A 102627-nucleotide genomic window follows, 5' to 3' on the forward strand; every position below is an offset into this window, starting at 1 on the left:
GAGCCAAGTGGTGCTGCTTTTTGTAAAGTAAGCGAAGCCGACAGAATGTTATTCAAGGGTGCGTCATGCGCAGAGGAAATAAGACATCGGGTACATGTGTAATACGACTAACTTTCAGTCCGGGGTCTACTGCATTACTCATAGACGGTGCACACGAGACGGTAAGTTCATTTTAATCTGACAATTAATTTGAAAAATTAGTAAGATTCTAAGCTCGCCGAATAACCGAAGCAGAGTAAAATTCTTTGGATGAGGTGTAAGAGACTGTGCAATGTTATAGGATTGCAACTTTACTTCCTTTATGTTCATTAATAAGTTTTATTCTTAAGGACCATTTACAATTTTGGAAGTAGATATCAAACACACATTTTACTTATTAGTTGATTGATTGAGTGAACACTTTTATCACTGCATCAGCAACAATGACTATATGGTAAGTAGGATCACAGCAATCAATGTATAACTACTGATAACTAAGACGAACGGGTAAATGCGGCTAGATCGAATACATCTTGTGAGACGTATCCAAGAGATTAACGTTTGAAAGTGTAATCACAAGCTTTAGAGATGACCTTGTGTTTTGTTAATATAAAGTGTAAAATGTCAAATATAACTAGCAAGTTCCACCCGAAAAACAAGGATCAAGTTTCATCATAGAAAATTTAGGTCTTGATAATCATTCATTCACCGGAAAATAAGCTATGATCGCTCAGCTTCACTGTTGCCAAAAACGGTTCTTGGTAACCCATGAGAGTATATATATATATTGTGCCCTACGTCATTTCATCTAGAAAATTCCAACATTGGTATCCAATGTCATGGTTTGGGTTTGATGGTGACGATGATGATTACAATTATTACTATTTAAGCTAGCAGAGTCCACTTCTTACATCCGTACAACAGGATGGGAACTGTGAGAGACGTACAGTCTCTGTTTCACAGCAAACCTGAAGGTAATGATGCGCAAATCCTATTCACCTCGACCATTTCTACTTTCGCTGCAGATGTCTGCTTTGAGAACTGTGTCTCGCAGGTACTTGAAACTATTTGTTTCCTTGACAATTTACTGTGTTTATTGAGATCTTATGATTTTCTGTCGGCTTTGAGGTTCATCATGATTTTGCGTTTGCCTCCATTCCATGAGGAGTCACATTGTCTGTAAGTCAGTAAGGTCTTTCAGCTTGCTGTTATTGCCTACTATCATCTTATTGTTTTAAAAGCACGGGTTGTATATATGCCTTCTACCTACGGAGAGAGAAATGTAGTGGTCATGAAGGTTATCACGAATGATGTTTTCCAAGAATACGTCAATCAGTAGGGGCGACAGGGACCGTAGCGCGTCGAACAAAGTCCTTTTTGATGTTGAATTTTTGCATAACACGCCACAACCTTCAAAAACAAAAAAAACAAAAAAAACAAAAAAACAACTCATCAAATGCCTTTAAAGTCAATGAAGCTGTGGAAGAGATCGCGTTGATTTTTAAAGTGTATCATCCCATTCCTTGAGTGGTTAATTAGTTTAATGGTTGAATGCGTACACGTCTATATCGGCGCGAGGTGGTAGAGGTGTGGAGAGTGTGATCAGCCCAAGGCAGTGGCATCGTAACCTCTGACCATCTTCGCGTGCTCATTCTCCAGGAGTTCACGACACTGAGTACTAGTAGGAAGTACTTCATCTGTACTGTCTTTATGATCAGTTCCAGATAGCCGTAGAACTTTTTTAACTTCGTCATGTTCGGGGTTGGGGGAATTCGGCCTGTAAACTTGTAAGTGATATGATGAAGCCTACATAACTCTCATAATCCTCTTAATGGTATCATGGATGAGTCATTTCGCATTGCACTGGATTAATGTGGAAATGTTTTACTTTTCAATGAATGCGTCTTTTCTAGTTATTGGTTGGACTCCAGATCCAGAAGCATACGTTTTGCTAATCAAATCATGGAATTTACCAGTGGTGCGCGCTGTCACTGATAACCTGATCCTTGACCGATTTGACTCGATTTTTCTGTTGTCGTTCCTATCCCTTGTCGTTTCTCTGGGTTTGTAAATAGTGATGCCCATCTTCTCTATTGGAGGTCATAAAGGATCTCTGGAGTGAACAATGTCTTTTGAGCATCCAGTATAATGATCTGAAGATGATGACAATAGAGGGAAAGATTTTGGTTGTCGCAGGCTGATTAAAGAACGGGATGCTAAGCAGAAAACGCCTTGTTATAAGCATAGTTTCTAGCGTGCACTGGTAGTTATGAACTATAAGCAAGCATCAGCTGTAAGCTAAAGAAACCTGAGGGTTGTTGTTATGCCTCGGCATATAAACTTTCTTTTCATGTATGTTTAAAGTATAGTCGAGTCAAAGGCTTTGGCGAGGAAAAGATGGCCTTTCTGAACCACAGATAACGCATCCCTAATTCAGCTTGAACATACAAGTAACACGTGATAAAGGAAGCAAAACGGTTTTATCAGTCTCCCTTCTAGTACTACTGTTCATTGGTATCATTTCTAGTGCTTTAAGTTAAGAAAGTGACAAAACAAAACAAAAAGCTTGCTCAAAGACCATCCCTTAATAACCGCATTTCCTCCTCTAATCCGACAATCCCTTTTACGAGTTGGAATATTCAGAAAATGCTCCCTTTAGCAAAATAGATAAAGAACTTTTTGCAGAGGACCTGACACTACTCATATACCCATTTTCTTATGTGTTTAACAGAAAGCATCCGACAAAGCAAATGTTTAGCCAGCATACAAATACCAAAAGGCTTTATGACACTGAACTGTTAGCAGGATTGATGCAATCGTAGCAAACCTTACATCCCCACGGATATTCTGACCCACTGCACCAAACACAATACAGAATCATAAGCCTTCTCAGCCACCTACCAAGTATGCTGATACAGAATCACATCAACACCTTTCAATGAGGAACTGCTACCAGAAGAACAGGATGACGTCTGTCTACAGCAGGAGCTCAGTCAAAGAGGTCTTTAATGATGGCATTCAGCTAAAAAAAAAAAAGTCATCGGTGTGCCGCAACTGTCGGCTGGAGTATTGGTCTCCACCAAAACACCATCCTGGTCCCACAAACACGAGAGCAGCTTTGACAACAGAGCTAAACTGATGCGCCTGTGAGAGTGAATGGTCGATTTAGAGAAAACTAACAGCACTGGAATAATACGCTTATCACGGATAGCACTGGGACTACCCCTAGACGAGTCTTTTTATTTGTATACATTTGCATTTTCTCTATACTAAATAAATCTGTTATTTGTATATGCTACATCACACGTCGAGTTTTGTGTTCGGGAAACAGCAGGGGTGAGGGCTCTCGAGCGGCGTAGTGAACTATGTGATCGACGTGCGAGTATTGTACGTATAGTTTTCCCCCTGCAACTTATGTTGACGTGGGTAGCAAGAGTTTAACCTATCGCCTACTTGCCGGTTCTCCTGGGCCAGTGTTCATATTTTGGCTTAAAAACAAGGAATACTACAACACTCTCAAATCTAATGCTCTATAGATATACGACGCTATACTGGTGGTAATATTAGTACGGTTATCTCACATTAACAGACAGAATCGAAAATGTGAAATTACTCGGTAGAATTCTAGGAAATATATTCTTCTTGTAAATTGAAATATTTAGGACAGATAAATAAGAAATGAATTTCTGTTTCCTCCTGCATACAAAAAGAACACTTAGTGCTTTTACCGTTTTCACAGCTGTAGAGAAAATTGTGAGTTTAAATTAGAAATCTCTGGTCTCAATTCTATAAATGCATCTCTCATGCCTATAGGTTTGATAAATAAAGGAAATAGGACATGGCTGCAGATTACACCCTGTTTTAAACCTTTCGGTCAGTTAAAATGTTAAAAAAAACATAGGGTGACTACAGGAAGAAAAGGATGTTTGAAAACTAAAAATATGAAAGACCAATAAAGACAGAACAACAGAAAAGATTTAAACAGCAGCAAAACAGGGAAAAAATGTGTTGCAGAAAGGAATGATAATAAAAGAATACGTGAGACAGAAAGGGAAACTAAAAAAGAAAGGGGTGGAACAACTGAAAGAGACACGTGAAGCTGGGACCAAGATAAGAATTGTATTTTTTACGTCAGTAAGATTGCTTACTTTCTCTCTCGATTTTGCATAGAGGTTCTATTTTTTCAAATTTGCAGCGTCCCTTCGTAGCTTTAAACAGATATCTCTATTCTTAAAGAGAGGTGTATTCAAACTGAGTTGATGCTATTACTATATAAGCTACCACATTACCATTCTCACTCCCATTACTGTCATCGTCATATCGATAGTGGTGCTAATACAAGTATCACCAGTAACAGAAAGAGCACATTTCCCTTTATTATATAATTTCTACAAAACTGATTGCGAATATCAACATATTTATTTGATTTTTGGTGGTTTTTTGTGGTTTGAAAATGCTCTGTTGTGTATTACAAAATGTCTGAACGTTTGGAAAGGCAACGTCTATTCGTGACTTTTCGTTTTGACTTCAGCGAGACGAAAGCAGTGAGAAAGAAATATTCCTCCTTCATGTTCAAAGGGTTGAAAAAATATTTTTATGCGGGGCATTTAGTAAAGTGAAAGAAGCACTTTAGACAGCATGTGTCATACTAATCGATGCATCTTATTACATTTTAGTATCAGAGGCTTCCACTGCTGATACATGTATATACGACAGTGACAGGAAAGCTATTACAGAAAACGAAATAGATTTGCAGTTTACAAAACACTGTAGCCTTTATGGGGTTGTCGTAATACGTCTAAAACAGAAGCTTTAGGTCTTGTGACAGAGAGGGAGGAAAGACAAAACGACAGCAATGAATCGAAGAACATGTAATAGGTCACCGACATTAAGCTTATTCAACAAATAAATTTTCGCGTTTGTAAGTTTATCAGAGGAAAACCTTACTGAAGTAAGTCATAGATCAGGATTATGATTAAACATGTTTTGACAGCTAGTATTAAGTATCTAATGTCACCAGAATGCTGCATAAAACCAAAGGAAAAGGGAATCAGTGGATCGATTTCTCTGGTTTTAGCCAAGGCATCTGAGGCTTTTGCCGGGTTCAGTGTACTTCATCGATTGCTTGGCATCCCATGGCTCTGGCAGCTGACTTTACATCGATGATCATCCAGCTACACTAAACCTCAGTTGTCTTGTATGGAGAACGAAGATATCCTGTCATGATTTAGCTACCTCTCCATTGTTCCTGCTTTATTTGTAAGGTTAGTAAGACACATTCGATTCAAATTACATCTGTAGGATTATGAAAAAAAGGAAACATACCAACAGTTGGATATATGCAATTACTTCACTTTTTTATTTTTTATGGGGCCTATGTATACTACAATTGTTTTATTTCATTGTTTAATGTCATTTAGTTATTATACGGTTTTATAGTCGACTGTTGTACAATTGAACCCATCGAAGACATGTTCGTCGATTTTTTTTTTCTCTCGTGTGCTACAGCTATTGTTTTTGTACTAGTAGGAACACTTAATGGTGGAAAGAACGAATTTCTCGTGTGCTTTTGTTGTTGTTTTTTTTTTTGCTTTTCAAATTTTGTCGTGTCTGGATCGGCTCGAATATTTCCTTAACTGTATTAGAAATGTCTAAACTGTGAATCTCACGGGCTGAGGATGGTTAAAACAACGTTAAAACAATCATCTCTCTTTCCAGATGATAAAACAATTTAACTTTTATTAAACATTTTACCAAAACTAACGCAATAATTCATAGAAAAAAATGTTCGAATAATAATGATAATAATAGCTTTATAACACTCGTATTCTACATAATTGGCGCTCCAAGCTCAATAGACGAAATGTAAAAAAGAGAGGAGAAATTGCTCACAGAAGAAAATGCAAAGCCAAAGTTGAATGCTAGAAATAAAGGTAGTGCAAAGAAATCTAAATTTCTTCCATCTTTTAAGTTTTCTATTTATTGTACAAAAGATTGAATACGTGTTGTGTTGGTGACGTTAATTTTTTGAGAGTGTTTTAAGCAATGGCTTAATAATTGGCATCAATGCTGGGATTAAATCATGACTAAAACTTCAGTTGAAGACTGTTTTTCATTTTGTCGAACATTTAAATCATCTTTTTCTTTAATATACATATCCGAACTATGTTCAACACATAAGGGTCCAAGATGGTTTAATTCGTTTTCGGCAAAGCCACACCATTTGCGTTCTGTAGGGAAACAAAGGGAAAATGTTCATGCTCTGTCATAAACCTTTTGTCCAGGTGTTACGGAATCCAAATTACATTGTATGTTCCTTCGTCTAATGTGAGTCAGTCAGTGGTCTCTTCGTGCATCAGGTTGCACATAAGGCCTCGACCAGAGATGTCGATCGGCTGAAACCCGCTCTAGGTGACCCCATGTCCAGCTCTTTCCTTTCATCTCCCTTTCCACTGTTCTTCTCCAAGTTTCCGTTGTGCGGCCTCGTTTTCTTCGGCCGTCTGGAGTCCATCGCAGGGTGCCTCTGGAGAGGTCTGCTGTCTACTAGCGGAGCACATGTCCAATCCATCGCCAACGCCTTCGTTGAACCTGCGTGGTGATGGACTCGGTTTCAGCTCTTCGGAGGAAGTCTTCGTTGGTGATGGTGTTTGGCCGAAAGATGTTAAGTATGCGTCTGAGGCATCTGTTTTGGAAGACGTCAAGTCTGTTACAGATGGATTTGGTCATCTTCCAGGATTCGGATCCGTAAAGGAGGGTGCTGATCACAGTTGACTGGAAGATTCTCAGGTTGATCTTCTTATTGATGTTTGTTGCCTTCCATGTACTCCTGAGTGAGGCGAAGGCGAGGCTGGCTTTCGCCAGTCGGGCTCGAATCTCCACCTCCGCATCCCCGGTGTTTGACATTTTGGACCCAAGATATGTGAAACTGTTAACTTCCTCAATCTCTTCTCCATTTAGTTTGATGCTGTCTTGGACTCTGGCGTTCACTCTCATACTTTTCGCTTTCCTTGCACTGACCTTCAAGCCAAGGTTTGCAGCTGATTCTGAGAAGGCATTTGTTTTTTCCTGCATGTCTTGAATATAAAGATATTACTCTTAATAAGTTCCTAGCGTTTTATTTAATTTTTGTTTGGTCCTTTGAGAAGGCATTTGTTTTTTCCTGCATGTCTTGGTGGCGATGGGACAGTAGGGCAATGTCATCAGCAAAGAATGCATCCCTGCTTCACCCCAGTACTGACGTTGAAGGGGTCTGTGAGCTCCGTGTCACAGACAACCTGGGATTTGAAATCGGTGTACAGCATTGCAATGACCTGAACAAGTTTTGCAGGGACTCAGTAATGCCTCAGGATCTTCCATAAAGACTCTCGGTGAATGCTGTGAAAAGCCTTCTCCAGGTCGATAAAATTGAAGTACAGCGGAGTATTCCACTCGTTGCTCTGCTCCAGAATCTGTCGCAGAATGAAGATGTGTTCGGAGCAGGATCGTCCAGGACAAAATCCTGCTTGCTGTGGTCGGAGGTCTTTCTCAAGAGTTGCCTTCAGTCTTGACAAAACAATCTTGCTGAAGACCTTGCTGGTGAGGGAGAATAGTGTTATGCCCCTCCAATTATTGCAGTCTCCAAGATCTCCTTTCTTGGGTACTTTGAAGATGAATCCTGTCTTCCACGCAGCAGGGAGCTGCCCTGATTCCCAAATTTGCCTGAAGATTTCAGTCAGTATGGGAGCTGTCACATTCACATCTGCTTTCAACATCTCTGCTGTTATTCCATCTGCCCCTGGTGCCTTGCCGCTCTTCATTTTCTTGATTGCTGCTGTCACGTCTTCCAGGCTTGGCAGATCTGTGCAATGTCAAGGTCTATAGCTGCTGGCTGGATGTCTGCAAGCTGAGGGGGATCTGGTCTGTTCAGAACTGACTCAAAATGCTCCCTCCAGCGCTGTAGTTTTTCTGCCTCTCCCTCGATAACATTACCGTTCACGTCTTTCACTGGCACATCATTGTTCTTAAACCCGTTGTTTACCTGTTTGTTTATCTTGTACAGTGTCTTCAAGTCATTTTTCCTTGCTGCTATTTCAGCTTCAGCTGCCAATGTCTCTATGTAGACTCTTTTGTCAGTTTTAGTCATCTTCTTTCTTTACCTCTTTGTTTAGTTTTGTATATCTTTGTCTGTGTTGTTCCTTCGGGAGTTCAGATCTAGTGCTGTTGATTTTTTGTTTGGCTGACTTTCTCTCGTCTTTTTCCATGTCTCTTCTCTGATCCATTGTTCTTTCTTCTTCCGTTGGAAGCCAAGTATTTTCTCTCCTGTTTCCCGTAAGACTCGATTGAAGTCATCTAAGGTCATCTCTTGTTGGTCTCCTAGAGCTTGGAACCTGTTCTTTACTTCCATAGCAAAGGCTCGTTTGATGGCTGGATCTCTCAGTTTGCCGGTGTCCTCTCCCTGCTGGCGCGCCTGTTTTCCTCGTGATCGACGTAGCTTCAGAGAAACTGTGGCTATCACAAGAGTGTGGTCACTGGAAACGTCTGCTCCTCTATAAGCTCTTGCATCTTGAAATGAGCTCCTCCATCTTCGATTGATGATGACATGGTCTATCTGGTTCTTTGTGATCCCATCTGGTGATGTCTATGTGGATGTCTTTGTGTGGGAAGAGTGTGCCTGCAATCAGTAGGTTGTTTTCTTCACAAAAGTCTGCCAGTCTTTCTCCATTGTCATTGATGGTACCAATTCCATGCTTGCCCATGGCCCATGACATGCTCCCTGCAGTTATTGTCACTTCCCACCTTGGCATTGAGGTTGCCGATGATGAGCAGCATATCGTGGGCTGGAACGCTCTATGAGGCTGCCTGGAGCTGATCGTAAAAAGCATCCTTGTCTTCTGCCTCGGAGGCTTCTGTTGGTGCATAGCAAGCTAGCACTGTCAGCTTGGTGTACTTTGAATGGAATCTTGCTCTCAAAAGCCTGGGTCCATAAGGCTTCCATTCCAGCAGTGCCATTGTCGTTTTCTTGTTGAGGAGTAGAGCTACTCCTTCATAGTGCTGGCCGTCTGATCGTCCTGATGCCAGTCTCATCTTTCCGGTGCCGGTCCATCTGACCTCACTGACTCCCAGTATGTCCAAGTTGTAGTTGTCAAACTCCTTGACTAGTTGGAGCATCCTGCCAGTCTGGTACAAGGTCTGGACGTTCCAGCACCCCACCCTCAACTTTTGCCTCGGCTTCAGTAAATCCACTGTCGGGGCGCCAGCTCCCTCTCGGGTTTGGCTGTCGTCCGTCAAACATCCAGTCACCTGGCGTGCTTCATTACTTTCGCCCACCGTAGCGAGCATTCTGGTGTAGGTTTGTGTAGCAGCAATTTTTTTTACATGGTCGGGTTGTTAGCCCTACCACAACCTAATTTACCTCTAGGTGAGGTGTCCACCTTAGTCGCCTCTTACGACATGCCTGGCTGGATGGCTGGATTCGTCTAATGTACATCCCCCTAAATATATTCAGCATCAGTTAGTTACTCGTTTGTCCTTGTTACTAGCAAATATTATATAATCTACGTTTATCAATCTAGCAAATTACACGTATGATTTCATCGAAATTTAGATTGATAGTTAACTATTCAATGCAGTATGCAGTCTGTAAATATGTACTTTGCCCTATTGTTTTGTTTTTAATCCCCTTTGAAATGGGTCCAAGGCCTTACCAACAAAAATTTAATTTATGACAATTCAAATTCCATTCTTGCAGACACGTACACATACATCAGAAAGAGGACAGTAACAGACCATTAAGAACAAATTCAGGACCAATAAAAAAGACGATCGCTACTCAAGCTTTACAGGGTTATATCGGAAACAGAAGAAAGATCAGGGTTCAGATCAAAATTTTATTTTTTATTTTTCATATTCTTAAATTTCAGTGATGCCAACTATCCCTTATCAGCTGTCACTGTGCTTTCTAGTGAGACTTCAAATCCAAACATTAAATTTGAAGCACGTTAGGACATGTGCTTTGTGTAGGAACATAGAAATTCTTTGACAATGACGCATTAAGTGATTGCATGACACTTCACTATTTTTATGAAACAGGGATAGAAAGTGATTCGATCGAAACATCTTGCACCAAATCAGTGTCAAATTAAAAAAAATCAGAGTAAAGGTTTATGGCTATTGGAAAATTGTCTACTCTATGCAATACATTTGAGGTGAGACTGCCATTTTTTTCTCACTAAAACGATTTAAAGGGATTGTAAAGGCAAAATAAAACTGCTTAGTATCTCGAAAAGAGTAGGATCAATTAGAATCTCGTCTATTTTCGTGTCTGTTCATGCGGAAAATGTTGAAGGTTTTGTAGAATGTTGTGTTTAATAAGAGAAATTACACGAGACTCTTTCGCATACTTCGACGAAGTCTCGTTGTCTGTCACCTGACCTTATGACATATGACCAAGACTGCTTACCAAGTGAGACAGACTGTTTTCTATAATTTTTAAAACTATGCTTTGGAAAGTTCACTTTAAAGACTAAATTATCGTATACAATTTGAATATTACGGTGTGTGTGTGTGCTCATAAGGAAATAATTAGCTCGCCAAATATTATCAAATATTATCAAAACGATTAAAACAGGGTGACTTGCAGACCTGTCTATTCTCTCTATTTATCAATGATTTGACAACTAAAATCAGGCAAAAGGGACAACATGGCATCCAAATTCACCTGATTTGATAAAGCTGTTCATTTTATTGTTTGTGGATAGTATTGCTTTGTTTTCTTATAAATTGTAGGTTTCCAAAACCAGCTTAATACTTTTTGTCTTATTGCCAAAAACTTAGACCTTACTCCCAACGCTATGGTTTATGCTGAATGTACGCGTCAACCCAGTACATATCAATGCACATGTATGATGCATTGCATATTGACTTAAAGTATTACATCTGGCACAGGAATTCTTGCACAGAAAAGTTTATAAAATTTTACTTGATTTTACACCATAACAATAAGGTTTCATGGCTATATTATGTAATGATTTTTCCTTTACAAATACGGGTTTGGTTTCGTAGGGAATAGTCAAGTGGTTAGGAATGCCAAGTTGTTTTTAAAAGTTTTAAAATTAAGCTTGACAGATTGTTTCATAAAGGTTCACAGAATAAAATTAACTCAAGCACCAGATATCAATACGCAAATCCTTTAAATCTACCTTATCTCATGCTAACTTTTTTACACACATAAAAGTAGACATGAGAGATGCATCATAAAATTAAGGCTGTTGTTGTTTCCTATTTGCCCCCAGTGGAGCATAGGGCCGCAACCACACCCCGCCATCGGACCCAGTCCTGGGCACATCCCTTTCCAGTTGGAACCATGTCATGCCAGCTGTCTCTGCGTCTCTATGGACTGATCTCCACGTCTGTCTAGGTCTCCCAACCTTGAGCCTCCCCTGTGGGTTCCAGCCCAGAGCTTGTCGTGTTGAATTGTCGGCTGGCTTTCGTAGAGTGTGGCCAATCCAGCCCCACTTTCGCTTCTTGATGTCTTGGCTGGCAGGGTGTTGGTTGGCTCTCTCCCACAGGTCTGTATTGGAGATCTTCTCAGGCCATCTGATATTAAGGATGCGGCGCAGACATTTGTTGACGAATGTCTGTATCTTGAGACAAAGCCTTGGAGTTCCAGATAGGTCGTAGGGTGTGGAATGCAAGCCTGGCTTTGTTTATTCGGATTTTGACATCTTCATCTGTACCTCCGTCTTTGCTGCTGACTATGCTGCCAAGGTAGGTGAAACGGTCAGACTCTGCAATACATTCTCCATGTAGTTGAAGTGGGGCTTCTTGCTTGTTGTTGACCCGCATTACCTCCGTCTTCTTGATGTTGATGGTTAGGCCAGTCATTGCTGCTTCCTCTGCGAGCCGAGTGAGCTTTGTCTGTTCGTGTTTGTGGGACAACAGGCTGATGTCATCCGCAAAGTCAAGATCCTCAAGCTGCCTGGTGAAGGTCCACTGAACGCCCGTGTTGCTGTTAGAGGTTGTTCTTCTCATGATCCAGTCTATGACGATCAGGAAGATTGTTGGTGAGAGCATACAACCTTGCCTCACTCCAGTCCTCACTGCGAAGGGGTGAGTCAGCTTTCCATTGTGGATCACCTTGCATGTCGTCCTCATACATCTGCCGGATGATGGCAATAAACTTTGGTGGAAATCCGTAGTGCTGCATCAGTTTCCAGATGGTTTCTCTGTCTATGGAGTCAAAGGCCTTCTCAAAATCTACAAAGGTATAGTGGTGACTGCCATTCGATGGACTGTTCGATAATAAATCGCAGAGTAGCGATTTGGTCGGTACATGATTTTCCCTACCAAAAGCCTGCCTGTTCTTGCCTAAGTCTCCTATCTAGGGCAGTTTTCAGTCTCTCCAGGATGATTTTGGTCAGCACCTTGCTTGGAATAAACAACAACGTAATCCGTAGGCAATTGCTGCACTGTGTCAGGTCAACTTTTTTGGGTAACTTTACTAGGTAGCCAAGCTTCCAGTCTGCTGGAACTTGCTCCTGCTCCCAAATTTTCTTCAGCAGGGGATGTAGCATCCCTGCTGCGGCTGTTGGGTCTGCCTTGAGTGCTTCTGCGGGAATGCCATCTGGGCCTGCCGCCTTGCCAGAATTCAAGGACTTGATGGCTTCGATGATTTCTGTCTTGGTTGGCGGGTTGGTATTTACTTGGAGCTGTTCTGCAGCTGGGGGAATGTCCAAAGTGTTTGTTGGTGGTGGTTGGTTAAGTATTTCATCAAAATGTTCCACCCATCGTAATCTTTGTTCTGCATCTCCGGTGATGACGCTGCCATTCTTATTCTTTATTGGTCTGCATCATCCAGCAGGCTTCTTCTAAACTGGAGATTAATGGTGATGTGATCGATCTGGTTTTCTGTATGTCCATCTGGTGATGTTTAGGTGGTCTTGTAGATGGTTTTGTGTGGAAAAACTGTGCCTCCAATTACAAGGTCGTTAAACAGGCAGAAGTCTGTGAGCAGCTCACCATTTTCGTTGCAGTTGCCCACACCGTGCTTTCCCATTATGTGTCCTTTGTCTGTGTTCTCATTTCCAACTTTGGCATTCATGTCACCCATTATGATCTTTAGGTCTCGTTTTGGAGTACGAACAACCAGTGGTTGTAGGCAGTTGTAAAAGTCTTCTTTCTCCTCTTCTGTAGCTGCTTTGGTAGGTGCATAGCACTGGATGATCGTGATCTTTCTCCCTTTGGAGTTGAACCTGGCTGACATGAGTCGTGGGGAGACTGGTTCCCAGGCTACTGGTGCTCTTGCAGCCTCTGGTGTCATCAGTACTGCTACTCTTTGTGTGTGGTCATGGTCAGGGTCTTCATGTCCAGAGTAGATAATAGTCTCCCCTGACGAAAGTCTGGTCTGACCTTTGCCGTTCCACCTTGTCTCACACAGGCCGAGGAGCTTGATATTATAGTTCTTCATCTCCTGTGCTATCTGAGCTGCTTTTCCACTCTCGTATAGGGTTCTGATGTTCCAGTTCCCTATATCCTTTTTGCCTTGGCCGTGAGAAGATGGGTCGGCGAGCTGGCTTCCCGAGGGCTTTCACCAGCACGCGTCATAAGCCCTTCCGAAGAGGGATCTTCCTGTCCAGGCTCCAGATGTACAGTTATCGTGCTTGTGGTCTCTGTAGCATTTAGTTTTTTTACAGGGTGGGGTTGCTAGCCCCAAGACCAACCCTCCTCCTTTATTTGGGCTTGGGACCGGTTGGTTACCTGAGGGGCTTCCAGGCGGAGTTAAAATTAAGGCTAGGAGTGTCTAATTTAAACTCTCAAAACAGTTAAAACTATATTAATTATAGAAAATTGCTAATTATTAGCATAATAAAAATACAAGATGGAAAAACAAATTGATACGATGATGACAAATTTGGACCTGCTCACTATATGGCATGAAATAAATCCAGCAGCATTACCATACAATTGGCAGAGAACATAGAAAAAGACCCCTCCAACAAAGCAGATTAGACTTATTCCTTATGTCAGACTCACTTTCAGATCTTTGTTGTGGATGCAGATATTACCCCAGGATATTGAACTGACAATCCTTTCCCTCTATCGTTAAGCAACAAAGAAGAAGAAATGAAATGTAATCAAAGGAAATTAAATTCATAACAGTTAATGGATAAAAATTATCTAACTCCAAACAATAACATTATTAGAGAAGTCACAGAAGAATACTCAGCCCTTCCATATGAAAGACACTAATGAAAATCAGAACGAAAACAATGACGTATGCAAGTGAGAGCAAAAATAAGGAAAAAGAAAAAATATTAGAAAAATAATTACACCACTGGAAGACAAAGGAAGGTTGAATGAAGAAGAATTGAATGAACTTCAAATGAACAAAAATGAACTTATTAGTATAAGAGAAAAGAAAATGAAAGATGTACTGATTTGCTCCAGGGCATGGTGGATTGCAGAAGGAGCGAAAGTCGATATTTCTGTTCATTAGAAAAACGCAATTCTGTAAGTAAACAAATTCGAAAATTACAAAAGCAAAATGGGGAAAGCACTACGAGATCTGAAGAAATAAGAGCTGAAGTGTAAGCTTTTTCTCTAATCTGTGTTCCAACGAGCAGTTCAAAAGTTCAGCTTTAATGGCATACCAAGACATGAAGACATACAAAAAGTTACCGAACTAGAACTTAATTTACTAGAAGAAATTATCACTTTAGTTGAAGCAGGTCACGCCATAGAAAAGCATGTCTAATGTTTAAAGCCAGGAATCGACGGATTGACTGTGGAGTTTTTTAAGGATTTTAGAAACAGCTTTGTCCTATCACTTTTAGATCACTAAAAGGATTAGCTATACAAAAGGTGTAATTATATGTATACCTAAAATGGATAAGCCCAGAGATCAAATTAAGAAATGGAGGTTTCCACTTTCCTAAATGTGATATAGAAGATTGGGGTAGCATGCATTGCAAATAGAATGAAAAATGTTTTACCGTCTCTAATCCATGAGGATCAGTTTGGCTTTATCCGTGGAAGATACCTTGGAGATAATATTAGATTGATATATGATCTGATAGCTCATTTAAATGTAAATAAACAACCTGGTTTACTAATATGCTTGGACTTTGAAAAAGCCTTTGACAGTGGAGTTTTATGCTTAATGTTTTATATTCCTTTGAATTTAGCCGTTTTTTTCTGTAAATGGATCACCACCTTTTATACAAATATCAAATCAAGTGTGTCAGTGAATGGCACACTGTCAGAATGGTTCCAAATTAGAAAAGGATGCAGGCAGGCAGGGGGAACCATCTCACCTTATTTATTCATTTTGTGCATAGAAATTCTAGCTATTATGATCAGGAAAAACAAATATATAAAGGTATAAAAATCCACAACTCTGAAAGACAGGCTATCTTTTGAAGAAACTATGAGCACGTTAGATATATTTGAAAAGAGATCTGGATTAGTACTAAATACCAAAAATCTCTTAATGGTTGCATAAAGACTTTAGATTCTGCTTCTTAAAACAATCTTGGTTAATCTTGTTTATCACAGACAGCACCTTAAATACTATGTCTATTCTATTTAAGGATTTGTTTTTTAAGCGCATGGAGTGCTGATAGCAAGTCAAATATTAGCATTTATTTTCTCTGTATGGTATCCTTCATTTTAAGGTGAAGTGTCTAAAGAGCTGTCAGCATGGCACTTAGTTCAGCTGTGAATATCGATGTATCATTTAGTAGTCTGACGAAGATGTTAACTGTTAACATGTTGAAGATGTTAGTCTGATGAAGATGTTAGTCTGATGAAGATGTCTGTTGTCGGGATAGTAAACTCCTAGTCCCGTTGGGTGCGCTGCGTGAGATCCATCAGTATATATCTGTGAGTGCTCTTTGTATGTGCTGCTTACCTTGAGCTTTGTTTCTTCAAGGATTTGGTTTGGTGTTTTTTCTTTGTAAAAGTTTGTGAGGTCAAAGTCTTTCTGTGGTTGTAGAAGTGTCCAGGTTGTTTGCATGTGACGTATTCGGAAAAGGAGCAAATGTTCAAGATATTAAATTGAAATGGCTTAAAGTGATTCTCAAGGCTTATGATAAGGCTGAAGCGACGGTCAAACGTTTCAAAAATATATTTAGTTACAATTACAGAGCGCGAGAGCAATACAGGAGAAATAAAGGATTCGTTTCTCACTTAATTACCACTTATTAGCACTATATCGGTTGCCGATGTTTATAAAAATAAAAAAAATCCAGTGAAATCGACCTTTGTGTCCTTCCGCCGAGTAACCACGATAGCTTCCCGAGATGGTCAGGCAGACGAGAATGGGTGTGACGTCAGTCAGAGACGTACAGGAAGTGTGTGAGGTCATTGTGACGTCAGTCAGAGACGTACAGGAAGTGTCTGTCGTCATTGTGAAGATTTGACGTCGTCATCGGTGGTATCCCGTGAGTTAATTTAGGTTTTAAAGTGAACTTTTCAAAGCACAGTTTTAAAAATTATAAAAAAACAGTCAGTTTCACTTGGTAAGCAGTCTTGGTCATATGTCATAAGGTCACGTGACGGAGAACGAGACTTCGTCTAAGTAAACGAAAGAGTCCTTGTAATTTCTTTTCTTAAACAGAACATGCTACAAAACTTTCAACTTTTTCCGCATGAACAGACGCGAAAATAGACGAGATTCAAATGTATCCTACTCTTTACGTGATTCTAAGCAGTTTTATTTTGCCTTTAGAATCCTTTAAAATCAGAGTCCTGCATAGAATGCTGGGGACAAAAATGACTTTATTTAATATGGGTCTAGAGAAGGATGATGTTTGTGACTACTGTAGATGTGAAAAAGAAAACATTAACTATGTGTAGAACTCTAGTAGTATACGAAGTATAATGTCTTTGCCGCGGGGGTTTGTACATTTGCATCTATATTCTAGAATGTTCAGCAAGGCAGTAATGTACAAGGTAGAATGTCTTTGTTGCGACAAAGTAGAATACAATGTCTTTGTTCCTTTGCATCTGGACTCTAGAAGGTTCTGCAATGCTCAACACTGTTAATTTATAATGTACAAAGTAAAATGTCTTTTTTGTGACAAAGTAGAATGTCTTTGTTGCGGGGGAGGTCTAGAATGTTCGAGGGTAGGGAAAATAAATAGCAGGGTTGACAGAGATGTGGGAGCTTTGTGAATTTCAGAGAGAGAGAGAAGTTAGGCCAGCCGCTGAGCAAAACTGAATTAAACACTTCAGTGTGGAATTCGATCTTTGTGTTGTTTCTGGTACGACAGCCCACCACTCTACGTAGCCATCAGAGACTGGCGTGTTGGTTACATTTCTGGCGCCCAATGTGGGGCTAGTTGTACTAGAGAAACTTTAATCACTCAGCAGAACACCATGGCTGACTGCAACACAAACAGCACCGGAGCAGCAGGTAAAGAAAAGATCGTTGAAAAACTGCTCCGCCAGTTGGAAGAGCTCCGGTCTGAAATTGTGAGAAACAAAGCAACGAGACCGATACATGTGCAATTACAACCGCCCATTCCTCTCCCGGAATTAAGAACATTCACCTACATCGCCCCAAGAGGTCACCTTCGAGCAGTGGAAAGTGCAGGCGCTCGAAGTACAAGATGATGTGCTGATTGAGGAGAAGGTCGGCTTCCTGAGACGAAGTCTGAAGGGGGCGGCACATCTCCACACCAAAGACAAACAGTATGGCGCCGTCAGCAAATTGGTTGCAGACTTGCAGACGCTGTTTGGGAGGCTACGATCTGCAGAGGACATGTACATTGAATTGTGCCAGACAAGACCGACCAGAGGGCAGTTCCTGTCACAATTCCTTCTGCAACTCTCCACAAAGATGTCAGAGCTAAAGGCATTAGGCAGCCTGGCGGAGGAGGAATGCAACCGCAGGCTGTATTATATATTCTCCAAGGGAATCTCCGAACCGATGGTCGCCATGGAGGTTCGAAATAAGTTTGGGATTCCTGGGGAAGGTAGACCCACCTTCCCGGAGTTATACCGCCATGTGCGGCAGATTGAGAGTTTAATTTCAAAATGTGACGCATCAAGTGAGAGGGGCGAGAGATGCACCAAAGCCCATACAGAGGTGCGTGTCACCCATGTACAACAGAACAGACCAGTCCGTAAGGTGAGAAGAAGCAAGTACTGTTTCAAGTGCGGGGAGGAGGGGCACTTTTATCGTGTGTGCAACAATTCGGTGAATGCGGTGCTGGTGGTGCAGAGGGAGCGAGAACGGAGGAGGCAGGACAACAAGTGGCGAAAGAAACAGGGCCTCCCCGAACTGAAAGGACCACCACAGAGGGGCGAGTGTTGGTCCGAGAGGGTGACCGTGAGACTCCAGCAGAGACGGTGAGAAAACATCATCTCCTTTCGACGGCCGCCAGTACCATCGAACAGGGCCTTTTAGAACTACGGCCAGTTCGGTTAAATAGTGCAGTGTGGATATTCCTCCACAGCAAACTGTGGAACTGTGTGGTAACCTGACAACGACTCTGAACGCACCTGTTACAATCACTGCGCGTTCACAAGAATGGTTACCAGAAAATATCACGGTAGTGTCAGCCAGTGTCACAGGGTCAAGAGTACATGTGGCGGTGAGAAACTCCTCTTCCAGACGACATGTGACGCTGACCAATCGCGTGGTGCTCGCGGAATTACACTCACCCGGCGCAGATCACACAAACCTCGAGGCGTTGGTGGGACCGAGCTGCGAATCACCCATCCACATCGACGGCGTGACGTCACGCTGTTTGATAGACAGCGGCTCGCAGGTGTCTATTGTGTCGGAGTCTTTTTTCCGCAGAAATATGCGACATAGACAGCTGGAAACCCTGGATTCTACTCTGCAAGCGATAGGAGCAGGCGGTCATTCCGTGCCATATATTGGTGTTGTGCGTGTGTCGGTGTGGCTGCCTAAAGATGTCGTTGGTGTGGACAGTAAAGTAGACACCTTGTTACTGGTCTGTCCAGACACGGAGTATTCGTCACGAGTGCCAGTGATAGCGGGCACCAACATCCTGAGAGCCTACGCCCAGCAGTGCGAACGTATGGCGGGGCGGAACTTCCCCACAACATTATCGTTGTGTGGCATGATCGCTCACGCGTACAGGGAGGCGACAAGTGCACCCAATGGACGTCTGTGCCCAGTCCGACTGTTGACACCGGACATAACACTGCCACCCCGCTCGGTGACCGTTGTCCGAGGGATTGTGCGTCATGGTGTAAACATCAACAAGGACGCTGTGCTGATTCAGGAGCCAACGGTGGAGGCGTTACCGGACGGTGTGTGTGTGCTAAGTGGTAAAGTGTCAACAAACACTCTTCTGCGGATTAGAGTGACTTTATTGAACACCACTGATTCACCAGTTACTGTCAAACGGAAAAGTGTGGTAGCGGATTTGTTTACCATCCAGAGTGAATATTGACTTCCCAGCGTATTACAAGACCTGAACTGTGACACACAAGACGCTGGCAGGACTCACTGTAATGCCAACCACAAGAAGATAAGAACAGTGTTCCTGAACCAAAATCAAATCAAATCAAAACAGACTTTATTGTCTGTCCAGGAGACCCAGGACAGAAATTTGTCTTCGCTCACAAGGGCAGGTATACATACTCATACAGACATTTAACACACAGGAGTAAAAGTTAGGAGTAAAAAAGTGTAGATTGCACCAGTCCATCAAAGCAGTTTATGTTTATCCTAACAACAAACCTTGGGTGACCAAGGGCCTAAAAACAGTGCGTAACAAAAAGAAACATGTGTTCTTCACGGGTTCTGCCCACGACAGAAAATTGGTACATAACTATTGTGTAGATTTCGTTTTGGTGCGAACGTCGACTAAACATGGAAAGACAGATTTACAAAGAAGTTGTTGACATTTAGCGATGTGTTTAATGAAAAAGAGTTTGACTTGAACATGACAGATGTTGTGCATGACATTGAACTGACTCCAGGTCCGTCGATTAGAGAAAGACCGAGGCCTATACCGCCACAGGACCTGGAGGAAGTCAGAGAGCATGTGCAGCAGTTGCTGGATGCTCGCATCATCAAGCCGTCGACCAGTTCCTTCGCTTCGCCCATTGTGCTAGTGAGGAAAAAGAACGGGGCACTGCGCATGTGTGTAGACTACAGGAGTGAACGCGCGTACAGTGAGGGACAGTTATGCCTTGCCAAAGATTGAACAACTGTTTTTAACATTGAGTGGGGCTAAGTTTTTCACTAGCCTAGATTTGTCAAAGGCATACTACCAGGTACCTCTGTCCGAGCGAGCAAAGAAGATTTCCGCATTTACCACCCCGTTTGGACTGTACGAGTTCCAAAGGTTGCCATTTGGCCTTGTCAACGCCCCCCATGACCTTTCAGCGTTTGATGGACTGTTGTTTGAGTGACATGAACTTGGCAGAGCTGATAATTTTTCTTGATGACATTTTAGTACATGCCACTAACCTCCAGCAGCTAGAAGATAGAACAATTAGAGCTCTGGAGAGGTTGCGTAGTTTTAAACTGAAACTTGACCCCCTATAAATGTATTTTTGCCACCTCTGAGGTCAGACACCTAGGATACCTCATCTCTGCAGAAGGCATTAGGCCAGACCCTGAAAAGATCGAGGCACTGATCAGTTGGCCTGTCCCCAAAACAGTGCGAGATGTTAAAGCGTTGTTGGGGTTTGCAGGATTTTATAGGCGCTGGGTTCCCCACTTCGCGCAAATTACCAAGCCTCTGAACGACCTTACTGTTGGATATGTACCCCATAAGCTTAAAAAAACAGCTAAGAAGGCGGGTGCACTCAATCTGTCGTCAGACATATCTCACCTGTGGGGAGAGCGAGAACAAAGTGCGTTTGAGTCCCTGATCAAAGCACTGACTGCAGAGACGATGCTGGGCATTGCTGACCAGTCCCAGCCCTTCATCCTGCATTGTGATGCCAGTGGCACTGGCCTGGGAGCCGTGCTGTACCAACATCAACAGGGCGAACTCAAGGTAATCGCATACGCCAGCAGAGGGCTTAACAAGACAGAAGTGAACTACCCCACACACAAGCGAGAATTTCTCGCTCTGAAATGGGCCATGACAGAGAAGTTTCACGACTACATCTTGGGTTCCCGCGTCACCGTGGTTACTGACAACAACCCGCTTTGCCATGTGCTGAAGAATGCAAAGTTAGACGCAGTTAGCCACAGATGGTTGTCATCCCTCTCATTGTACGACTTTGACCTCGTGTACAAACAGGGCTCAACACACAGATGCGGACGGGTTGTCAAGGCGACCGCAGGACCCGCCAGAAGCAGATGAAGAGTACATAGATACCTTAGAGAAAGTTGGGTTCCTCCTGTAGAAAGCGAGGAAATTTCAAGACAACAATCCACAAGTCGTAAGTCGAAATGCAGTTGTGAGCATACTGACAGTCAAGAGCGCAGGAAGGCCAGTACATTCCATTCAGCAGACAGCCCGGCAGACCACGCCCATGTCACGTGACAATGACGTCACTGACAACTTCACTCCAGCCGTCGAAGCTGTCGTAAGGGACCCAAACATGATTCCAGACTGCCTCTTAGAACCAGAAGGCGGGGAGCCAGACTTTGCCACCCTGACAGTCGACGACTGGCGGAGGTAGCAGCAAGACCCCCACATAGCCGCTGTCTGCCAAGCGCTCAAAGAAGGAACCGACCTGACAGTGACGGGGCCAGAGACCAGGATATACGCCAGGGAGAGGAAGAGCCTGGTGCTAGAACATGGTGTGCTCTACCGGCGTGTGTCTGACGCCACATCAACCCGCGTGCAGCTGGTAGTACCCCGCTCCATGCGACAGGAGGCGATGAGAGGTGTGCACGATGAGCTCTACCACACCCACTTTGACGATGCCATACGACACGCACGAATGCGTTTTTTCTGGCCGTTCATTGCGGCTGATCTGAAGCGGAAAATTCACAGCTGCGAACGGTGCGTTCGCAGTGGGACGCACGCGCAAAAAGCGCCCATGTCAACCATCGTGACATCACATCCACTGGAACTGCTGACCATAGATTTTCTCACCATTGAGGTCAAAGGGGAAAAGCAGAACATACTGGTCATTATGGACCATTTTACGAAGTAAGCGCAAGCAATACTGACGAAAGACCAAACAGCACGAACGATAGCCAGGGCTCTGTGGAACGAGTTCTTCATGACTTACGGATTCCCCGGCAGAATTGTGTCTGATCAAGGTCAGGACTTTGAGTCAAAACTCATCCAAGAACTGTGCAGTCTGGCCGGAATCCAGAAATGCAGGACCACACCCTATCATCCCTTCGGAAACCCTGTGAAAAGGTGGAACCGAACTCTGATCGGTATGCTGCGAACTTTAGAGACTGAGCAGAAGAAAGACTGGAGGAAACACCTCGTGCATACACAGCAGCACGGGATTCTCACCCTCCTACCTGTTCTACGGACGGCACCCAAGACTGCCAGTCGACCTGGCATTTGGCCTAGACATAGCGATAAGGGAAGAGCTGCAGGCAGTATGTGCAGGACCTGAAAGAAAGACTCCGTAGTGCATACAGAATGGCCGCAGAGCAGATGGAAAACGCCTCACTTAAGAACAAGATAAGGTATGATGCAGGAGCTTTGGCAGCTACCTTAGAAGTGGGAGACAGAGTTCTGGTAAAAAAGATGGGGCCACGAATTACATCCAAAGTGGATGATCGCTGGGAGGAAGGAGTTTTTGTCGTGCTGGACAAATTGAACGATATACCGGTGTATGTGGTCCAACGAGAGGATGGCTCTGGACCAAAACGGACACGTCATCGGAATCTATTACTCCCAGTGGGTGCATTAGGCTGGGCACCACCTTTGGCCCAGGAAAGAACCACCCGAAACGACAATCCCAGGCAACGTGCAAACGAAGCAGCAGTCACACCTTCCGATGATGGAAATGATGAAGATGACGAACTGGTGCAATTTTCAGACATCAAAGTGGGTTTTGAGTTAAGGCCAGAGGCACCAGAATTTATCCCAGCAGCGGTACCTGCAGAAAACCGGCAGGAGGAAGTAGAGCAGGAAGATGAAAGAGAGGAGATAGCAGAGAGCGACAGTGAAGAGCAGCAACCTCTACGCCGCTCTGACAGAATTCGCCGACCGGTGGACAGACTGAACTTAATGCACCGATGTGCGAATGGAAATCAGTTGGACAGTGCGAGGTTGCATAGTGTCCGACAAGAGATGGCAAGTCTTTTAGCTTCTAGTCAGAAAGCTCCCCACCAGGTGATGCAGTCTGTATGGTGGGCCATAAATGAAGTAATGGAGGTGTTGGAGAGGTGGTTTAGCTTACCTGTAATGGAAACTGATGTGTGATCGGTTGATTCTTTTCTTTAATAACATTATTTTGAATGACACTTTTAAGGGTAGTTCTGATATGTTGTATGGAATTGATGTACATGGATGTGTAATACTTGTTATGTTAACGAGCCTTTTATGTATATATATAATGTTGCAGATTTGTTCACTGGGATGTCTTATTTGGTATTAGGTTGATGTTTCTGTTCTTTCGACTGAAAATCGAAAGGAAACATTTTTTTTTCTTTCCCCCGGTAAGTGTAGCACTCTAGTAGTGTATGAAGTATAATGTCTTTGCCGCGGGGGTTTGTACATTTGCATCTATATTCTAGAATGTTCAGCAAGGCAGTAATGTACAAGGTAGAATGTCTTTGTTGCGACAAAGTAGAATAGAATGTCTTTGTTCCTTTGCATCTGGACTCTAGAAGGTTCTGCAATGTTCAACACTGTTAATTTATAATGTACAAAGTAAAATGTCTTTTTTGTGACCAAAGTAGAATGTCTTTGTTTCGGGGGGAGGTCTAGAATGTTCGAGGGTAGGGAAAATAAATAGCAGGGTTGACAGAGATGTGGGAGCTTTGTGAATTTGAGAGTGAGAGAGAAGTTAGGCCAGCCGCTGAGCAAAACTGAATTAAACACTTCAGTGTGGAATTCGATCTTTGTGTTGTTTCTGGTACGACAGCCCACCACTCTACGTAGCCATCAGAGACTGGCGTGTTGGTTACATATGTCCAAGATTTCTGAGAAAACTTTCAAAATTATGTGTCAGCAACTGTGGGATTATGACAAGGATGATTTTAAGTGAACACCTTGGGTTTTTTTTTTTTTTGTTTTTTTTTTTTTGGATACAGTCATAACTTTAAGACATGTGCAGTACTGGATTTAATTTTACTGCTTGCTAAATCATACACATACTCCTGAAGATTAACCCCCACCCCCCAGTTGCAACCATTCATTGGGATAATGCAACATAGACCTAAACTTGAAATTTTTAATGCACGCTTGGAAACGAAAGAGGACAAAATTGTAAAACAATAGCTACCTTATATGCAACCTTTTGACTAGACATTAAACACTGACTAGACTTTTATACATATATTTTGACATGCATTACCTCAAATGCTTGTATTATTATATATGTTTGGTATGTTGTATGAATTGTTTAAGCATATGTGTTAATGCAAAATAAATGTTAATAATAATAAATAAAGTCTAAAATCTTCTCTTTGCTACAATAGCCCACTGCGGTCACAGAAGTCCTGTACTTGCACTCACTTTGTGATTTTATTGGTAGGATTTGATCCAAGTTACGTATGTTGCTTCTGAGGATGTTCAGCTAGAACTTCATCAAAAGTCCACCATTTCAGACTTTGTTTACTACAAAAAAATGTCGATCTTGGGTAAAGCAAGGGTATCTCACTGAGCTTGGAAAGCATACTCAATTACCTGTCAAAGACATGTTGTAACTCTAGAAAAATGATGCGACTTACTTCTATGTATCCCTGCAATATCTGGTTAATGATACATTCTTCTATTTTACACATAGTTTGTCAGTAATAGCACTTTTGGCTTTTGCCTTGTTCTTGACGTTGGCAAGGTGTTTAATAAAAAGAAAGGGGAAGATCAAAGGTCATCACTATTGTGTACCCAGAGTCACACTACTAAGGAAACCATTAATTTAATTAACCTTCATGACTACCACATCTCTCTCCATCTGTGGGATGGCCATATATTCTTTGCTGCAAGATTGTTACAGAGAAAGCAACAATGGACAGGATAAACACAATTTACCAGAGTAATACCACACGGTTTGTCATCAACTATTAACTGTAAAAATCCCAAAGTCATTATCCCCAGCAGCAAAGGAATATTGGCTACAGGTGGGGGACATGTCTTGAGTATCCGGGGGCCATGTGGCAAAATGGCGTCCGACCCATAGCGAAAGTGAAACCGGGCCGTAACAACGGGGTCATGTCGGTTTTTACCCTGTGAAACAAGCGTGGGACGCTTCTCTTCCCCCTTGTGACCACTAGTCAACCCTGATGGCTCATGGGTACGTCCCATCTTTTTTTTTTTTTATTATATCCCACTATTTATAATCTTCAGATTATTGTATTTTTAGGGATTTCGGCAATATCCTGATTTACATATTCTAAATCAAGACATGCCAAATCTCTAAAATACCAATATCAAATGGATTAATAAATTGTGTAATTTTGCAATAATGTAGTATATATTGAACAGAGCAGCAAAAGAGTGCACAAAAGTGCAAAATGTTATAAAAAAAACAAAACATGATTTGTTATTTATTGGCGTTTATTGAGGTAAAATATAGGATAAAAAGCAAACTAAAAAATTTTTTTTTAATATAAAATTTTTTTTAAAGCATTGTCTCATTTGTATACATAACAATTTATCATTTATCAAGGTAAAATATTATCACAAATAGGGATAAAAAGCAAACTAATAAAAAAATAATGTTAAAAATATACAATTTTTTTTTAAAGCATTGTCTCATTTGTATACATAAACATTTATCATTTATCAACGGTAAAAATGTTATCATAAATAAGGATAAAAAGCAAACTGATAAAAAAAATAATTTTAAAATATATAAATTTTTTTTAAAGCATTGTCTGTTTGCATACATAAAAAGATGGTTTCCTCTGATATATTAATGCAACATTCGTTATTTAATTATAAGTTGTAGAACGATGCAAAACCATGTATCCATTGACAAAACAATTAAATTAAATTGCAGTTTCCTTAACACTAATTACATTTTCCCAAAGAAAAGGTTCAAAGATCTATGACAAATATCAAATGATAAGTATGAACTGAATTGCTGTCAAAAAAGAGTGATGCTTTAATAGACATTTCTAAAAATAAATCAAAGTCATGAAATTAACTATAAAAGGTTCTAGTTGGATTGCAGCTTTATGGTATTAACTACAATCTTTTAAAAACAGATTAAAATTTTAAATTGCACCTTTTATCACTAAGAAAAGGAAACCATCAAACACATGTTTGAAAACACAATTATGTTCAAGAATTTTAGAAGGTATTAGAAAAGAACTGTAAACATATAAATGATTCTGAATTTACCACCAACACATCTCTTATTGGATCGGGTGAAAATATCCTCATTGATAAATAATGGGTTAGAGTAAATAATAATCACAGCACAGTTTTATATAATTATATAAATCCAGATTTAGTATATGGCAGGTTTATGTACAAGAATTTTTACAACTGTAGGTAGAAAGTTGCACAGCTTTACTTGTCCTCCACCCCAGAACAATTAACTGACGTATAGGCTGTGCTCAACCCTTTCCTTTCTGCCATTCTCTTGATCCCTAGCACCAGCTAACCAAGTTGATGCATGCAAGTCAGCATCCGTAGCTTCAGGATAACTTTTTCTTGCAGCATCTAAAATAGAACAAATATAAGAATATGAGGTCTGCATAAAAAAGTAATCACTTAATTGTAGGTTACTGACCCTAAAATCCAGAATATAATGTGAAACAAAAAGAGGTACAAGCAAATTATACTGATATGTAAAGTGGCATAAAAATTTAAAGCGTTATAAACAGAAAGGAACTACAAGTGGAACTGCATTTGAATTTCAGTTAGAATTTCTATAGGCAGAAAAACTCTGGGAAATTCTAATTTCAAAAAACAATCCCAATACATGGGAACTGTAAAGATGTCTATAAACTGTCATTTTAATTCCTTTCTACACAGTGTTAACCAAGCTGATTAAAGGACTACAGTCACTAGAAATGCGTAAACATGTGTCCATATTTTATTTTGGCAATGTAATTCAATCACAATAAAATGAGGTAGGGACAGTTCTCCAGGCCTGATTTATCTTCCTGTCATGTTTTTTTTTTTAATGAAAATTCTTGTCTGCACCTAGCAGAGTCAAAGGTTAAGGTTCATAACTAAAAGATAAAGAAACAATCCAAAACAGTCCTATTTTATGACAGGCATGTATTAATGTACCGTATACACACACACACACACACAGAGTCAAATATTTAAATCCTTACCCTGAACTGTTTGTAAAATGAAGGGGTGGTTCTTGAGTCCCATTGAAGTTGTAAGATCAGGCCAACTCAGTTGAAAATAGCACAGATAGAATGCCCCTCACTACATGCTTTAATGTGAAGCCCGACGCATCACCGAATGGCATTCCTGAAAACAGACAAAAATAAATACACATCATTTAAAAAAAAATTGCAGTGGGCAACATTATAATACCTGTTATGACAACTAGTATTTAAAGACACCCCCCCCCCAAAAAAAAAAGACAGCAACAATTCAGGAAGTTTCATACAACCAAGCAAAAGTGGGTACAGAAAATTTACTATCTGCTCTAATCAATGCCACCATAACAATGCCTTTATTACTTTTAGTACTGCAAACATGTCATTAGTTTTATACAATGAATGGTATGGTATGGAAACCTTAAAGGGAATCAGATAAAAAGATTTGACTCCTCCTACTAACAAATCAGAATAAAGCACATACCAAGCATGTCCTTTTTTATGGGTCTGTCTTCATATCTCCCTCAAGACTCTCTACATCTTCTGCTGATTGTTAAGCGAGACTGGAACCCCTCTGGCAGATTTCCCGTGTCATTTGCCTTTCCTGTTCTTGTTCCTCCATCCATGTAAACATCCTTTTAAGGTTGTTTGTATCATTCTTCATCTCTTCCAGAAGAGACAGTTGTTGCATTCCCAACTTTCTCTAGTTTAGTTCTAACCTAAGAACACAATAGCAGAAAACATGTAAAATAATGATCTTTTCTAGCTTTGCTATAGTTCACAATGCCTGGAAAATACCATTAATTTTTGGTTAATCTTTACCATTTGTCATATCTATCTGATATGTGATCCATATTTGTTTCAAATTTTTTCACTATGGCAAAAGGCTGGGATTTTCCGCTTCCAGTTTAACTCATAAAAGCACTGTTCATAACTCTTGGCCAAGGGTAAGAAGAAAAAAAAGCTAAAATGATTATAAACAAAATGGCTTTAAATTACCTTCCAAGGGGTTATGGGTCTTTATGCTGGCAGGCTGAAAACCAGACAATGGAATCGGAAGGCGCTGGGGGTGTGAAGGCAAAGGTGAAACAGTCCTTTTTTGAAAGCTGCTACTTGGGGACACCCTTGAGATGGTGCCAACCACTAGTGGCAAAGAGTATGGCAATGGTGGTGGACATTGCTGCATAACTGAATGGTCAGCATATAGTGATTCCTCGGCATCCTTCTCTCCTTCGCTGTTAGCTGTGCATCCCTGTGTCAAATGAATACATTTGCATAAACTTTTTTCAGCTTAGTACATTTAAAACTGTCAGCTGCTGATAGGTTGTTAAAATTTTTTTTAAAGAACATTTTCTTGTTATTGTACAAAACTTGTTTATCACTGTATGCTATTTTACCAGAAAGAGGACACAGCCTTGTGTCCCTACATGATGTCCACCAAAAAAAATTCCCTAAAATTAAGCAGAGGAAATGAAAACAGACCGAAATCTAATCGGAGTTATCCGTATCCTTTTTGGTTGAGTGGGAGCATTTTTGTCATCACTCTCCACCTCCGACATTTTTGTCCCTTGCAGATTCAGCTAGATTCTTGGTAGTTACCTGCATGGAAATAAATATAGAAGGCAAATAAGATTTCACAAATCAAGATCAAAAGTATATAATAACACACTCTTATAGTGCAGCATCACAACAAAAAGCTACACTATCTGTGGTGTAATGACTGTGTTTAAACAGTTCAGGTATTATCTTTTTCTCCTTCCTAAATCTGCAGCACACAATAACATAGAAGTCATTTTGACCATTAATGGTCACATGCTTCATAAATTTTCTTTCTGCACAAGGATTATGAATATTATGAATCAAAAAGTAAATTGCACTTACTTAATGACTTGTGCAGGAGAACTGGAAGCATAGGACATGAGGAATCAGCTTTATAGCTCTAATTAATGAAGCTTGCATCTGGTTCAATAGATTGTAGTGGGAAGTTGCACACCCTGTGACCACTTTCATCTTAAAATGCCAGCAGCCAGCTATCTAGAATAACAGTAAAATAAATTATTGACCATTATGCAGTTATTATGATTTGTTGTTGAAAAAGACCATTAAAGTTGTCTGAAATGATACTTCCAGTCACAATCAGTTGTCAATGGGCTATCTATATAAGTTTTTTTTGGTTCACCACTGGGAACACAATCCTTATGCTGCTCTTTGACAAATATTCTTAATTAGGCTGCTGCAGTGGAAAGTTTGGTGTTTGAAAAAGTCGTTTAAGCTAGCCTAAAAAAATATAAAATTGAGAGGCAGAGTTAAGAGTCCAAAGGACCAAATCTGTCAACATTATCAGCAATATGTGACAAAGCAAGTACATTTTACACCAAAAATCCTTTACCATACAAACACTGCTTCTTGAACAAATAAACATGAAAGGTTATGAGCCTAATAATCAGCATAGTTCACACACAGCCCAGGACTTGCAAGACAAAAAAAAAAACAAACCCACAATAAATAAGAGAAAAAAATATTATACTGCCCGAAGAAACCTGGCATTTTAACGCTATCGTACCAGTAAACAGACGGAACTGTCGAAGCTCTGTTACGTTCCACTTTCGTAATCGCAATTTGAGGAAATTCTGACAGCTCCAAATTCTCTCCATTGCTAACGGCTAAAGAATTATCAAATGCAAGCGTTCAGAACTGCTGAGCACGATTTCTACCTGTGTCTGGAAAACTTGTGCATTTATTGCGTTAATGTGTACTCTTAATCTTTTTCTCTTAGAATGATATTCTGCGTTAAATTTGGACATTTCTGTAGTTAAAATCTCAATAACTTATGTTAATATAGAGTATAAAAATTATACGTACTGTTATCGAAGCGTCGAACACATGTATCAGTATAGAAATTGACCGCTTGAGAAGCTTTTTCTGTTGGGAAAAGTGTAGACTCACACATTTGAAAATGGCGGCTTTGCCTGCACGCATGTGGTCGTATGTAGCACGCATGGCGAAGAGTCATTGCCATTGTTAGGGGTCACGACCCTATATGTGGGCATGATCTCCCGCACTCTGTTTTCGCCTCGGCGAGCGTGGAGCTTGACTTATGCGCTGACAGCGCTATGCAAGACGAGTCAAGCATTGCGATAGATTGACCCCCTGTATCACAGTCGGATCAAGACAAACTTGGTGGACCCCTTGAGCTTATGGTTTCCGATGCTGCTAGGGATAGTAGTGCCCAAAGTTATTGCTCCTAATTTCTTACATGAAACATGAGACTAACGAACATGCACGAAGTATGGTCTCCATTCTCGTTGCTCTCCAAAACCCCTTCTGTAACGCTTATCTGGTCTACCCGAAATAACACTCTTAAGATGTAATTTAGGATACCTTGCAGCGAGGTCGATGCCAAGGTGGAAAAACTTGGTGGCTAATTTCAAATTGCATCATGTAAAACTTGGCTACCGCTGCTCCAGAAAGGCCTCGGCGGCGAGCCTTATCTGCTACAAAGAGTAATATAATTCCTTATTGTAATGTCTCATACACCAAACACAAAATTATTATTGTTTTCACCAAGATAATATCATTTTCTTTCACCAAGATAATCATCGGTGTAAACAAAAATTAGCAAAGATACCCGGCTGGTGGTTTACATATTTAATTTACACACGCACTGACCTATATATATATATCAGTGTGATTTATTTCAAAACATCTTTTTGAATAAATTTTTTCATTTGTAACTATATCAAAGACAAACAGAACAGCACAGTCTTTACAACTTTACATAAAATCTGAATAATTAAAGAACTTCTGTGGAGGTGTGCTATTTTAGGTTTTTAACAAAAAAGTATATCATCACTTTAATGACAGGCAAGTGTAGAAAGAAATGTAGCTGAAAACAATACACAAAGTAACATACTATGACTCTTCCCCTGTTGACCTTCAACGTAAAATATGCTATCTAGAAACATTTTGTAATAAATGGGGACTTACAGTCAATTTTGATAAAACAAACATAATAGTTTTTAAAAATGGTGGATTTATTAAAGATTGTGAAAAATGGTACTATGCTGGAAAGAAGATTACTGTAGAACCCAGCCATAATTATTTAGGCGTTACATTCACGTCTACATTAAAGTGGGTCAAATGTACTTATAATTTATTTGGAAAAGCATTAAAAGCCTTTGCAGGAGTTAAGAAAATGTATTTTAGACTAAAGAAGCTTCCAACAGACATAATCTTTAAAATATTTGACACAAAAATTAAACCTATTCTTTTATATGGATCTGAGATTTGGGGATAAAAGCAATGCAATGATATAGAGAAAGTTCAAACGGAACTTTGTAAATTAATTTTAAATGTAGGTAGGGATGTTAAAAATAATATAGCTTTGAGTGAATGTGGAAGGCCTCCTCTTGTATCTGATTCATATATAAGAGTTATCCAATGCTGGCGCAGGCTACTAACATTACCTGAACACAGGTACCCAAGACAATGTTACAACATGTTATGTTTATGAGATAAGGAAGGCAGATCCAACTGGGCCTCCCAAGTTAGAATTTTATTATGTAACTATGGTTTTGGGTATGTGTGGGAATGGCAGAGAGTTGGTAATCCCCCCTTATTCATCACCACTATAAAAGAAAGATTCAAGGATTGTTCTCTCCAAAAATGGCATGATTCAGTATCTTCTTCAGATTACTGCGATTACCATATATAACAACATATATAACATATATAAACCAGGTATTTCCACTTGAACACAGACGGGTCCTGTGTTTGCTGAGAAGTAATTGTTTACCCCTTAATGGAAACACCCGTCACCAAACTAGCAACAAACCTGAGTGCCAGCAGTGTGATAGTCTAAGTGTGGAAGACCGATACCATTTTTCCTTAATATGCCCTAACTATACAATTCTGCGTAAGAAATATATCCCACTCTTTTACCATAAATTCCCCTCACCCTTTAAGGCTCACCTCTGGTGTAAGAACCTTAAGGGAAAAGTAGCTATTAATGTTGCCCTCTATATAACAGAATGTCTGAAAATGAGGACATCATGATAGCATACATATAATTACTTAGCACTGAATGTCATTATACTGTTTATCATTAAGTTAAAACCCTAAATACAACTGAAATGTTGATCATGTACAGCCACACACTGCTAATATGCATGTAACATACAATATAAGAGGTTGATATGGACCAAATGGCATCTTGAAAATTGAAAATTAGACATGTAAGAACCTAGGGAGTAGAGCAATCATTAGAGTTGTCCTTTACTTAAAAACAATGTTTGTAAAGGAGATCTGTATGAACATGTGCATCACATGAGGTATAGGGATGAATGTCAGAATCTTGTCTGATTATTATTATGTGACTATATGCTATAAACCCTAAATACAAAGAATTTATGTTTATATACAGCCACCCAATGTTAATATGTATGTAACCAACGGCATTTGATGTTGATGTGGGCCAGATGGCCTCCTAAAAACTGAACAAAATTAAAATTATTATTATTATTATTATTACTCTCCTTTTTTTAATAGATTGTTTGCTGACCAACACACAATGAGAGCTGCCACTTTTACTTACATCTGTGGATTTTTCATCCTTACAGGTAATACTTTTTTAAATTATTTGTGCTTTTTGTGCGTTCTTCCATTATCACACTTTTACCCTCGAAGATTTCCAAGTCGTGAGTGATTACAGCTGCTTTTGTAATATTGTTCCTTAATCATGCCTAATCTGCTTAGAATTAACTAGCAGTCGTATTAAAACAATCTGGATCTTTCAGATGATATGAACTGTAAATTTGTCACCAGACATAATTCCTGCTATAATTGACCATAGAAATGATCTATTTGTGGAATGTATTTTTCCTAGGATTATGCTGGTGGAAACTGAAATTAAAAGATTAAATCAGGACTAAATTTCTCCTCCCATTAATGATAAAGAAGAGAGAATCAAATGTTTTTACAGTGAGACACACATCAACGTATGGTGTATACACGTATCTGGTGTGTCCTCTTAGTGACCTATTTGTTACAGGAACTGCCAAAAAAGTTATGCTAAATTCCCAAACTGACAAAAGCTCGACCCCTAAAATAGGCCGTGTCGTAAAGTTGATTTACGTACTGTTTTTTTTTTTTAATTAATTTTTTTTTTTGCTGTATTTGTTGAAAGTTTGTGGCATAAAGTATCAACAAATGTAGTTAAAAAGATAACCACTCATCTGGTTCTTATGCGTGTAAAAAGTCCATACGGAACAGTGTCAGTGATATGTAAAGGCTGTCACGATTGGACAGTCTTCAGTTTCATGCAAAATTTATATACTGCTGTAAATCTGTGATTCTTAGCAGATATTCAATAAAATTAGCGTTTGGACAATCATTTTGTATACACGACGTCTACTAGATAAAAGCGATTATTTCGGTGGTCTAAGTTTCCGTAATTTCAGGACAAAATACCGCGCGTTAACATATTACTGTTCTTAAACGTTCTGCAATGGGGGATATGATGCGCAGAAATGTCAGTCCAATTTGTGCCATTACACCAGTGACGTAGTTCAGTACTACTCATAATCTGAAATCTTTGAAATAGTTGGCTGAATGGCAAAACGGTTCGGGATACTCTGCCGGATATGACGTATCCAAGACATACAATCCACTGTGGCAAACGTATTCTTGAGAGCTTGCTTGTTTTAGCCCCGGTTTTACCAATTAAGCCCGTCCTTCTGAGCGCTGCTCTTCCTGCTGGGGGGGAAAACACCCAGCCAGTTTCTGGATGTGACTGAGCTGGCTCACTCTTTCCTGTTATACTTTTCCTTTTTCCTCTCCTACCTGCCCTTTTGTCTTAAAACTTTTTCCAACGAACTCTCCTTTTATCGTGCTGTTTGATCTTTCCTACCTTCCTAAACCGGTCTTTCCCCTGTCTTCTCTTTTCACCACACTTTATTTTTACACTGATTTCCCTTGTCTGTGGCCTTCATTAGGACGTCTGTGTTTGCCATGCTGGGCAACCCAAGTGCGAGTGTTGTTAAACCACCCGTTCCTTGACAATCTGCGTAACGTGCTGTTTTATCCTGTACGCGCTTCAACTCTTAGTCATGTAGCATTATCTCTCGTAGTGACGCCCCACTCTCAAAATGAAAGAAAATGACGAGAGGGTATGAGAGACAAGAGAGGTAGAGAGTACATAAAGAAAAGAGGGAGGAGAGAGAGTGTGTAAACAAGCCAAACCATAGTTCTAATTTTCCAGACAAAACTGCAGGAAAGTAGCAGGTTTCCACACTGAAGCAATGCGCCGACCAGCAATTCTGTCTTCGCTTACATCTTCAACACACCCCTCCGGCTCTCTGTCGTCCCCCGTTATTTTAAGGCATCTGTTAACGTCCCAGTCTCGAAGAAGACCAGGGTTTTCTGGGTGACCATGGTCACTGAGCGATTATAGACCGATGGCATTGACTTCTCTTGTAGAAAGCTCTTGAAAGAGAGCTTCTCGGAAATCTTTTACGCTCAACCAGAGGCAAACTGGACCCTCTTCAATTTACCGATCGGCCCAATTGGTCATTGGATGAAAATGTCTCTATGGCTCTTCCCTTTATCCTCTAGCCAGTACCATTAATCCCCTGGATTCGATGCTCGTATGTTTTTTGTAGACCTACGCCATCATTGCTTTGAAACTCTTTGACAAGCTCTTTCCCAGTCAAGGTACTTCTTGATCCTTGACTTCCTCTTGCACAGTCCCCAAAGAGTAAGAGCCAGCGATCACTTCTTCAACAAGCTCACCACAAGGTTACGTCCTCTCTCCATTTCTTTTCTGCCTTTTCACCAAAAAACTGTGTCTCAGCTCAAGGATCAATATGGATCATGAAGTTTGCCGATGACGCAACACAATGGCAGGTCTCATCGCGAATAACGATGAGTCTGCGTACCATTTGGTGGCTTGGTGCAACGATAATGGTATGCAGCTCAATATTTCTAAAACCAAAGTGATGATTCCGCAGAAACAGAGGTCCTGTTGAGCCTGTCTCAACGGTGAGGCCACTGAGCAGGTCAACTACTTTCAGTTTCTGGGTTCTATCATCTCCAATGATCTGAGATGGGAAGTCACTGTGGTTTCCACTACCCAGAAGGTCCCAGAACGTCTTTAATTTCTCTGCCAGCTGAAGAAATTTGGCTTAAGACTGGACAATCTGGTTCAGTCTTATCGGGATGGAGGGGTATGACGTACTGATGTACCGGGGGGAGAGTATACTAACATGCTGTCATTGTCTGGTACGGCAGTACCATCCCAAAACAGAAAGTCCTACTTGACCGGGTGGTGCGTGCAGCTAGCCGATGTATTGGCTGTGACCTACCCCCTGTGCGCAGTGTACGCAGGGCACACGAGATTGTGGCGGATGCTTCCCACCCAGCAAATGGCCTGTTCTGTCTCATCCTCTCAGGTCAGGTATAGACTTGTCCGGGCCACAACTTTCCTGTTGAGATATAGTTTCTTTGCTGAAACGATTGCCTTCCTGAACTGCGCCGCAGGTCACGTCAGGACTAGTTGAAGGTGTCCTTTTGCAGTCTGTGAGGCAATGTCTGCGTCTGTGATAAACAGGGACTGCGGAAGAGAGAGCAATCGAGGAAAAAGGGTAGTGTTTATGTATGTGCATATGTATAGGATAGCCTAATTATTCTTTCTTTTGTCTCTTCCATCATCGTCATATTCCGAGTGCAATGTCACTTCTCCAATAAACAAATTCGTATTCTTATTCTTACTCCACTAGACAAGATGGAAAAGTATTTATTTTTAAAAATCCAAGAATTTGTTCAACATGAGACTAAACCTTACTTCTTGGTGGAGAGTCTGGTTTCAGACTTTTATCTATCCCACCAACTCTTGATCCTGGACTTTTTAACAAACAGGCAACAGAGTTTCTGTTAACGGTCTTCTCTCAAATCCTGTTGTCACCTGTACAGGTTCCCCTCAAGGCTGCTGTTTAATTGTCTCCACTACTGTTCATACTGTATATTAACAGTTGTAGAAGCACAACTATAGGAGCTTTCCTATAAAATTTGCTGATGACTCTGCCTTGTTGTCACATTTTGTATAATAGTGAACACTTTCAAAGTGGAGCTCTTGCTGACTTTGTACGCTGGTGTGACGAACACTTTTTATCTTGAATGCCTAAGAGACTAAGGAAAAGATTTTTGACTTTCGGACGAACAAACCTGAAGCAGTCATCAGAACTTTTCATCGAGGTAATCGACTCATAAATATTTAGGTACTATCTTCGATAACAAGCTTGAAAGGGATATCAACACTGACTTGATCATCCGTAAGAGCCAACAATGCCTGTTCCTCCTATGGAAACTCCAGCCTACATCTTTCCCTGTCAGCTCGGTCATCCTAACTCGGTTCTCAGTAACTCACTGAAAGTCTCATCAATTTCTCTTTCATATAATGGTTTTAAAACCTCTACCTAGGGAACAGGAAGAGTCTTGTCCCCCTTGTTAATATCTGTTCCAAGATCCCCGGACCGGCAGAGGGATTTGGCAGCCTTATGTCATCAGCAAATCTTTAGGAAGGCATTCCACATCCTCTCTATTTCTGATCATGTGAGTAATTACTCTTGCGGTTTGGCTGTCGGTACGCGATGCTTGTATGCAGAACAGAGTGTGCGTGAGACAGAGAAAGAAATTATTAAAACATGTATATCTGTCTTATCTAGTACTAGTACGAGCGCTATCTGGATTTGCCGTTGTGGATGAATAAAGTAGTATTGTATTGTAAACTAAGTGTAACTAACACGATCAATGTAAATAATGTAGCAACTAATCAAAGCTTGAGAACCACTCTCCTTTCCCTCTCTCTCATTCTCTCTCTGTCTGCCCATATACTAGAGTACTAGACTATTTCTAATTTATATTGTGGTACAACAGTGATGTCCCCTGGCCCAACTGGCTGGAGGGGACAGAGCTCTGTTGTATTTTTTTGTTTTTTTCTGACATCCTCCTGGTGTTGGACTTGTGCTTGTGTATGATTTTGATGGGCCTGCCATCGTGTGTGTGGAGTGTAGTGCCTCTTCGCTTTGGTGACTGCAATTCTTTGCAATTCTTTGTCAACCTTCTGACTTGGCGATCGGCGGTGCAGTCAGTAAGCTTCATGTCCGTTGGATCGGTGAACTTTTGTTTGTGCTAGGGTCATTCGTCGTTCCGTAGGACTGGTGTCGTCTTTTGGATGTGCTATGTGCAGATATCTTTCGTGTGAAGTGCATTCCGGCTTATATGACTTGTTTCATATTAGGCCTGCGGATTGTGCTCATATTGCGTGTAGACGCTGACCTTTGACTTGGAGTACCGTCATTTTGTTCTGACGTCACATTATTTTACGTCATTTTATGTCATATGTGAAGTGCCTTCCCCTGTGTCTGGGGTGTCCATGTAGAGGTCGCACCTTTGACTTTCCGGCAGCAGTGTCCCCTGGGACAGACGGGAGCACTGGTCCTCACATGGCACTCAACTTTCACAGCTGGCTCCAGGTCCTTAACCTAGCCACACTCCGGTAACCGCTTCTGCTGGCGGGCCAAACGCTGTGAGGGGCTGACGTGTTCTTATGCACGTCAATACAAATACTTGGAGAGGAGATGGGCGCCGCCAAGTTCGCCAAAGCCCACTGAAAGGACTCATGGACGCACAGCAGAAAAGAAGCAACATGCCGGATCGGTCGAGGCCCGGATCACCAACGACCGCGCACCCCTCTGGTGGTCTCCAGGGAGGGGGCGACAAGTGTGCTACTGGAACCAAGTCTACACCCAAGTCTACAATCAAGCTGCCTACACAAGGAACCACTATCGGAACATGGAATGTTCGCACACTCTATCAATGCGGCAAAGTGAAAGAACTCACACACGAGTTACAGCGTTACCGCTGGGACATAGTGGGACTTGCGGAAGTCCGATGGACTGGTTTCGGGGAGTCAACTACAGATGAAGGCCACAAGCTCTGGTTCAGCGGAGAAGAAACCAAGCATGAACGTGGTGTCGCTTTCATTGTCAGGAAGGAGGTGGCTGGAACTGTCATCAGCTGCACCCCAGTCTCTAGCAGACTTATCTCCATCCGAATCTCTGCTCGACCGCACAACATCACCATCATACAAGTGTACGCCCCAACATCAGAACACGAAGATGAAGAGGTTGAGGAATTCTACGAGGAGCTGGACAACATCATCAAGAAAACTCCGAAGAAAGACATCTTGCTTGTCCTTGGCGACTGGAATGCTACAATCGGATCTGACGCTTACCAACAATGGCCAGGAACAGTCGGCAAGTTTGGCCTAGGCAACACCAACGCAAGAGGCCTACGGCTACTAGACTTCGCTCAGAGCCACCGTCTCACCATTGCCAACACCCTCCACCCGCACAAGAAGTCAAGAACTGTAACGTGGCATTCGCCGGGAGGTCTGGTCCATAACCAGATTGACTTCATCTTGCTGCCTCAGCGTTTCAAATCAAGCATCAACAAAGCACAAACGAGGTCCTTTCCTGGCGCTGACATAGGCAGCGACCACAACCTCGTCCTCACTAGCCTCAAGTTGAAACTGAAGTTGAGACGTGACAACAATAAGAGCCCTCGCATCCGTTTCAACCTTGAGAAGCTCAAAGATCCGAACACAGAGAGGATCTTCCAGGCCCAGGTGGGGGGCAAATTTGCAGCCCTGACTACTTTAGACTGCGACATAGACACCCTTGCTGGAAGTATCAAAGAGGTGCTACTCTCTACTGCAGACGAAGTGCTGGGGAAGCAGAGGAAGCGCAAACAACCCTGGGTAACAGACGACATCCTTGATCTTTGCGACGTAAGGAGAGCCTTGAAGAAAGAGAGAGGTCGAGACCCGACGTCAGCAGACAAGTACAGACTTGTCAACCAGAAGATCAGAACAAGGATGAAGGAGGCAAAAGAAGATTGGATCGAAGACCAGTGTTGCAGCGTGGAAATAGGCATGGCAAGCGGAGACAGCAAGAAGGCATATGAAACACTGAAGGCCCTCACCAAGACTCAGCAGCGACCAGCCACAGTCATCGAAGACAGCGCCGGACAGCTCCTTACGGAAAACGCTGCTGTACTAAGCCGTTGGACTGAATACTGCCAAGACTTGTACAACTACAAGATCGAACCAGACACCAGCATTCTCCAGCATCACCAGACTGGGACAAGAGAGGCTGAAGACCTGCCAGTCCTCACTGATGAGGTGAGAGAAGCTATGCACAGTCTGAAGGGAGGAAAGTCACCTGGTGTGGACAACGTACCTGCTGAGCTGCTGAAGCATGGAGGAGACGCAACAACCAAGGCCTTCACCACACTGTGTCAAAAGATATGGGAAGAAAAGAAATGGCCAGAAGAATGGGCTCAGTCTATCATCATCCCACTCCCTAAGAAAGGGAACCTGAAGCAGTACCAGAACTACAGAACCATCAGTCTGATAAGTCACCCAAGCAAAGTAATGCTCAGAATCATCCTCAACCGCTTAAAACCTATTACAGAGGAACTGCTGGCAGAAGAACGGGCTGGCTTCAGGGCTGGAAGAAGCACGGTAGAACAGATCTTTAACTGCCGTGTTATGATAGAAAAACACCTGGAGCATCAACGTGAACTATACCATAACTTCATCGATTTCAAAAAATCTTTTGATCGTGTCTGGCACGATGGACTCTGGCAGGTCATGAGATCATTCAACATAGAGGAGGGACTGATCCAGATGGTAGCAGCACTCTACAGGAACGCCTCCAGCGCGGTGCTTCTCAACAACCAGCTAGGCGAGTTCTTCGCGATGACGATCGGGGTCCGTCAAGGGGGCCTACTCTCTCCCATCCTTTTTAACATCTTCCTTGAAAAAATCATGCAAGAAACCCTCCACAACCACCTAACCTCAATCTCCATTGGTGGCAGACCCCTGTGCAACCTACGCTTTGCAGATGACATTGACCTCATGGCAGGCAGTAACAACGAACTTCAGGATTTGAAGGACAGACTCTCCAGGCGTGCGGGGGCCTATGGCATGGAAATAAGCTCAGAAAAGAGCAAAGTAATGATTATTTCCACCACCGACAGCAGCAGCAACATCGTCATGAACGGCCAGAAACTGGAGGAGGTCAACAGCTTCAAGTACTTGGGTGCCACCCTGACTAGAGATGGTTGCTGTACAACAGAGATCCGTATCAGGATTGGTATGGCAACATCCTCAATGTCCAGGCTGGATAGGATCTGGCGAAGCAACTCAATCAGCTTCAGTACCAAGCACAGGCTGTACAAGTCCCTCGTAGTGTCAATCCTACTCTACGGCTGCGAAACTTGGACGCTGCTTGCCGCAACGGAAAAGAAACTCCAGGCCTTTGAGAACAAGTGCCTGAGAAAGCTGCTCCGCATCTCGTACCGCGAACACAAGACCAACGCATACGTACGGAGCACCGTAACCTCCCTCGTGGGCCCACAAGAACCCCTTCTGGCAACAGTGAAGCGGCGCAAGCTCGCCTGGTTCGGTCACTTCACCCGCCACAACACCCTGTCCAAGACGATCCTACAAGGAACCCTCGAAGGGAGCCGTCGTCGTGGTCGTCCGAGGAAAAGCTGGGTCACCAACATCAAAGAATGGACCGAACGCGAGATGCCAGACCTGCTCTCATCTGCTCAAGACAGGACCGGGTGGAAAATTCTGTCTGTCGATGCTGCCGGACGGTCCCCCCTACGCCCGGACCAGGCATGGGATTGACCTGACCTGACCTGACAACAGTATGTGATATATTTCGCATTTCCAACTGACTAGTCATACGTACATATCTTTGGACACCGTCGTAACAAGTCTAAAATTCTTTCTGGGTTAGTTATGACATATTCATTTACTGGTTTGAAAATGACCTTTTCTTTCACTGCGATTCGCGTTTAACCTATCTGATTACTAAAATAGCTTTTACTCTATCTGTGTGCTTGCATAAATAAAATATAATAAGTAATTGCCGCAAATTTCGGACTACAAACCGCGACTTTCACCTCAGCTTTAAACCCTGCGGCTTTACCAGCTATGCGGCGCGTTTGCGAATTTTTCCAGATTTTTCATATTTCGATTAATTTTTGTTACGACCTCCTTAAAGTGTCAACTGTTAACGTTGTTACATTGTTAACTGTTCACAGTTTCAAATCAAAGCCGCATACAATTGAAGCATTCAGATCAGTTGCTGAAGCACATACACTAATCATGCCGAAAAACGAGACGAAATGCCTACTATGCAGCTTTCATGTTGTATATAAATACAGCTGACAAACCAGTGCTGCTTATTTGTGGCAAAAAAAAAATGATTAAAAAAAATTTGGAGTGGATAATATGCAGGTGCGCTAAATATACCGAAATTTATGGTAAATAAATAGCCTATTATATAAGGAAGTTGTTGATCCAGAAGCAGTGCCATACCATAGAGGAGGGAATGACATGAGTAGACAGCAGAAAGGACTACTAACTACTGACCAAGACCGGTTAACACAAGACTTCAATCATCAAAGATAGCAATTACCAGCTTCTCGCGACAAGCGTGGCTGTACTAAACCAATTTAATGAATATTGCAGTGAGCTGTACAACTTTCATTTAAGGACAGACAATAACATTTTCTAAAGCAATCAGCGAGCCTACCTTTCCTTTAAAAAAGGCAGAAAGAGCTGCACACAGTCTGAAAGGAGTGTTGACGTCCTAGCTGAGCTTCTCAGGGAGAGTGAGAAAGAAACTTAAAAAAAGAATCTGGAAACACAAAGAAAGGACGCAGTCATTAGTCATACTCCTTCCAAGTATAGGAAACAGTAAATAGTGTCAAAATACAGAATCCTAAGCCTAATTATCCACCTAAACAAAATTATGCTTAAAGTAATCCAGAATAGTCTCCAAAAATCTGCTAGCAGAATAACAGGATTGCTTCAAGTTAGAAAGAAGCACATTGAAAAAGACCTTTAACTGAGATAAAAATACCTATATCAGTGGCATCTCTTCAATGATAACGACAATCGTCAACTTTATCACTACCAGTGGGCAGTTACGCTCAGAGAGTGTGTTCATATACAAAATAAACAAAACAAGTGCTAGTTACAAGATAAACATGAGGACAAAATAATGAGAAGGTTCTTAAACTTCACTGACTTTAGCAAGGCATTTGACAGAATCTGGTACAAGGGGTTTGGCACATGATAAGAAAATTGTCATTGATGAAGGCTTCTTTCAGTCACTGAAGTCATGTTATACATTAAGATTAAGCTTCTGCTAATGCCAGCCCATGGACTTTATTGATTTTCTGTAATGCTTAATTTTTAAACAGTTTATACAGTAGACGCTGCATTATAAGAGGCACAAACTTTTAAAGTGTTTGCGATTCTATGGGATAATAGGCATGTCCTCTTAGGAAACTTGCGTCAGCTCCCATCGTACCACGGATTGTGGATTTTAAATAAGCGAGAGACCAAGGTGCTTGTGATTCAGTGATTATAGTAGATCTCCGTGTTTATGTGTGTTTCATATTATTTATTATTTTATAGAAAGATTTCAGACTGGTGAAACAAATACGTTTGTGTCCTAAATAGGCACAAGTTTTGTTAATAGTGCAACAAAGCAATACACTTACGGTAATTATGTTGTTGATATCAAAAGTCTCGTTAAATTCCCTCTTCGCGCTGCTCTTCCAGAAGTCAGGTCGTCTTCCGGTTCACCGAGACTGACAGCGGATAACTCCGCAAAAGGTCAAGAGTGAGTCTCGGCAGACAGACATCAGTCCACCTATCTCCATGATTGAACCAATGCTTGTTTTTTGTAGATATGAACAGTTGTATATGGTATACAGATCTACGTATGACTCTGTTCTGCACTAGAGGTGCACGAGATACATATTAAATATATATTTGTACAATTTTAGTGAAATGAAACATTTTAAATTTTAAAAAATTAAGAAATGTGATCATTATTATTTAGGAAAAGATAATTTAATATAGTTGCTGAAAATTATTTGACAATCAGCATAGTTAAAACAAATATTTCAAAATTGAAAGCTTGATAGTTTGCATGCGAATGCCTGGAGCAGATTGCTTTGCTCTGTTTTGTGAACTGTGTGGACAATTTATAGCAATGCAACATGAGACAGTTTTACTTTTACTAGGACACTCATGAATCCTTGTTATAAAGAGGCCAGCTATTAGCCTATCAAGATTTTAAGTTCTTTGAAATCTCAAATGCTGTTAAGATATCTCATCTGCATCTGTTGTCATTATTCACATCAACATGTTGTGCCCTATCAACAAATTACTCCATATTTCAAGTAAAGATGATGAGGCTTAAGCATTTTTATTTGTCTTAATCGAGAAACAAAGGAACTGCTTCTAAAACAACGGAACTATTTCTATTTTCTGAATAGCACAAAAAATTAATTATGGATTTTATTTTAACTAATGGCTATGATTTTATTAAAAACAATTAGGCACTTAGTTTTTGAAGGTAACATCACTGCATTGGCTTAAAACAGCAGTGACACGTTTGTTTCCATTTGATCACCATGCATAAGAGGTATTTTAAATATACAAAATATTCTGTATAGATAACATTAATATTTAAAGTATTCTTTTTGGGTTAGATTTGAGTACTAGTGTCAACTATGGAAGTGAAGATGAGTACAGACTGGTGAGAGACATAATGGCACGTTATAACAAGCAAGTGCGACCATCACTGAACAGCTCAGAACCCCTCAATGTCACTTTTGGTGCAGCTTTGGCTCAGATCATAGATGTTGTAAGTATATACTATTTCATATTTTAGCTGTTTACATTTAGTGTCCCACAACGTATTTTATCATGAAAACCAAATGATAGTTTCAGAGAGATGTGAAAAAGCTTCTGACCTCTAAAAGTGATTTAAACTACTTTTACAAAAACCTCCCCACCACTGTCAGAAAACAAGGTGGACACTCTCAATATCAGTGAGTCATCGTCATCAGAAGTGGTCATAGTGCAGTTTGACAGTGTGGCCTGTGTCTATCAGCTATGTACAGGAATAGGAAAAGGTCACAAAAATACAACCACTAGTTCAACACTCGCCAACAGGACTGCAGGTGGCTGTTAAACGGATTGATCTAGAAAACTTGGGAGTTCTCTTATGTACAGAAAGAAGTTGTATTAACCAATCAGTTACAACATGAGAAGGGTCTCCCTCATTACTGTATCTTCGTCCACCGCCATAAACTGTAGGCAGTCATGGCGGTTATAGGGTTTGATTCTGGCCTTGACCTTCTGCGTGCCTGTTTCTCACAGACTGGGAAAAAGTAATGATCGATAAGGAGAAAGGGAATTAATGATGTGGACGGAGGTAGATATTTAAGCACATGTTCGGAGGTTATTAAAAATATTAAATTTTTTCCAAGTTGAGCTGTAATTTGTTCGACAATGTCCAGTGTTTCGCTGAATTAAGAGTTTTTTTAGTGCGTGTGAAGAATCTGTGTAGTTGACAAACTAGGCCAGAATTTAGGAGCCAAGTTTCGTTGGCATACACGTGGTACGGCAAGCCAGAGTGGCGAATCACAGGAGCAAGAGGCTGGACATCAGGAATAAACAAGACCCAAGGGAGGCCCAAGGAGCTGAACCCTGAGGCTCTCCATATTGCGAAGCCGTGGACTTTAACAGACTGAGTGCGAGTAGACAAATAGGAGTGGAACCAACCTAGTACTGTACCAGAGAGGCGAAAGATGGTATTAATTCTCTGAAGGCGAATGTGATGGTCAAAAGTGTCAAAAGCAGCCAATAGATTAAGCACAGACAGGACTGAAATGTGACCACGACCACATACAGATAATAGGTCTCTTGCCACCTGTACTATAGCAAGCTACAGGAAAGAAGTAGATTATGTTTAGTTAGTATTTATTGCTTAAGAGCATGTTTATTCTACCTTTTAGCATAAACAGCATGTTGGTCGTTCCAGATGAAAACCATTTGCCACGCAGAGCAAATCATATTAGACACAAATACAAAATATGCTTTGACACCGACCTTCTTATTTCATTTGACAAAGCAATATGCTCATAGGAAATTTTTTATGGAATACTGTAATTAGGGATCCTTTAGGGCCTAGGCAGATAAATCCGTCTACAATATCAAAAATAGTTTGTTCAGATAGTTTGAATTGTATGTCCATTATGTTCATAAAAATTACGGACCATGTATTATATCGTGTTTTATATATTTAAAAAATGACTTTTACAATATTTCACTTGCTATAACTAAATCTTTCGGCATCCGCGCGAGATTACTAATTACTAGGAAACATGGACAGAGAAGAACCGGAGGTGCCGAGAGAATTGGCTGCACACGATTACCAAGAAAGAGGTGTAGACTAATTAAGTTTTGATAAGTTACAAACTAAATAGGCCACTAGAATGAACAAGCTTGACCTGCCTATCACTTTGGATTTTCCCTAGCAGCTATGAAATCAAACAGCTGAACACAGGCGACGCGTGTTCAAAACCAGAACTGATTGCATCTTAATGAAAACGTAGGAGTAGCTAAACGAACAGGAAAAAGGACAACCAATTATCTCAAGAAAACTCAAATGGTCATAATATGCTATTCGTAAAGAGCCTGTCGTAAAGAGTGGTGGAGGAAACGGAAACTGTGAAGTGTGATAACACTGAACTTGAATGACCCGTGCATTGTTTGATCTTATTACCTTTTATTATAATGTCTCCCAGTTTTATAAAATGCACGAAAATGATCCAAAAATAACTAAAAATTGGAACTGAACTTGTGAACCAGCTATCCCTGCACAAAGTGTGCATGATGTACACGCAAGCCATGGAAAAAGTGATTAACGGTTGTTAAGCAGGAAGGGGTTTTCAAAAGGTATTTAAAATGAGGCTGAAATAAACGTACGCTCGAGACCGGGCTTTAAGATAGGCTTCAAGACGGTGTAAATGCCAGAGAAGTGGCCCGACGGCTAAGCCATTCTGTTATTCAGCGATTGTTGGAACAATTTGAGACGTCAAACATTGAGGACATTGAGATTCCCTTTATCCATGCCAAAGCAAACTAGTGTAGAGGTCTAATATGTGATAATGGTCTTAGGTCGTCTAGTATGTGTGTGTGAGAGAGTGGAATGGTGGTACTCGGTTAATCGAAACTAATGAGTAAATGAGTTTTACTATGGCTAAGTACAAGTACAATATACAAGTACACTAGCACAGATAATCTAGTTACTGACATTGGGACAGATAGTACTGTGGAATGAAAACCAGTCAGCAAACGCCTCTCGTGTACCAGACATAACAATGGCTACATCAAACCTTTTATTCCAACCTGCCATGCACCTACGGATGAGGTAGAAGAAGAGGACAAAGAGCACTTCTACGATGGGCAACAATATAAATATCTCTAGCCAGGAGGTTGTACAGTAACACTTCGAAGCTAGAGCAGGCAGTGAGAACGAAGAAAGATCAACTATGGTAGAAACAAACAGTAGAAGCAGGTTGTGTGATTTCTGTCAAGAAAATGATTTTGTAATACGAGAAAATTTTCAGCACAAGATATATAAAATGACAGAAGTCTCACGGAGGCAGAGGATCAGATCGAACACATCAACCAAACAGAGAGTCACTTAAAGCTGCCCAAGTGAAACGACGGGCAGTGGCAAACTTCCCCTAAAGCTAAGAAAATCAGACATGCGAGCGAAGATATCAACGCTTTGAAATAAAAGAGTCAATCATGACATTCAACGTGTTAACAGATGAGGAAAACTTAGAAAACAATTGCGCAAATAAGCGATTAAACAGATTACGATTAGCACAAAGTCTCATCGCATAAAAGAGAGGAATACAAAGAAAGACAAGGAAGTAGTTCTAGTAATGATGAAAGAAAACTCAGAAAAAATAGTAGCAAGAGCAGAAAAGGCAGTAGTAAAACAAAACTTTTACGTGGTCTACAAAAATCACAAACAGGAAATAGACTTACATGACAAGACCTTAATCTTTCAAAACACAACAGGAGCATCAACACAGAAAAAGGCAAGAAAGGAGGGACACGAAAGGATCACTTCAAGCTAACTAGACTCTATCGACTAAACTACTAAAAAGGAATAAAAACCTAGTCATTAATTTTTAAAAAGCTAAATAAGGGGACTTGGGAGACCTCAATAACTGGCGAAGCACATTTCTATCAAAGCCTAACAAATGCTGATTTATTCTGAAGACTAACTACTTTTCTGGTAATATCATCCGCCAAAAACAACCAGGAATTGGAGGAAAATCATGCCATGATCAGATATTTATCTAAAAGCAGATTATAGAAAACAGAACTGAAAAAGCATTTGACAGCATACACCACGTATCACTATGGAAAATCATTTATAACAATGGAACCGAACAGTAAATATAATAAGAACTTTTTTTAATTGATTTCTGTCAGGTGGTTTGTAGCAGCATCAAGCTAACAAACAACTTCGATTTCACAGTTGAAGTGACACAGGATTTATTCTCAAACTTCTTCTGTTCATACTGGCTATAGACTGACTTATAAAGGAAATAAGAAAAGACACCACCTAGCGACTAGCACACTCTTCCCTCTCACGTTGTCAGGTTCAGAGGATTTACGCTTGAGAGAGAACTTTGATGACATCTCCATCAGACTGTGACAGTGGCTGTTGACAGTGAAGAGCAGACATGATCTACTTCCTCGCTGAAGTCTTTCAAGTCAAATGCGCATAGAAAGTATTGAGATCATTAACTAATGCTAGTGGGTCCGCACACTTAAGTTTTGTTTCGTTTGTCCTCTACTCATCATGTTGTTCTGTCCTTTCCATGCCTCCCTTGCATTGCTCTGTCGCTCTTCTACCTTTTTTCTGTAATCTATCCAAGACGATATTGCCTTAGGCCCGAAGTCCTCTTTTCCTATCACTTTTCGGTTTGTCTCCCTGCATAAAACTATCATCTTTTCATTAAGACAGTTCTTCAGCTCTTTATCCAGCCATTGTTTGTTATTTGTCTTTACCAGATTTTTCCAGCTTTCCCTTGACTCAAAATATCCCTCGTTTATGGTACACACCAACGATAATACCAGGGCCAAAGAAGCCTAATGCTACCGGTGGTTCTTAGATGTTTGTAGAAGGTTGTGGGCAGCTTGATAACCTCTCCGTAGCTGATCGCCTGGATCCTCTGTAGTTTGCCTACAATCTACGTATAGGGGGTGTCTGATAGCCTTCTTACTCTTTTAGATGCTATCCTACAACACTTGGATGCCTCTGGCATCTATGTTTAGGTCCTGTTCGTGGATTTTTCAAGCGCTTCTAACACGTTTGGAAGCAAACACGTCTAGTTTTACAGATAAGATCATTCCTGAAACACCGACCACAGAGGGTGCTCATCTGAGAGGGTAGATTTATCCCTTAATGTAATGATTCTGTCAGACAAGCAGATCCTCAACACGGGTTGACTGCTTTTTCTTCTGTCCTATTCTCTGTATACACAAATAAGCTTACCAGATAAGAACGCTCTCCTCAAACTTGTGAAATATGCAGATGACATTGCTCACAAGCCTGCCTCTAAGATGAGCAGTCCCTGCCCCAGTACCCGATCTGCATTAGGGGAACTGTTGGACTAGTCTGACGGCAGCTTTCTGGAGCTGAACGTTGGAGAAATGGAGGAGGGAATATCACGGGATGGCGCCAATTCTCTACCAATTCATATCCTAGGACAGTAGGTACAGAGGGCTGCCGGTTTAACCTTGGACAATAAAGATGGATTTTAACTGAAACGTTTTATACTTTGGTGTTCTAACACGGTAAATATGAATGACTCTCTTTTCTGCTTTATGGTTGTTAACATGTCTGTATATTTCTCTGATAATATTCTGCTTCTGTGTAAATGTGTGTTTTGCGTGCAGTCTGTGTCTATTTATGCTGTTTTGTTGGTGTAAAATAATTTGAGCCTAACGTAACATGAGGAAATGAGCTATACAAATCGGCTTTATTTTTATTATTGCATTAGCAGTTTAGTTAAGATCTATGATTTGCTGTCAACATGTCACTCTTGTTGGGGTTTTATTTAATATCTTTATTTAACGATCCGTATCATTTGCAAAACACAGGCTACCTATGGGCCTTCCATCAATAGACAGGGATGAATAACATTCTTCAATAAACATAGTAAACAGTCCAGGCGATCGGGACACCCTAGACCAGAGGTAGGCAAAGTACGGTCCGCGGACATCTTTGGACCGGCCCGTCTGACAAAACGAGAAGAGCACTTATTTTCTTCTTTTTTTTTTTTTTTTTTTTTTTGTTAAATTTAGCCTAGGTTAATTTTATTGAAATTTAATTTATCAAGTACAAAAGCGTTAGAAATCGGCAGTCTATAGCATTCTAACACAGACAAAATACAAAGATAGCAAATAACACGGCTGACATATGTGATGTTAGAGAGCGTCGGAGGCGGCTGTTTTCAAAGGAAAGGCTGGTTTTAAAGTTTTATTGTGGGCAAATTCAAACAGCTTTACGTTACACAATAAGTGAACGCCATTATATACTCATTTGTTGGACGTTTCATTATCACTATGTTTGTTGTGTAGTCACCTGGCCTGGGTTTTGGGTATTAATTCCGCCCGCCGCATAGTTTAGAATTTTGAGACCGGATCGCAAAAAAAGAAAACGTTACCCTAGACGGACACATACATTTGTCTGAAGGAAGTCTCCTAAATGGTTTTTAAGTAAGACTGGGTTCATGGAGATTTTGTACAGCGCATTAATGAGCTTAATGAGGATATTTTTGCTGCTGAACATTTTCTAACTTGCCTCAAGTAAAGTTAATTTCTGCTATATTGTCTGCATTACCAACAATATCATTGGCAGATAATCTTGGAATTTCGGGAACAGTGACAGAAATAAAGAAAGTAATGTCGTATAAGAAGAAACAAACAATTTTTTTGGAAAAAGCTAACTTGCAAGAGCTAGAAAGATTTTTAAAATACTGCAAAAGAAAGTGGACTTGCTTAAGGCCAGACACCGGTCGAAAAATTGTCAAAAATTTTTCATTTTGGCCATTTTCAGATTACTTCATACTGTCAAAGTTCATATTTTGTTCTATTCACTCGCCAAGTGGTTTTTCATAGAATAATCTAGAAATATGTCTATTTTGTCAATGAAAACATCTACTTCTATCCTATTTACTTTTCCCGAGCGCAGAATTAGCGAGAATAGACAATGTTTGAGACATAGCAACACACCTCGCCACGTGGGCAACTGTGTCACATCGTATATCGGTCGAAAGGTCAGGACATGAATTTTCAAACAAAGGCTGAGTCAAAACCCTTAGAAGGCCCCAAGCTATGATACAAGCTCTTTTCTAGATCTTAAGGTAGTGGATTTTCTCATACCCCAGGTGGGAATCTATGAATACCTTTAAATTCAATCTTTTTTTCTAAATTAAAAAATATTTTTAAAAAAAAAGTGACATCTACTTACTTGGGCGGATGGGGTACATAAGGTATCCACTAGAGACCTCCATTTCTGTCAGCAGCAGTTATCATATTTGTGCAGCTGGCTCTCCTAAGGATTTCTTCGTTATGTTAAGCTAGTATATCTTGAAAAATTTCCTAAGTCATTTAGTTTCTCTAGTTTCTGCCTGACTTTTGCTGATCTTTCCCTCCGCATCTATGTGTTGGCTGGAGAACGTAACAATGTCATCAGCATAATCTTCCAGCACAGATGTATGTGTGCAACGTATTTGTCTTTCCTTATCTTCCGTTGTTTGTTTCAAAAGACATTCCATGACCAGTATAAATACTAACGGTAATAGAAATCACACCTGTTTGACATCAGTGGTAATGTTGAAGTTGTCCGATAGCATGCTGTTGCTTCAAAGCACCTGGCAATCCAAATTTTTATTTGCTATTTTCTGTGGTATTCCATAGTGACTGGTGATTTACAGTGTATGTTGTCAAGTGTTTTCTCAAAATCTTTGAACACGGCATAGAGAGCGCAGTGCCATTCTGCGCTTTGTTCTATAATCTGTCTTAATGTGAAGATTTGATCACCAAATTACCTTTGTTTTCTAAAACCTGCTTGTTTGGGATAACAGCTATGCCTTGTTAGTTATTGCATTCGCCTTTCTTTGGGGGTTTGAAGATTATGCCTTAAAAAAAGCCATTGACATCTGCAAATGTTAAAAACGTCAAGACCATGGGAAAAAAAATGAAAGATACAGAAGGTGGGATGACCAAACAAGGAGTCCGGACAACCCACCAAACACAGCAACAACACAGAGAAACAAAGATTTTGTCTGCTGGCAGATAAAGAAAGACGCACTGTTAAAAAGAATTAATTTAATTACTTCGCAAAATTTGACAAAGTTTGTTCACGTAAAAGAGAAAGAAATATGATTCGCCAATGAATAGATTACATTTTGGATCTATGCGCTTCAAAACAACTTGGACCTCCTCTGATGGCCAGATGAAAAACCAGATTGACCATATAACAGTAGCTCGAAAGAGGAGAAGTCTCCAAGATGTCCGAGTGAAAAGAGGTGCAGGCAGATATTGCTTCAGACCACCAGGTCCTAGTGGCAGTCTTCAAGATTAAGCTGAAGTCCTTCATTGATCCAGCAGGCAGACCCCACCACAAGTTTAATACATGTACTCAGTATTAGTATATCAGTATATCAGAACAAGGAAACAATGGAAATTTATAACTGTGAAGTCAAGAATAAGTATGAGAATCTTTCAGGACTGACAGATGAATCAGTGGAAGAACACTAGTCAAAGCTCAAGAGCATTTGAAAGACAACCTGTACAGATGTTCTAGGGGATGGATGACTCCAGAGACCTGGCAAAAGATTGAATCAAGAAAGGCGATGAAAAAGAAGCTCAATCAGTGGCAAGACCAGCAAGAGAAGGAAGGTCTCAGAGCTGAATATTAGGAAGCCAACCGCCAAGCTAAGATGTCTGTCAAGGAGGACAAAAGACCCTTCACCCATGAACTGACACAGGAAGCAGAGACAGAAGCTATAAAGGAAAATATGAGCCAATATGAAATAACACGAACTCAGGCAGAAACATTAACCCAAACAAGCCGGTAAAAGACCATAAGAAATGATGCAGGACAAAGAGACTGCTGAATGAAACACTTCGAAGAGGTCGTGAATCGATCTCGTCCACGATCCTTCCCTGACCAGCAACTGAACAACTTCATGTCAACACCACCCCTCCCACTAAGATAGAAATCATCAAAGCTACCAAAAGTATGAAAGGTGACAAAGCAGAAGTCTTAGTCTCCTATCTCATCAGCAGCAACATGAATAAACCAAACTGATTAAGTTAGAAGAGGAAGCTGAGAAGACTGGTTTAAAGGTCAACGGAAAGAAGGCCGAAGTGATGAGAATCAATAACAAGCAGGAACTCACAATCCAACCTCAAGGAGAAAACATCCTAGAAACAGACTGCTTCAAGTATCTGGGGAGCATTGTCAACAAGGACGGTGGAGCGGACGATGACATCAAAAGCCGCATCAACAAAGCGAGGCAGTTTTTAACATCCTACGGCCCATCTGGAACTCCCGAGGATTATCCTTAAGCATTAAGACCTGTGTCTTCAACACCAATGTGAAAGCAGTCCTACTGTATGGTTCTGAAGCCTAGAGTGACAAACGCCATCAACTAACAAGCTCCAGACCTTTACCAACTGATGCCTACGCCATATTTGGGAATAAGATGGCCTGAAAAGATCTCCAACAACAGTTTGTGGAAAAGAACCAACCGAAATGCAACTAGCCAAGACATCAAAAAGCGCAAATAGACAATGAAACTGTAATCGATCTTGGAGCGGACCAGGACACGAAACAAAGTCAGACCATGCAATACAAGTGCTCGAATACATATAAAACTGAAATTTCATATGTAGAAGAGACTACAGTTTGCGATCAAAGGTGACGCAAAGAAATTTAACTTTCTGGACCACCACGAGCGCTGTGACGTACAAACGTAGATGTATACTGACAGAACAATTAATTGTTATTCTCTACTGAATATCGATTGCACACATTTGTACATAGGCAGCGTTTGAAAAATTAAGGATCTGCCTTGGATGAAGAGATTAAAGTCATTCACATACAGTGAAGCGTCTAAACCTGAAGATAAAGACTTGAGAACAAATTAAATTACAATGTTGCAAACATCGCAGAGAAATATGCCCCGAAGGACGATCATTTGCTGTTTCTGCGAGTTTAAAAGAACATCAACTTGAACTTTAAGAAAAACCTGTCTATCAATAACTGGCATACGACCATGTGTAGGTCAAGCAGAATGGTTGTTATGTTGAGCCTTCTCTAAATAGAAAGGCATCAACAATATATTCTTGTTGACAAAAAAATGGATAAAAGTTCCAAAACAAACCAGATGGTCCATAGTCCTAACGAAAACCAGGCTTAGGAAACGTAACGCGCTCTGATCCTAGGAGTAAGGAAAGAAAGGAGCGAAATAGCTCCACGGTGGTATCAGGTGCCACAGTTGGGATTTTAAGATTTTTTTCCAGTGTAAGGAGAGAGTCTCTAATCTTTAAAAGACAGACTGAAAATATCCATTATCCATAGGTTTCTTCCATAACCACGCTCACATTACAAGAAGGTGTGTTTACCGACACGGAGGACACACGTTTCTTTTTGGCAGCAGAGGGCAAGGCACTAGACTTTTTTAACAGCTTTCTGCACAAGTTGTCACCACTGTGTAAACCATAGAACCCGTGGTCTGCAAGAATATGGTTTTGGAAACGATTTTGATAAAAACATAATAAATGTTGAAATACTCTAAAGGGGAAACATCCCCATCACCAGTATTATCTAACTTAGGGTTTAAAAGAAGGCGTGTGGTGCCAGAGATACAGGTGAATGAGACTTCATGGGAAGAAGTCTATTTGCAAGAATGAATTGCGAAGATTATTTATGCAAAATAATTGTCTTATTCCATTAGCATTGGCTGGAAAATGGGAAATTGTTTGCTGAAATTGTCAAGGAACGTTTTTTTTCTGTCCAAGTGGTACAGACACTGCCCTCTAAAAATTGTCTTCTTCTTGTGATGTTTCTACATTGATATATGTCAGATGGCAAACTAAAATAATACATTATTGAGCATAAAACAGAAAGTAGCTAATCAGAAAACCATTTTCACATCTGTCACAAATTTGCTTTTTAGTTTTAAGATGTTTTGTGCAATTCATTAAAAGTTTACAATAATTTTTTTCCAAAAACTTATTACCAAAATACTTGATGAACATATATTATTTGAACAATTTAATGTTTATAATGTGAGCAATGACAAAGTCACCTCACAGTGTGTGATGAGTGTGATAGTATGATTTGTCTAGATATGTGTGATGGTTGTGAGTTTAAAGTGGTTATGACTTATGACTATGGCCACCAAATGTAATGATGTGAGGAACAATATTTTTTCAGGTACAGATCTCTGGAAGTTATATTTTATCTGAATGTTACATGTTTAGGTAATGAGTGGAATGGATAAAAAAAGTAAGCCTTATTCAAAAATGTAATTTTAAGTGTTCTGTGTAGTGTAAATTTTATTATACATTTATGCTCTAATATTTTTTCCTACATTTGCATTCTAAATATATTCTCATTTTTATATGACATTTTCTTCTTACAGGATGAGAAAAATCAAATCATGACAACAAATGTATGGATAAATCAGGTAGAGAGTGTGTGTGTGTTTCTTAGATTAATACTTCTGGTTACTCTAAACTTAAAATCCTGCATTAGATTTTTTGTGTAAATCACAAATAAAAACAGTAGTTTTGCACCACTGAGAAGAACATTATAATTTAAAATAGTTTGTTAGAACTATTCATGGGGTTGTTACTGAAGATTGATATATTTTGCGGCTGCCATTAATTACATTCCCTAGGACACACGCTGGATTGATAAAAAGGGTTAGTAGATGTGTACTACTCACATGTGTAAACATTATTGTGTGATTATTTAGGTCTTTAAAGAGCGAATTGAACTTAGCATTATGTGGGTGATCAAGCTAATACCATTGATTATAGCTGATCTGCAAGCTGTAGCCTTTTTTACATAGATGCTTAAAGGAGTTGCTGATGAAAACTGAAAGCTAGAAAACAACAAAAAATTGGCCTCCTTTTATCCCTCTAAAAAATAATATCAGGTCTTGTTCAGTACATGATCACCAGAAACATAAAAAGGGCTTGAATTCTAAATAAACAAGCAATTTAGAGGATTGTTTATTTTAGATGAAAAATATTTAGGAGGCTATGGTAGGGATGACACGAAAACTGTTATCTTGTCAACTTTGCTGTTGCCTTTAGAATTTAGATAAACAGACTTGGTTTGAGAGCTTGCTAAAAGCAAAATTGGTGATAATAAACTGGGAGATGTTAGGAGAGCTAGCTGAATGTAAAAGAGCTGTCTCATGCTTTATTTATGCAACCATAAATGTCCTATGTAATTCTTCTTCAATGTAAGTAATCTAGCTGTCATGTTCCTAAAAATGTTGAAGGCAAAAAGGGGAATGAGATGGAAAAATAAAAGAAGAAAGGAAATGTTAATTTAGCTGGCTTTTGTCTTGATTTACTCAGTCCATCGATAGAATGTATAGTGATGATGGTGAAATTGGTGTTGATATATTACCACTAACATTAGTGATGGTTAGTATGAATGTACTTACATTGTGCTGATGTTTGTGGTTTTCATGATGGTACACACAGTTTTGATTTATATTGTAGGGATGGATTGATCCAAAACTGAGATGGGAACCAGTGAAGTATGGAAATGTTTCAGTCATCCGCATTCCTTATGACTCAATATGGCTCCCTGACATTGTTCTATATAACAGGTGATTTTTTAAAATCTTTATTTAAAATAATTATTGTTTAAAGGTCTTGCGTGGTTCATCGTTGATCTGATTACTGGGTAAAACTCAGTACAGGATACAGTAATATTTTCCAAAATCTGGGTGAATAGCGCCCTTCTGTCTTGCCATATATGCCTACCTCATCAGGAACGAAAGAGGTCAAGTACAGACATTAAGATAGTACGTGGATACGTTTTGTCAAGACTGCTTAGAGCAGGGGTCTCAAACTCATATTAGCATGTGGGTCGCAGTGGAAAGTAACAGCCAGTCAGCGGGCCGCACCACGAAAAGAGAATTTTTTTTCATTAAATTTTCCGAAACTAACTGTCACTGCAGTTAAAAGCTAGTTTTTATTAATTATTGATTACATTTAGTGTAGTTTAGGTTACATGCCAGGCACTTTTTAGTTTATTAAAATAAGTTGACGTTGTCCTCTGTCACTATAAAAAAGCAGAAACTGTAGTTCCCAAAAAAGCAACTATAATATAGGCCTAACTGCAGATGGCTCGTCACTCATGTTTCTGTCCACTCGCTGAGATCGTTTGGCAGAGACCAACCATCGACTTAGGCTGAAGTCGCGTGTAGTGCAAGCCGCAATGTTGCTCTCAGATGCTCATCAGTCCTTGATCGTAATGCTTTTTATTGATCTTCATTCTGGAGAAAAACTGTTCGCCAACGTACGTACTCCCAAACATCGCTAGAATTCTATGTGCAGAATAAGTAAAATTCTCTCTAGTGGGTAGAAATCTGGAACTCCAACATCAGACGTATTTTTTGCTTCAGAACAGTGTCACACTGCAGGTCCAGTAGTTCCACTGGACTTCCTCTGGAACGTTTTTCACATCAACTGCGAACGGAATGGCAACAAGGAAAAACTGGTTGGAGAGCAGTGAATTGCTGAAAGCGCTGTGTAGTCTGGAGAGGATGGTAGTCTCAGGCGCTGTGGTTCAGTTTATGCTCTGTAGAAAAGAGAAATGAGCCAGGTTTCCATCTGCCAGCCTGAGTGGCCCACAAAGTCAGCTTGCACTGAGATTTTGGCGGTCACATCACGGTAATCATTCTGCTTTGAGCCCTGTAGTTGTGAATTGAGCGTATTGAAGTGCTTGCGTGATGTCAGTAAAGAAAAGCAAGATCCGACAGAAACATTGACTGAGCTGAGGTATGTCTCTGTCTTCATTGCCATGAAACAATGCTATTTCCCGTCTCAGTTCAAAAAATGTCTGCAGCAACTTTTCCACGACTCAACATCTGACTTCCGTATTACAGCAACTCTCCGTATTCCATTTCTAAATCAGCCTAGAAATCATGTCTGTGTTGAGATCCCGTGCACGTATTTGTCTTCACGACAAAATCCATCACGTTCTTCATTTGTAGACTTTGTCACAGAGTTTTGTCAGATGTGTGTATGGCGCAAAAGGTCCGCCAAGCTGAGCTGATTCCGTTTCTCTACAATGTAACTTGCTGGTGCAACCCTCCGTAGCCACTGAACCAAGTTTTTCCCACGGTAGCCCACACCTGTCAATACAAGCTCCAGTTCTACGTACGGGTAGTAAGTCCAATAGCTCTTCAACAATGTTCAAGTTTTCGTCGACCCCACGAATGAAAACGGCACAATATGCGGGGGTAATTTTCACCGCGGGAGTTAATCACCAAGCACAACATACATGTACACCGTGGACGTGGCCGCGGGCCGCACAAAAATGTTTCGCGTGTTTGAGACCCCTGGCTTAGTCTCTGCATAGACGCACGAGCCAATGAAAAGGATCAAACAAAGTTCAGATTGTCTAGAGTCTATTTTTATCTTCTCACTATCATTTACTAGATTACTTTTGTTTGCTAAATTCCTTCCCTACTAAAAACTTAGGTCCTGGAATTCAAGTACTCTATAGCCTCATATAATTAGACTTCTCAATTCCTCAGGAAATGCCAACTAATAGACCACCTAATAGGCCTACTAAAGATGGGCTTCGTATAGGCCACCTAAACATTAATACCGCCCTAAACAAAATACTTGAGGTAGAATCATTCATATTCAACTTTGGAACCCCCTTCCACATCTTTGCCGTCTGAAGCCCGGGTTACGGAACTTGTCTCCCTTAACGACATCGCTATTCCTGGGTACACACGCAAACATGAAGCTGGTTTAATCGCCTACATCAGCACAGCACTCAACACTAAGAGGCTGCACCACCTAGGAAACTACAACGTAGAGTCAATCTGGCTAGAAGTAAAACTGAAAAATACGTCTCCACTTCTTATAGGATTCATTTATAGAAACCCTAACGAACGAGCCGAGTGGACGGACCACTTCAGCTCCATGCTAGATGCCGTGCTCCTTGAATCCAAAGAATACATGCTGCTAGGGGACTTCAACATCTTCTACTATTTTCCTCTAGAACCTTCCCAAAACTGAATATCCCCTTTCCTAGACTAGACCTCTTCAAATCAAGTCTGAAATTCTCAGGAAGCGTGCTATGGAACAGCCTTCCTCTCCATCTCAAGCAATTGCACTCCCTGAACTGCTTTCGACGCCATCTATCTAAACACTTTCAAGACATATAGATGAGGCCTCTATAGATTCCTCCCAACTCCAGGTGACCTTGTAAATATATGCATATATCTTCTTAACCATCACCTTGTACATATCCACCCTTCTTTATGCTTACTACAATTTTTTTGCTAGAATGCTTAATTACTTCATTTATGTACAGTAGTTAATTTCCTTCCCTGTAAAGGGCGAGGGCTAAATGGAAAAAAGCGCTGTTACTTATTTTACCCCTCGTAAATAAAGAATTGTCATTGTCCTCATAAGTGGGGATATCAATATTCGGCTTCTAATCCGAGATTACATCTATGGTCTATGTGTGCATTCCACCTAAATTTTGAGTGCGACCTGCTTGCACATTATTGTACGTTAGTGTCCACACTGTAGTATTTTTTTATTTTCCACTTGTTAAAGGCGGAACGTCTTGTGGGCGTTTTTTTTATGGTTTCGCCCGTGCGAGGGAAGGTAGGAGTACACGGTGCTGAGTTTTACAAGTGGTCAGTTTTCCCTAATTGCTACCCTTACTGCTGGCGTTTAGAAAGCTGAAGTGAAATGACTTCCAAATGAACATACTTTCAGGGTTAGGACCAGTGGCGGACTGGCCAGTCGGGCATTAGGGTAATGTCTGGTGGGCCTATTTTGTTCTATAGAATAATATTATGCACGTAGAAGCATCATGATCGAGAAGGGCCGCTCTGTAAATAATGCCCGGACCGCTCTAAAGCTCCAGTCCGCTCCTGGTTAGGACCGACAATCGAATGTATTCATCCATAGCGTTTCCCTAGGATTCGGATTTTGCGCGTTATAAGTCTCCTTTCTTCTTCTTCTTCTTCTTCTTCTTCATCAAACTGAGAGAAAAATAAGGGAGACAAAGATGAACAGCGGAAATGACACAAACACAACTGAATTTTAAAAGTTTATTTCATTGCTTTCGTCTATCGATCTGTCTTTATCTCTTTATATCTTTCTGTATTCATAAGGAATGATAATATTCAACATTTTTAGTTTATTCTCCTGGTGACTGGCAAAAAGTACATCTGTGTTTGGGTGAAATGTTCGTACCTTTACAAATGGGCAACAGTTCACACCTGTAACACAGAGCCCATTCATCATCTACCAAAGTGGCTCCATGGTCCAAATATGTTTGTCTGTTGGTGAGCACGACAAGATGAAGGACATTATTTGTAGATTGCGTTCATTCACATGCAGTCTCGTGCACCTCTTCGCTCCTAGTGAAGATTTCAAAACTGGGTGGACATGTGCTGAGAATCTTTGGTTGTCCTAACGGACATAATATCGTCTGTATTCTGTAACTAGTCTCCGCTAGGTGACAGTTATTCTTTAAGTGAAAAAATGTACCAAAGAGGATGACGTGTGCACCCCGCATCACGAGGCAGTGGGCTACGAGAAGATGTATGAAAGTATGAAGACGTCAGGTGTTATAATTCAAGAACATGTTCACGAGCGTAACGTGGCAATCAATAAGTTAGTGACAAATAAAGGTGTAAGAAACATTAACGAGAGGTGGCACATTGCTAAAAGTATAAAAATTTGGATGAAAAAAACTGGCGCAGGGTAGTAAAGTGAACGTCAGAAAGACGTCGCAATATTCAATACACCAATAAACATGATCCCTGACCACTGCTGTCTTGTCACTGAGCTGAGGGCGCCACGTCTTGCCGAGGTTCGCTTTACTGCCTTGCGCCAGTTTTTTGTTGTTTTTTTTTATCCCAGCTTTCATACTTTTAGCGACGTGCCACCCCTCGTTAGTGTTTCGTGAGCATCCTCTTCAATGCTGACATCTGAGGCATCTATACTTTCATAATCCTCTCGCCCCCACTACTTCGTGCCGCTGGGTGCACACGTCATCCTCTTTGGTGATGTGCTGAAGATAAAGAACCTTTTGGGTCGAAACTGCCAAAATAATACCATCAGTGTCATATGGAGTTTTTCGACATGCGTGCCTTGCATCTGTCATCACACTTATCCCGTGAGTCAGAGGAGACTGTTCTGCTTCAAATGAAACTGCGACTGGCACTTCAAGAAGTAAAATTATATTTCCCTTCATTCTTTCTCTCGCTATGTGGGCTGGTCGTAGAATAAGTAATAATTTTATTCTTTCTTTTTTAATGCTTTTTGTATTTGTTTGATGAATTGGTTATCATATTACGTTTAAATTTAAGATAATAGGCAAAACATCACTCTGCACATTTCTGTCTCTGTAAAGGTTCATTCCTGTAATAAATAATATATTCTGCAACCCCCTTTAATGATATTTATAAACGTTTATCTTGCAACAGTGCTAATTTTTACATCTGGGTTGTTTTCTCCGAAAACTGTTACTTCGGAATCAATGTCCCATGCTGCAAAACGCACCTTTTACTCGTCTTTTCTTCACGTCTGGCAAGATGTTCTAGCTTACACTGTAATCGGTTGTTTTGCTCTTCATGCTCAAACTTGTACGCTTTCACTGACTTTATATCCACGATGTAATATTGGCATGGTAAGCTGATCAAACACGGATTATTTATCTGCCAGCTGCTCTTATGGTTTTAATATAAGATGAAAAATGACTGATTTCTAGAACAAAGAAATTATATGTTACCCAGAAAATATTCATAGAATTTGATTCCTGAATTTGTCAGCAACTTAGTATTATGCCGTTAGGCATTGCTATTTTTAATAAAATAAAAATCGGATTTATATTTCCACCCTCTGATCATTGCGATGAATCTTGACAGATATATATATAACAATTTCATACATTCTGTGTAAATTTAACAGCACCGTTTGCCATTGTTGATTTTGACAAATTGTGTTTGTTTAAATAAAACAATAATTTAAAATCTAATTTTTATATTAGTGTGTTAGTTTTTAAAATACATGAAAAAATAGTTGAAACTAAATATAATATTTTTTCTGTCATAATCAGTGCCCACATCACATCTGAGTCAGTAAGCACTAATGTGATTGTGACATCTGATGGAAACGTAACCTGGCTGTCCATGGTCATTTTTAAAAGTTCCTGTGCCATCAATGTTAAGTATTTTCCATTCGACACACAGAACTGCAGCCTTGAATATGCCTCCTGGACTTACGATGCCTATTCACTTAACCTATTAACTCAAGGTGACAGACAAGGTGACCTCACTAATTATATGAACAGTACAGAATGGCAGCTATTGGAATATCTACAAGAACGGCAGGTAAATAAGTTTTAAAAGAGAATCCAAACTATTATTATAGGAAGTGGGAAGAACCATGAAAAACAAAGAAGCAGACTTAATGGGGAACATACAAAAATTGATAAACACAACCAAAGCCAAAGGCATTCAAACAAAAATTAAAACTAACAGACATGTGATATAGATGGTCTCAAGCTTCAAGAGAAAAAAAATACATTATGGATTTTTTTTTTAAAAACCTACAGTAATGAGCATTTGATAAATCAGTAAATTTCTATGCATTGGCATTTGCCTAACTGTATAATTATATCTACTAGAATGTAGGGCTGCACCACTCTTAACAGACATTTACACAGATTGCCTATTCAAGCAAGTGAATGAATGTTGAAAGCATAAAAACGAAAGACAGAAATGAGTAGGAGTAATTAGAAGAATTTGAATAATTAGAATATGCTCCATGTGCCTTCATTGTGGTGTCTGGGGTGTATATGTAGAGGTAGCACCTTTGACTTTCCAGCAGCAGTGTCCCCTGGGACAGACGGGAGCACTGGTCCTCACATGGCATTCAACTCTCACAGCTGGCTCCAGGTCCTTAACCTAGCCACACCCCGGTAACCGCTTCTGCTGGCGGGCCAAACGCTGTGAGGGGCTGACGTGTTCTTATGCACGTCAATACAAATACTTGGAGAGGAGATGGGCGCCACCAAGTTCGCCAAAGCCCACTGAAAGGACTCATGGACGCACAACAGAAAAGAACCAACATGCCGGATCGGTCGAGGCCCGGATCACCAACGACCGCGCACCCCTCTGGTGGTCTCCCGGGAGGGGGCGACAAGTGTGCTACTGGAACCAAGTTTACACCCAAGTCTACAATCAAGCTGCCTAACACAAGGAACCACTATCGGAACATGGAATGTTCGCACACTCTATCAATGCGGCAAAGTGAAAGAACTCACACACGAGTTACAGCGTTACCGCTGGGACTAGTGGGACTTGCGGAAGTCCGATGGACTGGTTTCGGGGAGTCAACTACAGATGAAGGCCACAAGCTCTGGTTCAGCGGAGAAAGAAACCAAGCATGAACGTGGTGTCGCTTTCATTGTCAGGAAGGAGGTTGATTGGAACTGTCATCAGCTGCACCCCAGTCTCTAGCAGACTTACTCCATCCGAATCTCTGCTCGACGCACACACATCACCATCATACAAGTGTACGCCCCAACATCAGAACACGAAGATGAAGAGGTTGAGGAATTCTAAGAGGAGCTGGACAACATCATCAAGAAAACTCCGAAGAAAGACATCTTGCTTGTCCTTGGCGACTGGAATGCTACGATCGGACCTGACGCTTACCAACAATGGGCAGGAACAGTCGGCAAGTTTGGCCTAGGCAACACCAACGCAAAAGGCCTACGGCTACTAGACTTCGCTCAGAGCCACCGTCTCACCATTGCCAACACCCTCCACCCGCACAAGAAGTCAAGAACTGTAACGTGGCATTCGCCGGGAGGTCTGGTCCATAACCAGATTGACTTCATCTTGCTGCCTCAGCGTTTCAAATCAAGCATCAACAAGCACAAACGAGGTCCTTTCCTGGCGCTGACATAGGCAGCGACCACAACCTGTCCTCACTAGCCTCAAGTTGAAACTGAAGTTGAGACGTGACAACAATAAAAGCCCTCGCATCCGATTCAAACCTTGAGAAGCTCAAAGATCCGGAAAGAGAGATCTTCCAGGCCAGGTGGGGGCAAATTTGCAGCCCTGGCTACTATAGACTGCGACACATAGACACCCTTGCTGGAAGTATCAAAGAGGTGCTACTCTCTACTGCAGACGAAGTGCTGGGGAAGCAGAGGAAGCGCAAACAACCCTGGGTAACAGACGACATCCTTGATCTTTGCGACGTAAGGAGAGCCTTGAAGAAAGAGAGAGGTCGAGACCCGACGTCAGCAGACAAGTACAGACTTGTCAACCAGAAGATCAGAACAAGGATGAAGGAGGCAAAAGAAGATTGGATCGAAGACCAGTGTTGCAGCGTGGAAGTAGGCATGGCAAGCGGAGACAGCAAGAAGGCATATGAAACACTGAAGGCACTCACCAAGACTCAGCAGCGAACATCCACAGTCATCGAAGACAGCGCCGGACAGCTCCTTACGGAAAACGCTGCTGTACTAAGCCGTTGGACTGAATATTGCCAAGACTTGTACAACTACAAGATCGAACCAGACACCAACATTCTCCAGCATCACCAGACTGGGACAAGAGAGGCTGAAGACCTGCCAGTCCTCACTGATGAGGTGAGAGAAGCTATGCACAGTCTGAAGGGAGGAAAGTCACCTGGTGTGGACAACATACCTGCTGAGCTGCTGAAGCATGGAGGAGACGCAACGACCAAGGCCTTCACTGTGTCAAAAAATATGGGAAGAAAAGAAATGGCCAGAAGAATGGGCTCAGTCTATCATCATCCCACTCCCTAAGAAAGGGAACCTGAAGCAGTGCCAGAACTACAGAACCATCAGTCTGATAAGTCACCCAAGCAAAGTAATGCTCAGAATCATCCTCAACCGCTTAAAACCTATTGCAGAGGAACTGATGGCAGAAGAACAGGCTGGCTTCAGGGCTGGAAGAAGCACGATAGAACAGATCTTTAACTGCCGTGTTATGATAGAAAAACACCTGGAGCATCAACGTGAACTATACCATAACTTCATCGATTTCAAAAAAGCTTTTGATTGTGTCTGGCACGATGGACTCTAGCAGGTCATGAGATCATTCAACATAGAGGAGGGACTGATCCAGATGGTAGCAGCACTCTACAAGAACGCCTCTAGCGCGGTACTACTTAACAACCAACTAGGCGAGTTCTTCGCGATGACGATCGGGGTCCGTCAAGGACGCCTACTCTCTCCCATCCTTTTTAACATCTTCCTTGAAAAAATCATGCAAGAAACCCTCCACAACCACCTTACCTCAATCTCCATTGGTGGAAGACCCCTGTGCAACCTCCGCTTTGCAGATGACATTGACCTCATGGCAGGCAGTAATAACGAACTTCAGGATTTGACAGACAGACTCTCCAGGCGAGCGAGGGCCTATGGCATGGAAATAAGCTCAGAAAAAAGCAAAGTGATGATTATTTCCACCACCGACAGCAGCAGCAACATCGTCATGAACGGCCAGAAACTGGAGGAGGTCAACAGCTTCAAGTACTTGGGTACCACCCTGACTAGAGATGGTTGCTGTACAGCAGAGATCCGTATCAGGATTGGTATGGCAACATCCGCAATGTCCAGGCTGGACAGGATCTGGCGAAGCAACTCAATCAGCTTCAGTACCAGCACAGGCTGTACAAGTCCTCGTAGTGTCAATCCTACCTCTACGGCTGTGAAACTTGGACGCTGCTGGCCACAACGGAAAAGAAACTCCAGGCTTTGAGAACAAGTGCCTGAGAAGCTGCTCCGCATCTCTTACCGCGCAACACAAGACCAACGAATACGACGGAACACCGTAACCTCTCTCGTGGGCCCACATGAACCCCTTCTGGCAACAGTGAAGCGGCGCACTCGCCTGTTCGGTTCACGTCACCCGCCACAACACCCTGTCCAAGACGATCCTACAAGGAACCCTCGAAGGGAGCCGTCGTCGTGGTCGTCCGAGGAAAAGCTGGGTCACCAACATCAAAGAATGGACCGAACGCGAGATGCCAGACCTGCATCTCATCTGATCAAGACAGGACCGGGTGGAAAATTCTGTCTGTTGCTGCTGCCGGACGGTCCCCCCTACGCCCGGACCGGGCATGGGACTGACCTGACCTGACCTGACCCTCCTTCATTGTGTGTGTGGTTTTTAGTTTTATGTTTGTGTGTGAAAGAAAGAGAGAGATAGAAAGAGAAATAATTATATCTACATGAAATTTGCATCTGTCCCTCTGTCTTTCAAATTTTAATCACCTTTAATTGTTCTCCACGCTCACAGAGGGATCTGCCTCACCATAGCTTTAAATCATCCCATCTGTTTCAGTATCTGTAAATAAATCAGAGTAACAAATATTTGAGTATTTACTGTGAATTTTGATAACATGGAAAGTTTTACACATAATAGTGCAAATCTCCCACTGCCACCACAGACACGTATTGGTGTATCAGCCTCTTGTGAAGTTTCCGCTGTTACTCTCTGTGAGCCTAACAGCAAATGTTTTGTTATACGGAAGCTTTGCATACACCAGCTTCGTTTTAGTAAACTGGAAAAAAATCTCCGTACAGTCCAGTAATACAAGTTCGTGCTGCCACTGTATTTAAGGATATGTGTACACACAGTTTTCGTTGTTCATTGTCTCAGTGTTGCACATCATTCATTTAAGTCACTACCTACAATGTGTAACATATGGCTTGTTTCTTTTGTGCAGGTGACAATCTTCTCATGTTGTGAAGAACCCCTATATTTTCATCAAACAACTACATTCTAATACGCAGACGACCATTGTTCTACGTTTTTAATATGGTGGTTCCTTGCTTACTTATAACTCTTGTGGCATTACTAGGTTTTTACATGCCTTCAGACTCTGGAGAAAAAATTTCAATGGGTATCACAACACTTCTTTCAATGACCGTCTTCTTGATGATTGTAGCTGACAAAATGCCACCAACTTCTGATGATCTTCCTTTGATAGGTTTGTATATCTGTCTTCTAATGTCAATTTTTTTTTTTTTTTCGTTCGCCTCTTTCACACTTGGAGACCAGCTCTTGATATGAAATTGGTGGTCTTCTGTAGAGTCTCCACTGGCCCGTACAGCTTGTTGTGCAGGGTCTCCGACTGTGGCTACGTCTCTTTCCTCAGGGTACGAGATTCCTACAGTCCTGTAGGATGTGTTCTACAGTCTGGTCTGCCTCTCCACATGAGCATCTCGGGACGGCACGAGGTGCAACTTCCTGTGTAGGTGGTGAGCAGCCTGTTGTGCCCGGTCCTGAGGCGGAAGATAGCGACCTGGTCCGGTCTGGACAGCTGATGGTAACTGTCTAGTGGTTGCTGTGGCCTGTACAGAGACTTAATGATGGTTTTCATCTCTGACATGTTGACTGCATTGTCTTCTTGCTCGTCCTCTGCACCCAACCTAGCCATCCTGTCAGCTTCCTCATTCCCATCTATCCCGCAGTGTGATGGGATCCACTGCAGAGGCCGTTCTGAGGCACTTGATGTTTAGCAGCGCGGCTTCCAGGTCTGGCAGTTTTGTTATTGTTGACTGCCTGCAGCACCGACAGAGCATCGGTCAGGAAGACGACCTGGCTGTCATGGTCTGCTCTGCTGCTGATGATGTTTGCTGCGTGACCAGGGCTTCTACTTCTGCTCTATAGTTTGTACAGTGGAGGCCAGTTGATATTGCTGCTGCCTGCCACTGTCCATTTGGGAACTGGATGTACACGCCGGCCTCCCCTCTGGATAGCGTCTGTGGCTGACCCGTCTGTGTAGGCCTTATCCATGATTCCTGGGGGTACCTTTCTTCTAGCATGGCTAGCGTCAGGGCTCTCTTGCTCACGTCGCTATGCTCATCCTTTGTTGTGAGGTGAGTTAAAAAAAGTTTCACACGAATTAATTTCTTCACACCACTTAAAAACTAAATTCAACTTCCTGCTTACAGCAGATGACCTGTTCGTTTAAATGAGCAAATGTTCTGCTCTACATAATACAGCATAGAGTAATTGAAGAAGTATATACATGCAGTTGTGAAACAGTTCTCATTACTTTATGTTAATATCACGAACGTCTTATGCTACTTCAGCATAGGTGCAAACAACATTTTTCTCTATGTTATCATATACTTACAAATAGAACTACTTCAATGCATCTACAACTAGGATTTCTTTTATACAACATAAAAGCAAAAAACGTTCTTCTGATGACAGTCAACCATAATAAAAATGGTATAAGCACTGTAAACAGACATGACAGAGATCATGGTACTGAACGTTAGTCCACATCGGTAACATGCTTCTTTTCTTCTTGTTTCTACACGCCCCCAGTAGAGCATAGGGCCGCAACCACACTCCGCCATCGGACCCATGCTGGGCGTCCCTTTCCAGTTGGGACCATGTCATGCCAGCTGTCTCTGCCTCTCTGTGGACCGATCTCCTCCATGTCTGTATGGGTCTCCCAACCCTGCGCCTCCCCTGTGGGTTCCAGCCCAAAGCTTGTCTTGTTAAATTGTCGGCCGGCTTTTGCAAGGTGTAACCGATCCAGCCCCACTTCAGTTTCTTGATGTCTTGGCTGGCAGGTTTTTGGTTGGTTGTCTACCACAGTTCTGTATTGGAGATCTTCTCGGGCCATCTAATGTTAAGGATGTGGCGCAGGAATCTGTTGATGAATGTCTGTATTTTGTTAGTGATGGCATTTGTCACTCGCCATGTCTCAGATCCATACAGAAGGACTGACTTTACATTTGTGTTAAAGATGCGGATCTTGGTGTGTAAATATAAAGCCTTGCAGTTCCAGATAGGTAGTAAGGTGTGGAATGCATGCCTGGCTTTGTTTATTCGGCTTCTTACATCTTCATCTGTTCCTCCATCTTTGCTATGCTGCCAAGGTAGGCGAAACGGTCAGACTGTAATACATTCCCCATGTAGTTGTAGTGGGGCTTCTTGCTTGTTGTTGACCCGCATTACCTCCGTCTTCTTGATGTTGATGGTCAGGCCAGTCATCGCTGCTTCTTCTGAGAGCCGAGTGAGCTTTGTCTGTGCATGTTGTTGCTTGTGGGACAACAGGCTGATGTCATCTGCAAAGCCGAGCTCCTCAAGTTGCATGGCGAAGGTCCACTGAATGCCGTGTTGCTGATAGAGGTTGTTCTTCTCATGATCCAGTCTATGACGATCAGGAAGATTGTCGGTGAGAGCATACAACCTTGCCTCACTCCAGTCCTCACTGCAAAGGGGTCAGTCAGCTTTCCATTGTGGATCACCTTGCATGTCGTGCTCATACTGCTGCCGGATGATGGCAATGAGCTTCAGTGGAAATCCGTAGTGCTGCATCAGTTTCTAGATGGTTTCTCTGTCCATTCAGTCAAAAGCCTTCTCTAAAGCCACAAAAGTTACGTATAGTGGCAACTGCCATTTGATGGACTGATCAATAATATTTTTTGTAGCGATTTGGTCTGTGCATGATTTCCCTGCCGAAAGCCTGCCTGTTCTTGCCTCAGTCTCTTGTCTAGGGCATTCTTCAGTCTCTCCAGGATGATTCTGGTCAGCACCTTGCTAGGCATGGACAAATCCAAGCGTAAATCCACGCCAATTGCTGCACTGTGTCAGGTCGCCTTTTTTGATTAGCTTTACTAGGTAGCCAAGCTTCCAGTCTGCTGGAAGTTGCTCCTGTTCCCAAATTTTTCTGCAGCAGGGGGTATAGATCTGTAGCTGTTGGGTCTGCCTTGAGTGCTTCTGCAGGAATGGCATCTGGGCCTTCTGCTTTGCCAGAATTCAAGGACTTGATGGCTTTGGTGATTTCTGCCTTGGTTGGTGTTTACTTGGTGTTTACTTGGAGCTTTTCGGCAGCTAAGGCAATGTCCAAAGTGATTATTGGTGGTGATCAGTTAATAAGTATTTCATCAAAATGTTCCACTCAGCGTGATCTTTCTTCTGCATTCAAGGTGATGATGCTGCCATTCTTATTCTTTATTGGTCTGCACGCATTGGTTTTTTTTTCCTTCCTGACAGAATTCTTTTAATTTCGTATAGTCTCTTGTCATCTCTTGCATTGTTCTTTACTTCTCTGTTTATCTCCCAGTTGTTTGCTCTGAGCTCTTCTTTTTCCTTCTGGTCTTGACATTGGTTGGTATTCTGCTTCAGCTCTTTCCTTTCCTCTATCTTTTGCCAGGTCCTTAAAGTCAGCCATTCCTTCTGCTGTTTATCTTTTCGCCAGAACGTGTGTGCAGGCAGTCTTACACGATTGTAAGAAAAAAAATTAGGCTAGGGATACAGGAAAAGAAATTAAATGGCATGATGTTTCACTCAAGGGTACATTTGGATACACCAAGTACTTCTGTAATTTAGAAAACAGAAATTTCTTAGCAAAGAACATGTATTTTTTGGAGAGAGAATATGGAGAGATCGTCTATGAGGACAATAAAACGGTAAATGAAACAAAGGCTTTTTATAAAAGGTTATACTGGCAGCAGAATATAATAGCTATGGAGTTAAATATGTTGGTAGTAGAATTAAAGCATTGAAATTAAATAAAGAAGAAACTATGTTACTAGAAGGGCCCATCACCTACAGGGAAGCCCATGCAGCGCTACGATTAATGAATAATAAAAACTCAGGTAGTGATTTTACATGAGATTTTTGAAAATTCTTCTTTAATAATATTGGTCGTTTTCTGGTATGTTATCATGGCTATCTAAAAGGTTATTTATCCTTAACTCAAAGATGGTATCATTTTCTGTATCACAAAAGAAGGGAAACCTAAACAGTACATAAAAACTGGATGCAAATCTCTTTACTTAATGTTACATACAAAATTGCATCCTCATGCATTGGAAATAGAATAAATAATGTCTTACCCAAAATAATTCTCACTGATCAAAAGGGTTTTATAAAAGGCAGGAATATTGTGGACAATATACGTCTAATATATGACCTTCTAAATGACCTTGAAATATAGATATAGAAATATATCACAGTATATTAAGTAATAAGTTAGACCTTTGTAAATTACTATGGAAACCACACATTCATTTATTATTATAAGCACAAATAGTGGAAGCTGGAATGTCCTCAGTACTTCTGTCCTCCCATCACTCTCTTGATCTTTCTTCACGTCTTTTCTTTCTACCTCCACGTCTACCTCTGTTTCTCCTTCTTTACTGAATGAATATGTCTTTAAGAATGAAAGGTGCCTTTAAATGACAAGTCTTTGGTGTGTAGTAAATGTAATATTGAATAGTGTACTTATTGAATAGAAAAAGAGGTTACTGCGCATCACTTTTAGAGTAGGTTTGACACAGTATGTGCTAGGTAGTATTAGCAATAACTGCAGGCACTTCTTTTCTTAGTATTTCTTTATCACAAACTACAAGTGTGTATGTGAATACAGGTGAATGTTTGATGTGCTTTGCAGGTGTCTACTATGGGATTACTATTGCCATTGTGTCATTTGCAACGGCAATGACTGTCTTCACTCTTAACATCCACCACAAAGGAGCCCGGGGTCATGAAGTTCCACCTTTAATCAAGAGGATTTTTTTTGGATTTGTGGCTAAGCTTCTTTTCATTCATCTGGATATAGACGAGGAACCTGAGTCAAGAAAAGGAATGGTAATCTAATATAGTGTGCTTTTAGATTTAAATGCTGTAGAAAATCAGATATCTTTACTGCTAGACAGCAAATCATTCTCGATATAATGACACATAATAGGTAAAATGTTTCTTCACAAAACAATTTATGCTATATATCATAAAAAATCCTCACTACTACCACTCCTAAAGGGCCATTAAAGAAAGATCATACCAAAAGCAAAAGTATGTCTTGGTATTTTAGTTTTACTATAAGCAAGATCCCCCTGTGGGACCCCGGGGTATGCTTGCCTGGTGAGCATTGTAAGAATAGGGTCCCTGCCATCCAGCCAGTAAGAGGTGACTAAGGTGGACAACTCACCTAGAGGTAAAGTAGGTTGTGGTAGGGCTAACAACCCCACCATGTAAAAGAAAGCTTGTTACACAAACCAACACCAGAGTATTCGTCACAGATGGAGGGGGTAATGAAACACAGCAGGAGACTGGACATGACGGACGACAGACAAATCAGAGAAGGAGCTGGCACTGCGGCAGTGAATTTACTGAATCCTAAGCAAAAGTTGAGGGTGGGGTGCTGGAATGTCCAGACCTTGTACCAGACTTCCAGGATGCTCCAACTAGTCAAGGACTTGGACATCCTGGGAGTCATTGAGGTCAGATGGATAGGCACAGGAAAGAGATTAGCGTCAGGACACACCATCTTGTTCTCAGGAAGATCAGACGGTCAGCACTCTGAAGGAGTTGCACTACTCCTCAACAGGAAAAGTGAAAAGGCACTGCTGGAATGGAAGATTTGTCCCAGGCTTTTGACAGCAAGATTCCATTCAAAGTACACCAAGTTGACAGTGCTAGCTTGCTATGCACCAACAAAAGACTTCGAGGCAGAAGACAAGGATGACTTTTACGATCAGCTCCAGGCAGCCTCGGAGAGCGTTCGAGCCCACAATACGTTGCTCATTATTGGCGATCTTAATGCCAAGGTGGAAAGTGACAACACCTGCAGGGAACATGTCATGGGCAAGCATGGAATTGGAACCATCAATGACAGCGGAGAGAGACTGGCAGACTTTTGTGACGAAAACAACCTACTGATTGGAGGCACACTCTTCCAACACAAAGACATCCACAACACAATGTGGACATCACCAGATGGGATCACAAAGAACCAGACAGACCATGTCATCATCAACCAAAGATGGAGGAGTTCACTTCAAGATGTCGGAGGCATCTGTTTTGGAAGACTTCAAACTTGTTAGTGGTGGTTTTGGTCATCTTCCATGATTCTGATCCGTAAAGGAGGGTGCTGATCACATTTGACTTGAAGATTCTCAGCTTGATCTTCTGACTGATGTTTTTTGCCTTCCATGTGCTCCTGAGTGAGGTGAAGGCCTGACTGGCTTTCGCCAGTCGGGCTCGAATCTCCACCTCGACATCCCCAGTGTTTGACATTTTGGACCTAAGATAGGTGAAACTGTCAACTTCCTCAATCTCTTCTCCATTTCGTTTGATGCTGTGTTGGACTCTGGCGTTCACTCTCATACTTTTCGTTTTCTTTGCACTGACCTTTAAGCCAAGGTTTGCAGCTGATTCTGAGAAGGCATTTGTTTTTTCCTGCATGTCTTGAATATAAAGATATTACTCTTAATAAGTTCCTAGCGTTTTATTTAATTTTTGTTTGGTCCTTTAATGTTTCCTCTAATTTGTGTTTTACTCACGTATTGCGGCCCTGGCACTATAACCACCCAGTTTGCCGTTGGAACACACTTTTTTTTACTCACATTTTGGGGAGGAAAAAAGGGAAGGAGAGGGTGAACAATTGTTTTAATTCTCTCTACCCCACTTTCCTGGCATTCTGTGATGATGTTCTGCATAAGGTCTTTCTGGAAACTGTTACTGTATAGAGGTAAAAGGAAATTTCTTGGAGAGACATTCAAAGATGCTTGCACGTTGACATGTATTCTTTTTGCTTCACTGCTCGTTATCTAGTTTGGTTGGTTGGTTGCTTTATTTAGTAGGAAAGTGTTTCCACCTTGAGGTGATTTTCACTGTACGGGGAGCCGCATCATCATCTAGTGAAGATTATAAACATGTAAATAGCATAAAATTATTTTTGAGAAACGTTTGTCTATGTCGCAGTCCACCATGTTCAGGGCAGCAAATTTACCTCCATAATAAGCTTAGAAGATTTCTGCGACGTTCGGGTCATGCAGCCTTTCGAATTGTTCCTACCCTTTGCTAGTAGGTGCCTGTGTCGACTCTGGCTTTTCATTCACCGAATGCACCAGGGATAATTTTTTCTTTTTGATGCTGATTTACAACCCTGTCTAATTGTTTCTGTGCTTCTACAGTGGAACTCGGAAAAACATTGGGAAATTGATCTAGCTGTTTTTCTGCTATCTTTTATTAAAAGGCGTATTTTAACTGGATCTTTAATCACTTCCATTTTAGCTAAATCAGTAACAAGCCTTCTCAGACCACAAGGTCAGTGGTTTAGTTTATCTTAAACAGTCCAATGTGGGCATGAGCTCAATGCACTGCACTCAAAAAACTCCATATAACAAACAATCAACAATAAATGATGACACCCGCAAATTGGATGAAAGCGAAGAATGATTGTGTGAGTGGAATAATACACTTGGCCATGTGAAATATGTCAAGATATTACGTAAAGGTTAAGCTTATTATTTTTTATAATCCATGTTTGGTTTTTTTTTTATGTCTTTTAATTATAATTTGATTGTAACATTTTTCTGTTCAATAGCAACCAGTGCCAGCAAATGACTACTATGCACGTTATGAGGTAGATAAACTACCTGAAAATGGAGGATTATCACCTCGTTTTAGTCGCAGATTCACATCTAGTGCTATATCAAGCTCCAATGGTGGGAATGACAGCACTGAAAAACAGTTTATGCGTGTATTGCAAAAGGTATATCAAACAATTGAAAAGAATGAAATGAGGCTGGCTGATCAAGATAGGCGAGATACTATTCGCCAGGAATGGCAGCAACTTGCTCTTATTATTGACCGATTGTTACTTGTGTGTTTTATAATCCTGACTACATCAATTAGCCTGGCGCTTATCCTACCTGGGATTTCTTCAACAAATGGCTATGGACATACATAAGTGCTAATTATAATAGATTGACTACATAAGCATTGATTGACTAAAGTTTGCCTGATATATATCCCTGACTAGAGAGATTCTTAAATGCACCCAACAACAATTTATTAACAATCTTTGTTCTCACATTTAACTGTTCTTTTATGTTTTACTTTTTTTAAGTTAAAATTATTGTGATGATAGTGATGGTGGTGACTACTGAGGCAGTGGTGTTGAAAACCATGAAAAAGGTAGCCTCAGATTGGAGCATGCATGAATATATTGATGTGTCAATATGTACATGATTTGTCTTTGTTAGGGTGGTAGTGAGATTTACCTTTATAATAAATCAATACACTGTAATATACAAACGACTGCAGAAAATTGTATATATCAAAATTGTAATTAATGTTCATGTGTATTCAGTGGTTAAAAGTATATTGCTGTATTTGTCTTTTATTTTTCTAGCTATCACAGATGGAATATCCTAATGCAAGCATGTGCTTCCATTTCAAAAATAAATAATGGGTATTACAGTTCTTTCTGTTATTATTTATTGAGTCCTTAACTGATATATTTTATGAATTTATTAATCCAACAGACACACTAAGATTGGCCCAACGTTTGTGCCAATATAAGCTTTTTTTGGTTACAATATCAGCCAAAGATAGAAAGTGAGAACTGGCCAAAGATTTTTGTTAACTCTGGCCATATCATTCTATGTTTTTGCCAAAGATTGGTTCAATATTGGCCAAATCCTGGGGTTTCATTACCGTCCCTGTAACGCCTATTTTGCCCCAAACTTAGGCCAACCTTGGCCCAGTGATGTTTTTGGTGGCATTGGGTCCCCATTTATTTCCCTTCTCCTCTAAAAGAATTGCTTTTACTAGTGCTAGATCTCTTGATTTCATTTTATACAAGATGCAATCAGCTGCTTTAATTGTTAATGGCCTTTGTGAATTCACTATTAAACACGCTTTTCATTTCACAGTCTATCACAATCACCATCATTAGAAATAGGCAAATTTTTGCAAGTTGTTCTTTGCCCATAAAGAAGCACAGAAAAAGATTAGAAAACGTTTTACTCAGTTAACTCAGCTAGCAGTTGCATAATTCCTGCATACCAGTACCAAGACATTAGAAATTAAAAAATAATACCTATGTTTACTTCAGTAAAAAAAAAACATGAAACAGAAAGGTGGGCTTTAAAATCTTCCAAAAGCAAAAGAAAACAGAGCAAAATAGAAATGCAAATTGAACTGTAGCAAAAGTCATTTAGCCTAAACTTCCATAAAACTGAGAAACATTTAAAACTATTAAACTATAGTTCTCCTATTATGACACTATAGCCAAGCAACAGTGTCTAGCTTAAACAATTGCTTCAGCAGACAAGAGAATTCATTAAAGGCTGTCCATCTGAAACTGCTGATGTCTTAAACCTGAAACCAACAATGTTTCAGTCAGCAACAGTCTCATAAGCATAACAGATTTCATCCACTGATTGATTACTTTGGTGAATCTTCCCAAACTCATCAGAAAGATATGAAATTATACCCTTTAAGAAAAGTAGAAATATTTAAACAGAAAAGTCACTTTATACTCTTAACCATTCTTCCTACTTTTGGGTTTATAGTTATTGACAATCTTTTCATTTTTATATGATTTCTAAGCCTTGTGCTTTCCTCTTACTCTTCCAGCTGAGCAACTTCCTGTAATGGAAAAGAATAAAGTCATCAGGCAGGACAGGAGTTTGTCGGCTCGCAGCCACATTGCTCTATCTATCTATTCCTCTTCGTGCATCAGGTTGCACACAACCTCCAACCCACATGGCTCTTGTACACACACATCGCCTTGTTTTGGGCTTTCAGGTCAGGGTGAGTCGGCTATTCTGATGAGCGTCTGCTGCGCTTCAATAAAGGTGAAATTGTACATTCGCTGGGGTGTAGTATGAGTCACGCAGGCTAATTCTCGTGTAGATTGTCGTTGTTAACTATAAGCATCGATGTTTAAATGTCAGTCGATTGTTTCAAGCTCTGTCTCCACTTTCGGATACACAAGTGATTTTTGTTGGATCGAAGTTGTTTCTTCGTAATTTATTTTTGAACATTTAGAATTTCGTCACTGAATACAGAAATACAAAGAACTTTACCCGATAACAGAAAGTTGGAGCTGAGTTGTCAATATAAGAAAGGGAAAACAAACAGCCATCGACGCACTCATGATCCCAGTATATGACCACAAACTTGTATTACAATGGCAGACGATTTTTTCCAGTTAACTACTAAAAGGAGGCAGGAGTGTGTAAAGGTCTTGTTGTGGGCTCTGTATTGCAAAGGGTACTTTCTGAATGCATGCATTTATATAAGCATTCGCCCACACCTCATTACAACACAATTACGCAGCAAATACCTCATTATGAATTAAAGAATGTAATAACAAAAGAGTACATATATATTCAGGGCTTCTGCTAAGTCTAAATTTTTTGGGGTCCCAGGGACCCCTTCTTCAGATTTCTAAGGGGTCCCAGGCTAACTCTTAGGGGTCCCTTTACACTTTGAAAAAAAAAACAAGAAGTCAACATAGTTTGTTCAACTGCCTTTCAGGCACAAAGCACTGTAATGTCTAGTTAGAAACCGAGAGATTTCTGTGCCCATGAAGTCTGTGCAACCATCTGTGATGAGCTTATGCTCAATTTACTTGAAGTGCTCACTTTCTTTCCGTTTCTGAGACGATGATTTAATTGAACCATGAACGTCCATGATGGAACTCTTCCCGGTAAGGGAAAAAAAAAAAAACTCAGTGCAAGGGAAGTAACTCTTAACTTGTAGCAGACGACAACAATAGATTGGGCTACGACACTACAGGTCAGTTACCCAATTTTGTATCTGTTATTCGCCCAAATTTGAAGGGGTTCCCTGGGACCCCATTGACGAAAATTGAAGGGGTCCTCCGAACTTTTAATGCGTACTGTACGCAATTTTTTGCGTAAGCTGAAGCCCTGATATATACAGGAATAATTCACAATTATGTCCAAACGTAATCTTAAAAACTTAGCTCTCTCACTGTCTCTCCTCGTTAAAGTTCACACATCAATCCCACGTTCACAATGGTTATATAATAATCAGAGTTCTCTAGTAACTTAAATCCTAGAGCAGTCTTCAAAACATCTTGAGTTAGAAATTAACCTAGAGAAAACAAAAACCATGGTATTCAGAAAAGGAAAGCATTTCTCAGAAAGCGAACACTGGTATATTGGCTCAAAGGAAAATGAAGTTGTAAACAGCTACAGGTATCTAGGTTTTATTTTAACAACAAAATTATCACTCACGACTACACTCTTTGAGGTTGCTAAAAGAGGAAAAGAAAGAGTAGCTCAGTTGCTGAAAAAGATATGGAGGCTAGGTAACCTGAATCCTAGTATATTTTTAAAACTGTTCGATACCCAGATCTTACCTGTCCTGCTATATTCCTTTGAAATCTGGGGTATGACACCTTTAAAGGAGATAGAAAACGTTCATTTATTTGCTATTAAAAGGTTTATGTGTGTAGACATTAAAACCCCCAACCATATAGTATATAGCGAGAGCGGGAGATACAATAGTACAATAAGATCTGTAAAATGCTGGTTAAAACTAAACACCATGGACAGGTCAAGATTCTCAAACCAAGCTTATTACATGCAGCTAGACTTAGGACTACTGTGGGCAAAGACAATGGAAGATATCCTGCACGACTACGGATTTATACACGTGTGGGAACAAGGTGGTGTAGGAGATGCCAGGGCTTTTATCTTACTACTCAAATAAAGACAACTTTGTACAAAAATGGTCAGACAAAATGCAGACGAGTGATAGGTACCCAGCCTACAGACAGTTTAAAAAGGAATTTGAGCCAGAAAGATATCTTTCAGTATTAACCATAAAAAAGGTTCAGAAATACTTTAAGGGGAGGGGGCGCTACTCTGTGGCTTGACCCCGGCTCACAATCATTCTCTACGTTTTTTGACGTGTTTGAATTCTACGGGAATTTCGCTTACTCAAGCTTGTGCATGAATGGTTATAAGTGTTACTTCAATACGTCTGACTGTGAGGAGCACCGTATTGCTGCGTGTGAGTGTCCCTGTACGGGAGAAATTTCTTTTACCAATACCGCGTCATTTTTGTGACCGTTGGTTAGATCTATAGATAGTCAGAAACGGACTGAAACGGACTACAGGTGCGGCAATCGGGACTATCTGGCTGATAACACTCCCTTCAGTGACTGAGTATCGTCCCTACCAGGTAGATCTATTACAATCCCAATACCTAGTTGAATCGGCGATAGATCTGCCATGATCGTGCTATGAGCAGTGTAGTCTATGCGTGTGTGCCTGTACGGGAGACTTTCACACTTCGATGTGTTAGAGTGGCGCTGTCTTCATGCTGATCTACAGTCGGGACTTTCTGCTATCGCTGAGGCAGAAGGCCACACAGGCCCTTGATGTGAATTTCAGTGACATTCCGACACAGGGCGGGCAAAGAAAAAAGAAACTGAAAGGATCTAGAGGAGGAGTCAGACACAGACTGAAGAGGAGAGGGTGCCGACATCCACTGCCAGCCATCACCCTGTCGAATGTGCGCTCTCTCCACAGCAAACAGGATGAGCTCTCTGCGCTCATTAAATTCGATGGAGACTACCGACGCTGTGACCTCTTCTGTTTCACTGAAACATGGCTAACAGACATTCGGACTTGAAGGATACACAACGATTCGATTTGACAGGAATGCACAAGCGACAAACAAGCATGTAGGGGGAGGCTTGTGTATGCTTGCAAATGAGAAATGGGCCACGAACTACACAGTACGAGAACAGACTAGTACCCCCATTATGAGATACTGACAGTGTCCTTCAGGCGCATTATTTACCTCGTGAATTCGGTCAAATCACTGTGGTCCTCGTCTATGTGCCCGGCCAGACTTCAACCTGGCAGCTGAGCACATTGCAGACACATATAATCGAGCGACAACAAGATCAGTTGATCAGCCTGTGTTTTTGCTCGGTGACTTCAACCGCTGTGATGTCAGTAAACTGCTCCCCTGTCTCCATCAATACGTCACGTGTCCACCCGCCTCGACAGAACGCTAGACAGGTGTTTCGGTAATGTGCCGGCCGCTTATGTTTCCAAGTGCCGGCCGCCGCTGGGCAGATCGGACCACAACATTGTTCATCTGCTACCACATACAGACAGCTCCTTAAACGTGAAAAGCCGACAACACTATGTATTAGGACCTGGACAAATGAAGCAACTGAGCTGCTCAGAGACTGCCTAGAGGTCACTGACTGGGATCTGTTCTTCACTACCTGTGGAGACGACCTGGACTGTCTGGCAGACACAATCACCTCTTACATCACCTTCTGTGAAGAGTCTGTCATCCCTACAGCAGATCTGCAGCTATCCAAATAAAAACCATGGCTAGGTAAAGGACTGAAGCACTGTCTCAATGAAAAGAAGATAGCTTTTATGCAGGGAGACAAACAGAAAGTGAAAGAAAAGGAGAAGGAGTTCAGGGCAAAGGCAAGAACGGCTAGAGTGGAATACAGAAAGAAGGTAGAAAAGCAATTAATTGAGGGCAACGCAAGAGATGCTTGGAAGGGCCTGGACACCATGATGGGTAGAGAACGCAAGACACAAAGAGTAAAGTGTGATGACCCAGTGTCATTTGTTAATGAGCTCAACACTTTCTACGCTCGGTTTGATGTGAGAGACTTCAGCAATGAAGCAGAAAATATCTGTTCTTCACTGTCGGCAGCCACTGTCACCATCTGTGAGGGAGATGTTGTCAGAATTCTCTCTCATGTGAACCACGTAAAGCCCCTGGACCTGACCACGTGAGAGGCAAAGTACTCAAAGAGTGTGCTAGTCAGCTGAGTGGTGTTTTTACCAGACTTTTTCAGCTCTCCCTTGACTCTCATAGTGTCCCCGCGTGTGGAGAACATCCACAATAATACCAGTGCCAAAGAAGCCTCATGCTACCAACTTGAAAGACTTTCGACCTGTGGCTCTCACGTCTGTTGTGGCCAAATGTTTGGAGAGAGTTGTGGGAAGATTGTTAATCCCCACCATGGCTGATCGCCTGATCCTTTGCAGTTTGCCTACAAGCCACGCAGGGGGGTGTCTGATGCAACTCTCACGCTTTTAAATACTATCCTACAACACTTGGACACTTCTGGCACCTATGTTCGGGTCCTGTTCATGGACTTTTCCAGCGCCTTCAACACGGTCCAGCACACTTCTTGTACAGCGCCTACTAGACCTGGATGTCAACACTGGCCTAGTTCTATGGATCAGATCATTCCTGAAGGACCGACCACAGAGGGTGGTTTCAGAGTTCCACCGACAGGTACTATAGGGTCCAGCAGCTCGTCTGACGGAGTTTATTTGTCAGTGGATGGAATGATTCTGTCAGATGAGCAGATCCTCAACACGGGTACCCCTCAGGGATGTGTGCTTTCCCCCATCCTGTTCTCTGTATATACAAATGGGATTAGTATTAACAGTGCTATTCTCAAACTTGTTAAATATGCAGATGACATGGCCTTGTGGCTGCCTGAAAGACGAGCAGTCCCTGTCACAGTACTGGCCTGTGTGGGGGAGCTGGAGGAGTGGTTTGACCGCAGCTTTCTGGATCTGAACGTTGACAAAACGGAGGAGATGGCCTTTGGAAGAGCCTACGAAGGAAAGAGATGGCACAACCCCTCTCTCCCCACCACTCCAAATCAAGGGACAGCAGGTGCAGAGGGCTGCTGTGTTTAGGTACCTTGGTACAGTGATCGACGGGAGGCTCTCATTTAGTGATCACGTGAACCAAGTGTACAAAAAGGCCCAGCAACGGCTGTACCTTCTGAGGAGACTTCGCAGCTTCGACGTCAGCTCTGGGGTGCTGGAGACTGTGTACAGGTCTCTTGTTGAGAGCATCCTCTCATTCAACATCGCTGCCTGGTATGGTCATCTACTAGTCAAAGACAAGGCAAGGCTGGCCAGAATCATCCACCAGGCAAATAAAATTATTGGTCAAGCACAGCTGCCACTTTCTGACTTGTACCTTCATGCAGTCAGAAGGATGGCACATAACATCATTTCGGACCTGAAACACCCTCTCCACACTAGCTTCCAGCTGTTGCCCTCAGGCAGGCGCTATAAGGTACCACGCATAAGGAAAGCTGCCTACCAGAGGTCCTTCGTGCCAGCAGCCATCACCATCCTAAATAAAGGCACAAGACTCAGGAGGAATCAAACAGAGACTGAAGAAGAGTGAGTGCTGACATCTATTGTCAGCCATCACCTCGTGTGTCATTCTTGTCAATGACATTTTCTGGACGCAGCCCGCGGTAAAGTTGAAGAAAAATGAACAATTAGCAAAATAAACAACTGATCAATGCGTACGTGTCATCTACGGTGTCACGATCACCGCAACTAAAAAATATATCATGGTATTCATATTGCATGGCATAGTGTCGCACGAACTGTTTCATCCTACACTTTGTGCGAGTTTGTTGCCTGTCTCGCGGTAAGTCGCTGCGATCTGCGCGGTTCGACACGATAGGGGACTGTCATTTCTGGTACTGTCATCTGACACACAGACACTGTTACTTCTGGCACCACAGGCATTGTCACAAGAGTTCTGTGGTGATGGTTTGGAAGAGTAGCATACCACCCTGGCGTTTCCTCTTCACTGTCGTCATCCTGAAGGTATGGCGCCTCCCGCAGTTGAATGTCCTTTATCTTGGAGTATACCAAATGATCGTCTAGGTACACAAGAAGGACTGAAATTAAACAGTTCGGCATGGTGGTCTGCATTAACCTCTGGAAAGTGGCTGGTGTGGGACGTCAGACCCATTGGCATCCTGGAACGGGCGTGTTGCCAGCGGCCCTAGCCAGTCCTTTTGTTGACAATGTCTTCTCAAGATGAGCTTCATGCACGGCTGCCTGTACTGCTGCGCCACATCTGCGGTAGAGTCCATTATCCGATCAAGGACGTTCTTCCTAGTAGAAGCGACACGCGCTCCTGCGCTCACTTGTGACCACATCGACCAGGTCCTTGACACCAGGATAGGAACGTCCTCAGACGCTGGCCGTAAACATGTCCACCACCGCCACTCCTGAGTTTGTTTTAGCTGTAAGTCCTGTATGTGCCCTCGTGCCCACTCGTCAGTGACCGTCGTTACCTCACTGCCGGTGTCGAGCAACGCCATCACTCAACTGCCATAAATGACAACCTCCGCCGTCGACACTTTCCAGTCAGGCCAGCTACACTTTATTTCCCTGTCATCCTGTTACGGACGACGGGGGCAGTCACTTTCCCTGACCGGTTCGGGCTGCAGTCCTCCGAGATGGTGTCAATCGCCGCCACTTCGACGCTCTGCGCCGCCTTCTACCTCGCCTGCTTAAATTCTGGAGCTTCGCGGCGTATTCGTCGACACACCTCATCACGTTGCTGTGGCACTGATGTCGACATCTTTCGTTCGCCGTACGCCTCCACTAGGACACCCAAGATCTTTCTCGGCGTATCTCTTGCGTCATGCGGAAGCATCAACACTCGACGTCTGGCAGGTCCCTCCAGCGAGCTCAAGATGTAACACGAGCCGCATTCTGACACATCGGGTTTATGGCAAGAGCTAACTCGACCTCTGTTTTCAATCTCGTCGACACTCGTTGGTCCACCGGCAAACTACTGAAAGCGGACTAACTAGTATGCTCGTAGAGCTCTGCCACCAACGGATAGCATCATGGTCCTCTCTATGTACTAATCTTCTGTCGTGGGCTTCTGCCCGTGATGAACAAATGTTTCTTTTTGTTCAGCAGTGCTTTTAGGCCCTTGGTCACCCAAGGTTTGTTGTTAGGATAAACATACACTGCCTTGATGGACTGGTGCAATCAACACTATTTTACTCCTCACTTTTACTCCTAACTGTGTGTTAAATGTCTGTATGGGTATGTGAGCAAAGACAAATTTCTGTCCTCCTGGGCAGACAATAAAGTCTGTTTTGATTTTTGATTTTGATTTTTGATTTTTAATACGATTTAGACTAGGAATTAGCGAAATAAATATCAATAACATATATTCTAACACTTTGATAAAAAAAAACAAACTGCCCTTTTTGCCAAGACAAAACGGAAGATGAACATTTTCTGCTACAGTGTCAAACCTATGTTAGGACAAAGTATCTTACACCCCTGATAAACAGTGGATATATCAGCAGACGACATTGGCTGTGTTGCTGTCTGGAGGGGAAACACCAGGGTTGTCCATGGGACATATTTTTCTATCCCATCCCATCCCGTCCCATGGCAATTTATGCCTGTCCCATCCCGTCCCATCCCACGGGACGTTTCCCATGGGATTCCCATGGTATTAACAATCCTATGGACAACACTGAAAACCACTTTTCGGCTTTTGTTCTATAATTCCTGCTACTTCACATACAATAGATGATTCAGAGGAAAGATTTAAATCCTTGATGAATGAAATAACAGTAAATTTATTTTGCAATATCAAGTATCGACTACCATGGGAAATACAAGTGTGTGCTGTCCCGTCCCATCCCATCCCATGGGACGTTTCCCATGGGATTCCCATGGGATTCCCATTCCTATGGACAACACTGGGAAACACACGATATCAGAAATGTAGCCATGTTCATTTTTTATGCTTTAAAGAGGCGCAACGAGAGCTTTGAAAGTACTGGACAAACAACACGACCACAGGTGGTTTGACTCAGAGGACTGGTCAAAATGCAAAGCAGGCTGGAAATACCTCTGTAGTTTTCTCAATCTGAATGCTCAGGTAATGTCCCTATATAACAAGTTTTTATGAAAATAAATTTGCCTTTTATCACCCTTTTTATGTAAAGGTTGGATGGTAGCTTCAGACCATGCACCAGCTAAAAAACAATTTTCAAAAAGATGGTTACAATAAACTAATAGGAAAGTAGTAAGGATGCTAAAGAATGTATGAACCTTTGGGCCCTGATGCATTATTGTTTTTTCAGTGTGAGTGAGAGAGAAAGTGTGTGTGTGGAGGAGGAGGAGGAGGGGATAGCAATAGCTGATTTCTGACAATGTGTGCGTCCTATTGATAGATCTCTAAAACTACCATTTGGATGTGTTTTTTTTCCCCAATGTTCTCATTTTATAGATACATTTGTTGATGTTATGGGGAGCTCGCTGAGGCCCGCTTGGACATCATATAGATGCTCCCATTCTAGCTGTTTGAACGCTTCAAGTCTTTGGTCTTATGTCACAATTGTTTTGGTGGTCTTCCTAATTGTATAAATCGCCTACCCCAGAGGCGTTTGTCTGCGACTATAACAGCTGAAAATGACAAGCAGTTATGGTTTTTACCAAAAGTATGCAGGGCTGAAAAATGACCTGTGTCTGTTTTAATCCTTCCACTTAAATACAAAAGCTCCTACTGATGGGCATATTCATTTACATTTTTATTTAACTCTTTCTCCACAGAAGCTACAAAATTGTGGAATCTCCTTTCCAGTGTTGTCAACTCTTCAGGAATTACAGGGTTTTTAAATTCATCTGTAGAATCATCATGGACAGTAAGCAAGTCAAATGATTGCTGATATTCATTTTCTTTTTCTGCATCAGGTATGTTCTTCCAGATCGTGTGTCTGCAGACTTTCATATTCTGCGATCGAATCATCCTTGAAAATTTGTCATCGTAATTGTAAATTACCTTTCGTTGGAAATACGATAGGGGAAGAACATAAAAAAGAACAAGAATACTAATAAGAATAATAGAAAAATAACAATGACAATACGAATAAATTGAAAAAGAGGGGGGGGGATTGGTGGTTTTAACGCTGTGTCAGCAGCTAAGGCTATAATTACGGCAAGCAGCCAGCCCTGTAAACAGATGCCAGTGCAGAGAAAGATCAGCGTGCCGAGACGAGAAATGAACTCAGGGCAGCCAACCTTCACTGTATTGGTGACAGGCTAAATTGAAAAAGAGGGAGAGAGATTGGCACAAAAACTTTAAAAGACTAAAAGATGAGGAAAAAGTTAGACCCAAACACATTAAAAATTGATAATAATTTTCCCCATGGACCTAAAGTAAAATTGCTGTAAAGGCGCAACACTTCGCGTATGCAAATGTCGGTGTCTTTGGTTCCACGTGTCGGCAATAGCAATGAGTGATACACACTGAGGCCGCCTCTCGCCAGCGCGTCTAACTGGCACATGGCATCCAGCCGGTTGAATGTTGCACGAAAAGATTCGTGACTCTTTTCTGGTTAATGCTGCATGGAAAACCGTGACATTCAACCGGCGGCAGGTTACGTGCAAGTGTGAAGAGCTAGGGAAAGGCGGTCTACAGCTATGACAAATTATTTCGACACTTTTCAAAAAAAGACAACCACACATATGCGGGTGTAGCAAGATAGGACTCGCGTCAAGAATCGAACTCCCTCGAGTATGCAGACGCTGTGTTTTCTAGTGTTGCTGAATGGATTAACAGACATTTTCGTGGTATTTTTTATCAAAACCAAAAAATAAAGTGTGAGTTGTATGTGTTTAGCTTTTTTCATGTTATTTTTAATATAAATTTGACTGTAGTTACTCCTTAGCAGACGATCAAACCCCACTCGCGCAGTGGTATCAAAGAAAATAGTCCCACTATACACATCTTTTGCAAGCTGTAATAATTTGAACTAAAAGTTTTACATGTTTCTCTACTGTTAAATTTAATTTTGTAGCATGCACAGACCATTGGTTCACGCTGAGAGTTTGGTTCTGTCCTTACAACACCTCGATTCTTGACGCGAGGTCCTATCTTGCTACACGGGCTCTTCTGAAGGTGTCTGCCATCCTTCGTGATGACAGGCATGCTCTGTCGACAGAAATTGTCCGGCTCCCGTCGGTCAGCCGATGTTGTGTGCCTGCATGCAGGACAAACAGGCTGCGGCTGTCTTTTGTTTGTTGTTTCAGCAGTGCGACTTTTGAATGGGTTATGAATGAGACATGAATAGTTTAATGCATGCCATGGTGTATGAATTCTAATTTATTCTATAAATCTAATCGAGCTGCACCAGAATGGCCCTCTGGGACAAATAAAGTCTTACACTAGTCAGTAACCAGACCTTCCACTCTGATGTGTTTGATGTACGTTCCTTGAGGGGCAGACCACATATAGCACGCCAAGCGAGCGCTATAGCATGCTTATTATTTTATGCAGGGCGGGGACACCCTATCCTACGTTAACCTTCTTTCGCACCATGGTCCCATTTTCGGATCTCGCCGGACACTCTCTTTCTCTTCGTGTTTAACGCGGTAGGCTGAAGGCATGCCGCTCAATTGTCTCCAAGTTGAACTACCCCGTGTAAAGCTTTGTTGTAATTTTTTTTAGGCCTTTACAGCTCGTGGTTTACAAGAAAAGCTTATCTCCCTGATATGACGAAGAACGAAGAACGGCGATTTCCAACTGTCACGGACCAGTCCGTGCCTCCTGTGTTTTCCCAGTTTTCCCATTCTCTTTGGTGGCTCAGTGACGAAACGCGTATATCGAGTGTATGTTGATTGTATGAAACTATTAGAAGGGAAAAGATTAAATAAAATGCGACAATTTGGTAACCACGACGTAAAAAGGTGTTTAGTGAGCACTGTTCACCGATAGGTTGAACAGAGTTGTGGACAGTTACGCAGGCCCAAGATACAGAGAGAGAGACGTGCTGAGTCATGAGCTTACATCTCCCGAGTGAGATTTGAGTGTAACAAAGGGTAGTGTCGGTCGACGTTGGATACAGCGGGGTACTAACCCGTTTATGGAGAAACCTCGCCTAGATGAGGTATGACCTTTTTTTGTATTACTTCTGGAATTTTATAAGAACTTAAAGTAATTAGTTAGAAGTTGTAAAAATAAGAGAGAAAGATGTATGAAATGAAGAATATAGTTTAGACATTCTAGTATAGTGTAACTTTGAGTTACAGGTTTTAAGGGAAAGAAGGATCGCCTCTCAGGACCATTCCGGGATCAACGGTCTAGACTCCGCATTCAACAGCACGTGAGAGAGAAGCACCGTGACGTCACCGTGGATTACCTCCCCTGTGACCCCGGGAACCTATTGATCGACACGGCCAGTGCGTACAGCCAGTGTATACAGCTTGTGTGTGTTATTCGTATTTTTGGATTGTAGTCGCCGGGACATGTGGAGAGCGGCAAACTGAGAGTAAAGTCCCAAAGACTGCTAGTACGATTATAAATATTAAGAGTGGAGATTAAGATTAAGAGTTATTTAAGTGTGCTTGATCGGGGAAGGCCCAGGATTGTATTTTAATATGCATATATGTGATGTAGTTTGTAAAGTCCTGAGCTACTCAACAACTACATGTAAATAACATGATTTGGACAGCCAAAAAAAAAAAAAAAATTAAATTGTCACATTTTTAACCTTTTCCCTTTTTTATATTTTCATACATTCAACATATACACTTGACACACAGGCTTTTTTTAAGAATCTTTCTTTAATTGATATTCCACAAGGACAGAGAAGACCCAGATATGTGATAGTAGAAGATAGAATCATTCGTTTGAAGCGTATTTCATTAATGGAACAAAAAAATGAAATGTGTTTGTGTCTTTACTAAAGACTTACCATTCTCACCTGTAAACTAATACAGTGTGTATGTGGTTTTATGCAAACAATTTCCATTTGTTTTGGACTCAATTTGATTATGTGTTTTTATGATCTTTCTCATATATTTTTGGTTTTGGAAGTCACTGAAGCCATGGGATTCCTGGAGGTGACAAGAAAAGAACAGCATCTCTTGACAGTGTGGTTTATAGACCAGAAAGCAATGAGAGGTAGGATGTTTTTTTTTTATTAGCTTTTCTTTTTTTTTTGCAGTTATGATTGTGTGCTTATGCATCTGTACATATTTTGGGGGCCATTTTTAGAATGTTTCTTTAATTGATATTCCACAAGGACAGTGAAGACCCAGATATGACAGTAGAGGATGGAATCATTTGTTTGAAGCATATTTCATTAATGGAAGAAAAAAATGAAATGTGTTTGTGTCTTTACTAAAAGTCTTTAGTAAAGACACGAACACATTTCATTTTCACCCATTCTCACCTGTAAACTAATACCATGTGTATGTGGTTTTATGCAAACAATTTCCATTTGTTTTGGACTCAATTTGATTATGTGTTTTTATGATCTTTCTCATATATTTTTGTTTTGGGAAGTCACTGAAGCCATGGGATTCCTGGAGGTGACAAGGAAAGAACAGCATCTCTTGACAGTGTGGTTTATAGACCAGAAAGCAATGAGAGGTAGGATGTTTTCTTTTTTTAGCAGTTATGATTGTGTGCTTATGCATCTGTACATATTTTGGGGGCCATTTTTCAGAATATTTCTTTAATTGATATTCCACAAGGACAGTGAAGACCCAGATATGTGACAGTAGAGGATAGAATCATTCGTTTGAAGTGTATTTCATTAATGGAAGAAAAAAATGAAATGTGTTTGTGTCTTTACTAAAGACTTACCATTCTCACCTGTAAACTAATACCATGTGTATGTGGTTTTATGCAAACAATTTCCATTTGTTTTGGACTCAATTTGATTATGTGTTTTTATGATCTTTCTCATATATTTTTGGTATTGGAAGTTAATGAAGCCATGGGATTCCTGGAGGTGACAAGAAAAGAACAGCATCTCTTGACAGTGTGGTTTATAGACCAGAAAGCAGAGGTAGGATGTTTTTCTTTTTATTAGCTTTCCTTTTTTTTTGCAGTTATGATTGTGTGCTTATGCATCTGTACATATTTTGGGGGCCATTTTTTAGAATGTTTCTTTAATTGATATTCCACAAGGACAGTGAAGACCAGATATGTGACAGTAGAGGATAGAATCATTCGTTTGAAGCGTATTTCATTAATGGAAGAAAAAAATGAAATGTGTTTGTGTCTTTACTAAAGACTTACCATTCTCACCTGTAAACTAATACCATGTGTATGTGGTTTTATGCAAACAATTTCCATTTGTTTTGGACTCAATTTGATTATGTGTTTTTATGATCTTTCTCATATATTTTTGGTTTTGGAAGTCACTGAAGCCATGGGATTCTGGAGGTGACAAGAAAAGAACAGCATCTCTTGACAGTGTGGTTTATAGACCAGAAAGCAATGAGAGGTAGGATGTTTTTTTTTTATTTTTTTTTTTTTTTTGCAGTTATGATTGTGTGCTTATGCATCTGTACATATTTTGGGGGCCATCTTTTAGAATGTTTCTTTAATTGATATTCCACAAGGACAGTGAAGACCCAGATATGTGACAGTAGAGGATAGAATCATTGTTTGAAGCGTATTTCATTAATGGAAGAAAAAAATGAAATGTGTTTGTGTCTTTACTAAAGACTTACCATTCTCACCTGTAAACTAATACCATGTGTATGTGGTTTTATGCAAACAATTTCCATTTGTTTTGGACTCAATTTGATTATGTGTTTTTATGATCTTTCTCATATATTTTTGGTTTTGGAAGTCACTGAAGCCATGGGATTCCTGGAGGTGACAAGAAAAGAACAGCATCTCTTGACAGTGTGGTTTATAGACCAGAAAGCAATGAGAGGTAGGATGTTTTTTTTTTTTTTTTTTGCAGTTATGATTGTGTGCTTATGCATCTGTACATATTTTGGAGGCCATTTTTCAGAATGTTTCTTTAATTGATATTCCACAAGGACAGTGAAGACCCAGATATGTGACAGTAGAGGATAGAATCATTCGTTTGAAGCGTATTTCATTAATGGAAGAAAAAAATGAAATGTGTTTGTGTCTTTACTAAAGACTTACCATTCTCACCTGTAAACTAATACCATGTGTATGTGGTTTTATGCAAACAATTTCCATTTGTTTTGGACTCAATTTGATTATGTGTTTTTATGATCTTTCTCATATATTTTTTGGTTTTGGAAGTCACTGAAGCCATGGGATTCCTGGAGGTGACAAGAAAAGAACAGCATCTCTTGACAGTGTGGTTTATAGACAGAAGCAATGAGAGGTAGGATGTTTTTTTTTATTTTTTTTTTTTTCAGTTATGATTGTGTGCTTATGATCTGTACATATTTTGGAGGGCCATTTTTCAGAATGTTTCTTTAATTGATATTCACAAGGACAGTGAAGACCCAGATATGTGACAGTAGAGGATAGAATCATTCGTTTGAAGCGTATTTCATTAATGGAAGAAAAAATGAAATGTGTTTGTGTCTTTACTAAAGACTTATTCTCACCTGTAAACTAATACCATGTGTATGTGGTTTTATGCAAACAATTTCCATTTGTTTTGGACTCAATTTGATTATGTGTTTTTATGATCTTTCTCATATATTTTGGTTTTGGAAGTCACTGAAGCCATGGGATTCCTGGAGGTGACAAGAAAAGAACAGCATCTCTTGACAGTGTGGTTTATAGACCAGAAAGCAATGAGAGGTAGGATGTTTTTTTTTAATTAGCTTTTCTTTTTTTTGCAGTTATGATTGTGTGCTTATGACTCTGTACATATTTTTGGGGCCATTTTCAGAATGTTTCTTTAATTGATATTCCACAAGGACAGTGAAGACCCAGATATGTGACAGTAGAGGATAGAATCATTCGTTTGAAGCGTATTTCATTAATGGAAGAAAAAAATGAAATGTGTTTGTGTCTTTACTAAAGACTTACCATTCTCACCTGTAAACTAATACCATGTGTATGTGGTTTTATGCAAACAATTTCCATTTGTTTTGGACTCAATTTGATTATGTGTTTTTATGATCTTTCTCATATATTTTTGGTTTTGGAAGTCACTGAAGCCATGGGATTCCTGGAGGTGACAAGAAAAGAACAGCATCTCTTGACAGTGTGGTTTATAGACCAGAAAGCAATGAGAGGTAGGATGTTTTTCTTTTTATTAGCTTTTCTTTTTTTTGCAGTTATGATTGTGTGCTTATGCATCTGTACATATTTTGGAGGCCATTTTTCAGAATGTTTCTTTAATTGATATTCCACAAGGACAGTGAAGACCCAGATATGTGACAGTAGAGGATAGAATCATTCGTTTGAAGCGTATTTCATTAATGGAAGAAAAAAATGAAATGTGTTTGTGTCTTTACTAAAGACTTACCATTCTCACCTGTAAACTAATACCATGTGTATGTGGTTTTATGCAAACAATTTCCATTTGTTTTGGACTCAATTTGATTATGTGTTTTTATGATCTTTCTCATATATTTTTGGTTTTGGAAGTCACTGAAGCCATGGGATTCCTGGAGGTGACAAGAAAAGAACAGCATCTCTTGACAGTGTGGTTTATAGACCAGAAAGCAATGAGAGGTAGGATGTTTTTCTTTTTTTTTTTTTTTTTTGCAGTTATGATTGTGTGCTTATGACTCTGTACATATTTTGGGGGGCCATCTTTCAGAATGTTTCTTTAATTGATATTCCACAAGGACAGTGAAGACCCAGATATGTGACAGTAGAGGATAGAATCATTCGTTTGAAGCGTATTTCATTAATGGAAGAAAAAAATGAAATGTGTTTGTGTCTTTACAAAGACTTACCATTCTCACCTGTAAACTAATACCATGTGTATGTGGTTTTATGCAAACAATTTCCATTTGTTTTGGACTCAATTTGATTATGTGTTTTTATGATCTTTCTCATATATTTTTGGTTTTGGAAGTCACTGAAGCCATGGGATTCCTGGAGGTGACAAGAAAAGAACAGCATCTCTTGACAGTGTGGTTTATAGACCAGAAAGTAATGAGAGGTAGGATGTTTTTTTTTTTTTTTTTTGCAGTTATGATTGTGTGCTTATGCATCTGTACATATTTTGGAGGCCATTTTTCAGAATGTTTCTTTAATTGATATTCCACAAGGACAGTGAAGACCCAGATATGTGACAGTAGAGGATAGAATCATTCGTTTGAAGCGTATTTCATTAATGGAAGAAAAAAATGAAATGTGTTTGTGTCTTTACTAAAGACTTAGCATTCTCACCTGTAAACTAATACCATGTGTATGTGGTTTTATGCAAACAATTTCCATTTGTTTTGGACTCAATTTGATTATGTGTTTTTATGATCTTTCTCATATATTTTTGGTTTTGGAAGTCACTGAAGCCATGGGATTCCTGGAGGTGACAAGAAAAGAACAGCATCTCTTGACAGTGTGGTTTATAGACCAGAAAGCAATGAGAGGTAGGATGTTTTTTTTAATTAGCTTTTTTTTTTTTTGCAGTTATGATTGTGTGCTTATGCATCTGTACATATTTTGGAGGCCATCTTTCAGAATGTTTCTTTAATTGATATTCCACAAGGACAGTGAAGACCCAGATATGTGACAGTAGAGGATAGAATCATTCGTTTGAAGCGTATTTCATTAATGGAAGAAAAAAATGAAATGTGTTTGTGTCTTTACTAAAGACTTACCATTCTCACCTGTAAACTAATACCATGTGTATGTGGTTTTATGCAAACAATTTCCATTTGTTTTGGACTCAATTTGATTATGTGTTTTTATGATCTTTCTCATATATTTTTGGTTTTGGAAGTCACTGAAGCCATGGGATTCCTGGAGGTGACAAGAAAAGAACAGCATCTCTTGACAGTGTGGTTTATAGACCAGAAAGCAATGAGAGGTAGGATGTTTTTCTTTTTTTTTTTTTGCAGTTATGATTGTGTGCTTATGCATCTGTACATATTTTGGAGGCCATTTTTCAGAATGTTTCTTTAATTGATATTCCACAAGGACAGTGAAGACCCAGATATGTGACAGTAGAGGATAGAATCATTCGTTTGAAGCGTATTCATTAATGGAAGAAAAAATGAAATGTGTTTGTGTCTTTACTAAAGACTTACCATTCTCACCTGTAAACTAATACCATGTGTATGTGGTTTTATGCAAACAATTTCCATTTGTTTTGGACTCAATTTGATTATGTGTTTTTATGATCTTTCTCATATTTTTTGGTTTTGGAAGTCACTGAAGCCATGGGATTCCTGGAGGTGACAAGAAAAGAACAGCATCTCTTGACAGTGTGGTTTATAGACCAGAAAGCAATGAGAGGTAGGATGTTTTTCTTTTTATTAGCTTTTCTTTTTAGCTTTTCTTTTTTTTGCAGTTATGATTGTGTGCTTATGACTCTGTACATATTTTGGGGGCCATTTTTTTTAGAATGTTTCTTTAATTGATATTCCACAAGGACAGTGAAGACCCAGATATGTGACAGTAGAGGATAGAATCATTCGTTTGAAGCGTATTTCATTAATGGAAGAAAAAAATGAAATGTGTTTGTGTCTTTACTAAAGACTTACCATTCTCACCTGTAAACTAATACCATGTGTATGTGGTTTTATGCAAACAATTTCCATTTGTTTTGGACTCAATTTGATTATGTGTTTTTATGATCTTTCTCATATATTTTTGGTTTTGGAAGTCACTGAAGCCATGGGATTCCTGGAGGTGACAAGAAAAGAACAGCATCTCTTGACAGTGTGGTTTATAGACCAGAAAGCAATGAGAGGTAGGATGTTTTTCTTTTTTTTTTTTGCAGTTATGATTGTGTGCTTATGACTCTGTACATATTTTGGGGGCCATCTTTCAGAATGTTTCTTTAATTGATATTCCACAAGGACAGTGAAGACCCAGATATGTGACAGTAGAGGATAGAATCATTCGTTTGAAGCGTATTTCATTAATGGAAGAAAAAAATGAAATGTGTTTGTGTCTTTACTAAAGACTTACCATTCTCACCTGTAAACTAATACCATGTGTATGTGGTTTTATGCAAACAATTTCCATTTGTTTTGGACTCAATTTGATTATGTGTTTTTATGATCTTTCTCATATATTTTTTGGTTTTGGAAGTCACTGAAGCCATGATTCCAGAGGTGACAAGAAAAGAACAGCAATCTCTTGACAGTGTGGTTTATAGACCAGAAATCAATGAGAGGTAGGATGTTTTTTCTTTTTTTTTTTTTGCAGTTATGATTGTGTGCTTATGACATCTGTACATATTTTGGGGGCATCTTTTCAGAATGTTTCTTTAATTGATATTCCACAAGGACAGTGAAGACCCAGATATGTGACAGTAGAGGATAGAATCATTCGTTTGAAGCGTATTTCATTAATGGAAGAAAAAAATGAAATGTGTTTGTGTCTTTACTAAAGACTTACCATTCTCACTCTGTAAACTAATACCATGTGTATGTGGTTTTATGCAAACAATTTCCATTTGTTTTGGACTCAATTTGATTATGTGTTTTTATGATCTTCTCATTTATATTTTTGGTTTTGGAAGTCACTGAAGCCATGGGATTCCTGGAGGTGACAAGAAAAGAACAGCATCTCTTGACAGTGTGGTTTATAGACCAGAAAGCAATGAGAGGTAGATGTTTTTTTTAATTAGCTTTTCTTTTTTTTGCAGTTATGATTGTGTGCTTATGACTCTGTACATATTTTGGGGCCATCTTTCAGAATGTTTCTTTAATTGATATTCCACAAGGACAGTGAAGACCCAGATATGTGACAGTAGAGGATAGAATCATTCGTTTGAAGCGTATTTCATTAATGGAAGAAAAAATGAAATGTGTTTGTGTCTTTACTAAGACTTACCATTCTCACCTGTAAACTAATACCATGTGTATGTGGTTTTATGCAAACAATTTCCATTTGTTTTGGACTCAATTTGATTATGTGTTTTTATGATCTTTCTCATATATTTTTGGTTTTGGAAGTCACTGAAGCCATGGGGATTCCTGGAGGTGACAAGAAAGAACAGCATCTCTTGACAGTGTGGTTTATAGACCAGAAAGCAATGAGAGGTAGGATGTTTTTTTTTTAGCTTTTTTTTTTTTTGCAGTTATGATTGTGTGCTTATGACTCTGTACATATTTTTGGGGCCATCTTTCAGAATGTTTCTTTAATTGATATTCCACAAGGACAGTGAAGACCCAGATATGTGACACTAGAGGATAGAATCATTCGTTTGAAGCGTATTTCATTAATGGAAGAAAAAAATGAAATGTGTTTGTGTCTTTACTAAAGACTTAGCATTCTCACCTGTAAACTAATACCATGTGTATGTGGTTTTATGCAAACAATTTCCATTTGTTTTGGACTCAATTTGATTATGTGTTTTTATGATCTTTCTCATATATTTTTTGGTTTTGGAAGTCACTGAAGCCATGGGATTCCAGGAGGTGACAAGAAAAGAACAGCATCTCTTGACAGTGTGGTTTATAGACCAGAAATCAATGAGAGGTAGGATGTTTTTTTTTTTTAGTTTTTTTTTTTTGCAGTTATGATTGTGTGCTTATGACTCTGTACATATTTTGGGGGCCATTTTTTTTAGAATGTTTCTTTAATTGATATTCCACAAGGACAGTGAAGACCCAGATATGTGACAGTAGAGGATAGAATCATTCGTTTGAAGCGTATTTCATTAATGGAAGAAAAAAATGAAATGTGTTTGTGTCTTTACTAAAGACTTACCATTCTCACCTGTAAACTAATACCATGTGTATGTGGTTTTATGCAAACAATTTCCATTTGTTTTGGACTCAATTTGATTATGTGTTTTTATGATCTTTCTCATATATTTTTGGTTTTGGAAGTCACTGAAGCCATGGGATTCCTGGAGGTGACAAGAAAAGAACAGCATCTCTTGACAGTGTGGTTTATAGACCAGAAAGCAATGAGAGGTAGGATGTTTTTTTTTAAATAGCTTTTCTTTTTTTTGCAGTTATGATTGTGTGCTTATGACTCTGTACATATTTTGGGGCCATCTTTCAGAATGTTTCTTTAATTGATATTCCACAAGGACAGTGAAGACCCAGATATGTGACAGTAGAGGATAGAATCATTCGTTTGAAGCGTATTTCATTAATGGAAGAAAAAATTAAATGTGTTTGTGTCTTTGCTAAAGACTTACCATTCTCACCTGTAAACTAATACCATGTGTATGTGGTTTTATGCAAACAATTTCCATTTGTTTGGACTCAATTTGATTATGTGTTTTTATGATCTTTCTCATATATTTTTGGTTTTGGAAGTCACTGAAGCCATGGGATTCCAGAGGTGACAAGAAAAAGAACAGCATCTCTTGACAGTGTGGTTTATAGACCAGAAATCAATGAAGGTAGGATGTTTTTTTTTTAAATAGCTTTTCTTTTTTTTGCAGTTATGATTGTGTGGCTTATGACCTGTACATATTTTGGAGGCCATTTTTCAGAATGTTTCTTTAATTGATATTCCACAAGGACAGTGAAGACCCAGATATGTGACAGTAGAGGATAGAATCATTCGTTTGAAGCGTATTTCATTAATGGAAGAAAAAAATGAAATGTGTTTGTGTCTTTACTAAAGACTTACCATTCTCACCTGTAAACTAATACCATGTGTATGTGGTTTTATGCAAACAATTTCCATTTGTTTTGGACTCAATTTGATTATGTGTTTTTATGATCTTTCTCATATATTTTTGGTTTTGGAAGTCACTGATGCCATGGGATTCCTGGAGGTGACAAGAAAAGAACAGCATCTCTTGACAGTGTGGTTTATAGACCAGAAAGCAATGAGAGGTAGGATGTTTTTTTTAATTAGCTTTTCTTTTTTTTGCAGTTATGATTGTGTGCTTATGACTCTGTACATATTTTGGGGGCCATCTTTCAGAATGTTTCTTTAATTGATATTCCACAAAGGACAGTGAAGACCCAGATATGTGACAGTAGAGGATAGAATCATTCGTTTGAAGCGTATTTCATTAATGGAAGAAAAAAATGAAATGTGTTTGTGTCTTTACTAAAGACTTACCATTCTCACCTGTAAACTAATACCATGTGTATGTGGTTTTATGCAAACAATTTCCATTTGTTTTGGACTCAATTTGATTATGTGTTTTTATGATCTTTCTCATATATTTTTGGTTTTGGAAGTCACTGAAGCCATGGATTCCTGGAGGTGACAAGAAAGAACAGCATCTCTTGACAGTGTGGTTTATAGACAGAAAGCAATGAGAGGTAGGATGTTTTTCTTTTTTTTTTTTTTTTTTGCAGTTATGATTGTGTGCTTATGACTCTGTACATATTTTGGGGCCATCTTTCAGAATGTTTCTTTAATTGATATTCCACAAGGACAGTGAAGACCCAGATATTGTGACAGTAGAGGATAGAATCATTCGTTTGAAGCGTATTTCATTAATGGAAGAATAAAATGAAATGTTTGTGACTTTACTAAAGACTTACCATTCTCACCTGTAAACTAATACCATGTGTATGTGGTTTTATGCAAACAATTTCCATTTGTTTTGGACTCAATTTGATTATGTGTTTTTATGATCTTTCTCATATATTTTTGGTTTTGGAAGTCACTGAAGCCATGGGATTCCTGGAGGTGACAAGAAAAGAACAGCATCTCTTGACAGTGTGGTTTATAGACCAGAAAGCAATGAGAGGTAGGATGTTTTTCTTTTTATTAGCTTTTCTTTTTTTTTGCAGTTATGATTGTGTGCTTATGACTGTACATATTTTGGGGGCCATCTTTCAGAATGTTTCTTTAATTGATATTCCACAAGGACAGTGAAGACCCAGATATGTGACAGTAGAGGATAGAATCATTCGTTTGAAGCGTATTTCATTAATGGAAAAAAAAATGAAATGTGTTTGTGTCTTTACTAAAGACTTACCATTCTCACCTGTAAACTAATACCATGTGTATGTGGTTTTATGCAAACAATTTCATTTGTTTTGGACTCAATTTGATTATGTGTTTTTATGATCTTTCTCATATATTTTTGGTTTTGGAAGTCACTGAAGCCATGGATTCCTGGAGGTGACAAGAAAAGAACAGCATCTCTTGACAGTGTGGTTTATAGACCAGAAAGCAATGAGAGGTAGGATGTTTTTCTTTTTATTAGCTTTTCTTTTTTTTGCAGTTATGATTGTGTGCTTATGACTCTGTACATATTTTGGGGGCCATCTTTCAGAATGTTTCTTTAATTGATATTCCACAAGGACAGTGAAGACCCAGATATGTGACAGTAGAGGATAGAATCATTCGTTTGAAGCGTATTTCATTAATGGAAGAAAAAAATGAAATGTGTTTGTGTCTTTACTAAAGACTTACCATTCTCACCTTGTAAACTAATACCTCATGTGTATGTGGTTTTATGCAACAATTTCATTTGTTTTGACTCAATTTGATTATGTGTTTATGATCTTTCTCATATATTTTTGGTTTTGGAAGTCACTAATGCCATGGGATTCCTGGAGGTGACAAGAAAAGAACAGCATCTCTTGACAGTGTGGTTTATAGACCAGAAAGCAATGAGAGGTAGGATGTTTTTCTTTTTATTAGCTTTTCTTTTTTTTGCAGTTATGATTGTGTGCTTATGACTCTGTACATATTTTGGGGGCCATTTTTTTCAGAATGTTTCTTTAATTGATATTCCACAAGGACAGTGAAGACCAGATATGTGACAGTAGAGGATAGAATCATTCGTTTGAAGCGTATTTCATTAATGGAAGAAAAATGAAATGTGTTTGTGTCTTTACTAAAGACTTACCATTCTCACTGTAACTAATACCATGTGTATGTGGTTTTATGCAAACAATTTCCATTTGTTTTGGACTCAATTTGATATGTGTTTTTATGATCTTTCTCATATATTTTTTGGTTTTGGAAGTCACTGAAGCCATGGGATTCCTGAGGTGACAAGAAAAGAACAGCATCTCTTGACAGTGTGGTTTATAGACCAGAAAGCAATGAGAGGTAGGATGTTTTTTTTTTTTTTTTTTTCTTTTTTTTGTTTGATTGTGTCTTATGCTCTGTAATATTTTTGGAGGCCATTTTTCAGAATGTTTCTTTAATTGATATTCCACAAGGACAGTGAAGACCCAGATATGTGACAGTAGAGGATAGAATCATTCGTTGAAGCGTATTTCATTAATGGAAGAAAAATGAAAATGTGTTTGTCTTTACTAGTTACCATTCTCACTGTACTAATACCATGTGTATGTGTTTTATGCAAACAATTTCCATTTTTTTGACTCAATTTGATTATGTGTTTTATGATCTTTCTCATATATTTTGGTTTTGGAATCACTGAAGCATGGGATTCTGAGGTGACAAGAAAGAACAGCATCTCTTGACAGTGTGGTTTAATAGAAGAAAGCATGAGAGGTAGGATGTTTTTTTTAATTAGCTTTTCCTTTTTTTGCAGTATGGATTGTGTGCTTATGACTGTACATATTTTGGGGGCATCTTTCCAGAATGTTTCTTTAATTGATATTCCACAAGGACAGTGAAGACCCAGATATGTGACAGTAGAGGATAGAATCATTCGTTTGAAGCGTATTTCATTAATGGAAGAAAAAAATGAAATGTGTTTTGTTCTTTACTAAAGACTTACCATTCTCAGACCTGTAAACTAATACATGTGTATGTGGTTTTATGGCACAATTTCCATTTGTTTGGACTCAATTTGATTATGTGTTTTTATGATCTTCTCATATTTTTTAATTTTGGAAGTCAACTGAAGCCATGGGATTCCTGGAGGTGACAAGAAACGAAAGCATCTCTTGACAGTGGTTTATAGACCAAAGCAGAACGAGTAGGGATGTTTCTTTTGACCAGTTGAAATAGCTTTTTCCAGTTATGGCATGTGGTCGTGCTCATAGCAGGTTCTTGTTTATAGACTTTTTGCAGAATGTTTCGAGAATGTTTCTTTAATTGATATTCCACAAGGACAGTGAAGAGCCAGGATATGTGACAGTAGAGGATAGAATCATTCGTTTTGAAGCGATTCATTAATGAAGAAAAAAATGAAATGTGTGTCTATTACTAAAGACTTTACATTCTCATCTGTAAACTAATACCCATGTGTATGCTGGTTTTATGAAACAATTTCCATTTGTTTTGACTCAATTTGAGTATGTGTTTTTTATGATCTTTCTCATATATTATTTGGTTTGGAGCAACTGCAGCCATGCGATTCCTGGACGTGACAAGAGAAGAACAGCATCTCTTGGACAGTGTGGTTATAGACCAGAAGCAATGAGAGTAGGATGTTTTTCTTGTTATTTTTTCTTTTTTTGCGTATATGTTTGTCAGCGTATTTTATTAATTTGTAGAGAAAAAAATGAAATGTGTGTTGTTTTTCTACCTAATGATTACCATTGGCTTCACCTGTAGGAAGTTACATTTGTGTTTTTTTATTGTTTGTTTTATGGCAACAATTTCTTTTTTGGTTCTGTTACTGATATTTTGATTATGCAAAAAAAAATTTTTTTGTCTTTACTAAAGATCTGTAAACTAATACCATATGTGTTTTATAAACAATTCCATTTGTTTAGGTGATTATTGTGTTTTATGATCTTGTCTCATATATTTTTGGATTTAATGGAAGATCTGAAGCCATGGGATTCCTGGAGGTGAAAGAAAAGAACAGCATCTCTTTACAGTGTGGTTTATAGACAGAAAGCAATGAGAGGTAGGATGTTTTTTTTAATTAGCTTTTCTTTTTTTTGCAGTTATGATATGTGGTGCTTATGACTCTTGTACATATTTTGGGGGGCCATCTTTCAGAATGTTTCTTTAATTGCTATTCCACAAGACAGTGAAGATCCAGATATTGTGACAGTAGAGGAGTCGGAGCGCGGGTCATTCGTTTGAAGAACGTTTTCATTAATGGAAGAAAAAATGAAATGTGTGTTTGTCTTTATAAAGACTTCATTCTCATCTGTAAACTGAATACCATGTGTATGTGGTTTTATGCAAACATTCATTTGTTTTGGATCATTGATTATGTCGTTTTATGATCTTTTCATATAGTTTTGGTTTGCGAACTCACTGAAGCCATGGGATTCTGATCGGTGACAAAAAAGAACAGCATTCTTGACAGTGTGGTTTATAGACCAGAAATCAATGAGAGGTAGGATGTTTTTTTTTTTTTTCGTTATAATTTTCTTTTTTTATGCAGTTTGGATTGCTGTGCTTATGACTCTGTAATATTTTGGGGGCCATCTTTCAGAATGTTTCTTATTAATCTGATATCTCACCAAGGACAGTGAAGACCCAGATAGTGACACTAAGGGATAGAATCATTACGTTTGGAAGACGTATTTATTAATGGAAGAAAAATTGAAATGTGTTTGATGTTCTTTACTAAGACTTTACCATTTTCACCTGTAAATTGACATCTTGCCTAATCGTTTGTGAGAAGTTTTTATCGCCGATAGTACCATTTTCCCTATTTAATAATATAAGTGATATTGATTTATGTGTTTTATGATCTTTTCTCATTATATTTTTTGTTTTGAGAACTCATCTTAAGCGCATCGGAAGATGTTCAAGATGTGGTGATTATATGAAGAAACAGGGGGATGTGTTCTTTTTTTTTTTTGAGTTATGTTTGTGGTGCTTCTGCCATTATATATTTTGAGCCATTTTTCAGATGTTTCTTTATTGTATTTGGATGTCGTGAGACCAGATATGTACGTGAGGATGAATATTTTTGACGTATTCTTAATGGAAGAAAAAAATAAATGTGTTGTGTCTTTAACTAAGACTATTCTCACTCTGTCAGAGCTCATGTGTATTGGTTTTATGCAACAATTTCATTGTTTGGACTCATTTGATTATGTGTTTTTAATGATCTTTCTCATTATTTTTTTTGGAGTCACTGAAGCATGGATTCTGCAGGTGACCAGAAAAGACAGCATCTTCTGGACAGTGTGTTTATATACAGATAGCAATAGGTAGGATGTTTTCTTTTTTTTTGATTATGATTGTGTGGCTTATGATTTATATTTTGGGGGCATTTTCAATGTTTCTTTAATTGTATTCAAAGGAATGAGATCATATGTGACAGTAAGATAGATCTTCGTTGGGTATTCATATTGGAGAAAAAATGATAATGTTGTCTTAAAAACTTACCATCTCATCTGTAACTATAGTTATGTGTTTATGCACATTTCCATATAGTTTGGACTCAATTTGATTATTTTTCTTAGATCTTTTAATAATTTTGGTTTGGAATGTCATGAAGCATGGGATTCCTGGATGTGCAAAGAACAGATCTCTTGACAGTTTGGGTTTATAGCCGAAGATGAAGGTTGGATGTTTTTCTTTTTTTTTTTTCAGTTATGATTGTGGTTATCATCTTACATCTTTTGAGCCACATTTCGAATGTTTCTTTATTGATTTCAATGACAGTGAGCAATATTGCAGTGAGATATCATTCGTTGGTATGAGAG

General features: G+C 40.2%; 2 protein-coding genes and 1 long non-coding RNA gene across 27 annotated transcripts; 2 read left to right on the forward strand and 1 right to left on the reverse strand.

The window, feature by feature from the left end:
- The first annotated feature begins 234 nt into the window (after window positions 1-234).
- LOC112564775 (neuronal acetylcholine receptor subunit alpha-10-like) lies at window positions 235-74881 on the forward strand. Its single transcript, XM_025239843.1, is given in 10 exon segments — window positions 235-1033; window positions 32873-32943; window positions 43970-44124; window positions 55016-55060; window positions 56112-56221; window positions 61717-61990; window positions 66372-66413; window positions 66416-66635; window positions 71067-71263; window positions 74004-74881. Coding segments are annotated over 10 exon segments (1557 nt in total). The 5' UTR covers window positions 235-956; the 3' UTR covers window positions 74370-74881.
- A 13012-nt stretch (window positions 74882-87893) lies between these two features.
- Window positions 87894-99132, forward strand: LOC112564915. 25 transcript variants are annotated; one of them, XM_025240038.1, is made up of 20 exons: window positions 87894-88195; window positions 88580-88666; window positions 89005-89087; window positions 89443-89528; window positions 89880-89966; window positions 90737-90823; window positions 91177-91263; window positions 91619-91705; window positions 92055-92141; window positions 92485-92571; window positions 92925-93011; window positions 93353-93439; window positions 93810-93896; window positions 94683-94760; window positions 95110-95196; window positions 95549-95635; window positions 95989-96075; window positions 96868-96954; window positions 97740-97826; window positions 98179-98222. In XM_025240038.1, exons 4-20 carry the CDS (start codon window positions 89522-89524, stop codon window positions 98205-98207), a joined length of 1332 nt encoding a protein of 443 aa, XP_025095823.1. In that variant the 5' UTR covers window positions 87894-88195; window positions 88580-88666; window positions 89005-89087; window positions 89443-89521; the 3' UTR covers window positions 98208-98222. The 25 variants fall into 25 exon arrangements, with proteins under 25 accessions (XP_025095823.1, XP_025095821.1, XP_025095822.1 ...); XM_025240036.1 differs by having other exon boundaries at window positions 92064-92141; window positions 94674-94760; XM_025240037.1 differs by having other exon boundaries at window positions 91186-91263; window positions 94674-94760.
- On the reverse strand, window positions 93011-96822 carry LOC112564916. Its single transcript, XR_003099286.1, has 2 exons — window positions 96577-96822; window positions 93011-93064 (listed from the first exon to the last, which is right to left on the reverse strand). It is a non-coding gene; the product is annotated as an uncharacterized LOC112564916 (long non-coding RNA).
- Window positions 99133-102627: the final 3495 nt, after the last annotated feature.

The sequence above is a fragment of the Pomacea canaliculata genome, linkage group LG5 (assembly GCF_003073045.1).
Source record: "Pomacea canaliculata isolate SZHN2017 linkage group LG5, ASM307304v1, whole genome shotgun sequence".
Taxonomy (NCBI): Eukaryota; Metazoa; Mollusca; class Gastropoda; order Architaenioglossa; family Ampullariidae; genus Pomacea; species Pomacea canaliculata.

Excerpts from the sequence above, each read along its gene's own strand:
- LOC112564915 (XM_025240027.1), top strand. Across the intron at positions 93,012-93,352 it reads AGACCAGAAAGCAATGAGAG|TCACTGAAGCCATGGGATTC; the intron begins GTAGGATGTTTT and ends TGGTTTTGGAAG. Across the intron at positions 93,440-93,809 it reads AGACCAGAAAGCAATGAGAG|TCACTGAAGCCATGGGATTC; the intron begins GTAGGATGTTTT and ends TGGTTTTGGAAG.